Below are 144179 nucleotides of genomic sequence, written 5' to 3' on the forward strand. Positions count from 1 at the left end.
TCCTCCTCTCCTATAGGTTTTCAGATGAACTGGAAACCAGCCCAGCTGAAGCTGCAACACCATCAGCCACCATTTCTAACTGCGTGGCGGTTTCTTCGATTTCAGCCGAAACAGAATCTGAGGCTGAAATTTGCCACTCTGTTTCGACTAAAGCTGAAGCCGAAACCGACACTGGCAGCTGAGCCCACACCCTGCATGAAATGAGCCACCACTTCCTCCTCCTTCCTTTTTATGCACAGAACAAACCCCCCTCCCTTCCTCCCCACGCACAGAGTGAGCCCCCCTCATCCCCCCCCCCCCCCCGGGCCTACTGTCCATCCCTGGTGGCGTTAGGGGGTGGAGTGGGGCAGGAGCAATGCCCAGTTGATCCTGCTCATGCCTCTCCACCATCAAAATGGCTGCCATGGTCTCTAGCGACAGTTTTGTGGCTCCAATCTCAAAATGAATGAGGGGCTAGTTCTATACATGGAGAGGGAGGGAAGGGGCTTGTTCGGGGATGGGTGGGAGGGAGAGCAAGGGAAGCAACCATAAAGTTGTGGTTCCAGCCAAAAATGCACCATTTTCAGACAAGACAAGGCCGAACACAAATTTCAGGCCAGTTTTTGCGCCGAAACCAGAATTCAGTCAGCCTTTAACACACATACATATACACAAACACACACACGCATGCATGCATGCAGGCACAAACATTTCAATCATGGGGGGTGCCAGATACAAAATTACCCCTCCCTGGACACAAATTGTTATATATTCAGACACTCTCAGGACAGCTAAACAGGCTCAAATATTTGCTTTATTATAGTGCATAAACTATGGCTAGAAGCTCTTTCTCAATGTGGGCACAGTTTTGCTCCACCCTTATCAATGCTCAAGATGCATATGCAAGAGGTTCTCCATTTTGCAAAAGGCAGGCTCCTAGACCATGCTGGCTAGCATTGCATTGCACTACAAGATCAGCCCTGGCATCATAGAATCCCAACACTGGAGCCTCACTCAATAAGCATTTCAGCTCATTTAGCACTATGCCATGTCTCTCAGGTCACCAAATAAACTCGATTTACTGCTCAGGCAGTTCTCTAATGGGTGATATATTTCAGAGAATCCAGGTACAAACTATGCTAGATACATCACCATCCCAAGTAATCTCAAGACCCCATGTTTATCTGTGGGTGCAATAGCAAAAAAACAGTACCAGGAGCCTTCAAAATAGGGACACATATCCTTTAATCATACGCTTTTGCAAAACAATCCACAGAAAGACCCGCCGTGTTTCGGCGCACAGTGCCTGCCTCAGGGGTCATGAAGAGTTGCAGGAACAACGTGCGGCAATGTTGTATAACTCAGCAAGAGTGCTGGAGACAATGTACTGCAACGATGTGTGTTCCACACAAATCAAGTGAAAAACGCTCTCCTGTTATGGAGTCCGTGACCCCTGAGGGTCAAGAAGCAGTGGCAGCAGGCAAGAAAGAGTGGATTCTTTTCTGCCCCGAAGAGGCCACTGGACCACCAGGGCACGTTACAGTAGGTTTGTTTTGGGGGGGGGGGGGGAAAGAGAAGGCCAGTCTGCCCGGAAGCCACCCAGCCTGCCCACCTGCCCAGAAACCCAGACAAATGGGCAGGCTGGTAGAAACTGCCTGGATCCCCAACAGTCCCATGAAAAGGAGGGCATATCCAGGGGAATCCAGACATATGATAATCCTACATATTATCAATTGCTTTGACCTTCAAGAGATCCAGCTGCAATCCTTCCGCCAATAGTACATGTCCCACAATTCTACAGACTTGCAGTTGAGGTGCAACTTCTCTTGGTTTAAACAAATACATTTGTCTGCATCTAAGCTAACTTTAAAGTTATGCTCATGCTCTATTTGAGCCTGCTTGATGGTTATCTCCACAGCCATAGACCAGCAGGTCTTCCACAATACAGTCCACCAGACAGAGTATCATGAAGCCACCTCCGAAATTCTTCTGCTGCCATGGATATTCCAAAGGGAAGTCTTCACCACCTATATTTCTCAAACAGATTCTTGAACATAGTCAATTTGCTGCTCTGCTCATCTAGGACCACAAAGCAGAAACAAAAATTAGTAAATCCAAGAGAATATTCTCCAGGGTTGGCATGGTGTAATGGTTTTGACAGAGAGCCCAATTCAGTGGTTTTAGGTCTATACATACTCTGACCTTCCCATTAGGTTTTCTGACCACCTGCAGTGCTGATATCCACTCGGACAGCTCCTGCATCTTTACCAGAATCCTGTGATCCTCTTGTAACTCCGTTTTAACTTTCTCCTTGATAGCAACTGGCAGACATCACAAAGGCGTCTGGACCGGTTGGACAGTGGGGTCTACTTCTAAGTGCAGCTGTCCGTTCAATCTATCGTGCCCAGTGAAGAGATCTGGAAACTGGTCACAAACCCGGGTGTTTGTCCACTTAGTGTTTGTTTCAGCAGCACTGAGCACAAATACGTAGTCGGTGTTTAGCAGTGCTTGTCAATCTTTTTATGGCTGTGACTCTATGATAGCAGCCAAATAAAATATTGTGACCCCCACACCCCCAGAGGTGCAAAATAATGATAGACCTATGGAGAGCCTACCCAGGTCATGACCCCAAATGTAGGTTTTGTGACCCCATTTGGGAAGATCTGGTTTTGAAACAGAAGCTGAAATCACTGACAGGCTTCAATACCCAACACGGACTATCTGTGTCATCTTGTGATGATGTAGAAATGCACTTTGTAACTCTGATATCCCTGGGATTCATCATATTGGTTGTAATCATCCCCATGTTTGTAGCTTTGTGTTGTCAAACATGTAGACAATAGCTTCAGGAAACCAAGGAGCATATCCCAATCTGAGAGCTTCTGTGGCTGTCTCTTCTGGCAAGAGATTTATCCTGGCCCCTATATCCAACTGGAACCTCACTAGTTTGTCTTCAACCTGCAAGCATGCGTATAACTTTCTCAGGGCTTTGTTTTTACCTCTTCTTAAGGCTGAAAAGCTTTCTCTATCATCATCAGCCAGGGAGTGTGCATTAATCTGGCTTCTGCATGATTTGGCAAAGCGATTCTTTTTCTTGATGAGCCTGTAGAGTTCCCCATATACAGGGCATGCTTCCTTCTTCATTTCATGGCTGCCATTACAGTAGTATCATATGCCCTTCTAGCTGGCTTCTAGCTCCTGAAGCCCCAGCATGCTTGCAGTTGCCTGTGGTCGAACTTGGGCTGGGACAGCTGTTGCATGTTTTCTTCACTGATCATGTCTTTCACAAGCTTAGAGGCAACCTCGTTCTCATGCCGTTTTGCGATGGCATCATTCAGGGTTAGCCTATTTGTCTGGAGGAGTTTCTGTCTCATAGCATCATCCCTGATGCCAATAACAATTCTATCATGTATGACTGAGTCCTCTAAATTTCCATACTGGTATGACTATTAGATGCTTAACTTTTGCTAGATAAGCGTCAAAAGATTCATTGGTTTCCTGCAACCTGTTATTGAGGATATACCTTTTGTAAGTCACATTTGTTTCTTCAACACAGTAATTTTCGATAGCATCCAGGATTGCGTTCACATCAGTTTTGTCTCTCTCAAAGGTCAGGGTCTCATACAGCTCATATGCTTCCACACCAATGCATGCCAGGAGAATGGCAGACCCCACTATACTTACGGCAAACCTTTCCTGGGGACTACTCAATCACAATCCATATCAATACATGTCCCTATAGGAATTACACTTTATCACAATATAAAATCTGAAACCCTCAGTGATGTCCTGCTAAGAGAAATCCTTGTTTAAATGGGCTAAGCTGGCGCATTATTCTATTAAGGGGACAGTCCTTGAAACAGCCTTGGTGGGCAAAACATGATCATGTCAGATGTTAAGTCCCCAGTCTGACCAACACTATATATTGCTTTAAGATGAGTACATCTAAATATTTATTTTGTTGAAAATTGAATACATGTAAAAATTGTTTAGAAAAAAAGATTAAAAACATTAAAACATTAAAGGAGAAAGGAAATATTCTACTCACCCCCATACCCAAAGATGCAAAGAAGAGTGCTAGTGAAATAACCAATTACAGACCAGTAGCATCCATTCCCTTAATAACCAAACTAACGGAAGGGATGGTAACCAAACAACTCACAAACTATTTAAACAAATTCTCAATATTACACGACTCCCAGTCAGGATTCCGATCTAATCACAGCACGGAAACAGTACTAGTTACTCTCATGAACAAATTTAAACAAATGATCGCAACGGGCAAGAACATACTACTTCTACAATTTGATATGTCTAGCGCCTTCGACATGGTTGATCATGGAATACTACTACATATCCTCGAGTACTTTGGAATTGGAGGCAATGTTCTCAATTGGTTCAAGGGGTTCCTAACCACACGATCATACCAAGTGACATCTAATTCAACTATATCAGCCACATGGATACCTGAATGCGGAGTTCCACAGGGATCCCCCCTTTCACCGACCTTATTCAACTTAATGATGATACCCTTGGCCAAACTACTATGAAACCAAAACCTCAACCCATACATATACGCAGACGACATAACGATCTATATCCCATTTAAACAAGATTTAAAGGAAATTTCCAATGACATCAACCAAAGCCTACACATCATGCATACATGGGCTTATGCATTCCAGCTGAAACTCAATGCAGAAAAAACCCAGTGCCTAATACTTCGCAACATAACACGAACAAATTCACCACCATTAGCACACCAAAGCTGAATCTTCCAATTTCGGACACCCTAACAATTCTTGGAGTCACCATTGATCGACACCTAACACTTGAGAGCCACACGAAAAACACAACCAAGAAGATGTTCTACTCAATGTGGAAATTAAAAAGAGTAAGACCTTTCTTCCCAAGGACTGTCTTCTGCAACCTGGTACAATCAATGGTACTCAGTCATCTAGACTACTGCAACGCATTCTACGCTGGCTGCAAAGAGCAAATAATCAAGAAACTTCAGACAGCTCAGAACACTGCAGTTAGACGCATATTTGGCAAAACAAAATATGAAAGTGCTAAACCCCTACAAGAAAAGTTACACTGGCTATCACTTCAAGAACGCATCACGTTCAAAATATGCACCCTAGTTCACAAAATCATTCACAGAGATGCCCCAGCCTACATGTCAGACCTGATAGACTTACCACCAGGAATGCTAAAAAATCATCCTGCACATTCCTTAATCTTCATTTCCCCAACTGCAAAGGTCTAAAATACAAACTTATGCATGCGTCAACCTTTTCCTACTTGAGCACACAATTCTGGAACGCGCTGCCGTGCAACTTGAAAACGGTCTATGAACTAACTAACTTCTGCAAACTACTGAAGGCCCATCTCTTTAACAAGGCATACCACAAAGATCAACAAATATGAACTCCTATACATAAATCTAGAATTGTCTTATAATATTTGCTTGTTATACCACTATAATGTATTTCATTATCATATTACCCAAGAACCTTCTGTAATACTAAATGTATACTTTATCATATATTGCCACTATTCATGATGTATTGTAAGCCACATTGAGCCTGCAAAGAGGTGGGAAAATGTGGGATACAAATGCAATAAATAATAAATAAAATAATAAAAGTATGATGTATATTATCTATAAACCAATGAGGAGGTGGGTGTGTAATTCTTGCAGCATTGAATCTGGTTTGCTGGCAAATGACGCCACTGAGGTTTTCAGATTTTATATTGTGATAAAGTGTAATTTCTATAGGGACATATACTGATAAGGAGAATGGCAGATCCATGGCCAGCTCAAAGCATGGACCAAGTGAGGCACTGGCTCAGGGTGCTAAGCTTCAAGGGTGCCAAAAGCCTCTCATGCAGCAGCCAACAGACTGCTCCTCTAGCTTGCAAGCATCTCCCACCCCACCCTCCTCACACACACACACACACACACACACACATGCATATTCAGCATATATCTCTCTTCCTCTTCTCTGCCCCAAGTCTGGCAACCCCCATCTCTCAACATCTCTCCTTCTCCTCTGCATCTACCTGCAAATACGTGTTTCCTCCAGATGTTGCCGGCAGCGGTAGCATTTCACACAACGCTGCCAGCACCAGTCCTGAAGCCTTCCTTCTGCTGCATTCAGCCCCTTTGGCAACAGGAAATGACATCACAGGGGGCTGAATGCAACAGAAAGAAAAGGCTTCGAGATCAATGCTGACAGCATTGTGTGAAACACTACCACTGCCAGTGACCTCTGGAGAGAGGAAACGTGTGTTTGCAGGTAGACATGGAGGAGAGTGGGGAGGTGTCAGTTGCTGGATCACAGAAGGGTGAGAGAGAGGGAGAGATACTCAACCTGGGAATGGAGGGGAGGGGGAGACCTGCTAAACAATGGGGGAAGGATGGACTAGATAGAGAAAGATGTTGGACCTGGACCCAGACACAGAGGGAAGGGAGAGATGCTGGACAATGAGAAGGAGGGAGGGAAAGAAGAGAGAGGGAGAGATGTTGGACCCCAAAGTGAAGTTAAGTGGAGGGGACAGAGATGGAGACATGTTGGACCCCAAAGTGTAGGGGAGGGATGGAGAGAGGGAAGAGAGAGAGACAAACAGACAGTGTAAAGGGAATGTGGAAAACCGTAGGGACCTGGGAGAAACACAGGGAACCAGATCCTACAAACCCCAAAAAGCCACAGAGGAGATTCTCCCTTACCGGCCGCTTTTACCCAAGAGACAACTTAGGGGCAAGAACTACAAAAAACAGCAGCCACCTTGGGAAAAAGAGAGACAAACCAGGGTGCATTCACAAGAGTCACCAGAAGGGGGCTGCAGGAGAAGGAGTAATACTAATTCTCCAACCTGGGGGAAAGAGAGGTGGAACAGGTGGGAAAAAGAAGAGAAAAAACCCGAAAGGGTTAATGAGGAGGATGAGGAGCAGCTGGGAAGAGGGTGGGGCGAGGAGAGTATGGACTGGGCTCCTGAGAAGGAGAAAGAGGAGTTTGGGCCTTGGAGCATGGAGTTGACAGTACCCGAGCAAGCCCTGGAGGAGCCCATGGAGGTATCCGCCCTGGCCCAGAAAAAAACCACAGAAGTAAGACAGTCTCTGGCTAAGCAGGCCAGAGAATGAAAGGGGTCAAGCGGGAGGAGGTCAGAGAGTAAGTAAAAGTCTGACCAAGCGGGTGGGACCCCAGGCTTTGAGCCCGCGCAAAGCCAGAGGAACTGTGAACTGAAAAGCCAAGTTATATTGCTGTTTTTGAGAGCTTGGTTACCTGAACTGTGTATTTAAAGAGCCAAGTTATATTGCTGTTTTTTGAGAGCTTGGTTACCTGAACTGTGGACTTGAAAAGCCAAGTTATATTGCTGTTTTTTTTTGAGAGCTTTTCTTTTGGACCCAGGCTGTATGGTGCCTGGGTTATAACAGCCTGGGTGGGGACTGAATGAGAGCTTCTTTCTTTTGGAGCCGCTCCGCCCCAGGAAACTGAAAAGGGGAACCAGCGGCTGAAGCCTGGGCTGAGTTCTCCCAAGCTGAATGAGAGAACAATAAAAGGGCAAAGTTTGTATTTGATCCTGATGTGTTTTTTTTGTTGTTGGTTTCTTTATTGAACAAGACTTGTATGCTACAGGCTGCTGAGAAGGGAGGACAGCCCTAGGGGCTGAGCCACGCCCAGCAACCTATTACAATTGGTGTCAGGAGTGGGATCTGATTTTTTTTTTTTTTGAACCTGTCGCTCGAGGAGGTCGAGACCAGCCCAGCAGAAAAGCCCGACGGAGGGGCCAACGCTGATAAAGGCGCAGACCCATCTTGGGTTCCGGTAAGCGGGGCCTAGACAGGTGGGGGCCGGAGGGATCTTAGAAAGACCCAAGGAAGTGGGGGAAATCGCACTTGGAGTGGTCCTCTGTTTTTTTTTTCTTCCAGGAGGCGGTTCTGGAGCCCGGGGATGGATCCGAAGGAATCTTCGCGTGGATGACCATGCAGTTCCAAAAACAGCAGGAACTAACAGCTAAGATGGTGGAGGACTCCTTGACGGCGGCGAGAGACCAACAGCAGCCGGTGCTAAAGATGCTCCAGGAGTTCTTTCAGAGGGGGATCCCCGCTCCAAGGGACATGGACCCAGCAGCCTTAGGACCATGGACTGGAGACAGCGGTGCGGTAGGAACACTATCCATGAACACACTGACCTGGGGAAAGTTAACAGAGCAGGACAATGTGGATGATTTCCTAACAGCCTTTGAAAGGGTGGCCGTGGCTGCTAGTTGGCCGCAAGAACAGTGGGCCATGCGTTTAGTCCCTTCCCTGGCAGGGGAGGCCCTGGCCGCCTTTAGAGACCTGTCTCCAGGCGATGCTGCCCACTATGGAAAGCTGAAAGAGGCCATTAAGGACCGTTATGGCCTTAGTACCCAGGCCTATAGGCGGAAGTTTCGCGCCACTAAGTGGGAAAAGGGAGAAACCCCGAAAGCTGTGGCCAATAGGTTGATGGACTTATTAAAAAGATGGTTAGAGCCCGACCACCACACTATCCAGGAAATTCTCCAAGAATTGGTGGTGGAGCAATTCCTCCAAGGCCTACCCGGAGAAATAAGAGCAGAATTGGTAAAAAGAGGCTGTAAGACAGTGGAGGGAGTGACGGCCGGGTTGGAGTGGTATCTGGAAGCCCAACATTGGGGAGGACCCGAGAGGGAGGGGGGAAAGCCCCGACCCCAGGGGGGTGGGGGTACCAAAAGTTGCTCCTCAAGGATGGGGCAAAAGGAAGGGATACCGGACTCCACTTGGCTGGGGAAAAAGAAAGGAGGGCTCCCATGGGAGGAAAAGAAAGTGGCCTCTTATGGGGTACCGCAGTGTTATAAGTGTGGGAGAACGGGGCATTTCAGGAAGGATTGCCCGGGTCGGGAGGGATGGATCTCCCAGGTTAACGAGGGATTTAAACCCAGGTATACGGCCTCTTTAGAGGTGGAAGGTTTACCGGTAGTGGCCATGTTAGACTCTGGGGCAGACCAGTCCATGATCTCCCGGCGATTATGGGACCGAATAGGAGGGAGGAGGAATGGAGGACGGGATACCTATGAGGGAGCGGTAGCCATACAGTGTATCCATGGGGCCAGTACACGATACACCCTCCATAGAGTGAACTTAAAAGGGCCCACAGGCGACATAGAAATGGCTATGGCTGTTCTTCCAAGGTTACCCCAGGAGATGATTTTGGGAAGGGATTGGCCCCCTTTTTCCGATTGTATTAGAGAGAGAAGAGTATGGGTAACTACTCGGGCTCAGGCTCTTCGGGACCTAGAGGGGCAAGAAGAGGGAATAGAAGATATCTTTCCTTTCCAGGGCGAGGTCTTAGGGGAGCCGGGAAAAGAGAGAAAAGGGAAGGCCGTGAAAAAAAAGGAGAAGAGGGGTAGACAGGAGGCATTGGAGCAGGTGAGGGCCGAAAGCTATCTACCGGTAGCCCCAAAAGAACTGAGGGAACAGTTTCCTCAATTTCACAGGGAACAGGCAAATGATCCAACATTAGAATATGCCTGGGGGAGGGCCCGACAGGGGGAAGATCAAGAGGCTCCGGGGTTCCGGATAGAAGGGGACATCTTATATAGGCAAGTGCCAAACTGGGAGAGCCCTGAGGGGGGGCGACAACTGGTAGTTCCCCAGGCTTTCCGTCCCCTGGTCATAAGGCTCGCGCATGATCACCCGTTAGGGGGGCATAAGGGCACCCAAGCCACCTTGACTCAGATTTTGGCTAGATTTTATTGGCCGGGGGTCTATAGGGAGGTGGAAAATTATTGTAAATCCTGCCCCAACTGTCAGAAGGTGTCAGACAGGTTCCCGCCCAAAGCCCCTTTAAATCCTATTCCGAGGGTGGAACAACCGGGGAAAAGGATAGCAATGGATATTATTGGCCCAGTCACGAAATCAAAAAGGGGTTTCTTATATGTGTTGGTGGTAATGGATATGGCCACGAGATATCCATGGGCTGTGCCTCTAAGGGGCATATCCGCTAAAGTTATTGGCCGGGAGCTAATAAAAATATTCTGTGAGGTGGGTTTTCCCCGGGAGGTTCTGACGGATAGGGGATCCAACTTCATGTCCAGGACCCTAAAGCAAGTGTGGGAGGCGTTTGGGATACAACATCTCCGTACCGCGGCCTACCATCCCCAAACCAATGGGATGGTAGAGCGGTTTAATAAAACCTTAAAGGGCATGATAAAAAGAGCTCTAGGGGAAGATAGGACCAGCTGGGACCAACTGCTGCCTTTTGCGTTATACGCTTACCGAGAAAAGGTGCACGACTCTTTAGGAGTGTCCCCTTTTGAACTCCTGTTTGGCAGGAGGCCCCGGGGCATTTTGGACATACTGCAAGAACAGTGGGTAACCCCAGAGGCCACGGATCAGTCAGTAGTCGAGTACTTACAGGATCTGAGGGCAAGATTGGGTAAGATACAAGAATATTCCCAGGAGAGGTTCGAAGAGAACCAAAATCTCCAAAAGAAATATTATGATAGGGGTACTAAAGAAAGGGAGTTTCAACCAGGGGATAGAGTGCTCATATTAATCTCGGAGGACCCGCATAGGTTCGCTTCTAGGTGGAAGGGCCCCTGGGTGGTGAAGAGGCGGCTAGGCCCCCTCACGTATGAGGTAGAAAACGAGAAGGGAAGAGTCCAAACTTTCCATGTAAACCTGATAAAACCCTGGGTAGCCAGGGTAGGCTTACAGGCTAGGGTGGAAGAAAAAGAGGGAGAGGAGTTGGGCCCCCAAATAAGGGATATCTTCCAGCCTGGGGAGCCGGGGGTTAATCCCCATTTGACCCCGGTACAAAAAAAGGAGTTAGGGAGCTTACTAAGAAGGTTTAAGGACGTATTAACAGCTTGCCCTGGAAGTACCCAGCTAGTGCAGCATGACATAGTAACGGAGAGGGGAAAGATAGTACGACAAAAGCCTTATAGGCTTTCTCCCATGAAAAGGCAAGAGGTAATAAAACAAGTGCAGGAAATGTTAAACTTTGGGGTGATTGAGGAATCCAATAGCCCCTGGTCCAGCCCCGTGGTGCTAGTACCCAAGCCCGAGGGGGAGTGGCGGTTCTGTATCGATTTCCGCCAGCTAAACACCATTTCTCGGGCAGACGCCTATCCTATGCCCTATATTGAGGAGCTGGTGGACCGGTTAGGAACCGCCCAATATCTCACCACCCTGGACTTAACAAAAGGGTATTGGCAAATCCCACTTACTCCCGGGGCTCAGGCAAAGACAGCTTTTAGCACACCAATGGGCCTATACCAGTTTAAAAGGTTGCCTTTTGGCCTGAATTCAGCAGCTGCGAGCTGTCAAAGATTGCTAGATCGGGTTCTTAGACCACATCAGGCCTACGCAGCGGCGTACATGGATGATGTGGTCATACACAGTGGGGAATGGGATACCCATGTGGGACAGGTAGGGGCGGTGCTGCAGGCTTTCCGAGAGGCAGGACTCACCCTGAACCCAAAGAAATGTCATTTTGCACAATTTCGGGTGAAGTATTTGGGTTACAATGTGGGCCGAGGGGAAGTGAGGCCTTTAATAAATAAGGTTAAAAGCATACAGGAGTTTCCCCGCCCAAACACCAAAAAGCAATTGAGGCGCTTCCTGGGAATGGTAGGGTACTACCGCCGTTTCATCCCCCGGTTTTCAGCTATGGCCACCCCCTTAACGGACATGCTAAGAGGGAAGAACCCTGATCATTTAAGATGGGGGGAGGGGGAACTGTCGGCTTTTGAACAGATGCAGAAGGCCCTGTGTCAAGAGCCGGTCTTGAAGGCAGTAGATTTTGAGAGGCCCTTTATCTTGCAAACAGATGCCTCAGGGAGGGGGTTGGGGGCGGTACTATCCCAGGAGCATAACAGGGAAGAACATCCCGTGTTATATGTGAGCCGAAAATTATTGCCCCATGAAGAGCATTACTCCACAATAGAGAAAGAATGCTTGGCTATACGGTGGGCCGTACAGGAATGTAATGTTTATTTGGAAGGAAAAAAATTCAAACTGGTAACGGACCATGCTCCATTGAAATGGCTGAACATGATGAAAAACAATAATGGACGATTAATGCGATGGTACCTAGCTTTACAGCCATTTCAATATGAGGTGGAGCATCGTCCTGGGAAGTGTTTGGCTCATGTGGACGCCCTATCCCGGGTAGACGAAGAAAAGGGAGCAAATGAAAGAAAAGGGAGAGAGGCGAGCTTAAGGGGGGGGGTATGTAAAGGGAATGTGGAAAACCGTAGGGACCTGGGAGAAACACAGGGAACCAGATCCTACAAACCCCAAAAAGCCACAGAGGAGATTCTCCCTTACCGGCCGCTTTTACCCAAGAGACAACTTAGGGGCAAGAACTACAAAAAACAGCAGCCACCTTGGGAAAAAGAGAGACAAACCAGGGTGCATTCACAAGAGTCACCAGAAGGGGGCTGCAGGAGAAGGAGTAATACTAATTCTCCAACCTGGGGGAAAGAGAGGTGGAACAGGTGGGAAAAAGAAGAGAAAAAACCCGAAAGGGTTAATGAGGAGGATGAGGAGCAGCTGGGAAGAGGGTGGGGCGAGGAGAGTATGGACTGGGCTCCTGAGAAGGAGAAAGAGGAGTTTGGGCCTTGGAGCATGGAGTTGACAGTACCCGAGCAAGCCCTGGAGGAGCCCATGGAGGTATCCGCCCTGGCCCAGAAAAAAACCACAGAAGTAAGACAGTCTCTGGCTAAGCAGGCCAGAGAATGAAAGGGGTCAAGCGGGAGGAGGTCAGAGAGTAAGTAAAAGTCTGACCAAGCGGGTGGGACCCCAGGCTTTGAGCCCGCGCAAAGCCAGAGGAACTGTGAACTGAAAAGCCAAGTTATATTGCTGTTTTTGAGAGCTTGGTTACCTGAACTGTGTATTTAAAGAGCCAAGTTATATTGCTGTTTTTTGAGAGCTTGGTTACCTGAACTGTGGACTTGAAAAGCCAAGTTATATTGCTGTTTTTTTTTGAGAGCTTTTCTTTTGGACCCAGGCTGTATGGTGCCTGGGTTATAACAGCCTGGGTGGGGACTGAATGAGAGCTTCTTTCTTTTGGAGCCGCTCCGCCCCAGGAAACTGAAAAGGGGAACCAGCGGCTGAAGCCTGGGCTGAGTTCTCCCAAGCTGAATGAGAGAACAATAAAAGGGCAAAGTTTGTATTTGATCCTGATGTGTTTTTTTTGTTGTTGGTTTCTTTATTGAACAAGACTTGTATGCTACAGGCTGCTGAGAAGGGAGGACAGCCCTAGGGGCTGAGCCACGCCCAGCAACCTATTACAACAGACAGAGAGACATGTTGGACCCAAGGAGGGAGGGCAGTAAAATAGATGGAAGCATATAAGACCCCAACATGGAGGAGAGGTGGGTGGAGGAGGAGGAGGAAGGAAAGATGTTTGAGATGGGGGAGCATAGGGAGAACAAAGAGAGATGGTGGACATGGGGTAGGGAGGAGAATCAAAAGGTACATGCTGCATTAAATGGGGGGTGTTGTACAGGGAGATGTTGGACACCAGAAAGGTAAATGAGGAGAAGCAGGATATAGGGGAGAGTGCATATGCTAGGAGAGAACAGGACAGAGAGTAGAGATGATGGAAACATGGAAGGTGGGAGTTGAGAGACATAGAGGAGATTCTGGACATATGAGGACATAGAGAGATGGAAGGAAGACAATGGACATGGTAAGGGGTATATGAAAATGGAGGAGAGATGCAAGACATAGCAGAGGCATAGGGACAAGTTGAACACAGGGGCAATGGGGATAGGGGCACATAGAGAGATGGAGGGGAGGTGGACACTGGGGAGCATATAGAGACAAGGAGATATAGGGGAGATATTGGACATGGAAAGAAATAAAGAGATGGAGGGGAAATTAATATAAGAAGAAAAAAGTGGGAAGTGGACCAATGACTCCAGAGACTGGGACAACTGGGTCGAACAAATCAGACGCGACACAGATCTGTGTTTCGGCCACAGGCCTGCCTCAGGAGTCTTGTAGCATGATATGAGTTTAATTGTCAGAGTTATTGAAATATGTAGCATGATATGAGTTTAATTGTCAGAGTTATTGATTTTGCTGGATCAGATACAAATGTATATATAAAATATATACAGATGCAAAGACTTTACTTTCACCTTCCCCCTGGAAACTACTGATAACAAAAACTAGCTGGATACCTAAGTCCATCAACGCATCTCCAAAGAACAAAACTCTGAAGATGGACAGCAATCACAGAGACTGGAGTTAACAAAAGACAGCAAAACTCTACCTAAAACACCTATCTACTCTCAGACAATGACTCAGACTGAAAAGCCCATCTAGCTATCTAATCTGACAAAAGAAGCCCACCTACTCTCAGACAAAGACTCTTGTAATCCTGTCAGATGCCTTATGGATGTGAATCTAACAGCAGATGTCCAGACAGAAAGTCTTATGATGTCATTAAACATACGACCAGTTACCATGCTCCATCTCAAAACTAGATGAAACCAGTTTTCAGCTATCCCTGAGTTTTCATTGGATCGAGTACACCCCACCTGACTTCAGCCTAGGGTCCAACAAGAAATTATAAAAAGCCTAGAAAAAAATGCCCAGTTCAGGCTCTTCTCTTGTGTTCTCTTGCTTCTTCGTCCTGCCTCCTGCCTCTCTGCTGGACTTCACACACATCTAAAATAAAACTTTCTCCAGGCTCCAGCAACAACTCTGCAACAAAAGACTTCTTTAGCAGCGAGGATCTCCTTCATCACTCCAAACAGCAGCCTCCATCAAAGTGAGTTAACATTATCCAGCTTAATTTATAATTCAGACTTTTTAATCTTGAAAAGCACATTTCCCCTTGTGAAAGATTCCTAAAACCTGCCTCTCTCTTGTAACATTATTACATTACCTGTATTGTAAATAAACATTTTAAAGTTAAATATATGGTTTTTATGTTCTCAGCACATGTCCTTAAACCTTACAGTGCAGGTTAATGTAATTCAACAAATATAGTATTTAATTCCCCCTTTTCTTACATATTCTTATTCTTATCATATTAGCTTATATTTAATTGGTGAAGTATAGACTAGAATAGAGAAGAATAGAATATAACTGAAAAGAATATTATATATATAATATATATTATATACATATTTTTTTCAGTCTGAGCTCTAGGTGTAGAGTCCTGATGTGAAAGGTGGTCTTGAGAAAGACCTTTACACTTGAAGAAAAAAGCAGCGTGTACCATCAGTCAAATACACGGATTGAATATGGCAGCATAGGAAAACGGACACAATATGCTGAACATTGAGAGGGATAGGGAAAAAATACATATGCTGGACATGGGAGGTGGGAATTGAGAGACAAAGGAGATGCTGGACTCAGGGTACAAAAGGAGATGCTGGGTAGATGCTGGGCAAAGCAAGAGAGAATTAGGAGATGCTGGACACAGGGAGGGAACAGAAAAAGAAAAATATTCTAGGAGACAGGGAAGAGAGGAAGAAAAAGATGCTGGACACAGGGAGGTCAGAGAGAGATGGGAATGCTGGGCATGGGAGGTGATAACCAGCGAGGGAAAAACACTGAACAGAGCAAGAGGAGAAGACACTAGATAGAGGAGAGTGAGGGGGAAGATGCTAGACACAGAGAAGGAAATTACTGAAAGGCTGAGAATGGTAGCTAGGATGAGGAAAAGAATTGAAAAGTTGTAGGTAGATGTAGTGAAAAGAGGGAGATTGAGAAGTGTATGGTAAGGAAGGTATGCGATTTTAGAGGATAGTGAGAGAGAAAATTAAATGGAAGCAAGCTGAGAGGTAGAAATCAATGTCCGAGATGGAAGTAGGGGACAAAGTGAGGAATACACAAGGGGAAAGAAGTAGCAGATTAATTTTTGTGCATATACTTCTATTTTAATTTGTGGTCATTTATTCTGTACTCTGAGGATCTATCTATGTTCTAAGTGTAGGACTGAGACCAGGTCTTCTGCTAGCATGAAGATTCTATGTAGGGATGTTTAGTAATCCAACGTAAGTTTTCCCAGTAGGTGTATTGATGTTCTAGAACAGTGGTTCTCACCCCAGTCCTTGGGGCATAGCCAGCTAGTTAGGTTTTCAGGATATCCACAATGAATATGCATGAGATAGATTTGCATGCCAAGAAGACAATGCATGAAAATCAATCTCATGCGTAATCATTGTGGATATCCTGAAAACTTGACTAGCTGAGTGTGCCCCGAGAACTGGTGTGAGAACCATTGTTCTAGAACCTTCTTCAAAGTGGTGCCTTTGACCCCTAGCAGCAGTCGAATTGGTGCCAATTTGAAGAAGGTAGCTGCCAGGGCAGGAGCAAGTGGGAATTGATCTTGTCCCCGTCGCTCTTGGGAACCCTGGGGTGAGTCAGAGTTATAGAAGGTAGCTGATATGTGTGTGGGGGGGAGGGTGCTAATGCGGGAGTGGAGTGCTGAAGTGAAAGTTGGCTCAGGGTGCCACAATTCCTTGAGCGAGCTCTGGGCAAAGTGTTTTTTTCATTGACTGTTCCTCCAGGTCAGTTGCAAGTTCATAATTACGCCACTGGCTTTTGAAAGGCTTAAAATTCATACCACAATCCCCTGCCAAACTCAGTGGTAGCAGAAGCAAAATCAGTATTTGACTTTCCATGGCTAATTTACTTCTAACACTATCCAGCTTATATTTGAAAGAGATCGCCGGCCATCTTCCAACACAAATCGGGAGATGGCCGGCGATCTCCTGAACCCGGCCAAATCGGTATAATCGAAAGCCGATTTTGGCCGGCGCCAACTGCTTTCCATCGCAGAGCCGGCCAAACTTCAAGGGGGCGTGTTGGTAGGGTAGCGAAGGCGGGACAGGAGCGTGGTACGAGATGGCCGGCTTCGCCCGATAATGGAAAAAAGAAAGCCGGCCTTGACGAGCATTTCACCTGTTTCACTTGGTCCCTTTTTTTTCAGGACCAAGCTTCAAAAAGGTGCCCCAAATGACCACCGGAGGGAATCGGGGATGACCTCCCCTGACTCCCCCAGTGGTCACCAACCCCCTCCCACCCAAAAAAAAAAATATTTTTTTTGCCAGCCTCAGTCATACCCAGCTCCCTGACAGCAATTTGCAGTCCCTGGAGCAGTATTTAGTGGGTGCAGTGCACTTCAGGCAGGTGTACCCAGGCCCATCCCCCCTATCTGTAGCACTTGTGGTGGTAAATGTTAAGCCCTCCAAAACCCACTGTACCCACATGTAGATGCTATGGTAGTGGTGTACAGTTGTGGGGAGCGGGTTTTGGGGGGGATTTGGGGGGCTCAGCACCCAAGGTAAGGGAGCTATGCACCTGGGAGCTATTTTTGAAGTCCACTGAATTGCCCCCTAGGGTGCCCAGTTGGTGTCCTGGCATGTGAGGGGGACCAGTGCACTACAAATGCTGGCCCCTCCCATGACCAAATGCTTTGGATTTGGCTGGGTTTCAGAACGCCGGCATTAGTTTCCATTATCGGTGAAAACTGATGCCGGCCATCTCAAACCCAGCCATCTCTGACATTTGGCCGGCCCGAACCGTATTATCGAAACAAAAGATGGCCAGCCATCTTTTTCGATAATACGGTTCGGGACTGCTCTTTGCGGCGCCGGCCAAATAGATGGCCGGCCATCTATTTGGCCGGCGCCGTTCGATTATGCCCCTCCATGTAACATATTCAGACATACTCAGGCCAGCTAAAGAGTCTCATGTACTTGCTTTATCAGGCCAGTCATTCCTAGTCCTCTGGTTCAGAAGTGCAGAAAGAACCTCCAAAACCCAGTATACATGGACTGAGACTGTCAGAAGGTGTCACCATTGTGTGATAGCAAAGACTTCTGTCTCCCATCACCCTGTCTCCGGCTACTAAAATGGTCTGTGATCTCTGTCATAAAGCATATCGGGACTGACTTAAAGAACTCAATATATATATTTACTTTGGAAGAAAGGCGGGAGAGGGGAGATATGATAGAGACGTTTAAATACCTACGTGAGATAAGTGTACAGGAGGTAAGTTTCTTTCAATTGACAGGACATTCTTAAAGAAGGTGACATAGGATGAAGATGAAAGGGGTAGACTCAGAAGTAACCTGAGGAAATATTTCTTCACAGAACGGGCGGTGAATTCATGGAACGGCCTCCCAATGTAAGTGGTGGAGACGAAAACAGTATTTGAATTCAAGACAGCTTGGGGCAAGTACATTGGATCTCTAAGGGAGTGATAGGGAGAGTAGATGGCATAGATGGGCAGACTGGATAGGCTATATGGTCTTTATCTTCATACATTTTTTTATGTCTCTATGTTCACCCCCTCCACACCACTCAAGAGGTTACAAATTATTATTATTATTTGTTACATTTTTACCCTACATTTTCCCACCTATTTGCAAGCTCAATGTGGCTTACAAAGTATCGTAATGGCGAATGCCATTACGGTAGATAACAAATACAAGGTTGTGTTATGGTCGCAGGTAGAGGCGTTTCAGGCGTCATGGGGTCGAGGATGATAAATTGCCTCCACCACTGCCTCCACCACTCTTCTAGCCCCAGTCAGCATAACGAGAGAAACCCAGGCCAGGTATCAGACTATCCGGCCCTGGTTTGAGCTCTTTCAGTCCATGTCCACTTAAGGATGGCATTTTCTGGGCTGCATGGCAGTTCTTTGTTATAACTGCTAAACCTGATTACAGGGACTTCCTTGGAAGTACACAGAGAAGCAAGAAGGTTAACTTTTGACAAAGTTTGGGATACTCTCCATTTCTTTCTTGCATTTAAAAGTTCAGTTTGATATACCTATTTGACCTCTGATGCAGGTGTTTAGTGCTGAAACACGGCCTGTGTCGGGTCATTGAATAAAGGACTAGTGTTATCCCAACCTTGAAGGCCCTTGGTGCTCTTCTTTTTGTGCTTCTGTATTTTGTGCTTTGATTCTTTCCATGTTGCTGATTGTTATATTTGTGCCATGCTCTAAGAAGGATCCACTGTAATAATGTATTTCACTGTGCTTTGCGAATACTGACACTTCTGTCGAAATTTCTCTTCAACCTCAAGGGAGAGGAGTTATTTTGGCAACATGAATTGGCCTGTGTGGGTGGGAGAAACAGCTTCTGACAAAAGTAGACATTAGTTTATCTGATTTACACTATATGGTATTAATTTATTCATAGAGTTATGTGGAATGTGGATTTAAAAAATAATAATTTATCATACTGCAGTCTATAAGAGCTCAATTATAGACCTAGTTTTTCTTTCATACTTTACCTTTTTCCTCTCACCTGCCATAGAAGAAACAGTGATGCATTTGGAGCTTTATTCCTTGATAGTAAATTAAATATAGAATTATACAGGCAGTCTAGTTAGGCAAAGCTGGCTGTTCTGCATGGTGAACTATGTGATCACCCACAATAGAGGCAGCCAAAGTGCTGCACAGGGCCCCACCAGCGGCTCTGAGACCACAGCAATGCTGTCACTCTGTTCCCTCCCAGCCAGGTCCATCATCTAATGCTTCCCAGCATACCTCCCCAAATCACTCTCCACCTCTCCCATCAAGCCCAGCCCTGCATTGTGTTTATTTATTAGGTCTGCCATCTCTGTTGCGCAGCGGAGCCATGGCCCTTTTACTACCCTGGACAGAATTGTCCATCCCCTCTAGGTACTTAATTACCCCCAACCTTGTATCTGCACATGATAGTGTTACACAGTCAAGGCAGTATAAACCTATGTAATTAGAAGGAACCCAGTATTTAGTAGATACAGAAATATAGTTTATTGACATTGATATCTTACCCAAATGTAGTACAAGCAGTTCAGGCAGTCATATGGTGGAACAGCATTACATGACACGTCCTCTCTCTCTGGCCTTCTGGAGTCTTCTGAAGTCTTCTGATATAATACCCCTTAGACTGCTCCTTATATACCATTTTGGCCCTATTCATTTCAATGGACCCTAGCTTTGTCACCAGGGCTCTTGGCCCTTATCAGTTAATCAAAATGACTTCACATATTCTCAAGCTATAAGTATAATAAACAAGATATGTTCAGAGCACATCTTGTGAGATGACTTCACAGGTAATTTTGCTCTCTTCAGCTCCCCCCTCCCTCTACTTGCATCTAACCCTCTACTATTTTTCATTTTAATCAAAACATCTTAGCTCATTACTTCTCGCAGGTGCCAGTCTCAGGATTGTGGACAACAGCAAATGCCCCCTCCCTTGCCAGCTCTGAATTACCTCATTTCAGCACTTGCTACAGTGAAATGTAACTGTGTCAAAGGTGATCTTTGATTTTAAGAGGCTTAGCTCTCTGGGAACTCATTTCAACTTGAGCTGCAGTGAAATATATTTTGTATCAGAGATGATTTTTGATTTTAAGAGGCCTAGCTCTTGAGCCTGAGCCTGAGCCTGAGCCATTGACCTGTATTTTACTGAGAGCAAGGGCTAGCATATTTCTACAATTGGTGAACAGCTGATCCAGATGACTGCGCCTTTCTAGGTCACTGGATCCAGGTGCAGAACTGCTGCCACCTCTATAATGCTCTTTTTGTGCCAAACAACCCCCCCCCCCCCCCCCCCCCGCCACAACAGTCACTGGCAACGTTCCCCATGCCAGACAGGGGAGCAGATGACTGAGAGACTAACCTTCTTCGGAGATTTAAAAAAAATTCTTAGCTCTCCCCAAGCATTTGAACCCCCATGTAGACCCTTTCAAAAGTTTGGTGTTGATGGAGTTGGCAAAACTGGAAACCAGCAAAAGGTTTACTAAGGGGCCTATTAATTGTGATTCTCATAACCGGAGAGCTCTTCGTAAATTTTGAACTAATAGTGACATTGCTATTTATGCAGCAGATAAAGAGGGGAGGTGCAGCATTGTCAAGATAACAGTTTGGAGGAAGCATAATTGTCTGATACTGAATTCTATCATAAATTTGCTAAAGACCGTACTCCTCAGTTGTTAATACCAACTGATGATGTGGTGATTTCAGCTTTGAACTGTACAATTAAGGGAAGTCTAATTCCTGATTAATTGACATCTTTTTTTTATTATTATTATTTTTTACCGAAAGTGCATAGAAACCTTTATAATCTGCCAGAGAGACCAATTGTGTTCATGAAGGGATCAATTTTGGAACCTTTGGCTGGTTTTCAATGTGTTTGTGAAATCATTGGCAAGTCAAGTAAGATCATACATTCAGGACACATCTAATATGTTGTGGGTTTTCTCTGAGGTGGACCACATCACAGCACTATATACTCAGAGACACTCAATCTTGTGCAATACATTGGGCTTCAGAGTGGCTTATGTGATGTGAACGAGTGCCAATTAAGTTTATGGTCTAGTTAGCGGAGCTGATATTATTTCAAAATTATTTCTTGTTTGAAGATAAACTCATGGTATAGCTATGGGGGCAGCTTTAGCACTCATTAGCTATCCTATGGGGCTCATTTTCAAAGCCCTTAGACTTATAAAGTTCCATAGGTTACTATGGGGCTCGTTTTTAAAAGAGACAAACGTCCAGAAGTGGCATAAATCTGCATTTGGATATTTTTCTCACAAAAATGTCCAAATTGGTATTTTCAAAACCAATTTTTAGACTTTTTTATTGCAATTTAAACAAGGAAAATCATGTAACGACTTTATCATAATACTTTGTAAGCCACATTGAGCCTGCAAAAAGGTGGGAAAATGTGGGGTACAAATGCAATAAATAATAATAATAATAAAACTAGGCAGAACCCAATATATGAAAGCAAACATTGACTTAAGTACAGCCCACAACTTATGAGGAATACAATTGAAATATAAGAAGAAAATAAGATAACTTTGTCATAACTGACATAGACATCTTCTATGCAATAAAGCAGAAACAGAATAGTCCTATCCAGTCCTGAACAACTGCCTTACATTGGTCTCTTATTACTAAGAAAAGCTGAGAGCTGCGAGGGCTCAAAGAAAACATATTATACTGATTTCCATTTGATAACACATTTACAAGGATATTTAAAAAAAAAAAGAGAGAGAGAGAGAGAGAAAGCTCCCAACTGGAGCACTGCTGGTTTAAGAAGGAGGAAATGTTTCCTTCTCTTTTGAGTCTCTTTAGTAAAATCAGGAAAAATCCAGGCTGACTTGACAACCTAAGAAGAGAACACCCCTTTTTTTTTTTTTTTTTAAAGAAAAGTTTGTAGCCAAAGAAACAACCCCCGAGTCTGAAGTCTCCAATAATGCAGATACATTTAGTAACTCAGTCTCAGTATAAGGGGCAGAACCAAATTCTGGGCGTTTTGCACAATTTCCTTCTTAGCCAGTGGAAGACAATAGAAGAACTTCTTTCAAATATCGTTGAAACATATCTCGAGCAGACATCAAGGGAAGTTTAGGAAAATTAATTAGTCTCAAATTCAGGAATCTCACTGAGTTCTCCAGGAACTCCAATTTCCTTTTTAATATTAAGCTCTCCTTAACCAAGGTTGTAGACAAAACCTGAGAATTCTTAGTTTGTTCAATATTATCTGCCACCTTCTGTGTTGTCTGGGACAAATCTTTGTGAAGTTGTTCTATATTAGCTGAATTCAATTGAACATTGACGTTCATAATAGCAAACTGCCTTGAAAGGGTCTTACCCAAGTCCGAGACAGTGTTCCATATTGATTCCAAAGTGAAGACTGAAGGTCTCTGAAGTTATATTAATCCCGCTGCAGAATCACCGGTTCCCGTAGCAGGAGGAACCTGGCTAGCCTCCAGCGCAGGTCCATGAGCTCCCGTCATTCCATCTGGGGAATGTTGACCTGGAGATGTACTCGACATCTCCCCAATCACACCTACAAGCTTCCCTCTGACAACAGTTCTTTCCAACAATTAACGTAGGGGATTTGTTGAAAAGCCTTCGGAGCTCATCAAACCTAGTTGCGGCAGAGGAGTTCACAGTTCTGGGGTGAGTGAGATGTCTGAGCCGGTCAGACACTGCCCCACCTGGTAGTGGTGTCTGTACAGTTGGCAATCCTTGAACCCCTAACTCTGGATAGGTCACACTCCCAAGGGTCACAAAATCATCCATCAGGCCTGATACACCAGAGAAGGGCACTGGAAAAATTTGAACATTAAAGGTAGGTGCTCCTTTCTGTGCATTGCATGGAATGCTCATTTCAATACTAATGAGCTTGTTGTAATACATTTGCATAGGATTATCAGTAGCTGCTACCATGAACGGTAAAAGTGATGCAGAACCCCTTTGTGCATTAGACGCTGAATAACGTGCATGCTAGATTGGCTATAACCAGTCTAAATCAAACGTTGCAAGCACAGTAAGCTTTGAGAATTTATCCCCTCTGTGGCCTACTTCAATGCACTGCAGTACACAGAATGCTAACTCTTTTCAGGGGTGACATTTAACCTGTGTAAAACAGCCACCCTGCATACAGAAAGAGACCCTACAGAAGTGAAATAAATTGAAAAAAATATCTAAATAATGAAAGATTAGAGAACCTCTGGATTGGGAAACTGAATTTACGTGAGCTAGAAGCCCAGAACTTATGCGCAGGAGGTCATCCTTTCCGTATACAGAAAACAACAAATGCAATATACAGTTTACAGAATTTGCTTGCACATAGCTCTGGACCTTTAGGGGGAGATGCATCAACCAAACGTAAAAGAATCTAAAACGTAAAAGAACTTACCGAATTTGAAAAAATGAAGAATGCACGAAGGATAGGTAATGCAAATGAGCTGTTCGTTGCAGCTCACTTGCATTCACTAACCCTTTGTTAAAAACGTCGGTAATTGGCCCGTAAAGCATGCTCAGAGCAGCCAAGCATTATGCTGGCTGCTCTGCACATGCCACAAACGTTTTTTAAAACCCCAAAAACAAACATGTCCTTTATGGACGGCCTTGCCCCCCCCCCCCCCCGCCCCGCTCCGCCCCGCCGGAGGTCGCTGCTGCTCCCCGCTTCCCCCTGCATAAAAATCAAAAACTTTAGCAGCCCCGGCCCCCCTCCCTTCCTCTCTTCCTTTCTCTCTTTCTCCCACAGCTCCGCCTCCCGCCATCCTCCGCCCCGTGCCCCACCCCCGTTGCCCCCCTGAGGTCGTCGCCGCCACTCCCCCCTTCCACTGGGCCCCCTCCGTCTTTCCGGGCCCACGCAGCGCCTTTCACCTCTGTGTGAAGGCACTGCAAGGGCAAGAAGAACAGCTGATCGCCTCTTTGCTGTCTTCAGACGTCTCTCCTTTCCCATCAGACGGGGGCGGACCCAGGAGGAAAGGAGAGGCAATCGGAAAAGTTTAGTGCATCTCATTTTAATAGGGTTTCTACACAATTTGCTCATCTGCATTCCGTTTTCGTTTGCTGCTACCGTCGTCGGAAATTGGGCTTTAATGCATGCCAGGGTAGGGAAACTGTTTGTTAAAGGGTCGTTAAAGCCTCGTTTAGTTTAGTGCATCTGGCCCTTAATTAGAGACCTACTGCCTGCTAAGAGCAGCCAGGTGGAAGGATCTCACCTTCCTTTTGCTTCCTTAGAAAAATTAAATGATCCTTCCTGTGCTGCCACAGCGCCATCTGCTGTCAATAGGTGTGCAGCACAGCAAGGAGAGACATGGAAAGAAGGGAGGAGAAGCTGAAAAACAGAAGAGCTCCTTCGGCAGGTTCCTAAAGTTCTCAGCATTGTGTTCAATCAGTTGTCAGGGGAAACAGGATGACAGAGTGAAACTATTCCATCCTAGACAGAAAATAAGCAAAAGCCTCAAGCTTCAGGTCCAGTGTCCCTTACTGAGCTATCCCAAAGAGCTCTAGGATATCTTGAGGCTAAACTGTGCAGGTAGGGTTACCTACCATATGGCTCCAGAAAAAGGAGGACACATTGATCCAGCCCAGGTTTTGCTTCCATTGAAAGTATTCACACTGAGCTGTGCCACTGGGATATTACCTTTTCGGATCTGCCAAATTACTCATTCCAGGAGGGAGACGTTTTGGCCAATCCTGGATTTCTCCCAACCTCAGCTTAGTGCATTATGAGACCTGCAGCACTGATTGCAATGGATAGAATCAAGGGCTACAAATATTACACTGCTTTGGGATGGAAGTGTAACACCAGAATTGACCAAAAAGTCTCCCTTCTGGAATGGGTAAACTTGGCAGCTCTACATTTCTAGATGGCCTATTGCAGAGCAGATTCAATCAGAATCTGTCCCAGCCTCTCTGTCTGCTGTTTAATGATAGGAAGGCCATGTGTGCTTGTTTTATACAGGACAGTAATGTTTTTCAAGAAACTGGTCATACAAGGAAAATAAATCTGACTGAATTTCAAACATTACACACTAGTAGGGTTACCATCAGGCTTATTTTCGAAAGAGAAGGGTGCCCATCTTTCAACACAAATCGGGAGATGGGCGTCCTTCTCCCAGGGTCGCCCAAATCGGCATAATCAAAAGCCGATTTTGGGCGCCCTCAACTGCTTTCCGTTGCGGGGACAACCAAAGTTCCTGGGGTGTGTCAGAAGCATAAGGCAGGACTGGGGCGTGCTTAACACATGGGCGTCCTTAGCCGATAATGGAAGAAAGAAGGGCGTCCCTGACGAACATTTGGATGACTTTACTTGGTCCTTTTTTTTGTACGACCAAGCCTCAAAAAGGTGCCCGAACTGACCAGATGACCACCAGAGGGAATCGAGGATGACCTCCCCCTACTCCCCCAATGGTCACTAACCCCCTCCCACCCTGAAAAAAAAACTTTAAAAATATTTTTTGCCAGCCTCTATGCCAGCCTCAAATGTCATAACCAGCTCCATGACAGCAGTATGCAGGTCCCTGAAGCACTTTTAGTGGGTGCAGTGCACTTCAGCCAGGTGGACCCAGGCCCACCCCCCCTACCTGTTACACTTGTGGTGGTAAATGTGAGCCCTTCAAAACCCACCAGAAACTCACTGTACCCACATGTAGGTGCCCCCCGTCACCCCTTAGGGCTATGGTAGTGTTGTACAGTTGTGGGGAGTGGGTTTTGGGGGGCTCAGCACCCAAGGTAAGGGAGCTATGCACCTGGGAGCAATTTCTGAAGTCCACTGCAGTGCCCCCTAGGATGCCAGGTTGGTGTCCTGGCTTGTCAGGGGGACCAGTGCACTACGAATGCTGGCTCCTCCCATGACCAAAGGGCTTGGATTTGGTCGTTTCTGAGATGGGCGTCCTCGGTTTCCATTATCTCCGAAAACTGGAGATGACCATCTCTAAGATCGACCTAAATGTTGAGATTTGGACGTCCCCGACCGTATTATCGAAACGAAAGATGGCCGCCCATCTTGTTTCGATAATATGGGTTTCCCCGCCCCTTCGCCAGGACTTCCTGCAAGGATGTCCTCAGGAAAACTTGGGCAACCCGTTCGATTATGTCCCATATGGTTCAATGGAAGTAAAACCCGGACTGGATCAATCTGTCCTCCTTTTTCTGGAGCCATATGGTAACCCTACACACTAGTAGACTGAGGTATAAAGGGGGAGATGCAGATGCTGCATCGCCCCCTCCATCTCATATTTCCTTTTCTTCCTCCTCTTGCCCCTTCCAGCTGTCTCTCCATTTTCCCCTCAAATTCCTTTCTGCCCACCCCCTCAGGCTCCTCTGCATCCTCCATCTTTTACCTCTACTACAGAGCTTCCCAAAGTGATTTGTGACCCCAGACCTGTGTTTGAGATCATATGGGCAGGCATGCCATAGAACGTCATAAGGCCATGCCGCCTGGGGTCATGTGTAATTCAGATGGCCACCAAAAGATTGTAAGTGCTTCTGCAGTATCTCTTCGTCTCTTATACTCCTCAAGGTAATCTCCACAGTAACCTTACTCTGCTTGGTATTTCCATCTCTGCCCTTCCATTTCCATAGGGTCTTACCACCAAGTTCCTCTCTGCCTCCCTCTACCTGTCCTGTAGATTTTTCTAGGTTTCTTGGGGTACAGTTCTATGAACAGGGTGGTGATAAAGCAGCAGGGTAGGGACAGGATGAGTGTGTGGTGATCCCAGTCCCCTGACTGCTCGCCCCTCATAGTGCACACTTCCTTTGCAATCAGGAAGGGGAGAAGGAGCAGCCACAGTAGGAGGCAATGAGGAAGAAGATCATGTTCTAAACTGTGGTGACAGCGAGATGTTACCCAGATTACATTCCTTCTGTGTAATATAGTCATTGCAGTGAGTCTTCAGTTCAGGTAACAGACACCAGTGCAACCTGAATACCACCTAGTCAATTGTTGGTTGGAATAATCCCATCTGAGGTGGCTTTGACTACTGCCTCCAATCAGGCAGGTCCAGAAATGTAACCTGCATTTCCCCCATGGCAGAGCCAAACCCTGCTCTCTTTCTCAAAATGTGCTGGGATTCATTTCCTATAAAGACCTGAATCAGTCCGGTTGATCATAGACTTTCCAGTTCCTAATATACCCCCTCATCCAGCTGGAATTATGTAAAACGGCTTTTAGCTGGATCTATTTTTCACTTGGTTTTCAATAACTTCCTCGTCCAAAGACTCTTGTGGCAATAAGGCAGCCTGCTTGGCTGCAATTGACCTGGCTAGGAGTAATCTAAAGTAGCTGGCCCGATGGCTCAGGTGATGTGCTGGTCGGGTCTTCCCAAGTTGGAAAGGCAAGTTGCGGAGACAGTGCTCACGGTTCCTGGGTGTGGGAAGAGAGTCCTGGTCATTGCTTAAGGTGGCCCTGCCAAGTTACCCTGTTCTAGGAGGGAGAATCTTAAGTTGCTAAAGCTTGAGAATTTTCAGAATCTGTGCCCAGGATATACATTGAGAAAGATTTAGGTGTGGTATTGCTTTTGCAAATGAAAGAAGCTATATAAACTGACATTTGCTTTTCCCAGTGCCTCTGAAAGCATATCTATATTCCTTAACGATACTTTGATTTTGTCTCGTATAACTCTTCACAATGTAATCCATAACCGAATTGTAACAAAATGTATTTCCATCATTCATAATGTATTGTAAGCCACACTGAGCCCGCAAAAAGGTGGGAAAATGTGGGATACAAATGCAATAAAATAAATAATAAATAAATACTGTGTACTTTCACCTGCAGAGAAGAGATGGGTCAGGGGGAGGCAGAGTACGCAGTGGGATCTGATTCTGAAATCTCTGCTGTATTTATAGCAAAGTTGGAAAGAGATAGACAGACATAGATCTAAATGGAGAGGAAGAGACTAACAGATGGAGACCAATAGGTGGACAGAAACACAGACATACTTGGAGATGGAGAGATATAGACACATACACCACTGTTCCTTCTCAGCTGGACAGGAGTCCTCCAACTGCATTGCTGCCAATGAGGGGTGGTGCTTCAATATTGTGTTTTCCATCATTAGGGACAGGCAGGTTCCCTAAGTCCTCAAGGAGGTTAGATTGAGAACAGGAGATGTCACAAAGCTGAAGCCATCTCCCCTGTGCAGCCGTCATTTCAAACATTCTGGCTTGTGCAGCATATGGATGTACACAGAGGAAGTATCGGTTTCATTAGAGTAGTAATTTAAGGAGTTAAAAAAACAACAAAGTAAATAGTGGCACATAAAGACCTGCATGGTCCATCCAGTCTGCTCAAAATATACCTACTTAATCTTGAGCTGTTCTTGCCATTTTCATGGCATAGATTATAGAAGTCTGCCTGGCCTTCAAAGCCTGCTCCAGCCCAACCAGATCTATTTAACCATAATTGGGACACAGACCATAGAAGTCTGCCTGTCACTAGCCTTAATTCCCAACTACTGGATTTGCTGCTTAAGCATGGCTAAGTTGTTTTGATTCCATTCTCTTTCCAAATAGGAATCCTTTTGTGCTTATCTCACGCATTCTTGAATTCCATCACTGTTTTTGACTCCACCACCAGGAGGGCATTCCAAGCAACTATCACCCTCTCCGTGAAACAGTACGGGATCAAATAACTTCTTTCCTTCCCAGCCAAACTCCAGTTTACTTTCCTGAAGTCAAGGTGACCATTTTCACAGATTTTACTCATTGAAGTCCCTAGTTTTGGAGCCTGTCTGGCTTTCTTTTGTTCTCAAAGAGCCCTGCTCCCAGATGCCCAGAGAGGACATAGGTATGTTAATTAGGGGTAATCAAGAAAACACAGGGCTAGCAGGCAGCTGGGCAACATTTGGTCCATTTGCCATCCTTACTGATTCCTGAGGGAGGGGGGAGTTCTCAGAAGTCAGAAGCTGGTTTAATATTAATCTAAGTATGTCAAGCTGATTTCATATTAATCTAAGTATGTCCAGCAATCCTGACATCTTCACCACTTTTTTTTTGTGCATGGATGCACAATGGAAGCAAACCTGGATACCTGATCTGTCACTGTAGTGATGACTGTTCATGTTCCCATACCTCTAGTTATATAGCTCCTGCAGCTGGAGATCCTCTTGCGAAACCTGAGATGGAGCCTCCATATGTCAGCATTCATTGTCTAGGGATGGTCCCAGGTCCAGTTCACAGAAGCAGTGGGATCGTAGAGGCAGTGGGTTCCCAAAGAATACACAATCCACACGGGTTTGGATATTTATATAGAAAGTATATTGTATGTACATATATAGGCTCACAGCACTTAGTACAGGTAAGGTGTGTGGATTTAGATGGGAATCAATGAGAGAAAGGTAAGAATGGGGGGGGGGGGTGCAGAGAAAGAGAGAAGCCTTGAGGTAGGGCTGAACGTATATGTGTGCAGAGAAAGAGAAAGAACCTAAGAAAGCAGAGTCATGCGCTCAGAGTAGGGCTGAAGGAGAAAGGGGGGGCAGTGCCTGGGGCTCTGGTGGCTGAAGATGTGTGTGTGTAGAGAAAGAAAGAAAAACAAGAGCTGCCCAGAGCCATGTGCTTCTCCTTTTTATACCTCAGGAACAGAAAGGGATCAAATAACTTCTTTCCTTCCCAGCCAAACTCTAGTTTACTTTCCTGAAGTCAAGGTGACCATTTTCACAGGTTTTACTCCTTGAAGTCCCTAGTTTTGGAGCCTCTCTGTCTGGGCAACATTTGGTCCATTTGTCATCCTTAGTGATTCCTGAGGTGGGGGGGGGGAGTTCTCAGAAGTCAGAAGCTGGTTTAATATTAATCTAAGTATGTCAGGTTGGTTTCATATTAATCTAAGTATGTCCAGCAATCCTGACATGTAGATGAAGCAAAAAGAGAGAAATTAAAGAATAGATAGTAAGAATGAATTAAATCTGGACAGAGAGGCAGAAAAATATACTGAAGAAAACAAAAGAAAAAGGAGAGAAAATGACAAATGGACAGGAAACCATGGAAGAGTAGGAAGACAAAAGAAAACAGAATCAAGAGACTAGGACCAACACAATTAGAAAAAGTAAATGGCCAGACAACAAAAATACAGAAAATAATTTTATTTTTAATTTAGGATAAAGTAATGTGGTAGCTGTACTAATGAAGGTTAATAAATGCAAATAAAACACAAAACAGAAAATATGGTGATACCTTCACTGATTTTTAAAACATTTTTGATTAGCCTTCACAGACCAGCACTTTTTTTTAATTTATTTTTGTTACATTTATACCCTGCGCTTTCCCACTCATGGCAGGTTCAATGTGGCAATGGAGGGTTAAGTGACTTGCCCAGAGTCACAAGGAGCTGCCTGTGCCTGAAGTGGGAATTGAACTCAGTTCCTCAGGACCAAAGTCCACCACCCTAACCACTAGGCCACTCCACCTTCCTCAGGTCAGGAGAGGATACCATAACAGCACTATACTGTCCTGCCCTGAGGCAATATTTTCTGAAATGGCCGTGGGACGGGGGTGGGGCCATATAGAATGGGTGGAGCCAAGGCAGAGTGGGCAGGACTAGGTGTATACTAAAATCTTCCTCTCAAAAATTGGGACCCCTTGGCAGCTCTCTATCAAAATTGATTAAACTAAATAGAGGCTTGGGGACAGTGGGCTCTTTGCTGCTGTGGGCCCTCGGGCACTGCCCTATTGTCCCAATGGTCAGTTCATCCTTGTCACACCTCTTTCCTCCCTATATAACACCTCCAGAACCACACCAACACTTTTCATATTAATCAAAGGAAACATGTTTTGTTTCATATATTTATTTTACAATTGGATTTTGTTAAGAACAATTATAAAAGAGGAGTGGCTATATTAATTAGCAGACGTTTACAAAGTGCACAGTGGTCCACCGACTCTCCAAACAGAATACAAAGGGGAAAACGAGATGATAGAAAAGATCCCCTCTAAAACTTGCCAGTCTTATTTGTTTCCAGTGAGATTAAAAGGCGTTATGGGCCTGGATGTTCATGTTTATTTGGGATTTGATATACCGCTTTTGCTAATAAAAGGCCAACGCAATGTCTTTTTACAGGTATATTCCAGGGAGTCCATACAGGATCCAGTGCTTCCCAGGATAACTGTTTAGGTTAGTTTATTGAGTGCCTGCGACAAGGAAGTTTACAATTCAAAATTAAAAGTGGGGGATTACTTGGGGGTAACATCAGACATACTGACAACTAACAAGCACATGGACAACTGCCTCAATTATTCAGGAATGAGGGAGGTGTAAGGGAAGGAAAACCAACATAGGGGCGAGCATTGCTCAGTCATCACAGACAGCATCTCTGTATGTTCTGCTGAAGCAGAGAATTTTAAACCTTTTTTAAATTTTACACAGGAGGTCTCTGTGTGCAAGTATGCTAGAAGTGTATGTTCCAAAGGTGAGGACAACAAAAAAAGAAAGTTCTTTTGATGGGTTATTTCTAGTTTCACACATGATCCTGGGGGAAGATGCCAAAAGTTCTCATGTTGTGATCACCTTGGACAGGCATGCATCATCCAGCTTTGCAGCAAATCGGGCTTACTTTTCCATGGGGAAATTATTTTTTTTCTCATTTTACACAAATTATTTTTCTAAGAACTTCTGGATAACTGCTGATCCCATCACCATACAGCAGGGGTTCTCAACCCGGGTCACATCAAGCTAGTCAGGTTTTCAGGACAGTCACAATGAATATGCATATGGCAAATTTTGCATGCCTAATCTCCACTGTATGCAAATCTATCTCATACATATTCATTGTGGGTATCCTGAAAACCTGACTTGCTGGATGTGTCCCAAGGACTGAGTTGAGAACCACTGCAATACAAGAATCCAATGATGGAATGCAGCAGACACCATTTGATATGAAATAAAAACGAGCTTAAGGTTAAAGCCATCTTCATCAGGGATTCACCCTTCTTTCTCTTTTAAGGCTGCTTTATACAAACGATCACATTCTGGAGTTTTCTCCAGTTGTATGCTATCTGAAGCATTCAGATTAACAAGAAACTAAAACTAGGGAGGATGCCACCACCACAGCTCCTGAACTTCAGCAGCTATTTTCCCCAGTAACTGAGTAACAAAAATGTACATGCTTAAAGAAAGCAGGTATGACCTTGTTCTCAAGGCACCAAGTAAACCCAAGAGTTTAATTTCTACATGTAACGCAAGCTTAGGTCCGACAAAAACAGTTGACCTCACTCATTCTATACACTCCAATTTCAGCACTCCAGGGTTTGTTTGTTTGTTTGTTTGGTCTTTTTTTTTCTTTTGCTAACCCAAAATTTTGCCAAAGTATTCTACCCCTTAAACTATGAAAAATATCTGTGAGATTCAGAAGGCTGGCTACAAGAATCTTTCTTACTTATGCAGTTGAGTTTGAAATGAAGGGATGCTCTAGCTGTTTTACAACTTTATGGGCACTGAGATTCCAGTAAGAGAGAGAGGACCAGAAAGCTCTGCTTTTTCATGTGACAGCTAGACAGATATCCCCCTTTCCTATTTGATATATTTTATGATATGACTTTTCCTGTACAAATTCTCCATTTTGGCAGCCCTACCCTACCCTTTATTCAGCCACTAGCCTGCACTTCTCCCCATGGTTTATCCAAAAAGTGTTCGTTTAATATCCCTTCAACAAACCAAGGCCTTCCCATCATTGGTACGAACAAACTCATGAAAGCTTGTATTCCCCTTCCAGCTAGACTGCCCAAGACAGTGTTGCCACACCGATTGGATATGGTGGATTTTGTACCAAGTCATTCGCTGAAACAATATTCTAGCATACTTCACGCGAGCCTCAAAAAGAGAGCAGGAAAGAGATTCCTGTGAGGAAAAGTGCAGTACCATTACCCAGTGACCTTTTTATGAGCGGGATGCCACCAACAGAACACATTAGAGTGCTAAAGATTCATCACTTTCCTCTCATATGGAGGTTAGGGCTCTTTAGCCTGGAGAAGAGACAGTTGAGGGGGGGATATGATAGAGGTTAACTATGAACTAGGTGTACAAAATACTGAGTGGAGTGGAACAAGTAAACATAAGTCGAGTGTTTATTTTTTTCCAAAACTGCAAGGACTAGGGAACAAGCCATGAACTTATACTGTAATGCTTTTAAAACAAACAGTAGAAAATATTTTTTACTCAATGCATAATTAAGCTCTAGAACTCATTAATGGATGAGGGGTTGGTTTTGCTGAGAATAGTTTCCTTCAAATTGTTGTCTGACAAGCTTGACTATTTATATATTCTGTGCTTCCCTCAATAAAAATGTTTAAAGTTAAGCTCTGGAACTCATTGCCAGAGGATGTGGTTAAATCAGTTAGCATATCTGGGTTTAAAAAAGGTTTGGACAAGTTCCAGGAGGAAAAGTCCATAGTCTGAGATGGACAAGAGGAAGCCACTGCTTGTTCTGGGATTGGTAGCATGGAATGTTGCTACTATTTGGATTTCAGCCAGTTACTTGTGACCTGGATTGGCCACTGTCAGAAGTAAGATACTGGGCTAGGTAGACCCTTGGTCTGATCCATATGGCTATTCTTATGTTCTTAAATTCCTAAAAACCTTCTGGTCTTAATATGACCTATAATCAGGAAAAGGTCCTTTTGCCCTGAAACAATTTCCATCTTCCATGTGAAGGTGCTCAGGGTGAACCATTTCACAAACCTTAAGCAGCTGTGCTTAATTAATGCTATTCTGCAAAGACTGCAGAACAGGCCCTTGCCTACACTTATATTTCTAGGGAAGCGGACAGTGAAACGTGGACAGGTCAGTTTGGTTTGACCCTCACCTTTTATCCTTACATCTGGTCCTGATCCTCTCTCCACTACTCAGAGTAACTCTGAAGATCCAGTCATGTCTCAATGAATCAAAAACAGAGATATGGCCCAAATCCATCTGCAGCTTTCTAACCTGTCTTCAATTTGTTAACAAATACTTCCTTATGAGTCACTAAAAAAAATGAAGTGGGCAAAGCAGGGCAGTCCAAGGACTGTCAGAGTCAACTGACTGAAAAGAATCCTTCCTCCCCACACAAAATATAAACTGAAAGAGGCAACAAAGATGGGTGAGTGTACAGCTGGAGCTGTGTGCTGCACCTCACTCGCAGTCTGGCCTCATCTGCTCCTGCAGAGGTACAATGGCGCACTGCCTCGTTCTTCTCACCTGCTAGGGCTTACCCTGGTGCACGTTCCCTGCTTCCTTGGGAGTCAGGTGATCCCCAGTCCATGTTTCCTTTGTGTGTAACTGTTTTATTGTTAGGTTTGTAAGGAAAGAAGGACTTAACGCCTCATCACTCAGAATCACACAGGTCACTTTAAATAAAAGCAAAAGAGTGTGAATGACACAGACAGGAAAATGGATCACTCCTCCACCCCACTACATGAAAACACACCAATGCAGCTGCAACCTGTCTGCCTGTACTAAAGTACTGTATCACGTGTGTACAGCACGCTTGCTACTTCATGTAATGTATGTACATACATATTTTAAAAAATCACAAACATACCTACATGCACACGCTTTAACTCATATTCCACACCCACACATGTCTGGTAAGTCTACATATACATTTATATAACTGTGTCTAACCCACCTAAAAAATGTTCTGTCTGTAGCAGGGGGTCTCAACCCAGTCCTCAGGACACACTCAACCAGTCAGGTTTTCAGGATACTCACAATGAATATGCACGAGATAGATTTACATACAGTGGAAGTGACGCATGCAAATTTAGTTCATGCATATTCATTATGGATATCTTGAAAACCTGACTGGCTGGAGAACCCCTGCTCTATAGACCAGAAGGAGCTCCAGGAATTTTTAACCTTTGTCTACTGCAAAGGGACTGAGTCTCTCTGTCTATACTCATAACCCAAACAGAGAAACAAGCAATTCAAGAGCAGATCTCTAGAGGTTTTGTCAGTCAGCCACCCTTGAGGAAGTCTCACATCCTGATATATTTTTAATATCACCAGTGCTGCAGCCTTCCTGTTTCTCAGGCCCTTGACACAAGCTGTCCTGCTCTCTTGCACAACACTCTTGCTACAAGCATGGGTGCTGGTGATGAGGTGAAAGACACCTCATGAACACTACTGTCATACAGTAATGCTTAAAAGTGCAGAACTGAAATGTGATTCAACATCTGATGCCAAATTTTGACAATAGACTTCAGTGCCATCATGCTGAGTATGCTCAACGTAAACCCAAGAAATATTTTGGGAAAAGCACTTCAAAGACCAGTCACTGGGGAGGTGCTGAGAGCTCACTGTTTTACACTACCTGAAAAAATACAGATTATTAGAGCTACCATCAGCCTCCGAGTGTCCTTCTCTGCATGCCCCCTTCCACTTCCATCAGTAACTAGTCTCACAATGCTAAACCCAAGCTACTTTTAAGAGAAAGGTAATGAAGTCGGGGGCATCCAAGGCGCATGAAGAGTAGGTTGGTAGAGGCTTATAAGAGTCCGTATTTGCTCTGATATTTGGACAGGACGTTCTTGCACTTCCCCACTTGTTTGCGCAGCTCTGCCACTTCAAAGCGCAGTGCCATGTTCTCTTTCTCCAGGAAGGCTGCTCGGATGGTGATCTGATTCTCCTTCAGCCGCCGGGCATCACGTGAACGCTTGGCAGCCACATTATTCTTCTTCCGACGTGTCCAGTACTTCTCATCCTGGAAATCACATTAAAAAAAAAGAGCAGAAAGAGAAGGAGAGACGTTGTGAGCGATGGTGACCTTCTTTGGCTCACAGAAGACCCTGTACAGTAGCCAAGGGAGTAGGAGGAGATCTACTATGGGGATCAGATGTAATGTTGTCTACAGCAGTAGGGCAGGACACCAGGATTCTACTCCTCATGTCCCTGGAGGCCAGCAAGGGGCAGGCACATGACAGATGAGATGCACTAAAGTCAATCAAACTAGGAGGGTGGGCCATCTTCATTTTTGACAAACAGGCAGTGTATGGTTAAGGTTCAGTTGTTTCTAGAAACAGAGAAAATGATGGCAGACAGACAATCTGGCTTATATTCAAAGCTATTTAACTGGCCAGAATTGGCTGCTGACTGGTTAAATAGCCTGTTTGCGGCTAACTGTGAATATTTAGCAGGACTTAACCGGTCATCTTCGCAGAATACTTGCAGTTTTCACCTACTGTTAAACTGGCTAACTCAGGGGAATTATGCGGTTAGGCGCTGATGTTCAGTGTCTGACCACATAAGGTAGCCGGTTAAATTGGGCAGCATAAATTGCAATCCTTTCTTTGGCTGGTTTATCTTAAGCAGTCAGACACTTGTTAATATGGGCAATTAAACACACTGAATATTGCCTAACCGGTTAAGTTTTAACGGCCAAAAATAAAACCAGATATTCAATGCCGGTGGCTGGATATGGCCTGGCACTGAATATCCAGGTTTAAAGCTGGTGGGACATTAAAAGTGCTGCCCACCAACAGGTGAATATTAGGAGGAATATGGCCTATCCAGTCTGCCCATTTATGATAAGCTCTACAATCCTTTCCTATCCCTTAGAGATCCTCTCTGCTTGCCCCATGCCTTGTTGAATTCAGATATCTCATCTCACCACGCATCAATCATCCTTTTACATAACCAAATATCTCCTAGATTAATCCTGGTGGTTGGGAGGCGGGGATAGGGCTGGGCAGACTTATACGGTCTGTGCCAGAGCCGGTGGTGGGAAGCGGGACTGGTGGTTGGGAGGCGGGGATAGTGCTAGACAGACTTGTACGGTCTGTGCCAGAGCCGGTGGTTGGGAGGCAGGGCTGGTGGTGGGGAGGTGAGGATAGTGCTGGGCAGACTTATACGGTCTGTGCCTGTGCCAGAGCCGGTAGTTGGGAGGTGGGGCTGGTGGTTGGGAGGCGGGGATAGTGCGGGGCAGACTTATACGGTCTGTGCCCTGAAGAGCATAGGTACAAATCAAAGTAGGGTATACACAAAAAGCAGCAAATATGAGTTATCTTGTTGGGCAGACTGGATGGACCGTGCAGGTCTTTTTCTGCCGTCATCTACTATGTTACTCTGTTACCTAGTGTGATACTCCCTCACTCCAGAGATTCTTTTCAATTGACAGAGGCCCGCCTTCTGTGCACTGGAGGTATTCAAATATCTCTACCATATCTCCACTATCCCAGCTTTCTTACAAAGGTTTCTAACTCTGGACTATGAATTGTGGTGTCTCATAAGGGTTATTTAGGGGGATGTTTACTAATGGTCAGCCTGTGCTATCTGCTACCCGGCCCATTTTATTCCTGTGGGCCCTGCGGCAGACTGTGTATGCTAATGCCATTAGCATGTTCTAACTGCTTGTAAATGAGCCCCTCGAGGGAGTATGCTGCAGCTACTTCATAGAAATTTGCAAATAATTCAGGTCTTTCTTCTAAAAGAACCACCCCTGAATGGGATCCATCAGTCCCCCAATAACTGTTTTATGACAGTCAGAGGCTGGATGAGCTTGTCTCCTCAAAATAAATCCTGGTAAGACCAATCGACCTCCTCTGAGTGGAGGATTAGGAAAGGTAATTCAGAGCAGGGGCCTGAAGATGGGTGAAGTTATAGGACCCATTTATGAGAAGATAAAAAGCCTGAGAGGTCCTATAGACTCAAAGGTGGCTACGGAACAACATCTCATTAGGAGTTCCAAAAGCCTTCGTATTCCGTAAGGGGCCAATTTTACAACATTTACAGGAAGGTTACATGAATAAATATTTAGAATAGTGGCACATACACACATAAGTGCTAATATGCCACCTAAGCGCTATTCTGCGAATACCCACTTAACATACACAGCGCATGGGCAGGACAATTACGCATGTCCCATACCGAATATTAGAAGTTATGTGCCCACCTGCCGCGCTCGTGTGCTCATAAGTGCTCATATCTACATGTTAAGCACGTTGATACCCGGTTACACTAGTACTGTATAAAGGAAAGCAGGTGCCTGATTTAGATTGTAAGCTCTTTTGAGCAGGGACTGTCTTCTTCATGTTCAATTGTAAAGCGCTGCGTACGACTGGTAGCGCTATAGAAGTGATTTATAGTAGTAGTAGTACACTGCTTTACAGAACAGGCTCCTATAATGCACCTTCTGGATGCCTAATTCTAGACACTTTACTATACAAATATTCCATAATTGTTTCAATTCCACTCATTTGTCTCTAGAGCTCATTTAAGACAGGAGGTGCAGGCTGTGGCCATTTCCTCTTGCACCGTTCTTCCTCTGGACCTCCAGCAGGGGGCGTTGGCAAGACTCCAGTCTATAGACATAACTCCGCTAAAGTGCAAATATGTTCACAGGGAGCCACAGATGGGAAAGGGCCAGGCCTTGGCTTATTCTTTGTACTTATTGCGAATTAGGTAAAAGATTTTATTTAAATTATACCATCACCTTTAAGATTTTACAGGGATTAACACTCTCCTATTTGTAACAATATCTGCATTATTCTGCTCCTTCTCGGTCCTCACTGGACTGTTGCCTCTTGTTTCCATCAGGAAAGAAAAACAAAACTATCCTTGATGCATAATCTGACTCTTCAGGATACAACACCCCCCCCCCCCCCCCCCCAACTGTGGAGCTCTACCATAGGATTTAAAACTGGATCCCTTGGGAAAAACGGAAAACGTGACTGTAGCTGGGACTACAATCATTTATATTATATTTATTTATGGGTAAGTTTCAGAACTGTCATTTATCATTCTATTAGAAATGTGATAGTTTTACTGTATGCCTGTGAAAGTTTTATGATTGATTGGGCTTATGTTTTTAACATTCATTTATATTTCAATATTGTTATATTTCACCTCAAACCAGGATATCTGGCAAAAAGTGGAATATAAATGCCAATTTCAACGGAAAACGTAAAAACTGAAAGTGAGAGAAGCAACTCACAATAGACCTTAGTGAGCCAGCAGAGTCTCATGTAGTTGCAGTTTATTTATTTAAAAATTGTATGTACCGCACAATCCAAATGTTCTCAGCAGTTCACAAAATGTACATACATAAAATCAAAATATATTTCATCACACCACCATAACATTAAAACTAACTAAAATATAATCACAAATAATCAACATAAAATCTTGGCTTCAATCTCATTACTCAACCTGATGTCTTCCAGCTTCTCAAATCGTATTATCATCCGGACCCATACAATTCTATAAAGAGATTGGTCTTCACTTCTCTTTTGAACTGTTTAATCTCTTGTATTTTCCTTAATGGTAAACTGTTCCACAAGGTAGAACCGGCTACATAAAAAATAGCTGCTGTATATTCATTCAGCCTTATAATTCGAAATGAAAGGATATCTAAATACAACTGTTGTGTACATCTCAGAGTTCTGGAAGGTTGATACAGATGTAATTTTGCTGCTAACAGTCTAGTGAGTAAGATCTCAAGTCAAGAATCAAATCTACATCTTCTAAGTGGAAGGGTAGAAAATGACCCAGCATGCTTAGCTCACCTTCCTCTACAGTTAGACTTCCAGCCAAGTTAGGAGCTAATCCAACTCCTCTCAGTGCTCTTTATAACAGAAATTAACTTTTACAGATAGAACCCACCCTCCTCTCTTTCTTGTCCAATGGCTGGGACACGAAAGGGTGCACCTCAGGCCTCACCATGGAAGCATGTAGGCCCAAGGCCATATTGCTTTCTAAGACCTCTCTCGGCTTTCATCATATATGCATGCCTGGTGTTTCCCCTCTTTCATACAACTTCTACCTAGCAGGCTCCTAAGATAGAGCAAAATAAAAATGTGATACCATCCTCTAAATTTTCAAAAACGTGCTCAGTGGGCAAACTAGGTGGCTCACAAAAACCAAACTACTTAATTTATTTTAAAATTCAGCAATCACCTTTGTGCACGGAGATATTACCTGCTGTGACGGTGCATCAGCAATGCACTACCACCCTTCTTGGCACTCTTCGCCAACCCCCCTCCACAACAAGAGCATGTCTCCTTAATCCCCCTATCCATGCTGAATCAAACTCCCCCTTGTTCCCCTTGAGTCTTGGGACTCCCAGACCTCCCTGTACAGTTTGCATCATCTCTAAACACTATTGTTCAGTCAATGGATGTTGAACAAGAAGGAGGTAGAACAGATTCCTCCTTCCTCTAAACCTGGGGCCAGACAGAGACCTTAGGATTCAGGAGGTAATAGGAGGATGAGAGTGGGAAACACCCCTCCCCCAAACAACAAAACACAGTGGTGTGGGTGGGTAGCCTTTATGGGCGTACACTTGGCGGCAGAGCCAAGTCAAGGATATGGAGCAGCTAGTTGGGTATCCATGTAGATGGATGCCACCAGATAAGCGAGGACAAATCTACATGTCAAACTACGTTGTAATTAATTGTTATTAATTACTATTGCTCAGTCTACTGTTAATCATCTTCATGCCATGTTGTGAAAAGTGGTTTATAAAATCAATAAATCAACTCAACCTAACCACAATAACTCACAATATTTAACTATGGCAGTCAGTGTTTTTCTTCTTTTTTTTTTTAAACACTGGCTGCTGTTATATATAATCTGGATATTCCGCACTGGTATCCAAATTCAGCGCTGACCAGTGGTGCTATCTAATGGCAATATTTAAGCTGCAAACCAGATAATCCGGACAGGCTTTTTGGCTGTTCTAACTTTCTCCAGACAGTTATCTGGTTTGCGGCTTGAATATCTAAGCTAATCTGACAACTTCCTGCTCTGCCTACTTATAGACCGCCCAGCACCATCCGGATAGCGCCAAGGTAGTCAGGAGAGATATTCAATGGAACTATCTGATTAGTGCAACTGGCTGGCTCCTATGTGGCTAGCAACATTTGCTAATTGGGTAAATGCCTTTGAATATTGACTAAAGACATTTTAGAAACCAGATGCAGTTTTGTCCCTATTCTACTTCCAACCTTCCTTTTGGTTCTATCAGTAGGCACATCCTTTTATGTGCCCTGATGCCATGCAGTGACATCCAGACTCTATTACATTAGAGTCTTAGAATATTAGTATTGGTGCCCATAGTTACACCAGCTACAGATCTGTGGCAAGGGTGTGCATAACCAGGGCTTTTTTTGAGGGGGTACTTGGGGGTACTGAGTACCGGCACCTTTTCCATTGTCTACTAAAATTGACCCATGGTTCCCAAGTTTTAATGAAAGAGCTCAAGCTCTACACACCAATTCTGCCTTGTCATAGATTCTGTGACTGGTTGCAGGGGGCCTGGTTATTGTAGGATGGGTCCCTCAGTGATCACCCCACACCTGAAGGGTGGCCTGGCATTTCAGTACCGGCACCTTTTTCGCTAGAAAATATGCACTGTGCATAACCTACTATACTGTGTAAGTTGCATATGTAAGTGGCAGCTCCTCCCATTCCTCACCCATGTGCACCCCCCCCCCCCCTTACATTTACATGATAGACACTGACACACACCCTTAGAAAATAGCGTTTGAGTTCTGCCGCCAATTACATGCGCTGGTGTACTCTTACATACAAAGTGCCAATATTATTTATGCGCTCAAGTGGCATGTAAATGGGAGTGCGCTGTTCCAGAATTGCTCTTCAAGTGTCTGCTTTGTAAAATAGCATGGGAACTTTGGGCTTATGAAAATCTGCTTATGTGAATAGTGGCAATCTCTGTATCTTATTTTACATAAGTACATGACAGCTACCCCATAGGCACTTTTAGAATGTCTTGTCCAATATTCTTTATAGATGCTACATTTTAATACTGTTTAGTATTTTGTACCTCCAAGATGAGTCAACATTGCTAAGACTTGAACCAGCAAAGCCCACACATGTCAACGAGTTCCCATCTTCCAGCCCTGTAGAGCTGCATCATACGCTGACCTCTAGCAGGTGGAGCTATGAAGGCTCAACCGCCTGCCCAAAGGGTCAACGAGTGCCAATACCTACCCAGAAACGATTCTGAACAGTGGTCACTTCCCAATAAAAGAAAAGCACAATAATGGCTCTAGGCCAGAGGTCCTCACCCAGTCCTCGAGATGCACCAAACCAGTCAGTTTTCAGGATACCCACAAATAACATGCTTGTGAAAGCTCTGAATACAACAGAAGCAGGGCATGCAAATCTGTCACATGTGTATTCACTGGGGGTCCACTGAAAACCAAAGAGGATGGGTGTGTCCCAAGCACTAGGTCAAGAAGCACCGATCTAAGCTGATGCAGCGGCTCAGAAGCTGCACTCGTACCTTGGCTTCATTAGGCACATAGATCTTCTTTGCTTTTTTGATCATCGGCTGTGGTTTTAGCTCTTTATCAGTGAACTTGTGCTTGCGAGGGTCAAAGAGATCTCCACCGGGGACACTGGACAGTACCAGATCTGAAGGATCGGGGTTGAAGTTCACGTGCACCTCGACGCCTTCTGGATTGATAGGGCTGGGGGTGTGTTGCTCATGTGATGAGAAGGAACCTGAAAAAGGAAAAGCCAGGGTGTCTCAGCTGGCTACACAGAACTAAAATCTTACTACCAAGGCCGTTAGGCAAGTATAAAATGCTTCATCAATGGAATAGAAACGTGGGGCAAATCAGAAACCTTCATCACCTTGTGTACGCATCAACAATATCTGTTGTCCAATAGACTGACTGACTTCCATCAATACGCTGTAACATACTCAGCACTTACTTGTTATTAAAACAATAACTGCAGGACTCTCCATATAAAAAAATGAGGCTTTGAAGTTCTTTGACTCACAGTTTTATAAGGGCAGCAGCACGACAGAGGATGAGAAACTTCAGACCGAGAAAAGAAGCAGGCGAGGAACAGGACACTGCTTACCTGTGTTGTCTGAAGCCTTGAAGGCTGCAGAGGGAGACGGCGGGGAGGAGGAGGTACCAGAGGATTCTTTCTCCTCCAGCTCAGCAACAGGCAGGAGGGGGTTCTCCACCGCCAGGTTCAACTGTGAGGGGATGCCATTCTCCAGCAGGAACTCATCAAGGTCCATGTACTCCAAATGGAAGGACTCCCCATCATAGGGGATGGTTTTGTCCCAGATAGGAGGCATAAGGGAGGCAGATACCTGCAGGGCGCTTCCAGCTGCTTCATCATCATCGTCCACTAACTTTGCCTTCTCTTTCTCTACAAAACAGAAAAATGTTCCACAATTGAGTACAAAACATACCACAATTAAGCCAGATCAGAGTGTTGCAGGTGAATACTACATGGAGAAGTCTGTCCACAGTCAGGTGGGGAATAGCACTCACATTATATTTTTTTAAAATTGTTTTTTCTGTAATATTCATCAAAGTCATAATTTTCAGACTGAGAAGTGTGGCCCACTAAAAATTATTAAGACCTAGGAAGCCGATGTGTGCAGCGGCAGCCAAAAAAGCAAACAGGATGCTAGGAATTATTAGTAAAGGGATGGTTAATAAGAACAAGAATATTATAATGCCTCTTTATTGCTCCATGGTGCAACCTCCCCTTGAGTATTGCATACAATTTACAGAATGCCACAGGGACCCGCGGTAATCCACAGTAAACTATGGTAAATCCGCGGTAAAATTTTTTGTTTACCTTGCTCCTGAAGTAAAAAATTAAAACTGCAATTACCATGGGTTCAGAGTCTCTTCCTTCCCTCCCTCCTTCCTTTGTTCTTCCCTCCCTTACCTTCCTCCCCGTCACAACGCAAGGAGATTCCCCATAGGCCTGCTCTGGGGCCTTCCCTCCTCTGCTGACTCCCACCTTCTGATGCAACTTACATGACAGCAGAAGAGCTGGGTTTGAGGAGCTTCATGGTTGGGCTGCTATGCTCTGGGGCTCTGCCGCTCTTCCTGAGTGCCTCTCCATCCTCTGCTGGCTCCAGTTGCAGCTGCAGGAAGTGGCGGCGGAGGGCGCCTGAACTATATCTGGACGGGAACAGTGACCTGCCAGCGCCACTGCACAAGGAGGAGGTAATTGGGAGCAGGAGACGGTGTGAGGGAGGGGTCACCACCACTGCACAAGGAGGTAATTAGGAACAGGAGATGGCATGAGAGAGGGGGGGCTGCTGCTGCCAACACACAAGGAGGTTAAAGTTAAAACAGGAGACGGGCCTGCATTGCTAACAGTAACCAGCCAGCCACCTTTAGGGTAGTGAATTGGGGGGAAAGGAAGAGGCTGTGATAGCAATTAAGGCCAGAGGCAAATGCAGAATGATGAGTTTCAGGAGGGTCTTCCAAAAATATCTCCAAACATAAAACAGCAGCAACATCCATCATCCTTACATGAAACCTTCCTTTGAAAAATCTTCCTTCCCTCTGCACACTGAGAATGCAGTCTTGTGAGGGGAGACAGGGTTTATTTTTATCCTTGTTCTGTATTGGTTATGATTTATAAAATGACAGTTGTACAGAATATTTTTTTCTTTTTATACTGTTCGAGGCTTCTGCAGATGGGATCAGACAGAGCCCGCGGGGACAGGACGGGGACAGAGTCCGCGGGGACAGGACAGGGACAGAGCACAAGAGGACAGGGTGGAGACGGTGACAAACTTGCGACAAACTTTGTCCCAGTGTCATTCTCTAGTTCAATTCTGGTCGCCATATCTCAAAATCGCAAAAAAATATATAGTGGAATTAGAAAAGGTTTAAAAAACAGCAACCAAAATAATAAAGGGGATGGAACTCCTCTCATCTGAGGAAAGGCTAAACAGGTTAGGGCTCGTCAGCTTGGAAAAGAGACAGCTGAGGGGGGATATGACTGAGGTCTACAAAATCCTGAGTGGTGTAGAACAGGTAAAAATGAATCGATTTTTCATTCTTTCAAAAAGTACAAAGACCAGAGGATACTCAATGAAATTACATGGAAATAGTTTTAAAACAAACAGGAGGAAATATTTTTCACTCACATAGTTAAGTTCTGGAACTCATTACCAGAGGATGTGGTAACAACAGTTAGCATATCTGGGTTTAAAAAAAGGTTTGGATAAGTTCCTGGAGGAAAAGTCCATAGTCTGTTATTGAGCTAGACATGAGGGAAGCCACTGCTTGCCCTGGGTTTGGTAGCATGAAATGATGCTACTATTTGGGTTTCTGCCAGGTACTTATGACCTGGATTGGCCACAGTTGGAAGCAGGATACTGGGCTGGATGGACCATTGTTCTGACCCAGTATGGCTATTCTTATGTTCATATTCACCAGTAAATTAAACTCACTGGGTTTGGTTCTATGTTCTCATCGTGCAAGTTAAGGGGGAAAAGCACCATCACTAAAACAACACACACCTCACATATTATATCCTATGAGGAAAACTTCAAAATGTTGCCAAAGGCCACAGAAGAATGCACTGCACAAGCATTCCTAATAAATTAACATGTTGATGTTAATAAACATTGCCCTTAATAGTGCTGCTCAAAGACTGTCTGTTGCTAGGAGAGAGTCTAACTCAGAATGTCTAGATAATGTTTGGATGTCTAGGTCTTTGTAAATCAGGGACAACTTTTAATCTTAAAGCACAGGCACACGTATCTGTGAGTTCGCAAGCACATTTTCAATGTTTCAATGGGAAACCCGGCATGGGGCTGGTGAGGGGACAGCATCCTTAATACTTGTTTTATTCGGGATCTCTGTAGTTCCTGTAGTAAACCATTTTTTTATATTTGAGAATTCTTACAAATCATCAGTTGTCTTTTGTTCTGCAGATTTCTTCAGTTGTAAAAAAAGGGATTTACTATTCTGTGCCAGATACGTTCTCTTCATAGCTATCTAGGGGGCCCTTTTACAAAGGCATGTAAGGGCCTACGCGTGTCCAACGCACACCAAATAAGCATTACTGCCTGGCTATTGTGTGCCCCGGGCGGTAATTCTGAATTTGGCACAAACCAAAAACAAACGGTAGAAAATATTTTCTACCGCGTGGTGCTTACCCGGCGGTAAAAAGCAGTGGACGCGCGCTGCATGCCTACCACCTGGGTAGTGTGTGAGACCCTACCACTAACTCAATGGGTGGCGGTAAGGTCTCAGGCCAAATATGGATGTGTGCTGGTTTTTATTTTGCTGCACGTCCACTTTCCGGCCCCTTAAAAAAAGGCTCTTTTTCTAGGATGCTGTAAAAACTGGCCCGAAGCGAGTCCAAAAGAAGCGCCGCCAGGCCACTTTTTGCCACGGCTTAGTAAAAGGGCTCTTTATACACTGATTCATGCCCTATTGATCTCCTGTATTGCAGGGGCGTAGCCAGGTGGGGCCATGGGGGCATGGCACCCGCAGATTTAGCCCTGGCCCCCCTTCTTTCATCCCCCCTGCCGCCGACCCTCCCCACCCCATTCGACACCCCCTCCCCACACTGCCGTCAGGTACCTTTGCTGGCGGTGGTCCCCAACCCCCGCCAGCCAAAGTCCTCTTCAGCTCCGGTCTCTGGCGCGTTGCTGGCAGGGGTTGAAGACTCCCGCCAGCAAAGGTACCTGGTGGTGGCGGGGGGTCAAAAGGGATGGGGGAGGGGCGGCGGCGCCGGGGGGGGGGGGCTAAAATGTGCCCCCTCACCTCGGGCTCTGGAGCCCCATCCCGCCGAAGTCTGGCTACACCCCTGCTGTATTGATTACTGTAATGAAGTGGTTCCCAAACCTAGTCCTGGAGGCACCCCAGCCAGTCAGGTTTTCAGGATACCCACAATGAATATTCATGAGAGAGATTTGCATGCACTACCTCCGCTACATGCAAATCTCTCTCATGAATATTCATTGTGGGTATCCTGAAAACCTGACTAGCTGGGGTGTCTCCAGGACCAGGTTTGGGAACCGCTGCTGTAATCTGTAATGTCATTTATGCAGGCCTTCCTCAATATAGAGAAGAAAAAGTGGAGCCAGTACAGATTTTATTACTAGCATCAAGGTAAAATTATGTATCATACCTGATAATTTTCTTTCCATTAATCATAGCTGATCAATCCATAGACTGGTGGGTTGTGTCCATCTACCAGCAGGTGGAGATAGAGAGCAATCCTTTTGCCTCCCTATATGTGGTCATGTGCTGCCGGAAACTCCTCAGTATGTCGATATCCAAGCTCCATCCGCAGGACTCAGCACTTAGAGAATTACACCCACAAAGGGACACTCTGCCCAGCTCACCACCGCCGAAACGGGGGAGGGGAATTAACCCAGCTCATCCCCACACAAGTGGGGGAGGGGAATCCGTCCAGCTCATCCCCGCGGAGCGGGGGAGGAACACCACCCCGCCGATGCGGGGGGATCTGGCTTATCCTGCAACCGCAACCACGGGAGGAGCTGACTGACCCTAACACCGCCGAAGCGGGAGGGGTACAAAGCTGCCCTACAGCCGCACGAAGCGGGAGGGAGCGCCGGCAGAATCTATGTCTCAATCCAGCCCCGTAAAACGGAGGGGAGAGGAATGCAGCAGCTCACTGTAACACAAACTCGTCTCAACTCTTGAAGAATCCAATTGAAAAAACTTGAACACGAAGTCCTCCTGAACAGGAACTGAAGACTAAACTTGAACCTGAAATGCAACCAGAATAAAAACAGTACAGATATCTGGGAGGGGCTATGGATTGATCAGCTATGATTAATGGAAAGAAAATTATCAGGTATGATACATAATTTTACGTTCCATATCATCATGCTGATCAATCCATAGACTGGTGGGATGTACCGAAGCAGTACTCACCCAGGGCGGGACATTGAAATCCCTGACCGCAACACTGAAGCTCCAAACCGGGCCTCCGCCCGAGCAGCCACAGTCAAGCGGTAATGCCTGGAGAAGGTATGGGCCGATGCCCAAGTTGCCGCCTTGCATATCTCTTCCAAGGAGACGGACCCGGCCTCTGTCATCGATGCCGCCTGAGCTCTAGTGGAGTGAGCCTTCAGCTGGATAGGCGGCACCTTCCCTGCGGCCACATAAGCCGCTGCAATGGCTTCCTTGACCCATCTTGCCACTGTAGGCTTAGCAAGCCTGCAGACCCTTACGAGGACCTGCAAACAGGACAAACAGATGATCCGACTTCCGGAAATCATTGGTCACTTCCAAGTATCTGATGATGACTCGTCTCACATCCAGATATTTGAGAGCAGAGTATTCCTATGGGTAGTCCTCCCTACGAAAGGAAGGGAGACAGAGCTGCTGATTCACATGGAAGCGAGAAACAATCTTGGGCAGGAAGGAAGGCACTGTGCGAATAGTCACTCCTGCCTCAGTGAACTGCAGAAAAGGCTCTCGACATGAGAGTGCCTGGAGCTCGGAAACTCTTCTGGCTGAAGTGATAGCCACCAAAAAGACTGCTTTCAACGTCAGGTCTTTCAGAGATGCCCTCGACAAGGGTTCAAAAGGCGGCTTCTGCAAGGCTCTTAGCACCAGGTTGAGGTTCCACGCAGGCACCACTGAGTGCAGAGGAGGGCGCAGGTGATTAACTCCCTTGAGAAAACGTACCACATCTGGCTGCGAAGCCAGGGAAGCACCCTTCAGGCGGCCCCTGAAGTAAGCCAGAGCCGCTACCTGGACTTTAAGGGAACTGAGCGACAGGCCTTTCTCCAGACCTTCTTGCAGGAACGCCAACACTGAAGAAATCGGAGCAGTGAAGGGAGAAAGTGAGCCTGCTTCACACCACGCTGCAAAGGTACGCCAAACCCTGGCGTAAGCAGTAGAAGTAGAGCGCTTCCACGCTCTCAGCATAGTGGCGATGACCTTGTCTGAGAAGCCCTTCTTCCTCAGACGCTGCCGCTCAATAGCCAGGCCGTAAGACCAAAGGGGGAGGGGATCCTCCATCACCTGATGCAACAGGCCCTGCTCCACTGGCAGCCGCAGAGGGTCGTCCACTGAGAGCCTGATCAAGTCCGCATACCAGGGACGTCTGGGCCAGTCCGGACCCACCAGGATTATCTGGCCCAACAGCTGCACATAGTCCCAAGCCCGAAGCAGAGAGGCTACTAGGAACTGGTCCACCTGAGCCTGAAGTTTGACAATCCGATTGTCCGGCAGGAACACTCTGCCCACTTGGGTGTCGAATCGAACTCCCAGATACTCCAGGGACTGAGTCGGGCGCAGCTGGCTTTTCTCCCAGTTGATGATCCACCCCAGGGAGCTCAAAAGAGCAATCACCCGGTCCACAGCTTTGCCGCACTCTGCATAAGAGGGGGCTCGGATCAACCAGTCGTCCAGATAAGGATGGACTTGTACTCCTTCCTTTCGCAGGAAGGCCGCGATGACCATCATTACTTTGGAGAAGGTCCGTGGAGCAGTAGCCAACCCGAACGGGAGGGCTCTGAACTGGAAGTGTCGGCCCAGGACTGCAAAACGCAGAAAGCGTTGATGAGGAGGCCAGATGGGAATATGCAAGTACGCTTCCTTGATGTCCAAGGATGCCAGGAACTCCCCTGCCTTCACTGCCGCTATAACAGAGCAGAGAGTCTCCATGCGAAAGTGCCAAACTTTCAAGGCCCGATTGACCCCTTTGAGGTCGAGGATAGGCCGTACAGAACCTCCTTTCTTTGGTACCACAAAGTAAATGGAGTAACATCCCTTGCCAAGCTGATTTTCTGGCACCGGAACGACCGCACCCAGGCGGATCAGATTGTCCAAGGTCTGCTGCACTGCCACAGCTTTGACCGGAGACTTGCAGGGAGAGAGTACAAACCCGTCTCTTAAGGGTCGGCAGAACTCTAGTTTGTAGCCGTCTCTGATGACTTCCAGCACCCAAGCGTCTGAAGTTACCCTGGTCCACTCGCCCAGAAACGAGGACAGGCGTCCTCCAATCTGCACTGGGCCATGGACCAGGACCCCGTCATTGGGTACGAAACCCTGGGGGAGGACCGGAGGGCGCACCTCTGGGACGGCGGTCTCTGCGAAAGGAATGCTGCTTGGGGGAGAAGTTCCTCTTGAAGGAAGAGGGGGCAGAGGAGCCCGACTTGCCCGGGCGGTACCGACGGGTTTCCTGAAACCGTCCTCTGGAGTTACCGGGGCAAGCACTGGCCCGAGCCCTTACCTCTGGTAACCTCTTGCCCTTAGACGTGCCGAGATCAGTCACAATTTTGTCCAGCTCGACCCCAAAGAGCAGCTTGCCTTTAAAAGGCAACTTAGCCAGGCGGGACTTAGAGGCGTGGTCAGCAGACCAATGCTTCAGCCAAAGCCACCGCCGCGCAGAGACTGTCTGAGACATACCTTTAGCCGAGGCTCTCAAGACATCATACAGTAAGTCTGCCAAATAAGCCAAGCCCGATTCCAGGGCCGGCCAATCAGCCCTCAAGGAAGGATCCAAGGGGGAAGCCCGCTGCACAATCATCAGGCACGCCCTGGCCACATAGGAGCCGCAAACTGAGGCCTGCAAACTTAAGGCAGCCGCCTCGAAGGACGACCTTAAGGCCGCCTCCAATCTTCTGTCTTGGGCGTCCTTTAGGGCCGTGCCACCTTCCACCGGCAACGCCGTTTTCTTAGTCACCGCAGTGATTAAAGAATCCACGATAGGCCAAAGAAAGGCCTCCCGTTCACTTTCAGGCAAAGGATAGAGGCGGGACATAGCCCTAGCCACTTTGAGGCTCGCTTCCGGGACATCCCATTGAGCCGAAATTAAGGTGTGCATGACATCATGCACGTGGAAGGTTCTAGGTGGGCGCTTCGTCCCCAGCATAATGGCGGAGCCAACAGGGGCTGAGGGAGAGACGTCCTCTGGAGAGGAAATCTTCAAAATGCTCATGGCCTGCACTAACAGGTTGGGCAAATCCTCTGAGCGAAAGATCCGCGCTGCAGAGGGGTCATCCGCTCCATCCGAGCGGGAATCCGTCTCCTCCAAGGAATCCCCAAAGGACCGTTGGGAGAACTCAGATACGCTGCCCTCATCTACATCAGAGGAGACAGAGTCCTCTAAGGCCTGGGAATCCACCCGAGGGCGTTTACTTCCGGGGGCCTCAACCCCTTTATCGGACAAGGGAGAAGGGGCAGCGTTTTGCATAAGGAAGGCCTGATGCAGCAGCAAAATAAACTCGGGGGAGAAACCCCCCAGACTGTGCACTTCAGCAGCCTGGGCCACAGCCCTAGACGCAACCTCAACCGGTGCTCGCAAGAGCGGGGGAGAAACATGCTGCGCATCCAAGATGGCATCCAGCGCGACACTCCGCGAAGGAGCCGCGCGGGAAGAGCGGCGCTTAACTTTAGCCGCTTTTTTGCCGTCGCCCAAATCAAGGGCGGCCATGGCATTAACGTCTCCCAGCTCAAGGGCGGCCCAAGAAGAAGCCGTCCGAGCAGAGTGGCCGGCCAAGATGGCGGAGGTGAGCAGCGGGGGATGGGCGTTTATGGCGGGAAAAACCGCCGCACCGGAGGAAGACCCGGGACACTGACCGGCCTCCAAACTGACACCCAACAAGGGCGAATCAGACTTTAAGACCCCCGCATCCCCGCTAGAAGCACACACGCGGTCCGGGGAGCGATTCTTCGCGCCCTCGCCCTCCGAAGCCATAGGCCACGTGGAGATCGATCGAGGAACCCCCTGCCCGTTATAAAAAGGTAAAAATTACCTGCTTCTCGCTCCGAGCTGTAACGAACTGGTGTCCCAGTGAGTAGCTGCAATAAACGTTTAAATAAACGTTGAAATAAACGCCCTTAAGGACGTCCAAAATTTTTTTTTTTTTTTTTACGGAGCCAGTGGGAGGGGGGAGAAAAGGAGGGACCTCGCACCACCAGGTTTGCACTTGCTCAAGAAGAGCCCTCAACCCCAGGTACTCAACAAAACCTAAAAATTAGGCTTGGAGACCTAGCCAGAGCTGCTGCTGTGTGTGACCACCACCTGCTGAGATAGAGAACATACTGAGGAGTTTCCGGCAGCACATGACCACATATAGGGAGGCAAAAGGATTGCTCTCTATCTCCACCTGCTGGTAGATGGACACAACCCACCAGTCTATGGATTGATCAGCATGATGATATGGAATGATCTACACAAAAGGAACCGACATAGCTGTGTTTCGGCATAAATAATGCCTGTGTCAGGGGTCAAAAACACTCTATAAAAACAAAGTCAAAACAAATATAAATAAATATATACATACACAAAAAAGCAATATTCCGAATTAAAAAATAGAAACAACCGGAGATACACAATGAATATTAAAAGAACCAAATAAATAGATTAAAAAAAAAAGATTCATTCATGGAGGGCCATGGGGGGCGGGGGGGGGGGTGGTCTGGGTCAACTGGACCACCAGGGAAATTGAAAAAAAAAATTCATGAGGGGGGGTATTGAGATCCAGTGGATCACCAGGGAAATTTAAAAAGAAATTTGGGGAAGGAGCTTGGCTGGGGGGCACCGAGAGGTAGGAAGCATAAGCAGGCAGCCTTCGCAGCTGCCTGCTTGTGCTTCCCTCCTCTCCGAAAGCTCCTGAACAGCCGTAAAATTTGCTCGTTAAATTATGGCTGCTCTGGAGCTGTGTATCCCCCAGAATACACATTAGAATACTAATGAGCTCATTGTAATACATTTGCATGGGGTTCTCAGTGGCTGCTAACGGCACATGTTAGAGACATGGAAAACCCCTTTGTGCATTACTAGCTATATAATCGCTTGCTTTAGATTGGCTAGAACCAGTCTAAATCAAATGTTAATAGTATGTTAAGCGTTGTGCATCTAGCCCTCAGTCTCTATCAAGCTTCCCTATATGCTTTCCTTGTAACAGGTTTTTAAAACCTTGCTCTTAAATTAATCAAACCAATTTTTTAGTTAAAAAATTAAATAAATGCCAAATGTTACTCTTCCTCTCTCAGGATTAGGTACATCTGCAGTCTTGACAAGCAGTCTTTTACGCATCTGACAGCCAAAAATTACTTTTAGGGCCCTGTTTACTAAGCCGTGATGTAGGCGTGCAAACTTTTTAGCACGCGCTAATGCTGGAGACATCGATAGGAATATAATGGGTGTCTCTATCTTATTAGCGCAGACTAAAAGGTTAGCGGCTTAGTAAACAGGGCCCTTAAACTGGTAATTCACCTGACTCACTATGTTAAATTATTTGTCAAACTTTTACCAGTCAAAAATCTGCCAATCTCACACTTAAAATTTTAAATTCTATTTCCCTTACTGGAGCTCACTCTCACACATTCATATACACCTGGTGGCTTCAGCCCTTCTCCCAGCAGCTAGCCAAGCTGTTGCTAAGGGATAGATGGCACTGTTTACACCAGTTGACCCCTGCCAGCCAATCAACTCAAGATTAGAACTTTCAGTTGTTGTTTTTTTAAGATGTGGAATTTAACTGTAATCTGAACAATCTCCATTCTGAAAACCTATTTTTCCGTAGACTGTAATGGCAAATTTATAATTTAATAAAACTGTCACAAAAATGATCAAAATTACCCAAATGACTTAAAACCCCTGATCATCTCAAACCACAAACACCTTATTTTTCTTCCCAGTTTTAAAACACGTTTAATCATGTTTACACATTTTTCTCTTAAATATGACCTAAAAACACTTCAAAATCCCCTGCTGGACACATGAAAAAATTCCAAAAAATTCCCTTTTCATGGCGAAAACAGATGAAAATGTAAAACTCGTGGTTTTGAGGACATCAGCTTTCCCATAACCAAAATACCCAATTCTACCCCAAAAATAAACTTAACCAAGACCTTAATCTATCCAACCCACTTCTAAAGCACTACCCAAACTCCAAAGGAGCAAAAAGAATACATTTAGAATTATTTTTGGATACCGAACTCCACAACATTTATAGCCCATGAAATTTAATACAATAAATTAAAAACCCCATGGGGCATCTTACCTGAGTCCTCAGACTCCAATTAGGCAGGACATATCCCTGGATCTCCTCCAGGTTGACACCCGATAACAATGGGGCCTATTCGCAACCTCTGGAAGCAGCTCCTCGAGCCTGAACAAAAATCAAGGCCCCCGGCTTAATTTTGGGCCTATCGGAGCTATGGATTGTGCAATCACACATGCATCGGAGCTCCGATGACCCGTGCCTAAGACATTCCTCTTATAGGACCTCTGATTCTCTCTCACAGTCCATTCCTTCCACCCTTTCCTGGGCCTGCACCAAATGCTCTGCTTAGTCTTTCCAGAAGAAAGAATGTCAGCATTAGCCTCTATTCATTTAACTTCTTCCAACTTTTCATATCTAGCTGCCAAACGGTCTACACATTCTTTTACAATCTCCCACAACTTTCTTTCTTCTTCCAAATGTATCGTAGGCTTTATACTCTCTGAACCAGAATGGAAACTTTCAGAACAGTCCAACGTCCTTTGTCTTTATTTATAGAATTTTCAAAAATCAAATTACAAGATTACTCTTGTTATGAACATGAAAGAGAATAGAAACTAATATCAAATGAGAAAAACGGAAATAAGTCCATCAAATTAAATTATACACGTCGTCTTCATTAAAAAGTTTAAAGTCCACAAAAGGGAGAGGAGTTTAAAGAGTAGCCAAAAGAAAAAGTGTAAGGAAAGGATACCAATTGTTTCCGTCATTCAGTATTACAGAGCACAGTCACACATATGAAAAACAAAGCCTATTTACACAGCGTAGAAGATTCCAATGACAACTTATCAGAAAGGAAAAAAGTTAACTGAGAGGCCTCATAGAAAATATATTTCACATCCTTAAAGTTTTTCACACACTTGTATCGGTATTTCGATAGAAATGAATTTTCAAACTACAAAAAGGCACATCTCTATGCTGGAAAAACAGTCTCAGAATAATATCTCTATGAAGCTCTGATACTAATATCACAGTCATAGTTGTCGGAATAACCTGTTTCTCAACTGATGTCTCTAAAAAGGTAGTCAGACCAGAACCTCGATGAGGAGAAACTGGTTCCAAACAGTCCACCAAAATCTCAAATTGAATAGGCATTTTAGGTTTAGTAGGTATATAACAGACATTCATAATTGGTGGAATTGATCCATCTGGTAGTTTTAATATTTCCACCGTATGTTTTCTACACATTTCCTTTGCAGAAATATTTGTAATTTTAGGAAAGTTGAGAAAATTAAGATTCTTGCTAAGATTCTTCTTCTTTGCAAGATTTTCCAATTTCTCAGTGTTTGTTATGAAGCAAGGCAGTATCCTTCATTAGTGATACTGTATGTTGAGATGCTGATTCAACAGCATTCTCCAACTTTCACACTCGATCTTTAAGTCTTAGTCACTACAATCTGAGAGTCTATTTTTGTTGTTAATAGTTCAGACTGTTTATGAAATAAGAAAAATTGAGATGTCAGAGTCTTACCCAATTCCTCTATTGCAGCCCAAATGGAATATAATTGGAGGTCGCTGAAGGGAAAAACACAATCCCAAGGAAGCTTCACTCCTGTTCATGGGCCCTGCAATCGCACCAGGAGCATTTGATAGTCCTACCCTCACCAAGATGACCTCTCTTTCCCTCTCTCCTTCCATTGCCACAACACCCAACAAAGCTGCCGAAGTTCCATAATGGGTAAAGATCTATCTATGGCTACATTTGGAGAAACCCGCCCTTTGCCCAACTTAAAGATATCTCCAATGCCAAGGATAGCGTCTCTTTTGCTGGCACTGCAGATGTTCCCAGTGGCGTTACCTCACAGGCGTTTCCAGATGGTAATGGTTGCTGAATGTGACAGTCTATCGGACCAGTTGTCAAAGCAGCAAGTCTGACCAAACCTCTGGTCCTACTACTGCTTTTCCTTTTCTTGCCCATACAGGAACAAAGGTAAAGAGGAATCAACAACGTTCAGCTGTTACTGCCCAAGAACAGTGTTGGACATCTTGCTTCCCCCCCAACTCCCAGCCCAGTCTCTTTTGATGGACTGATTCATGAACAGTCAGAATAATGTCACGATTCCAATCAACATAATCGGGTTGGCCACACCAGTAACTGACTTCCTCTTTTTGCTTAACTTTTTCCTCTTCATTTCCAAGTTACTCCAGCCTTGATACAGGTACTAGAGGTGGGATAACATTCTTCATGGATAACATTTGTGGTTTACAACATTTTAATGTGCTTTGGAGCAGGTGAAAGTGTATCCATGGAAAATCCATCTGGGGATTTCCAAATGAAAAGTCCTGCGGCACTTCCCCTCCCCTGATCTAGTCCCGCCCTCTTTGAGAAGTGGTTAAAAGTACCATGCTTACTTCTAACAGTGGTTTGACAATTTTCAGCATGTAAAACGTTTTTGCTTGAACAGGAAGCATTCCTTATTTTGTGTATTTTTTCCTGAACGTACTATTTGTAGATCAAACTAAGATAACGATATTCAGCCTGTGCAAAGAAATTTCACAGCATGGTCTCTTCCCCTCAAGTCCTCCCTATCAAAGTGTTGATTCTTTGCAGATTATGATACTTTTAGGAACAAAGAACCACAGTCCCATTATAAAAACAGTCATCAAAAATTCCATAGAACAAAAAACAAAAAAGCTGAACAAAAGATTGTTCAGGCTCTTAAAAAAAATACATTTGTCTTTTATACATTTTTTGATTTAGTTGGGAAACGTGCAGACACAAAAGCACCATAATGAAAGCAGGGGTGCTTAGGAGTTTGCTAGTAATTTGATGAAGGCTGATTTCTTGTTCTTTCTGATTGCTTTGAATTCTGATGCAGATCTCTTTTTGAGTTTAAGCTGTCAGTGTGTTTGCTCTGAGTTTTTGAGTCTGTAGTTATAATCAGATCATCTGCAATCATGTGATGCTTGGAATATCTCCAAAATCCTCATGGCTTTTCTCCTATAAAATCTCACTGGCTTTTTATCCTAAATGGTGTATGACAGAGTTGATATCTCCCTCATGGGGTCCTGAGGATGAACAGAGATGAGAACTTGAAATCAAGCTAGACCTGCCAATAGCCATCCTTATCATTGAGAATGGTGAAAGACACTCCTCTCTGCTTCCCCTCTCCCCTTCTACTGGTGTGGTTACCTCTCTGTTCCCCCTCCACCTCCCCTGCTCATGTGGCTACCTTATTACCCCCTCCCCCCTCACTGGTGTGGTTGCCACTGTGTTCCCCTTTCCTCCCTCTGCTGGTATGGCTACCCCTCTGTTCCCAGCTGTGTAAAAATGTAAAAAGAAGAAGAGAGCTGCCCAACTAGTGCTTTGTTCCAGGAGTTAAAAGGAGCAAGAGGAGTGTAGAGTCAGCTGAGGTTCTGCCCATTGAACAGTTCAAGAACCTTTAGTAGATCTACCAGAGTAAGGAGTTCTAAGTTTTTTCTTACCCCCCACAGTTTCTATAATAGGGGCTTTGCCTTCTTTCCTGACTCATACAATAAGGAAAAATCTGGGCTGGTATAAATACCCAACCCAAGGAGGGCTTCCTTCTTTTTTGCTCCAAATCTTGGCCACTGCACCTCTCCGTAAGGGGATCAGAATTTTGGCTCTGAGTCCCTGGCCATCCCTTTCCAATCAATTCAAGGAGACAGAACTATTACCAGTAACCTCCAGGCTGCAGCTTCTTACCTACTGAAAGAAAGGTATCTATTATCTGATATGAAAATGTTAATAAACACAATTTAAAAAAAAAAGAAAAAAAGAAAGAAAGGTATCTGGACTAGCACAGTCTATGACCCTAACATATTGGGAGTGGAAGCTAGCCACAGAGTCCAGAAATCTGCTGGACAACTTCAAGGTAAATATCAGAACGGGGAACCAGTCCACCACCTCCCACTACAGACAAGAATAAGGGATAAAGGAAAAGGAAATGCTAGTGGACTCATTTTCGAAAGAGAAGGACACCCTTCTTTCGACATAAATCGGAAGATAAACATCCTTCTCACAGGGTCATCCAAATTGGTATATTCGAAAGCCAATTTTGGATGTCCCCAATTGCTTTCCATCACAGGGATGGCCAAAGTTCAAGGGGGTGTGTCGGAGGCATAGCGAAGGCGGGATATGGGCGTGCCTAACACTTGGACGTCCACGACCCATAATCAAAAGAAACAAGGATGTCCCTGATGAACACTTGGACGACTTTACCTGGTCGTGTTTTTCTTACGACCAAGGCATAAAAAAGTGCCCGAAATGACCAGATGACCACCGGAGAGCATCAGGGATGACATCCCCTTACTCCCCCAGTGGTCACTAACCCCCTCCCACCCTCAAAAAATAGCTTTCAAAATACTGATTGCCAGCCTCTATGCCAGCCTCAGATGTCATACTCAGGTCCATGACAGCAGTATTTATTTGTTACATTTATACCCCACATTTTCCCACCTGTTTGCAGGCTCAATGTGGCTTACAAGTACCGTAAAGGCATTTGCCATTACGGTTGATAACAAATACAAAATTGTGTTGTGGTCAGATCAGGTAGGTGTCAATCAGGTGTCATTGGGTCAAGGGGAATGGTGGTGGTAAGTTGTCCAGTGCGATCCTTGATTATGTTGTGTTGCTGGGTGTGGGGGGTTATGTTGGATTGGAGGGATAGGCTTTTTTGAAGAGGTGAGTTTTTAATGATTTCCTGAAGTTTAGGTGGTCATGTATTGTTCTCACAGCATTCGAGAGTCCATTCCATAGTATGCAGGTCCCTGGAGCAGTTTTGGTGGGTGCAGTGCACTTCAGGCAAGCGGACCCAGGCCCATACCCCCCCTACCTGTTACATTTGTGGAGGAAACAGCAAACCCTCCAAAACCCACCAGAAACCCACTGTACCCACATCTAGGTGCCCCCATTCACTAGTAAGGGCTATGGTAGTGGTGTACAGTTGTGGTTAGTGGGTTTTTGGGGCTCAGCACACAAGGTAAGGGAGCTATGTACCTGGGTGCAATTTATGAAGTCCACTGCAGTGTCCCCTAGGGTGCCCGGTTGCTGTCCTGGCATGTCAAGGGGACCAGTGCACTACAAATGCTGGCTCCTCCCACATTTGGTCGTTTCTGACATGGACGTCGTTGGTTTCGATTATCGCCGAAAACCAGAAATGACCAAGTCTAGGGACGACCAAATCTAGGGATTTGGACGTCCCTGACAGTATTTTCAAAACGAAAGATGGATGTCCATCTTGTTTCGAAAATATGGGTTTCCCTGTCCCTAGATCGGGATGTTTTGCGAGGATGTCCATATCAAAACATGGACGTCCCTTTCAAAAATGCCCCTCTAGATGCTCCAGCCAGAGAAGGAGAAATCAGGGACTAGACAGTATCTCAGAAGGTCAGTCATGGTAAAGCTTCCAACACCAGATATCCCTCTGAGGACAGCCAGCTTTATAGTGAACCTAGAAACTAACAGAGAGGAGAATACAAAATTGTCTGATGGATACATTTTATGTAAATAGTTGATCTGAAGTATTGCTTCAGTTATTTGATCTTCAAGTTGGAGTAAACCCTTCAAAGCTGGGAATAGATATGCATGTGTGCACAGTTTTATTGGCCTACAGAAATGTGCTGACTGTGTGGATTAAAGTGCTGGCCGACTTCCTAGCTTTTACTACTCCCGGCTACGGACCCCAAACCAGCTCAAGAACTCTTTAAGTAATCTGTCCTGATGTCCACTGGGCAACCTAAGGTTACATAAACTGGTGCCAGAATAAACATGGACTGAGTTGGCATAGTACAAGTGCACCAATTAAAACTGGGCTAGAAAGACTGAAAAATATAAAAAGAAAGATTCAACAGAAAAAGCATGTGTAAAAGGAGTATAGCAGAAGTAACTGAATTGTTTTACCTTGGACTGTAAAAGTTCTGTCAGAGAGCAGGTGAACAGCCAAGAAGTGATTTTGGACTGTAAAATGTTCTGGGTGTAAGTAGGTGAGGTGAACCCTCAACCAAAGGATATGCATTGCCTGACCAAGAATATGCAACACAGAGAGAAATCACTGCACTTCTGCAGTTTGGGATATTTTGGAGATGTATGAAGGTATTTTTTCTATATTTCAAATGTGCAGCTGTTTCTGCTGGTAGACAAAATTGATGCACCTGCATGGGGATGTGCGTCACAGCGAGAGAGGTTTGCGCCAAAAAGACATGATGTCAATACCATGTGTTTCACAACCCCCCCCCCCCCCCAACTGGCAAGCACCAGAGCACACGCAGAGGGGTACACATTTAAACAGTGCCCTGGAGGACCACCCCATTGCAAGGGGGACTTTGATTGTAGTGAGAAGAACACTCTGAACAGCCAAACAGTGATACCAGGCCCTAAACCACCATGTGGCCCAATCATATTGCTGGCAACCCCGAGCCATGCAGACTACTTACCATATGGCTCACCAACTTAAAACCCAAGGTGATCCCTTCCGTAGAGGGAGGTTAGTCTGATGGCCACACCAGGTGCAACAGATATCGCTTAGAACTTGAACCAACCCCCCATAGTGCTGTGTTATTGATGGTCTGTGGAGGACTTTGTTGATTCAGAGGGGTCTGATTCCCATGGAGTGGAAAAGTTGCCAGAGAAAGCAAAAGGAAAACCAGACAACTGCCTAGGATCAACTGAAGCCAGAAGATCAGTCAAGGTAAAGAATCTAACACGACATCCCTCCAGGGGGGAGCCAGGTTTACTGAGAGCCTAGTAACTAAGAATAGAGAATTAGAGAGGAGAATATTTAATTTGCTTATGCCTGTCTGATAGAAACAATTTGTGTAAATTGTAGCTCTGAAGCCTTGTTCCAGTTCTCAAACCTTCAACTTTCATGGTTTTTAGAACAGATAGTCATGTGTGGACTGTTTTAATGATGGATAGGACTATTGGGAAAACGTTCATTGAGGTCTTCACAACACCTACTGGCTGTGCCTACCCCTATGAAGATACATCTGAATTTGGTATACCATTCTTGTTTTCAGGTAGTTGCTCCTGTGTTATGGAACAGTCTAGTCTGACCCTTGATATTTGTTCTGAGATTTCATACAGCAAAATCAAGACAGCACTGAGAACCTATTATTTCACCCAGGCATTGGCATTTTTCTCCTGTTTAATGCTTTGGATGCATCTAGTGATAGTATTGACACCTGGTAGCTTTATGTTTTATCCCATTCACTTGTTTGAGTTTTATGCCTTTTCCATATCTTTCCCCCTTTTTTTCTTAATTAATTGTGTTTCTACAGCGTATTGGACTGAATTGTAATTTATACTTTTTGTTTGGTCCCTTGTTTTTTCTTAGTCCTTCTCTATCCTTTATGAATTATTTTCTGTTGTAAACTGCTTATCTTTGTATTCACTTTGCAGTATATCAAATAAAGGTGATGATGATGGTGAACATTGATTTAATTGATAATAATGAAAAATTACTCCGTCTGGAATGTCCTCCTTTGCAGACCTTCTTAATGGTGTAATGTTGTCACTATTTCTAGGTTATTTATTACTGAGGATAAATGTAGCCTTATGTATCTAAGCCCCAAACGTGATTGCTTGAATAGTACAGAATCTTGAAACAGACTTTCCATACACTGCTCAGGAATTCAAGTTCACCTAATACTGATGATATGAAAGGGGAAGAAGAGATTACTAAAATGAATTGGGCAATTTTAAAAAATGCAGTTCTAGACCCTCAGCCTTACTGGAGTTGGAGGTGTCAGCTATGCACTGTTATGATGTGGAAGGCCAAGGAGGCACACATTACTCTCAAGGAAAAAAACCAAACAACAACATTTTCTTTTGATCTGGGACACATGTATGCAGTCTTTGACCCTGAGAATTCGGAGTTTAGTTTTAAACAAGTTGAACATATGATTCATTGGTCTAGTACTATGCAGCTTCATATTTTAGGTTGTTCCCCTTTTGTTTTTCTTTTTTTTTTGGGGGGGGGGGGGTCGAAAGTTTACATCTTCTCCAATAAGACATGGTCAGAGACTCAGGCTGCTGGGGGAGGGAGTGGGGATACTGGTGGACAGGAGATGGTATAAGAAACAAGGCATCTCGTCTTCAGACTCTTTCTGGGCTTCATGTGTTTTAGGTTAGAGAAGATTGGTTATAAGGTTGTAGGAAGGTATCTGAAATATTTGGAAAATGTTGTATTCACTATGTCAAGTATGAGTTTTATTGTTGACGCCAATAAAAAAGATTTAGCCTAAAAATGCATTTCTGTCCGGGCCAGTGTAAGGGTATTAGGCGCTTGCTCCCTTCACTTAACTTTCAGGCCACTAGTTTCTCTCCTCCCCCCACAATTATTTGATAATTGAACTGAACAGTTATGATCACTCACTTCCGACTAAGCTGTAAAAATGCATAACTGAACATTAACTTATAACCTGTTTCATATTTACAGTATATAAATAACAAGGGCAATATCCAAAAGCCACTGACCCAGGTAAAAGAACAGTCTGAAAATTTCCCAACCTCCCTGAGGTAAACTCTATGTGCTGATGGTTGGTTAAGTTAGTGGGGCTCTCAGGACCTATTATTTTGCTCTGACTGCAGCTGCTCTTTGCCTCCTCCTAGAAGCTGTTGTAGTTGTCTACTTTGCCTAATGCTTAAGCCTGGCCCTGAGTTTTGTGACTTTGTTCTAACTTCAGAGCCTCTACTAACCTGTGTTATAACAGCAATCCACAGGTGATCTAGGCAGGGGCGTATCTGACTTTCCCTGGTAGGGGGGGCCAGAGCCTGAAGTGCGGGGGCCGTTTTTCGCCCCCCTCCCATAGGCTTCCATTGGCAGCACGGGAGGGTTGGCGGTGGTAGCGGGGGCCAGGGCCAAATGTACGGGGGCCAGGAACCCGTTGGCCCCATTACAGATACGCCCCTGGATCTAGGATACCTTTGTCTGATGCCTCTATCCAGACTAATCTCTTCAGATTTACCTTGATTTACTATAACCCTGAATAGGGCTTTGTTAGAAAGTAGTTTGATCCAGGCTAGAAATATACACCCTAATCCCAAAATGTTCCAGATAAATATTCTCAAGATACTACATCTCAAACTGGCTAATTGCTGTGTCAGTAAAAATTGACAGCCAGGTGGCGCTCTTGCTTGCCAGCACTGATGAGTTGTTTTTCCACAAATAATACAAGCAAAACATGCTGAATTTACATTCTTGCCATCTCTGAAAGATATGTGCCAGAATTGTAGTTATTTGTAAAGAGAATCATCCTTCTCCTCCTCTTTGACACATATAGGACTTTTTTTTTCTGGTACAGCAATCTGAATTTAAAAGAACTCTAAAATAGAGTAATCTTCCAGATTAGAAGTTAGACTAGAAATTAGCACACCTTCACCTCTTGCTTCAAAGTATTCCCAGCTCCCCATGTCAATGTCAATATAATCTTCTTAACTGCTATCTTTGGCTGCTATAAACTTAATCGGCTAGTGCTGAATAATAACTTGGTTGGTTACGTTTAAACTGTCCAAAAAAAATGCCGGACACCAGAAACAGCCTGCCTCCCTCAGGCTGAATATCTGCCGGACAGTCTCTGAGAGTGGCCAGTCCTGGTTGCAAGTACCTGGTAGCCCCCAAACCTTAGATCACTTCAAGGGACAAACAATGGCTTTCTCAAGTCTACGTGTCTAAAGCGAATGCTACATACCTGTAGAAGGTATTCTCCGAGGACAGCAGGCTGATTGTTCTCACTGATGGGTGACGTCCACGGCAGCCCCTCCAATCGGAAACTTCACTAGCAAAGGCCTTTGCTAGTCCTCGCGCGCCCATGCGCACCACGCATGCGCGGCAGTCTTCCCGCCCGAACCGGCTCGTGTTCGTCAGTCCCGTATGTAGCAAGACAAAGACAAGGGAAGACACAACTCCAAAGGGGAGGCGGGCGGGTTTGTGAGAACAATCAGCCTGCTGTCCTCGGAGAATACCTTCTACAGGTATGTAGCATTCGCTTTCTCCGAGGACAAGCAGGCTGCTTGTTCTCACTGATGGGGTATCCCTAGCCCCCAGGCTCACTCAAAACAACAACCATGGTCAATTGGGCCTCGCAACGGCGAGGACATAACTGAGATTGACCTAAAAAATTTACCAACTAACTGAGAGTGCAGCCTGGAACAGAACAAACAGGGCCCTCGGGGGGTGGAGTTGGATCCTAAAGCCCAAACAGGTTCTGAAGAACTGACTGCCCGAACCGACTGTCGCGTCGGGTATCCTGCTGCAGGTAGTAATGAGATGTGAATGTGTGGACAGATGACCACGTCGCAGCTTTGCAAATTTCTTCAATAGAGGCTGACTTCAAGTGGGCTACCGACGCTGCCATGGCTCTAACATTATGAGCCGTGACATGACCCTCAAGAGTCAGCCCAGCCTGGGCGTAAGTGAAGGAAATGCAATCTGCTAGCCAATTGGATATGGTGCGTTTCCCCACAGCCACTCCCCTCCTATTGGGATCAAAAGAAACAAACAATTGGGCGGACTGTCTGTTGGGCTGTGTCCGCTCCAGGTAGAAGGCCAATGCTCTCTTGCAGTCCAATGTGTGCAGCTGACGTTCAGCAGGGCAGGAATGAGGACGGGGAAAGAATGTTGGCAAGACAATTGACTGGTTCAGATGGAACTCCAACACGACCTTTGGCAAGAACTTAGGGTGAGTGCGGAGGACTACTCTGTTATGATGAAATTTGGTGTAAGGGGCCTGGGCTATCAGGGCCTGAAGCTCACTGACTCTACGAGCTGAAGTAACTGCCACCAAGAAAATGACCTTCCAGGTCAAGTACTTCAGATGGCAGGAATTCAGTGGCTCAAAAGGAGGTTTCATCAGCTGGGTGAGAACGACATTGAGATCCCATGACACTGTAGGAGGCTTGACAGGGGGCTTTGACAAAAGCAAACCTCTCATGAAGCGAACAACTAAAGGCTGTCCTGAGATCGGCTTACCTTCCACACGGTAATGGTATGCACTGATTGCACTAAGGTGAACCCTTACAGAGTTGGTCTTGAGACCAGACTCAGACAAGTGCAGAAGGTATTCAAGCAGGGTCTGTCTAGGACAAGAGCGAGGATCTAGGGCCTTGCTGTCACACCAGACGGCAAACCTCCTCCGTAGAAAGAAGTAACTCCTCTTTGTGGAATCTTTTCTGGAAGCAAGCAAGATACGGGAGACACCCTCTGACAGACCCAAAGAGGCAAAGTCTACGCTCTCAACATCCAGGCCGTGAGAGCCAGGGACCGGAGGTTGGGATGCAGAAGCGCCCCTTCGTCCTGTGTGATGAGGGTCGGAAAACACTCCAATCTCCACGGTTCTTCGGAGGACAACTCCAGAAGAAGAGGGAACCAGATCTGACGCGGCCAAAAAGGAGCAATCAGAATCATGGTGCCTCGGTCTTGCTTGAGTTTCAACAAAGTCTTCCCCACCAGAGGTATGGGAGGATAAGCATACAGCAGACCCTCCCCCCAGTCCAGGAGGAAGGCATCCGATGCCAGTCTGCCGTGGGCCTGAAGCCTGGAACAGAACTGAGGGACTTTATGGTTGGCTCGAGATGCGAAGAGGTCTACCAAGGGGGTGCCCCACACCTGGAAGATCTGTCGCACTACACGGGAACTGAGCGACCACTCGTGAGGTTGCATAATCCTGCTCAACCTGTCGGCCAGACTGTTGTTTACGCCTGCCAGATATGTGGCTTGGAGCACCATGCCGTGACGGCGAGCCCAGAGCCACATGCTGACGGCTTCCTGACACAGGGGGCGAGATCTGGTGCCCCCCTGCTTGTTGACGTAGTACATGGCAACCTGGTTGTCTGTCTGAATTTGGATAATTTGGTGGGACAGCCGATCTCTGAAAGCCTTCAGAGCGTTCCAGATCGCTCGCAACTCCAGAAGATTGATCTGCAGATCGCGTTCCTGGAGGGACCAACTTCCTTGGGTGTGAAGCCCATCGACATGAGCTCCCCATCCCAGGAGAGACGCATCCGTGGTCAGCACTTTTTGTGGCTGAGGAATTTGGAAAGGACGTCCCAGAGTCAAATTGGACCAAATCGTCCACCAATACAGGGATTTGAGAAAACTCGTGGACAGGTGGATCACGTCTTCTAGATCCCCAGCAGCCTGAAACCACTGGGAAGCTAGGGTCCATTGGGCAGATCTCATGTGAAGGCGGGCCATGGGAGTCACATGAACTGTGGAGGCCATGTGGCCCAGCAATCTCAACATCTGCCGAGCTGTGATCTGCTGTGACGCTCGCACCCGCGAGACGAGGGACAACAAGTTGTTGGCTCTCGCCTCTGGGAGATAGGCGCGAGCCGTCCGGGAATCCAGCAGAGCTCCTATGAATTCGAGTTTCTGCACTGGGAGAAGATGGGACTTTGGATAATTTATCACAAACCCCAGTAGCTCCAGGAGGCGAATAGTCATCTGCATGGACTGCAGGGCTCCTGCCTCGGAAGTGTTCTTCACCAGCCAATCGTCGAGATATGGGAACACGTGCACCCCCAGCCTGCGAAGTGCTGCTGCTACTACAACCAAGCACTTTGTGAACACCCTGGGCGCAGAGGCGAGCCCAAAGGGTAGCACACAGTACTGGAAGTGACGTGTGCCCAGCTGAAATCGCAGATACTGCCTGTGAGCTAGCAGTATCGGGATGTGTGTGTAGGCATCCTTCAAGTCCAGAGAGCATAGCCAATCGTTTTCCTGAATCATGGGAAGAAGGGTGCCCAGGGAAAGCATCCTGAACTTTTCTTTGACCAGATATTTGTTCAGGGCCCTTAGGTCTAGGATGGGACGCATCCCCCCTGTTTTCTTTTCCACAAGGAAGTACCTGGAATAGAATCCCAGCCCTTCCTGCCCGGATGGCACGGGCTCGACCGCATTGGCGCTGAGAAGGGCGGAGAGTTCCTCTGCAAGTACCTGCTTGTGCTGGAAGCTGTAAGACTGAGCTCCCGGTGGACAATTTGGAGGTTTTGAGGCCAAATTGAGGGTGTATCCTTGCCGGACTATTTGAAGAACCCACTGATCGGAGGTTGTGAGAGGCCACCTTTGGTGAAAAGCTTTCAACCTCCCTCCGACTGGCAGGTCGCCCGGCACTGACACTTGGATGTTGGCTATGCTCTGCTGGAGCCAGTCAAAAGCTCGTCCCTTGCTTTTGCTGGGGAGCCGAGGGGCCTGGCTGAGGCGCACGCTGCTGACGAGAGCGAGCGCGCTGGGGCTTAGCCTGGGCCGCAGGCTGTCGAGAAGGAGGATTGTACCTACGCTTACCAGAAGAGTAGGGAAGTCTTTCTTCCCCCAAAAAATCTTCTACCTGTAGAGGTAGAGGCTGAAGGCTGCCGGCGGGAGAACTTGTCGAATGCGGTGTCCCGCTGGTGGAGCTGCTCTACCACCTGTTCGACTTTTTCTCCAAAAATATTATCCGCACGGCAAGGCGAGTCCGCAATCCGCTGCTGGATTCTATTCTCCAGGTCGGAGGCACGCAGCCATGAGAGTCTGCGCATCACCACACCTTGAGCAGCGGCCCTGGATGCAACATCAAAGGTGTCATACACCCCTCTGGCCAGGAATTTTCTGCACGCCTTCAGCTGCCTGACCACCTCCTGAAAAGGCTTGGCTTGCTCAGGGGGGAGCGCATCAACCAAGCCCGCCAACTGCCGCACATTGTTCCGCATGTGTATGCTCGTGTAGAGCTGGTAGGACTGAATCTTGGCCACGAGCATAGAGGAATGGTAGGCCTTCCTCCCAAAGGAGTCTAAGGTTCTAGAGTCCTTGCCCGGGGGCGCCGAAGCATGCTCCCTAGAACTCTTAGCCTTCTTTAGGGCCAGATCCACAACTCCAGAATCATGAGGCAACTGAGTGCGCATCAGTTCTGGGTCCCCATGGATCCGGTACTGGGACTCAATCTTCTTGGGGATGTGGGGATTAGTTAAAGGCTTGGTCCAGTTCGCCAGCAATGTCTTTTTTAGGACATGGTGCATGGGTACAGTGGACGCTTCCTTAGGTGGAGAAGGATAGTCCAGGAGCTCAAACATTTCAGCCCTGGGCTCGTCCTCCACAACCACCGGGAAGGGGATGGCCGTAGACATCTCCCGGACAAAGGAAGCAAAAGACAGACTCTCGGGGGGAGAAAGCTGTCTCTCAGGAGAGGGAGTGGGATCGGAAGGAAGACCTTCAGACTCCTCGTCAGAGAAATATCTGGGGTCTTCCTCCTCTTCCCACGAGGCCTCACCCTCGGTGTCAGACACAAGTTCACGGACCTGTGTCTGCAACCGTGCCCGACTCGACTCTGTGGAGCCACGTCCACGATGGGGGCGTCGAGAGGTAGACTCCCTCACCCGCATGCGAAGCTCCCTCCGCCGACGTAGTCGGGGAGCCCTCCTGGGAGGCGGCGGCAGCCGGTACCGCACGCAGCACCGACGCCGGAGACCTCACCTCGGGCGATGGGCCAGCCGGCGCCACGCTCGACGGTACCGGTGGCGCAAGCACCGCCGGTACCGGAGGGTTAGGGCGCAACAGCTCTCCCAGAATCTCTGGGAGAACGGCCCGGAGGCTCTCGTTCAGAGCGGCTGCAGAGAAAGGCATGGAGGTCGATGCAGGCGTCGACGTCAGAACCTGTTCCGGGCGTGGAGGCTGTTCCGGGCTGTCCAGAGTGGAGCGCATCGACACCTCCTGAACAGAGGGTGAGCGGTCCTCTCGGTGCCGATGCCTGCTGGGTGCCGACTCCCTCGGCGACCCAGAGCTCTCGGTGCCGACATGGGAAGGAGACCGATGACGATGCTTCTTCGACTTCTTGGAACGAAGCACGTCACCGGAGCTTCCCGGCACCGACGAGGAGGACGTAGAATCCAGCCGTCGCTTCCTCGGGGCCGAGGCCGAAGGAGGTCGGTCTCGGGGGGGCTGTACCGCAGGAGCCCTCAGGGTAGGGGGAGACCCACCCGAAGGCTCACCGCCACCAGCAGGGGAATGGACAGCCCTCACCTGCACTCCAGACGAAGCACCACCGTCCGACGACATCAGCCGACGAGGTCCCGGTACCACCGACGTCGATGCAGCTGTCCGATGTCTCAGCGCCGATGCAGAGGGTCGATGCCTCGATGCACTCGATGCACTGGCGGCCGAGGATGAAGTTCTGGACGCTGAAGACGTCGATGCACTCGATACCCCCGGTGCCGATGCCGACGAAGAGCCCGAGAACAAAACGTTCCACTGGGCCAATCTCGCTACCTGAGTCCGCTTTTGCAAAAGGGAACACAGACTACAGGCCTGCGGGCGGTGCCCAGCCCCCAAGCACTGAAGACATGACGCGTGCCTGTCAGTGAGCGAGATGACCCGGGCGCACTGGGTGCACTTCTTGAAGCCGCTGGGAGACTTCGATGTCATGGGCGGAAAAATCACGCCGGCGAGATCAAAAGTCGAAATGGCGGAAAAGGCACCCGAAAAACAAGGGGAAGAAAACTTCGACCCGAGGCCTAAAAGCGGCCTACCCCGACGACGAAAGAAAACTTACCGGGGGCGAAAAAGCTGAAAATAGCGGGGGGAAAAAAGACCAGAGTCTTTTTCCACACAGAATGTTTTTGTTTTTTTTTTGAAACAACACGACGAACGCGCGAGGTCGACTTTGCGGGGCCCGACACGGCGAAAACACGACCGTACTGAGCGCGGACAAAAGAAGACTGACGAACACGAGCCGGTTCGGGCGGGAAGACGGCCGCGCATGCGCGGTGCGCATGGGCGCGCGAGGACTAGCAAAGGCCTTTGCTAGTGAAGTTTCCGATTGGAGGGGCTGCCGTGGACGTCACCCATCAGTGAGAACAAGCAGCCTGCTTGTCCTCGGAGAATATGTCTTTACAAATTTTTCCTCCAGAACTTTATTCAAATCTCCTTTAAAGCCTTATGTTAGTGGAGGAGTAGCCTAGTGGTTAGTGCAGTAGACTTTGATTCTGAGGAACTGGGTTCAATTCCCAGAGAACGTGGTGAAGGCGGTTAGCTTGACAGAGTTTAAAAGGGGTTAGACGGTTTCCTAAAGGACAAGTCCATAAACCACTACTAAATGGACTTGGGAAAAATCCAAAATTCCAGGAATAACATGTATAGAATGTTTGTACGTTTGGGAAGCTTGCCAGGTGCCCTTGGCCTGGATTGGCCGCTGTCGTGGACAGGATGCTGGGTTCGATGGACCCTTGGTCTTTTCCCAGTGTGGAATTACTTATGTACTTATGTACAGCTCCTTATGACTCTGGGCAAGTCACTTAAGCCTCCATTGCCCCAAGTACAAATAAGTACCTGTATATACTATGTAAATTGTTTTGAATGTAATTGCAAAAACCACAGAAAGGCCCATTCCCTTTCCTGGCAACAGATTCCACAGCTTAATTTTGCAAAGCATGAAAAAAAAGACACTTTTAATGATTTGCTTTCAATTTTCTGGTTGTGAGTTTCATGGAGTATCCTCTTGTCTTTGCGTTGTTTGACAGGTTAAACACCCAGTTTCCTATTATGAATATGCATGACATTAATTTGCATGCACTACCTCAATTCTATGCAAAGCTCTCTCAAATATATTCATTGTGGTTTGCCTGAAAATCTGACTGGCTGGAAGTGTCCCGAGGAGTGGGTTGAGAACCCCTGCTCTATCATCTTCACCAGCATCATCTGAAACTTTTCTAGTTCTGCTATACTATTTTTGAGATGGGGCAACCAGAACTGCATACAATACTTAAGGAGTAGTCACACCAGGAACTTATACAGAGGAATAGCATAGGCAACCGTGACCCCTTGTCCTGCCCGATACCTCTGAAATTGAACACATGAATAAGCAAGCAAACACATGTAACTGAAATGGCGACAACTTGGCCACAGCTTTATTCAAACATTCACTTTATGAAATCAGGGGACTTGAGCCAAGCAGAAGAATCTCAGCTTCAATTTGAACATCTCCCAGTCTGCCACCAATTAGCAAAACTAATAATTCAGGTGACAACACTCCAGAACTCCCCTGCCTCCCAGCAAGGGGAGTTCAACTTGAGGAACAGCTATCTCAGCTATCAGCTTTCTCTCAATTCAGGCTTGGGTACACCTGCCCAACCAAAGCTGCGACAATATATGAGGGCTGTATCACAGTAATTGGGGAGGGAGGAATGCGCTCCTCCCGAGCGCCAAGCATAAATATCACCCGGGATGTCCTTTAGACCCTAGACACATGTCCACCTATCTCCGCCACCTCAGCAGGGTGCCAGTGTGTAGTGGGAAAACTTAGCAGCCTTCCGCACCCACCCCGCCGACTCTCCTGTGCAGGTCCACCGGGTAAACTGCACCATGTTAATGGTGGCTCTATGCACCGATGGGCACTCTGCCTTGTTACTTACTCTCAGTTTTGTTCACAATCTCTATTCAAAGAATCCCTAATATTCTATTTGCTTTACTGGCAGCTGTAGCACACTAGGGTGAACATTTCAACATATTGGTGGTTATTTTAGAAGTCTATTTGCAATTTTCCTGTCTAAATACTAGCATTTATATGTACATATCAACAAATGCAGAAACTCAAGACACTACATCCAACGCTCCTTCTTATGATCAATACGAGTCTGACTTCAGGCTCACTCCTGGTACAACGGACAAAAGCAGTAGTAATCCAGTTTTAAAGAAACATTCCTTAGACCCATCTTTAACAGAAAATTATAGACCTGTTTCCAATCTTCTCTTTACTTTCGAATTAACAGAGAAAGCAGTCTTAAAGCAATTAAAGGGTTTTGTTGAGAAAAGAAACGTATTACATCCGTGCCAATCAGGCTTTCATCTTCTACACAATACTTAAACCACTCTTGTATCTATGGCTAGTGGCATACATGAACAGCTGGACAAGGAACTTGTACTTGTATTGTCGTTAGATTTGTATGCAGCTTTCAATCTGATAGACCATGACCTGCTATTCTCCTATTTGAGAGAGATTGGCCTTAGAGGCTCAGTGACTGAATGGCTTAAGTCAATCCTCTCTAATCATTCTTTCTCTCATAATACAAGTGGGGCATACTGTAATAGAGAAGACAATAAAGATTATAGGATAATTTTCAAATCACATATCTCATTATTAGTACAAAAGTGTTTCAGCGCATTACAACTTATAAGGTCAATAAAGCCTTTGATAAATCATCACTGCACAAGCTAGTTAATGCTCTTGTGCTCAGCAGACTTGCTTATGAAAACCCCTTGTTTGTTGATTTGTCCAAATACTCTATTAATTGGCACCAAAACATCAAAATTATGGCCATTTAAATTATTATGGGGGCTAGAAGATTCAATCATGTTCATCCACTTTTGAAGGAAGCCCATTGGTTGCCATGGTTTTATTGACTAAATTTCAAATACTAGTTCTGGTTCATAAAGATTTTTATTTGGGTCTCCTGCAATACTTGAGTAATTTATTGATATCATATTGCCCCCTGCGTACTCTAAGATCTCAGAATCAGAGCCGTGTTATTATTCCACCACTTTCTAGAGCAAAGTCCTAATGTGGAAGTAGGTTTCTTTGCAGATGCTGATGGAATGGACTCCATTGCTTACATTGTTTATAGTCTGCCCCTTCATATGGCTATTGTCGTATTTATGTTGTAATGTCTGTCATTATTTTTGTTTTACTTCTGTTTACTTTTTACATTTGGTTGAACTGTTACTGTAAATCACTCTTTTTGAGCCAACAAAAGGGCAGTATGTCAGGTATAATATAAACACATTTAACACAATGGGATGAAACTCAGTGTGTGGAAAAATAGTACAAAAAAAACACAAGTTTGAAAATAAATCAAATTACACTGGGAGGGTCCAAAGAAATACAACCCCCTCAAAAAAACTGCTCAATGCATTTCTCTGAGAGGAATTTCAGCTTCTGTAGCATAAAACTTTTAGATACAGTTAGAGAAGTCATCTTTTCAAACTGCCTCTCCCTGTTCTCTCCCAACCCACAAATTGCCTCACCCCTACCAAAATGCCTCATACCACAATAACCCCCTGCAACGGACTCATCACCCTGCAAACCATCCCTCATACCTGCACCAAACACAAAAACAACTCCCCATAAGTGCCCCACCATTCCCAATTGCCACATACCTAAAACTAACCCTTTGCAAACTTCCCTATCCCCAAAAACTATCTCCCCACAACTGCTCCACCCTGCAAACTGCCCCTGAAATGAGTCCCTGCTGCTGTCTCACTTCCAAAAACTATCCCCCTGCAACCTCCCTATCACCCCTCAAATGTCTTACAAAAACTACCCCCTGTAACTGTCCAAACACCCTGAAAAATATCCCACTCCTAAAAACTACCCTGCAAATGACTGCCCCCCCCCAAAAAAAAAACTATCCCTACATCCTGTAAACCCTAACCCACCCATCCCCTCCCCAACACACACACCTGCTTTGGTGTGTAAGACAAATAATAGCAGTATATCAAGAATAAATAACCTAATAACAGCCCCACCCAACCTGCAAACTGCCAAAAACACCCAAAATCTACTCTCTGCAACTTCCTTACCAACCCACAGATATCTCCCCCAGCAAATGTTTCACATCCCAAAAAGTACCCCAACCCCAAAAACTATCTCCATGCAACTATCACACAAACTTCAAACTAATGTACATCACAAAAACTAATCTCAACTGCCCCACCACCCTACAACATGCCATCACCCACAGAAACTACCACCTGCAACTGCCCCAAACTGCTCCACCCTCTAAAACTACCCAAGCAACTGCCCTACCATCCTGCAAACTGCCCCACTCCCAAAAGTTATACCCACAACTGCCTCACCATCCCACAAACTGCTCCACTGCCAAAATATTCCACTTGTAACTGCCCCACTGCTTGTAAAATCCCCCACCCCTCAACTATCCCAACACCCTGAAAACTGCCCACCATCAAAATCTACCTCATAACTGCCCCACTCCCAAAACCTACCCTCCTGCAACTGCCCCATCACCCCACTGACTGTCCCCACCCCTAAAAACTAACCACTAATTGCTCCCTCAAAAACTATTGCCCACAACTTCTCTGACACCCTACAAGTTTCCCCACCCCCCAAAACTAACCCAACTGCCCCACTCCCAAAATCTACCCTGCAACTGCCCTGACACTCCACAAACTGCCCTACTCAAATAAACTATTCCCTCTGCAACTTCCTCCAAACACATATATCAGTGCAGAGGGGTTAGAAAGAATTCCATAAGGCGTACCTAGCATGCTATATCTACTTGTTTAGCTATAAAATATTGATTTCTGGAGCTATTTCAGAGGCTTATATTGCAGAAGACTCAATTTAGAGTCTCCTTCCCGCAGATGGCAGCAGTTCAGCATGCTGTGGAGGTAATGGTGTCCTGGGAGGGGAAGGGGGAGAAGCCCTGACATGCCCTTTCCTAATGCAGTAGTCCCACTTGCTTACATCTGACATCACTTCCCAATTCTTGGGAGCATCAGTAGAATGAAGGAGGTTTGATTGAGAACAGGAGACGACATGATGTCAAAAAGTTGAAGCCACTTAGGGCTCTGTTTACTAAGCCGCACTGTAGACATGCATTTTAGTATGTGCTAAAAATTAGCGCTTGCTAATGACAGACACCCATTATATTCCTATGGGTGTCTCTAGCGTTAGCATGTGCTAATTTTTAGCGCATGCTAAAACGTTTGCGCGTCTACAGTGCGGCTTAGTAAACAGGGCTATTAGGTTAGTCTGTGTTTCACCTTCTCTGCACAGCCGTCAGTCTGTGTACACTCAAAACAAAGCAAACAAACCTATGAACTGCTACATCCACACAGTTTTTCTATATTGTTGGTAGCACTTTTATTTAAACTCGCTTATATTTTCAAACATGCCAGCTTGTGCAACATACGAATCTACACAGAGGAAGTATAATAACGGAAAAACTTTTCATAGGTAGAGTAGTAATTTGTTATAAATCGTAATCAGTACCATTTGGAGGGGCTGATTATAGGCACACCCTAGTACGTTATATTTGTACAGAGATTTTTTTTCTCCTCGTAAAGGGCCACTAAAACAGATCATATTATGAGAATCAGGTGCTCAACATTCAATCTATTTATTTATTTACTTATAACATTTATATCCCGCATTAAACAAGAATTAGGTTGAAACCTGGGGGGAGCATTTTAAATCTTTTTTTTTCCTGTGCCTAGATCGAAGAGAAAGATGGTTTGTGGGAGCTTCCTTTTATTTTGTGGAATGCAGTGGTATATTATAAAAATGCACTTAATATTGTTTATTACTACTATTTAAAAGTGAGATATTCAATAATGAGGGCACAGCTACCTTCATGCAGAAGTCTAGAGTCAGTCTAACTGTGCCAACATTTTCCAGTTCTGTGATATATATTTATTTCTTCTTCAAAATAATTTTTCAACAGCATTTTCTCAGTTATTACCCAAATGTGAACACAATTAAAATGTTAATTAATAAGTTTTGAATGTTACTGAATTCTATTATTCTGTCTCACTGTATTTCCAGTTTTGACAAAATATAAGAAAACCAATGGATTACATTAGGTGCTTATAGCCTAGTTATGTTAAAACAAATGAGAGATCTGCATGAGAGAAAATATATATTTTTTTATTATGTTGACTTATGAAAACCACTTGTCCCTGAAACATACTCAAAACAGAATAATCCATTTGTACAAAAGAGATGAAGATGTGATTCCATGTGCGTCAATGAAAGGACAGTTTAATTTTACTTCCATTTAATTTCAGTACATTCCTTCTTCCCAAGGCAGATTATAACAACAGTTAAGATGAACCCATCAGTAAACAGGATATCCTCACTGAAAATTGGCCATGTATTACTGTATTGTACAGAACAGTGTAGAAAAATGAGCACGAAATATAGCCTTTATTAGTGCTATTTCCACCAGCTACAATAATTTTTGAACCTGTTTTAGTGATATTCAGTTTTGATTTAATGATATTTATATCTACATATGGGAAGCTTTCAAATAAATTAAAAAGGTGTCAAATAAGTTTAAAACAAAAAAATCTTTTCTCCTTCACCTTTTAAGGCACTGCTTTTGACTTTTTACAGATGGACCATGCATAGGCAGTCCATTATTTCTAATAATCTTTTACTATTGCTTTCAATAGCATTTGCTATTGTTTTGATTGAATTAGTGACTCTGCCTACTGCCATCAAGCTCCGCCTACTGGCTTCAACCCATAAAATGGCCTAGATAGCCTTGTCTGTTCTCAATCTAACCTCCTTGAGTAGAATACAGCAGCATTAGCATGAACCAGACGACACACTAGGAGATGGTCCAGACAGAACCCCCTTTCAATTTCAATCTCAGCAAGGGGCGTGGGTTGCATCTTTCTCATAATGTTTTGCCCTTGAGGAGGCGGCCTACTCAGGGTGATTCTCCATATGCCCCTCACCCTCCTACAGTCAGCCTTTTTAAAATTCTTTCCAACACAACACTATTATCCAAAAAAAGGGTGAGAATGTCTGTATGTCCATCTTTATTTTGGGGAACAAAATTATTCTCTAAAAATTGAATGGAATGAGATAAAACTTAGCATTTGGGAAAAGCCAGGAAAAAAGACACACTTTCAAAAATGGACCAAATTGGACTGGGGGTTCCAGAGAAATAAGCCTCCCAAAAATATGGCCCAATGCACTTCTATGGAAAAAGGAAATCCAGCTTCTGTGCCGTAAGAACTTACATATAGTGAAACATAGAACAGATAAACAACTCCTCCTTTTAAACTGCCTCTCCCTGTTCTCTATTCTCCCAAAATCCCCAAACTATCCCCCCCCCCCCCCCCCAAAAAAAAAATACTTCCAGCACAATCTGCCTTATCCCCCCCCCATAAAATCCTCACCCTGCTAAATCGCCCCACCACTCCACAAAATGCCCCATGTTCCAAAAACTATGCCCCATAAACTGTTCCCAACCCCATAAATTACACCTGTAACTGCCCCACTGCCCCATAAATGCCCAAACATCCAAACCTACAACCACAACTATCTCACCACTCCACAAACTGCACCATCCCCAGAAACTACCCCTCCACACATACAACCCTGCAATTTGGCCTAACCCCCAAAACTACCCCCCACAACACTCCCACTATTCATCTGCCTGACTTTTTTTCAGGATTCTGCTGATCTACATTCATGGCTGGAAGCTAGAAGGATGGCATCTCCAATCCTAACTCCTGTGTGAGTGAGCCTGCACTGCCTTTTTCTAGGGTAACTAACAGCGAAGATTGTGGGTAGGATCCAGCCAAGGGGAAGGCAGTAGGGGTAGAGCACTGAAAGCTCTAATCACAAGAAGGGAAATTGTCAGTGTGTTTTTTTCTAGCAAAAAAGGTGCTGGTACTCAAATGCCAGGCCACCCTTCAGGGATGGGATGATCACTTAGGGACCCACCCCACAATAGCCAGACCCCCTGCAACCAGTCACAGAATCTATGACAAGGCAGAATTGGTATGTAGAGCCTGAGCTCTTTCATTAAGACTTGGGGACCATGGGTCAATTTTAGCAGACAATGGAAAAGGTGCCGGTACTCAGTACCCCCAAGTACCCCCTCAAAAAAAGCCCTGGAAATTGTGATCCCCAAGTTGTAAGAATGAAGCGGGTCAATGTTCAGAACAGTTTAACCAGGTAGCAGTGACAAAAGGCAGAGATTTCGCAGCTTCAGCAGTTGAGACCTAATGCCAGTGCCAGATAGATTTCTATGGTCTGTGTCCTGAAAATGGCAAACGGCAGCTGAAGATCAAGTCTGCATGCTGTATATCACTTTAAGTGAAGGTGCAGTGCAAGTCAAGAGGAAGACATCTTAATGTTATAATTAGGAAGTGAACCATGAGTATTGCTAACAGTATTTATAACATATGAAGGAGCATTTTTGAAAGGACATCCAAGTCAGAACCTCTGAAATGAACGTCCATCTCACATGTATTTTTGAACAAGAAACAGCCTGTTCAAAAATATATGAGATGGACATTCATGTGCTGAAAATATCCAGCATGAACAGCCATTTTACAAACTGAAACATACAAATTTTGAACTGGGGTGGGGGGAACAAGGGACATGGATGTCTGTATAGCCTTCTTACAAAATGGCCACACAGACATCCAGGCAGAACAGAGGGGAAGCCTAGTGGTTAGAGCAGTGGACTGTAAACCAAGGGACCCAGCTTCAAATCCCTCTTTAAAACTTTAACTGTTTTTGTAATTGTGAACCCTCCAGGAGCAGAAAAATACCTTCTGTACCTGAATGTACACTACTTCAATAGCCTTCAGGCTTGCAGATGTCTTATATATATAGGTACAGCAGGTATTTTCTGTTTCTGGCGGGCTCACAAAAAAAAAAAAAAGAGTTAAAGTGGGATTTCAACCTGGGTTCCTTGATTTACAATCCACTGCACTAACCACTAGACTACTCCTCAGACCTGCTTACTACTCTCTGCTCTGTTAAGAAAGCCCATAATACCTGAAGCTGTCATAAAGCCTGGAATCCCTTTTCAGTTTCAATTTCAGAGGAGAAGAAGGGGGACAACAACCACAGGGGGATTAAGGAGGTGTCACGCCTTAATCCCTCCAGTAGCCAGCTGCTCAATCAGAGCACCTTTCTGTAACCTGGATGTTCCTGAAACAGGTCTAAATAAGGACATCCTTCTTTTTAGACACGGGCATTTCTTCCTCTTCAGTGTTCGCTGTTGGACATCCAGATTTCAGGCCCTCCCTAGTCCCACCCAAAACACGCCCCCATGCTATCTGGATGTACTACAGTGTTGGACATCCCTATTCTGCATTTGCAAAACCGGGATTTGGACATATCAAGCACATGGAGGTTCATTTCAGCCTTGTTTGACATTGATAAGATTCAAAAATAAGCACCATGTAACTGTCCCAAGATTGAATCATATTTAACTGGCTAGATGTGGTTGGCATGATGGCAAATTGCCAACCAATGTTTAATTGTGTACGATCGTAACCTGCACAGAGTAGTACGTGTGGCTCTGGCTGCTTTGTTGGGCAGACTGCAGGCCTTTTTCTTCCCTCATTTACCATGTTACTTTGTTACCCAGTTAAACTATAATGTCCAGATCTGATATTCAGTGGCATGTAACTGGAGAGTGCCGCTAAGTATGAGTTCCGATCATCGAGGCACTCTGCTGTGTTTAGCAATCTATAAATAATCAGAAGTAAAAAAAGAATCTTAAATAATCCCTCAAAGATTAATTGTACCAAATACTGACACTAAGGAATTATAGTGCTTAAATATTCTCCCCTTTGTGCCAGGGCAGTCTGGGGGCAGAGTCAGGACAGACATGGAAGTTATCCAGGACCAAATTTGACTTGAGGGGGAAAAAACAGTGAAGACACATCAAGTTCAAAAATGGGTCAGATCTGACCAGAGGTTCCAGAGCAGTAATGGTGAAAAAGGTAATTTGATATTCAGCACAGACATAGAGAAGCACGCTGAAGAGTGAAAAGGTGAGCACAACGGTAGTCCCTGCTGACACACTGACAGGATGGGAGACATTTGCAGCAAATGGATGAATATTAGCCCAGCAGCGTGTGCTGCTTTTTCTGACAATACACACTTTTTAATGCCGCGGTAATTTGCATATTATTTGCTTATTGCATTTGGGGGCTAAATGTTTGCATTAGGAAGCCACATGCTAAGTGTCAGCACACTGCCCTAATGCAAGCTTACTGCAACAGCCCCCCCCCCCCCAGGTACGTCCACATCATTGACCGATTTGGTTACTGCTGTTATAATCTGCAGTGACCTCGGATCGTGGGTGGGAACAACACATGTCAGCTTCAGACTGAGATAGAGTGGGAAGTCCAGGGCAGACTGGAATTTCCTTCATATTCTGATTCAGTGTGTGGTTTCTCATTTTTGCTGCGTAATGGTGCTTCAGCAACTCCCCAGCCCCTATTCAAACCCATTCCTTCCCCTGCCTGCAAGCTAACCAGGAGTAATTTAGCAGAGTTAGGAGGAACCCTCTCTCCCCAGGTTCTGGCCCCATCTTTGCCAGTTATTCTACTTAGACCAGTGATCATCACTATTTTTCAAGTGGAGACCACTTTCACAAAGAAAAACATTCAATGTGAGAGCCAAGATCGTTACTAGAGAAAGAAGGGAGAGTGGGAAAGGGGGGTAAGGGGGAGCTCCCAATGATACAGCCAGCCTGGAACAATTCCTGTAATGAAAACAGTCCCCCCAACCCCCACTACCTATCTCTCTCTCTCAACCCATCTCTTCCATATACCCCTTTTCTGTCCTCCTCTGGCATTCTCCCCCAGCCCATCCCCCCCTTTCCTAGCTCCTGTCCCTAACACATGCTTTCACCTAAGATCATCCTAGTAAGTCTCAGTTTCTACCTGCCTCTCCCAGCAGCCAGCCTAATCCTGTCTTCACTCCAATCCCCCCAAGCAGGCGGTCCACGCAGTTTGTTAATCCCCCTTGCCAACCTTCTCCGCAGGCTAGCTGTTGGCGCCGTCTCTGGAGCAGCTGTTGCATTTTCTTTCAGCACTGCAGAAATCTCAGTAAGTTTGAGCTGTACAGAGCCTGAAGTCTTCCTGAACTCATGTGTTTATGTTTATTCAGTACTTACTTTACCACCTTTACACAGAACATAAAGCAGTGTACAATACTAACGGGAAATAAAATGAAAGGAACTCCATTTTATAACAGGACAGGGGAAGGACAGAAAATGACAAACAGAGGATAGACAAGAGAGAAAGGTGAGGGAAGGGGAACAGGTACAGGCGGAAGGAAGGGAAAGAAGGAAAGAGACACCTGCTACTGAGCTACTGTTTTCACAATCTTACAAAATTAGTACAAGACTTCAGGCACTGTACAGCGCAAATATACAGAGAGTCGTGCAGTGACAGAAGAAAGCAGAACCACTGTCCCCAGAGAATATGGAAAAGAATTCCAAAGTTACACTTAGGATCTACTGGGGGAACTATGGCATCTGGGTGCTAACAATGGATACACAGGAAACAGCAATGATACACCGAGGATGCTTCAAGAGTTCTAAAAGTTTATTGCCCAACAATCAAGACTCAAAGTGTTGTTGGTTGTACAATAACCTTTTAGAACTCTTGAAGTATTGCCTGTGTATCATTTGAGTCATCTTCGCTATTGTATGTCTTCAAACTTGCAAAGGTTTTGGTTCTTCTGTATTTGCATCTGCTAACAACGAATAACACTACTACGTGATGCTTCAACCTTGCACCTTCCCCACCAATTGATTTCAAGCCTCCAAGATCCCCTCTCAAGATCTGCATAACTAAACTCAACCACAATGACGATCTTAAACCCATCCATCCTGTAAAAATACATAATTGGACACTGCAGCGTACTGAGCTGGAACTGCGATCTATGCAAGACACCCCCTGGAACCTGCCCTGCCAACTGTGCCACAGCCAAGAGGAGACAATGGACAGGAAGCAATTTTGGCACTTCACTTCGCTTGCTCCCTGTGCAGTCGCACTGCTCACACAGACCTTAGCACAACTCTGAATGGACATCACACCCTAAATCTTACACTCTGCATGCGTAAGGTCAATTTTCAAAAGGCATTTACTAGGGTAAATGAGCTAATAGAGAACAGCTCAGCCTCCCTGAAGGTAGATCTGTTGTTCAACTCATCACTGACTCATCTACCCCTCCCCCACTGAAGCTGTCACCCTAGGCAGCCACTTAGGTTGCCTAATGGTTAACGTCAGCCCTGACTCTTGAGAACTGGACAACTTGGTTTGCATCTGTGTACCTCACTCACATTACCTAAATGTGTCAGGCTAATAATAACAGTTAATACTATATCTTCTCTTGTAGAAATGTCCCTGAAGCTCAGAAGTCAGAATTATGCTTCCAAGCCATCCACCCAGATGTGGCGATCACTTCTGTGGTTACGATCACGTTCTGGACAGATGTGGTCTAGTGAGCTGGTGGCAGGACAGGCTCAAGATGTACCTGCAATGCCTGTGCCCCGTCGCAGGGATTGTACATCTACAACTACTCCCTGGGCTTCACTATATACAGCAGGAAGCAGGCAGTAACAGGCCCTGAGGTGGGTTACCATCTCCTTGTATACTGGTATGCACTCTGTGTTTAACAACAAAATGTAAAATGTTATTTTCATAGCTCTAGTGGTAATCTAATGACTATGGGCAAGATGCACTAAACTAAACGAGCCTTTAACAAACAAGTTTTAAACCGTGGCATGCACTAAAGGCCATTTTCCGACGGCGGTAGCAGCTAATGAAAACGGAATGCAGATGACCAAATTGTGCAGAAACCCTATTGTAATGAGATGCACTAACCTTTTCTGATTGCCTTAACGGTGGAAATCGCCGGAAAATGTAACGAGAGGTTGTACCTCTCGTTGGGGCTGCGCTAGATCAAAAAATTGTCAAAAATGTATGTCATATATACGCTGCCCGAAGACGCCGTGCCGCTCACCTCCCCGTTTTTCAATCAGCTGATATTGGAGAGTGCAGTTGAAAGTGTCCATCAGAAAAATAGCCTTCTATTTTGGCCAAAAATAGCCTTCCATTTTGGCCAAATAATAAAAACTTCCATTTTGGCCGTGCTTCACTCAGCTGAGAGACCTGGAAGTCTCTCAGCCAATCATAGCGCGTTTAGCTGAGCTAAACACGCTGTGATTGGCTCAGAGACTTCCAGATCTCTTAGCTGACTGTAAAGCACGGCCAAAAAAGACGTTTTTATTATTTGGGTGTGAATAATGGCCAAAATGGAAGGCTATTTTTGTGATGCACGCTTTCAACTGCACTCTCCGATATCAGCTGATTGAAATGGGGGTGAGCGGCACGGCGTCTTCGGGCAAGGTGATATCATAGGTTTGGTGATTGTGCGCATGCGTTTCCTATACCGCTGGCGGAGATTACACCAGATTAACGATACTTTCATGCATCTGACGCTTGAATACCGCGCTGAACATGTGCGTCTTTTTTTTTTAGTGCATCCTTCGTTTTTTTCTAAAACAGTAATGACTTTTACGTTTTTGGTTGTTTTACGTTTTGTTGATGCATCTTGCCCTAGGAGAGCTCTCAGTCCCTCCCCCCCTCCAACGGCCATACTAAGGAGCTGTGCGGTGCAGCCACACAAGTTGCAAGGGAGACATGGCATCAAAATTGCTCCTCATCCACTGACTCCTCTTACTGGTCGTGGAACTGCGAATAGGACAGAGCACTAGGGGGTGTCGCACAGAGTGCTATTTCATCTTGGTACAGTCCTGCCTTCTCCTTACAGCCCCTTTTTTATTCCACCCCTAGGATATATACTTTAGTTAGGATCAGGATGGGGTAAATGCTGCCATTACATAAGTATTACCATGCTGGGACACACCAAAGGTCCATCAAGCCCAGCATCCTGTTTCCAACAGTTGCCAATCCAGGTCACAAATACCTGGCAAGATCCCAAAAAAGTACAAAACATTTTATACTGCCTATCCCAGAAATAGTGGATTTTTCCCAAGTCCAATTTAATAATGGTCTAGAGACTTTTCCTTTAGGAAGCTCTCCAAACCTTTTTTAAACTCTGCTAAACTAACTGCCTTTACCACATTCTCTGGCAATGAATTCCAGAGTTTAATTACATGTTGAGTGAAGAAACATTTTCTCTGATTCGTTTTAAATTTACTACTTTGTAGCTTCATCGCATGCCCCCTAGTCCTAGTATTTTTGGAAAGCGTAAACAGATGCTTCACATCTACCCATTCAACTCCACTCATTATTTTATAGACCTCTATCATATCTCCCCTCAGCCGCCTCTTCTCCAAGCTGAAGAGCCCTAGCCGCTTTAGCCTTTCCTCATAGGGAAGTCGTCCTATCCCCTTTATCATTTTCGTCACCCTTCTCTGCACCTTTTCTAATTCCACTATATCTTTTTTGAGATGCAGCGACCAGAATTGAACAAAATATTCGAGGTGCGGTCGCACCATGGAGCGATACAAAGGCATTATAACGTCCTCATTTTTGTTTTCCATTTCCTTTCATTAAACCAGATTATTGTGCGAATAACCCTGGATGCTGATGGAAATTTTACAGACCAGCCTGACCAGTTCAGTCTGACCAGTGTATGTCACTGTTGAGCAATGGATGGAACTCCCTCTATCCAACTGGGGAGCGGGAAGGGGTCAAGAGAGGGTGCAAGCACTACTTTGTGTACCTTCCCCAAGAGGGCATGAGCCAGGGCCAGGAACAAAATCAGGGTCTCCTATGGGTCAGCTCACAGAACAACTTCCACATTATGGAGTTCAGTTTGTTACAGATTACTTTTGTGAATAATGTGTAACTAACTATTGGTTAGTGATTAATTCTGAGAAGTAATATAAATAACACTGAAAAACTCTCAGAGCAGGAGACGGGAGGGGCTGACTACTATGTTCACTCTACATCTGAGAGCAAGTTTCGTGCGAAGCCGGAACATTCTTTGCATTCCTGCAGAAGAAATGAAAGCGCCTGCAAACAGGCTGAGATCCAGCCACAGCTGTGTGCACGTCTTTTCCTAGAAAGATTTCCATATGGAAAAAAGCTAGTTAGGTGGGCCCACTGGATTTCCATAACTGCTGACTGCAAAGACAATCGTTTCACAGTCGCAAACCTATACATGTCTTTTCAGCTGTCTCCAATCCATCAGGCATACTATAAGAGAGTCCTGTGTTTGCAACTCCAAGCACTGGGGTGTACAGAAAAGTGGCAGAGAGGGCGATGGCACAGGGCGCATCGTTCAGATGAGTGCAGCCTGAGCTGTCAGTTACCTTGGCACAAGATACTAACATTAGATGACAGACCAATACAGCCCAAAGTGGGCTAGATTTAGTTTCCACAAAAACAGGCCTCACATTTAAAGGAAAACAAGTTATTTTCTTGAATGTTCTTAGGATCTCATTCAACTGAAACATTTAGCTGTGGGCACCAAATGAAGAAATGTCTCCTTTGGAAGAAAGCTCTATAATATTAAATGTAAGGCATGAATAAACATGTCGGCTGATGTAATGTGTCTAGATTTTCAGAAAGCTTTTGACAAAGTTCCTCCTGAGAAACTCCTGAGAAAATTAAAGTGTCATGGTATAGGAGGCAGAGGGTAAGGTTAAATGGCCATTTTTCTCAATGGAGGAGGGTGAATAGTGGAGTGCCACAGGGATCTGTACTGGGACCAGTACTATTTAATATATTTATAAATTATGTGGAAATCAGAATGATGAGTGAGGTGATTAAATTTGCATGAAAAAAACAGTTAGATTATTGAGTACATTTCCTGCAAAGAGGAGTGTCAATGCTGCTCATGTGAAACAATTGGGTCTAGGTAAGATATGCACAATGGAGCACTCTAAACCGACATTCCTGCAAGTCTGTCGCTATTGTTAAATGTGGGATTCCAGCGATCAATTTACCAAGATCCATAGAAGCAGGTGATCTATGCAAATCTGCGCCATTTACCTGTCAGGTGTAATGTGTTCTTCTGAGGGGAAAACTGTAGAATGGCTTTATGTAATACTGAGACTGACAAGCAGTCCTTATCTTCCAATTTTAGGACAGAACTTAACCTAGCACCATGACAAGCAGCCAAAGCTGTTCCATCTAAGGTAGAAGCATAGTGGCGCAATTGTTGAAAAGCAAAAACATCTGCCATTTGGACAAAAGTTCCTCCCCCCTAAAGCCTGCAGTGGTAACAAAGAACCATCTGGCTGTAGCGCATGTTCCAGACGCGATATCTTCAATCTCCCCCACCTATGAAAAGCTCCATTTTCAACCCCAGTAAGAAACCCTGCATTCCTCTGGATAGGCAAAAGATCTGAGGTATGGGGAGAGATGACCCAGTAATTAAGTAAGAGCCTGCCATAAGTCCCACAGGGGGGTTTAACAAAATACTACCCCATGTGTCAACAGGGAACGCCTGGCACCTGTAAAAGGAAGTTAAAACGCCAAGAATAAAATAATTCTGTCTTCACACTGACAAGTATGTAGTCCTCTCTTCCCAGAAACCAATCCCCTAGATGTCTAGCAAGACAGGCCCAATTATACTTAAACAGATCAGGTAGTCCCAAACCCCCAACCCGCCAATTACCCAGCAGCATATGTATAGGGACTTTTGGTTTTTTGCCACCCCAACAAAATCGGAATAGATGTCGATGGAAGAGTACAGATGTCCTTCTGCAATAATTTAAGTGGAACCATCTGGAGAGTATTTAACCATATGGGGAATTCCTCCACCTTAAAAGGTGAATCTTGCCATGAAGCCCTAAGGGTAATTTTGCCAACCCAATAAAGTTTCCACTGTTGAGTCCAACAAACGTGAGAAATTAAGATAATATAACTCTGAGTGTTTCATGGAGAGGCAAATTCCCAAATATCAAAAAGAGTGTTGCACCCAACGCAAAAGGAACAAACTCACTCAGCCCCATTGTAGTTGTTCCGAGGATGCCAGTGCCAAAGATTTCTGTTAATATAAATGAAAACCTGAAAAAATCATATTCCTGAAAGACTTCCAGCAAAGCCACAAGCAACTGCTGTGGATTAGAGAGGTGTACCAATAAATCATTTGCAAAAGCAGACATTTTAAAGGCTGTGGTCTTAAAGGTCACCCCCCCTAATCTCCAGATTCACTAAGATACCCCAGAGCAGAGGATCTAGCACCAAAACGAAAAGTAAAGGAGATAGAGGACATCCCTGGAGCGTGCCCTGTCGGACCAAAAACGGTTGAGAAATAAAATCTAATTTACCCACATAACAGCTTTAGGATCTGAATATAGAGTCTGCATTGCATCCGAAAAAAAACCCTGTAATCCCAAACACCTGAAGAATCTTAAAGAGAAATCTCCAGTAAACATGATCAAAGGCCTTCTCCACGTCAAAACTGATTAGAAGGGAAGGCAGAATGTGCTTCTGCACCACTTCCAAAGAGGCTGAGATCATGCAAATATTCTTCGTAGTCATCCGACCCCGAACAAAACCCACCTGAGAACACTCCACTATATAGGGAAGGATCATAGCTAGCCGATTTACTAGAATCTTGGCGAACAAGTTGACAGCAAAATTTGGCAAAGAGATGGGCCTGTACAAGTTAGGAGAGCACAGGTCCTTATCTGGTTTCAATAGTACTGTCATGTGTGGTGTACGCAAAGACTCCGGCAGAATCTTACTAGTAACCATGTGAGTAAACAAATTCAATAGCGAGGGCCCAATATGTTCGTATAAAATCTTGTAGAATTCAGCCCTGAAGTCATCCACCCCAGCGCCTTGTGAAATTCACTGCTCCAAAGGGCCAGAGCCAGCTTACCATCGGTATAGGAAGCATTCAACATCGCTGCATGGGAAGAAGAAGAAATACGGGGAAGTTGAGTATTATCAAGCTAGAGAGAGCCATCCAAGGTGTCCAAAGCCGGTAAGGCATATAAATTTTTGTAAAAACATTTTAAAATGGCATTAATTTCTAAGTCAGAAGAGGTCTTCCTTTCTGTATCATCATCTAGCTGCAGAACCCTCAGCCAGCCTCTCCTAGTCTTAACCAAATGAGACAATAACTTGCCACATTTACTGCCATGTATATAAAGTTGGTATTTATAATAGGCTAATGACTTAACAGCCCTTCGATGCAATAAAGTATTAAGAGTCGATTGAGAGGCTAAAAGTGCTGTTTTAGCAGCAGCTGACTTCTGAATGCCTAATGCAATTCTATCCTTGATCAATCTGCTTCTCCAGACGCAAAATTTCTTTGTCCCTCATATTTTTCCGACGAGCAGCGCATGGTATAATCTCTCCCCTGAGAACAGCTTTAGCCATGTCCCAGAAGAGAAGTGGCTATGTCACATGGGCAGTATTGTTCACTGTATACTCATTCCACTTTTCTACTGGAAAAGAGCAGAACGATTGGTCCCAATAAAGCTCAACGGGGAATTGCCATCGAAACGCCCTGCGGTCCAAAAAGCAAGTTCCAAGGACTCCGAAAATTGCAGAAATGGGTCTCGACAGGACAGCGCTTGGAGCTCAGATACCCGTCTCACCGATGTGATGGCCACCAAGAAGACTGCCTTTAAAGTCATATCCTTCTCCGAAGCCCACCGCAGCGGCTCAAAGGGCGACCCCTGCAGAGCCTTCAATACCAGCCCCAGGTTCCAAGCCGGACAAGGTGCCCGCACGGGAGGACGGAGCCGAAGCACCCCTCTAAGAAACCGTGCAATGTATGGATGCGCAGCTAAGGAGAGGCCAGCGACCTTCCCTCGAAAGCATGCGAATGCTGCCACTTGCACCCGCAGGGAATTATAGGCCAAGCCTTTTTGTACACCATCCTGCAAAAAGTCAAGAATCGGCGAGACAGAAGCCTGCATGGGTGTGATCGCCTTTGGAACACACCAGGCCTCAAACTGGCGCCAAATCCGGGCATACGCATCGGAAGTGGTCCGCTTGCGGGCCTGCAAGAGAGTGGAAATGACCTTGTTAGAATAGCCCTTGTCTCTCAATTGCGCCCTCTCAATAGCCATGCTGTAAGACCAAAGCGGCAGGGATCCTCCATGGTTACCAGGCCCTGCGTCAACAGGTTCGGTACCAGAGGCAAAGGAAGAGGAGCCTCCACCAGCATCCGCCGGAGGTCCGCATACCAGGGCCGCCTGGGCCAATCCGGGGCAATGAGAATCACCACTCCCTGGTGCAGCCGAATTCGCAGGAGTACTCGCCCTATCAAGGGCCCAGGAGGGAACACATACAGGAGGCCATGAGGCCAGGGTTGAGCCAAGGCATCCAACCCCGCCAAACAAGGATCTCTCCGTCTGCTGTAAAAGCACGGGACTTTGGCATTTGTGCTTGACGCCATCAGATCCGCTACGGGAGTTCCCCATTTGGCACAGAGTTGAAGGAACACTTCATCTGCCAACTCCCACTCCGCTGGGTCGATGTGGTGTCTGCTTAGATAATCGGCTTGCACGTTGCTCTGACCTGCAATATGAGCTGCTGACAGGAACTGTAGATGCAGCTCGGCCCAGTGGCAAATCTGAGCGGCCTGCGCGGCCAGTGCTCTGCACTGCGTTCCGCCTTGACGATTTATGTAGGCCACTGCCGTCATATTGTCTGAAAGCACTCTGACAGCCAATCCCTCCAAGGTCGATTGAAAGGCCAGCAACGCCTGGAAAATTGCTTTTAACTCCAAGCGATTGATGGACCACCTCGATTCTTCGAGTGTCCACAGACCCTGGGCATGCCTCTCCTGGCAATGAGCTCCCCAGCCCTTCAGGCTGGCATCGGTTACCACCAGGCACCAGTCGTGGAGTGCTAACGGCATTCCTCGCCGCAGCTTGCTGTCTGAGAGCCACCACTCCATGCTGAGTCGGGCTACAGGGAGCCAACTGAGTCTGCACTGATAATCCTGGGAAATGGGAGACCAACGTTGTAGCAGGGAACACTGTTGCGGTCTCATGTGCGCTCTCGCCCAAGGCACCACTTCTAGGGTGTCCGTCATCAACCCCAAGAGCTGAACAATGTCCCAAGCTCGCAGGTGAGGCATCCTCAGGAGCAGACGGACCTGGGTCTGAAGCTTGCACCTTCTTTGCTCAGGTAAAAAAACCAACCCCTAGGCCGTGTCGAACCGAACCCCCAAATACTCTAGAGATTGAGAGGGGGTCAGGTGACTTTTGGGTATATTGACGACCCAGCCCAGAGATTGCAGTACTGAGACCACTCTGGCTGTTACATGATGACTCTCTTCTGCAGAGTCCGCTCTGATGAGCCAGTCGTCGAGGTACGGGTGAACCCGGATACCCTCTCGCCTCAGAAAGGCAGCTACTACCACCATTACCTTGGAAAAGGTTCGGGGAACTGTGGCGAGGCCAAAAGGCAAGGCCCGAAACTGAAAGTGTTTTCCCAACACCGCAAACCGGAGAAACCGTTGGTGCGGGAGCCAAATAGGGATGTGCAAGTAAGCTTCTTTCAGGTCCAGAGACGTGAGAAACTCTCCTGGCTGAACCGCCGAAATGACGGAGCGCAGGGTTTCCATGTGGAAATGCCGTACTTTGAGTGACTCGTTGACTTTCTTCAAGTCTACAATGGGCCGAAAAGACCCGCCTTTTCGCGGCACCACAAAATAAATGGAGTAACGACCGCAGCCGCGTTCGGCAGGAGGCACGGGGTTCACCGCTCCCAGGTGCAACAAGCCTTGCAAGGTCTCCTCTACCGCCGCCCGTTTGATGGCAGTGCCGCATCAGGACTCCAAAAACAAGTCTCTCACCGGGGCAGTAAATTCCAATCTGTAGCCTTCTCTGATCAGGTCCAAAACCCACTGATCTGAGGTAATCTTAACCCATTCCTCGAGAAAGAGAGAAAGACGTCCTCCAACTGCAGGAATCGAGGAGTGGGCCGGCGCACCATCATTGAGAGGGTCACCCATGAACTCCAGGCCTTCAACCGGCCGCTGCGGAGCATTTGTCCGAACGAAAGGAGTTCATCTGCTGAAAATGGGCACGCGAAGTAAACCCAGCAGAACGCCCCGGGCAGTACCTTCTAGCTTCACGGAAGCGAGGTCTGGAAGAGGAGGGAACCGCCTGACCCTTGGAAGAAGGCCGCGGCCTATCCTCGGGTAACCACTGGGGTTTAGCATTCCCCAGGCCCTTGACAATTTTCTCCAACTCCTCACCAAATAGGAGAAGGTCCTGGAAGGGCAACTTCATCAACCTTTGCTTAAAGGCCATGTCAGCCGCCCAATGCTGTAGCCATAGAAGGCGGCAAGCGGCCACCGCCACAGACATCTGTTTAGCCGAGGCTCTGACCAGATCATAAAGGACGTCAGCCAAAAATGACAAGGCCGACTCCATCCGCGGTGCCACCTCCACAAGGGGCTCCCGCTCCATCCCCGGGCTGTTCCACTGCCTGTTGCAACCAAGCGAGGCAGGCTCGAGCAGCATAACAACTGCACATAGACGCCCGTAAGGCTAGGCCTGAAATTTCAAAGGACCGTTTCATTGCTGATGCTAGCCGTCGGTCCTGCATGTCCTTCAGGGCGACCCCTCCCTCTACTGGGAGGGTAGTCTTCTTCGTTACAGCCGTGACTAGGGCATCTACTTTAGGCACGGCCAAGCATGCCAAGTGCTCCTCACTAAGAGGGTATAAGTGCCCCATTGCCCTGGCAACTTTCAAAGGCCCCTCGGAGTCAGCCCATTGAGCCGAAATAAGCTCTTGGATGGAGTCATGCAAAGGAAAGGGTCGAGCAGGCTTCTTAGTACTTGCCATCCTCGGATTACCAGAGGAGGCCTCACCAAGCGCATGATCTTCAATAGAGAGGGCCTGCAAGGCGTCAGATATAAGCGCTGGCAGCTCATCACGGTGGAAAATCCTAACTGCGGTGGGATCATCTGGATCCAGTGGCAATCCGGCACCTTTCTCTGGCTCCTCAGACCACGAAGACAGACCCCTCCGCTCTCTGAAGGGGAATTTACCCTTCTACACTTGTCCTGCGGCCAACTGTCTGGGGAAAGAGTGCCTGACGGCAATCCCGGGCCGGCCTCCAACGGAGGGGAACCAGGTAGCAACGCAGAGTCAGACACCTGCGGCAGACCCCTCTTTAACATGAACGCTTTATGTAAAAGCAACACAAACTCAGGGGAGAAAGGCTCACCCTGATCTCCCGGTTCCAATCCGGGGCAAGCAGCTCCTCTGGTAGCCTCCATCCGAGACTCCCCTCCGGCCTCATACCCCTCTGCTCCTGTGGGGGTCGGACCATGCGGCACATCCAAGATGGCGCCCGCTGCCAGCTCCACCGAGCGGGAAGAGATATCGCTCGCCATGCTCGTGCTGGCCCTGACGTCTGAAGAGCACAATTTACAGAGCCCCGCTGCTGATCTGCGCTTGCCACAACGTGAACAGCGCTTAACAACTTCCGCAGCCATCGCCGAAAATGGCGGAAAATTTCAAAATGGCGGATTCGCACCAAAAACGCTCCGATCGCGAGCCCTCCCCAGAGGAGCTACAAGACGCTCTTACCTCAACAGACCGAGTCCCAGAGCTCTGGTCACACTGCACAGACAGAAGACAGCCTCAGAATCGCAGCGCTAACAAGCGCGTCACGTTTTTTTGTTTTTTTTTAACGCTGTGAGGAAAGTTAGAGGCAACAGCTACAGAGGCACTCCGGAGGTCCAGAAGAGTGGGAAAGGCAGGGAAAGGACGAACCAATGTGCCTGCATCCACATAGAAGAGAGTGTGAAAGGCAAAGACAGGGCAAACCTATATGCCTGCATCCACATAGGGAAAGGGCTAACCTATGTGCCTTTAAAGTGGAGCTGCAGTAGCCACAACACCCCTGCTACAACTGGCAAAAGCACAGGAGCCACCCCAGGCAGATTAAGGAGCTGAATAAGCTGCGTCCAACCCTGCTAGGAGATATAGAATACTGAGAGGCAGATGGAGCTAGCCGTCCAGGAGGCACTATGGTTTTCAGTGTCCTCTATCTCCCCCTGCTGGTAGGTGGACACAACCCATTCGTAATGGATTCATCTGCTGCTGATGACAAGGAAGCTGGTACTTGGCAAAGGACATGTATTGCCCTCCAACCACAAGAGGTCCTCTGCAAAATGAAACAAACAAACAAAAAAAAAAAAACAACCAACCAACCAATGTATATATCTAAAACGACTCCTTTTTTCTAATCAGCCAAGCGTATCCGTTCCCTCTTCTATTCTCCTACATGATATTCGTATCCCACAGGTACAGACCACCCGTATTCTAGATGTCATACTGAATTCACAACCAGGGCCGCCGAGAGACTGAACTGGGCCCAGGGAAGGGGGGCCGCTGCTGCCACCGCCCCCCCCCCCCCCCCTAGATCGCTGCCGCAAAATACCTTATTGACTGGCGGGGATCCTGAGGCCCCGCCAGCAGAAGACATCTTCCAGTGCTGCTCTTCTGCCGATTGCCTGCCCCTGCGGCTGCTTTTTCTCTCAGGGCATGCTCGGTTTCAAAACTGAGCATGTGCCCCGAGAGGAAAAGCAGGCGCTCAGCTGGGCAGAAGAGCAGCACTGGAGTTGCTCCTCCAGGTCCTCCCCAGCCTCCAAGGGGGGGCTCGGCCATGGAACTGGAGTTTTCACTCTCCTGCTCCTATCAGGACGCAATCATTTGGGTCCTAGCAGGAGCAGGGAGAGAGAGAGGGACCCCGGTGCCGGGCCTAGGGAATTTTGCCCACCCCCCTCGGTGGCCCTGTTCATGACTTACCTTTCAGTCTCAGCTATTCCAAGTAACACAGCGCTGTTTCTACAAACTCTATCTAATTAGATCTATTTGATCACTAATTTACTCTCCTGCTCGTAGATCAGTCATTTGGATTACTGTAACTCCTTATACATGGACATAAGGGTAAAAGACCGCCAAAGACAACTTATTCAAAATACGGCTATAAAACTCATCAATGGACTCAAAAAGCTTTATCATGTCACATTTCATCTTAAAAAAGCTCACTGGCTGCCTATTACTCATCAGGTTACACATAAATTATTGTTATTAGTATTTAAAATTCATACTTCTGATGACCCCTAGAACAATATTTAGTCCCTTTTACCCCACCTAAAGCCCTCAGATCCGCACAACTTCATCAACTCAACTTGCCATCTTACAGAGAGATCCATCATGAAACATGTTAGGCATGCCATTTTTTCAGTACAGGTCCCAGAACTCTGAAATTCCCTGCCAAGTCACTTCAGACATTCCCAATCCCTTGACACGTCTAAAAACGACCTTAAAACATTTCTTTTCCAAGAGGCCTCGGCGTTACACTAGACTGTAACTTAACACCAGAGAGCCAAGTGAAATCCACAACAAGGAAAATGCTCCATTCAATGTGGAAACTTAAATGCGTGAAACCATTCTTCCTCAGGGAAACATTTTGCAACCTGACACAATCAATGGTACTAAGCCACTTGGACTGCTGTAGTGGAATTTATGCGGGATGCAGGGAACAAATTTTGAAGAGGCTTCGAACAGCCCAGAGCACGGCGGCCAGACTTATATTTGGAAAGGCGCGATTTGAAGGCGCACAACCTCTCCGAGAAGGGCTGCACTGGCTCCCAATCAAAGAACATATTGCCTTCAAAATCTGCACCTTGGTCCACAAAATTATTTACGGTGAAGCCCCGGGATACATGACAGACCTTACTGACCTACCAACCAGAAATACATCTAAATCAACGCGGGCATGCCTGAATCTGCACTACCCAGGCTGCAAAGGCCTTAAATACAAATCTACTTACGAATCCAGCTTTTCCTACTTAAGCACACAATTGTGGAATGCACTACCAACAGCCGTGAAAACAACCTACAACCACCTAAACTTCCGTAAATTACTAAAGACTAACCTGTTTGAGAAGGCATACCCTACCGATCCAACCTAAATGCCTGATCTCGGCAACACAACAAAATTAAAGCACGTAATGGTCATAACACAACTCTTCCACTGACTGTTCCACATGAACTTCTTATTACCACAACATCACCTTGTATTTGTTCACACCGGAGTCTGCAAATGCCCCTCCGGTACTATGTAAGCCACATTGAGCCTGCAAATAGGTGGGAAAATGTGGGATACAAATGTGACAAATAAATAAATCCATATACTCTTATTTCTGTAATCCGGTTAAGATCACTGCAGAGCTAGAAGGCAGTGCAGAATACCTTTCGTTTTTACTTATTCCTACTTTACTACCATAAAATTGCATTCTCTCTCCTTTCCTAATTTGTATAATAGCCTTTTGTCGGGAAATTGTCTACCCCTTTTCATTTTAGATTGTACATCACCTAGATGGAACTCCTATGGGCAGGATAGAAACTTGAAAGAGCTAAAAGGAAACCACAGCCACCCCCGCCCCCCAAATCAATAGAAAGCAAAACCAAAATCAAAAGGGTAAAACAATGGTAAGAACTAAGAAAAATAAGGAAGCAAAAAAAAAAAACCCAATCCGAAACCCCTCCTTCCTCCCCACCCGCCTCTCCCCACCCCTCAAAACACCCACTCCATTCTACCTCCCCAATCCCCTCCCCCTTCCAACTCCTCCCCCCCCCCAAGAAAATAAATAGACCACCCTAAAGGGGTCTCTATCCCAAAGGACTCAACCCTCCCCAATAATGAAAAAAAGAAGCAGTGTACCCCTCTACAGTCACCCATGCAACACTCCACACCAAGTAACAACTAGACATCCAGCAGTATCCCACTCTATCAAAAACAAATGTACAAGTAAGCAGAATATCAAACAAACCAAACAACCAGTCATTAGGTCCAATAGAATCCGGAGTGCAAGAAAAAGAAAAAGAAAGGTCAAGTCATTATATTGCACCGGTCACATACAATCAGCACTGAGCCATATGTCCTGAAGATTAAACCTGTTTCCCCCCAATTTGTAATCCATTGCCATGCTCCAGTAGTCTCAAAGAGTTCCCATCTGTCAAAAATAAGGCCACACAAAAATTCCAACCAGCATACACTTGCCAATCTCAAATGGTACAAGCAACTCAAGTGCCCGTAGAGCTGAAGGCTGCCAAAACCCACATAATATTAGCACAATGACAGAATTAGGAAATCCAGATGACACAAACTGTCTCCTCCACAAAGACTGACTTATTACGGTGGAAAAAAAACAAATTATCAAAATGGGTCGACCTGCTGCACATCGGTGGGGTGATGAGGGTAACAGTTGGTCTACATACTTTGCTGCTTCGGAAGCAGAGTCAAAAACTTTTAAAGTACCACTGTGGGCAATTTGAAGCTTTGCTGGATAGGCCAAGATGAACTGAATCTGCTGCTGGGCCAAGTTTGTGCGGCCTTTCTATTCTTTTTTTAAGTACATATAAGTATTGCCACACTGGGACAGACCAAAGGTCCACTGAGCCCAGCATCCTGTTTCCAACAGTGGACAATCTGGTCACAAATACCTGACAAGATCCCGAAAAAATTCAATACATTTTATGCTGCTTATCCCAGAAATAAGCAGTGGAATTTCCCCAAGTCAATTTAATAATGGTCTATGGACTTTTCCTTTAGGAAGCCATCCAGTTTTTAACCCCCCCCTAAGCAAACCGCCTTTACAACATTCTCTGACAACGAATTCCAGAGTTTAATTACATGTTGAGTGAAGAAATATTTTCTCTGATTTGTCTTAAATTTACTGCTTTGTAGCTTCATTGTGTATCCCCTAGTTCTAGTATTTTTAGGAAAGAGTAAACAAGCAATTCACGTTCCACTCCACTCATTATTTTATAGACATCTATCATATCTCCCCTCAGCCATCTTTTCTCCAAGCTGAAGAGCCCTAGACACTTCAGCCTTTCCTCATAGGGAAGTCGTCCCATCCCCTTTATCAGTTTTGCCGCCCTTCTCTGTCCTTTTCTAATTCCACTATATCTTTTTTGAGATGCAGTGACCAGAATTGAACACAATATTCGAGGTGCGGTCGCACCATGGACCGATACAAAGGCATTATAAAGTCCTCACTTTTGTTTTCCATTCCTTTCAAAGCCATCAAGCTGCTAGATGACCGCCATAGGGATGTTCAGCACGTGGAGGTGGTGTGGGGCCCTGTCCAAGAGTCGAATAAAGTCCAATGCTGCTGATTAAATGCAGATTAGGCTGGGGAGTGCAAGAGCCTTCAGAGCTCCGTCCTCACTCCACCATTCCCAAACCGGAAGTCCCTCATGACCTGATATAAAAGATGCAGGTGCTGCAGAGATAGATCACTTCCATGGGATCCTCCTTTGAGAGCAGCCAAGAGAACTGAGTATTTTCTTACTTAATAGGGCATGCAAGGTAGGTTAGTGAATATTGAAGGAACTGTTTTTAGGATTTATTGATGTTCAATTAGGATGGCAGGCATGTCCTGCCTCCTTGAGAGTGGGATCAGTCTGGATTATACCTCCAGATATGAATGATCACTGTATGTTTATGTATTTGTAATGCTGACATGCCATTGTTTCTGTACATGATGTATTTTTGCATGCATAGACTTGTACTTCTAATTTTCCTATTAATTTCCCAAGGAAAAGCAGCAGTACATGTCTACACATGCAATGGGGCGAAGCTAGGGCCGCAACAGCTTGCTGTGAAATAAAATTGGAGGCAGAAGGCAGCCCCAGTTGGGGACCACAGACCACCACTCCCGGGCCCTTTAAAAGCTGATATGTACCCCTGATATGTACCCTGAATACCACCCACAGGTGTTACAGCAGGGGTGCTGACCAACATGTATGTTCAAAAACATATCTGCTGAACTTATCGTACAACTGTGATCAGCAACACTTTAAAAAATGATATTCACAGGGAGATGGGATTTCACCATCACCTACCACTCAGGATTTCCAAAAGGATTCTATGTCCCAGTCTGTGCCCTGGGACTCACACCTACGATTATGTCTTCTGGCCTGCTTCCAGGACCTCTGAAATAGGTCAACATCATGGAGGCGGATTATGTGCCCTAGGCTCAGCCTTGCCTTGGGATGCCTTTTTCTGCTGGCAGTCTGACACTGTAGTTCACACCCAATATTATCAACAGAATAAATCAAGAGTGATAGGTCTTAACACCTAGGACATGTATGCCGAAATGCAGAATATCTCCCGTGTCCTACATGCCTGCTAAGCAATGCTATTGTTTTTGTTTACAGAAAGAAAAGGTTCATCGACCCAGAATTAAAACAGAGCCATCTGGGGGAAAACTATGCATTTTGCACTTAATTATCCTTTACTCCTAAAGAATATGTTTAAGTTTCCAAAAGATTTAGGGGCAAATTTAAATTGTGAAATCTTGCTGTCGCCAGGCACATCTACTTCATTTGCTGGACATGGCAATTTTGCCAATGAGCATGGCTGATAGAAATCGTTTGAATGACAACACCCTGAGATACTCAAAACAAGGCCCTTTATACCTTTGGGAGTTTCTTCATATTTGGCCTGGCAGTTCATTCCTATTCCACTGGGCTACCCTCCAAATGGAAACTTGTGCCAAATGGGTTAAGGCTGTCATGGACCTTTACTTGGGGGGGGGGGGGGGTCCTCCATCTTCCTTTTACCTCTCCCCACTACACAGCCCAGCTACAGCGATGAGTATCCAGAGCTGGAGCTCTAGACAAACTTTCAGCCTTGCCTTCCCACCTGACAACTTTCAGGTTCTCTAGGGCCCAATCCATGGGGAAAACAAGTACTGATGGCTGAGTTTGTGTGGCTGTCAGGTTCTGTTTTGATCATACTGCAATGGCTCTTTGTTGCCTTTTCCCATCCCCCACCCATCAGAGGCTGCTACTTTAGGGTAAGCCAGCCTTTTGACTATCCTTTGGCTGACAGGCACAGATCATAGTTCTCTCCAGGGTCTAGTACACAGTAATTCTTAGCCAATCAGTAGATGTCACTGCTGAGCAATCACTGGTTTGCCTTGTCCTTAAGAGAGGGAGGGCTGACCCCAGAGGAGAAGAAGGCAGGTCCATCAATCAAGCTGGGTGCTTGTTTCACAGATATTTATCCCATAGCTTAGAACACAGCTTTTTCTTCTTTTTTTTTTTTAAGTAATATCATCATGTCCCCAGAACAGTATGTGACAGGCTGCTAAATCTCACCCCCCCCCCCCCCCCCCCCCCCCCCCATATTGTGCAGAATCTGAATTGCTGCCAGAAGGCTAAGAAAGGACCATCCTCAGATCATGCAGCTGAGCCAAGAGTTTGAAAAGTGAATTAGGTCAATCAGTGCTGTACACCACAATACAACTAGTTAATTACCAGGTCTAGTTTTACTCCACTGCCTGTGATAAACAATTGCCAAAAACAAACAAAAAAAAAAAAACCTAACAAATTGGAACACCACACTAACAAAAAAACAAAAACAAAAAACACGTCAATTAGCCATAAAAATGCACCTACTCAATGTCATGAAGGATGTGTCCAGTGAAGAAAACATATATGCTCTCTTGTCGCATCCAAAATCGTATTCCTTACTCTGATATAGTATTTTTTCACAAAGAGGGTGGTGGATATGTGGAATGCCCTCCCGTGGGAGGTGGTGGAGATGAAAACGGTAATGGACTTCAAGCATGCGTGGGATAAACACAAAGGAATTCTGTTTAGAAGGAATGGTTCCATGGAATCTTAGCGGAGATTGGGTGGCGATGCCGGTAATTGGGAAACATAACGGGAGCTGGACAGACTTCTATGGTCTACGTCCTGACCGTGACTGAATAGATAGGGATGGGCTGGAGTGTAAATTTTAAGGGGCTTCCATGTTAGCTTCAGAACGTAGTACAAGAACAGTACTGGGCAGACTTCTAGGGTCTGTGCCCTAAGAAAGGCAAGGAAAATCAAACTCAGGTATACATATAAAGTATCACATACCATGTAAAATGAAGTTATCTTGTTGGGCAGACTGGATGGACCGTTCAGGTCTTTATCTGCCGTCATTTACTATGTTACTATATGATATGGTCTAAGGAGAGGTATCAGGCAATGGATCCCTTCCAGAAGGATTTCAACCGTACTCTTACAGTCAGGTACTCCTGTTAACATGTTTGCTTTATTTTAAGTATACCCTGTAGAGCAGAACACTCACTGTGTCTGCAAAACAGAAACCACAGGAAGTGCTTGGCTCATGGCAGATTCCAAACTTGTCTCATCTTTGAGTTTGATACTGTAGCCCCGGCTGGTTTAAACAATGAATTAGATCTCTGTGTTTTTATAGCTGTTTTCATAAGGCTGCTTATCATATTCACGTCTTTTCAAGTGATTAAGTGGTGTTATGTAATATTTTACACATCCTGCAACTTTTATTTCTAGTTTTAGCCTTTTTTTTGTTTTTATGTATTCGTATTTTATTGACATTTGTTTTTATATTTTTATAGTCATTTATACCCTTATGTAATGCATATTGTAAAAGCAACATATATGTTATTTATGGATCAGACTAGATATGCATTTTTTATTAGCTACAGTCAAGTGCCATTTTATTCTTACATTCTGCAGTTTTATTAGTTTCTGTTTCATAATTTACAGTTCACACTCTTGGCTAACCTTACCCCCTTTTTTAATGATTCTTTTCAATGCTCGCATTACACATGCACATATATGCTTTTCTAGTATGTCTCTGTAAATATGTTACAATGTTGTTTCTCCTTATTTACATATTATGCTGTATTATATTTATAAGTGTTCTTAATATGATGGTCTCCGTGTATTTCTATCTTTGGAAGTTTAATTTTATGAGTAACATGGATTTTTTTTACATAATTGGAATGTGCATTTTTTGTCCCATTTTTTACGTTACCAGTCAACATCATTTATTTATTTATTTTACAACACAGTTTCCTTCGTGTCCAGCACTTTCCCCATCAGGATTTTAGAGCACACTCGCGCCACTGGCTCAGTTGTTCGTTCTGTTTGGTTTTGTTTCTTCTACCTGCGCTAGGAGCATGTGCAATTCTATCAACCTTGCACGTCAACATTTTTTTCACATTCCCACTCACAGCACGCTTTATTTGAGTCACTGTTCCCACTTTTTGCTACAGTGGTGGTTTGTTTGGATGAAGGCAGTTGAAACTGTGCGGGAACCCTTCACAGTGTTTCTTGGTGGTAAGTTTGATATTCTTTATCACATTCTGAATTTGTTTGGTATTCTCAAACTGCTGGCTGGTGGTTTCAACATAGTGCTTGTACTTTGCAGTCCCACGCCGGTTGCAGGCATCTTCTGTGTTCAAGGTATGCCTCTACCATTTTTCTAGCCCTCCTGGCTATTTATCTCTGTTTTCAGTTTTCCGCTTTTTATTCTGATTGGCCCTCTGTGATCGGCAATCATGTTGTCTTTTTATATTTGCATTTATGGTTGTTTTCATTGCCCTAATGGTAATTAGAACTCTGCCCTTTATACTTCACGATTTTTAATATTAGACGTTTACCCCCATCCACCAATCCACACATTCATTTTGGCTACCACATCATTATTGTTATTAGATTAATTCCTCAGCACTTTGCACTTTTTAAACACACTAAGCACAACCTTAAGGACACATTCCTTTTTTTCCAATGACACATTATATTTTCAACACTGTTTTGGCTCATGGCATTCTTACAGGTCTGTACATATTTTTTTCCATCAGACTCCTTTTGTTCACACGTTTGATTGAATCTCACCTTCCAAATGACAGACACACTTGATGTTTTTCTCTGCACAAGGTCCTCTGGATTCTATATATGGTGCCTGAAAATCCGCACGGAAACTGAAGCACATTCTATAACAATGCGTATAACTTAATTGGTTAACTAATCAGTGCTGTTAATTGGATGTTAACAAGCAATTATCAGCACTAATTGGCATTGAGATTTACGTGCATAACTCACTAAGAGGCCCTTTTACAAAGCAGTGGTAAGCCCAACGTGGGCTTACTGTTTGCTAAAAAGGAAGTACCACCAGGCTACTGCAGCAGCCTGGCAGTAGTTCCCTCACCCAGCGAACGCCATATCCGGCACTGTAAAAATATTTCAATTTTTGTAGCGCCGGTGTGTACCCGGCGGTAATCGGGCAGTGTCATGCGCTGCCCGGTTACCGCTGGGATAGCGTGGGAGCCCTTACCACCATCTCAATGGGTGCCTGCCTTTTACCCGCTGCAGTAAAAGGGGGCCTCAGCGCACGTCAAAAGCATGCGCCGACACCAGTGTAGGCCCCTTTTTGCTGCAGCTTCGTAAAAGGACCCCTAAGTGTATGCTATAACGCAGTGGCGTACCTAGGGTAGTTGACACCCGGGGCCGGTCATTTTTTAACACCCCCCCCCCCCCCCAAATCCAGTACTAGGCATACCGAGAATACAAAACATCAGGACCTATAGAGCGATTCTACCATACCATAAGCAGTAATTTCTACGAGTCACACAAGTAAAAAGGAAAGCATCTTAAACACTACAGTGAGCACTAGAACATCAATTCACCTATTGTAAAACGAAACCAGACAGAATAATACAGATCGTCGATCCTGCACAGTCAATGCCAACTGAAAGCCATGTCTTTTTCACAAACACAGATACACCCTAATCCACTATAGAATAAGTAGTAATATTTAAACTTTCTATTTAGACAAAAATTAAACTGAACCCCCAAGATGCCAGACTCTGCATACAATGCAACACCACAGAAACAGAAAACGTCCCCTAGTACTGTGCAAAATATAAAGACAGCAGATGTAAATTTGAAAAAACTAACAAATACCAATCACCACTTTACAAATTAACAAATAGAAATAAAACAAATAATATCATTTTATTGGACTAATACATTTAGCTTTCAGAGACCAAAATCTCCTTCCTCAGGTCAATACAGTATAGTGCTGTTACATTATCCTATCCTGACCTGAGGAAGGGGGTTTTGTTCTCTGAAAGTTAAGTCAAAATGTATTAAAATTAGTCCAATAAAAAGATGACCTTATTTACATGTTCTACTTTTAAACATTTATTAACACAGCTACAATACTATATCCTAAAGCAAAATAATTAAAATATATTTTTACAGTTTGTTGTCTCTGGTTTCTGCTTTCCTCATCTTCTTTTCACTGTCTTCCTTCCATCCAGCATGTCTTCGCTCACTCTCTGCCATCCAGTGTCTGCCCTCTCTAATGTCCCTTCCATCCAGTGTCTGCCCTCTCTCTCTGCCCCAGTCTGCCATCTCTCTCTCTCTCTTCCATCCACATCTGCCCTCTATCTCTGCCCCTTCCATCCACCATTTACCCCAGTCTGCCCTCTTTCTCTCTCCCCCTTCCACCCACCATCTGCCCTTTCTCTCTGCCCCTTCAATCCGTCTGCCCTCCCTCTCCCATCCATCCAAGGTCTGCCCTCCCTCACGCTCCCCACTTCCATCCAGGGTCTGTCCCCTCTCTCTCTGCCCCCTCTTTTCAGCCCCCTTATTCCACCTGCCCCTAGTTCCAGCCCCAGCCCACATCTCCCACCTGCCCCCCTTTTCAGCCCCACTATCCCACCAGTCCCCAGCCCTTTTCTCCCATCAGTCCCGAGCTTCAGCCCCAGCCAGTTCTCCCTGTCCCCTTTAAAGCCCCCAGTTTCAGCCCCTGCCCCGTTTCAGCCCCCAGTTCCAGTACTAGCCCCCTTATCCCAAATACCCTCCTTTTCAGCCCCCAGTTCCAGCCCCCTTCATCCACCACATGCCTTGCATCCCCCCTTTTCAGCCCCAGACCCATTCTCCCACTTGCCCCAGGCATGGACCCATTTTCCCTCCTGCCCCCTTGTCAGACCCCCAGACCCCTTCTCCCATCTGAGCACTCCCCTCCCCAATCCCCTTCTCCCCTATGAGCACCCCCACCCTCCCCAATTCCCTTCTCCCTTATGAGCACCCTCCCCAATCCCCTTCTCCCCTATGGTATGAGCACCCCCACCCTCTCCAATCCCCTTCTCCCCTCTGAGCACCCTCCCCAATCCCCTTCTTCCCTCTGAGCACCCTCACCCTCCCCAATCCCCTTCTCCCCTATGAGCACCCCCACTCTCTCAAATCCCCTTCTCCCCTATGAGCACCCTCCCCAATCCCCTTCTCCCCTATGAGCACCCTCCCCAATCCCCTTCTCCCCTATGAGCACCCCCACCCTCTCAAATCCCCTTCTCCCCTATGAGCACCCTCCCCAATCCCCTTCTCCCCTATGAGCACCCCCACCCTCTCCAATCCCCTTCTCCCCTCTGAGCCCCCCCTCTCCGTCTAGAGGCCTGAGCCCTCTTCCCCTTAAAGCCACCACCCTGCTTTTTTTTTTTTTTTTAAATCCGTGCAGCGATGCAGGCAGCGCCTCGCGTCTGCCCTGCATGAACTGAAAAGAGGAAATCGCTTTGCTGACGTCGGGCCTTCCCTCGCTTGTTGTCCCGCCCTCGAGGAAATAGGAAGTTACCTCAAAAGAGAGCGGGACAACAAGCGAGGGAAGGCCCGACGTCAGCAAAGCGATTTCCTCTTTTCAGTTCATGCAGGGCAGACGCGAGGCGCTGCCTGCATCGGCGATCGCTGCAAAACTGTCGGCTCTCGCGGAGCACCCCCCACCAGCTGACACCCGGGGCGGACCGCCCCCACCGCCCCCCCCTTAGTACGCCACTGCTATAACATGGTGCACCTAAATTCTACGTCGCATAGCTGAAAAGGGGGCATGGCCATAAGCAGGGCGTGGAAATTTCTAAAATATATGCGCATTATAATAGAATACACCCAACCTGCACCTAATTTTGGCATCAGAATTTACACCAAGTAAAATGTGGCCTAAATGGATGAGACCAAATTTGGTTGTATGGCGAGCTGCTAGACGTATTCTATGTACTTACTGTATGGAAATTTAAGTCTATTCTATAAAATTTAGGCATACTTTAGAGAATAAGCCTAGGTGTAACTTTTTTTCTGTGTGGATTTTTCAGGTGCCATTTATAGAATCTAGCCTGGTACATGCAATATGCAGTTTCCATGTGTTTGTTGTTTCGCTCCGTGATTTGTTTTTTTTCATTAACATTATAATTTATCTGTCTTTTAATCTGAGCTTTGTACACCATTTTGATTTCAATTTACATACATTTGTTCAAATGATCATATATATTCAAGTTTATATAATTTTTTGCCTATTAATCAAACCTTACAGGCTGAAACCTGGTGATGAGTTTTGGTGACAATTTCCGTTTTGGTCGGCCTCTACTTCTCAAGTTGTATGTGTGTTAAAATCCCCTCTTTACTTCTATGCATTGTGGCAGAATGCCTAATGGCCCCCCCTGCATTTTAATATACTGTGTGCTCATGTGTACCACATAAAAAAAAAAAAAAAAGACAACTCTGTGCTAAACCCCCTTTAAAGGCTAACTGAAACTGGTGGCTTTGGTTCCAGCAAAAACTGAATCCACGACTGAAATCCGCAGCTTGGTTTTGGCCTGAACTGAAGCTGCAAAGTTGTGCCTGCCCCCGCATCCTCTCCGATGGAGAACGGATCCCTGTGGGCACCCACTGCAAACCCCTCCCCCAAGCATCTGTAGGTCTTCCCCAGGCCCACCTTAACGAGCCCTAGTGATCCAGTGGCCTCTTCTGAGGCAGGAAAGAACCCAACTCGTTCCTGCCCACTGCTCTGCCCTGTTGCTGCCGCCACTTTAAAACGGCTGTCGAGACTGCCACAAGAGGTCCCAGCAGCCATTTTAAAGCTGTGGCAGCAACAAGCAAGAAAGAGTGGAGTTCTTTCCTTCCCCCGCAGAGGCCACTAGACTACCAGCGCTTGTTAAGGTAGGCTGGGGAGGGGCAAAGACTTTTGGTTGCAGCAGAAACCCAACCCAGATTTTGGGTCAGGTTAGGTTTCAGTGCCGAATCCAAAACCGAAATTCAGTCGGCCTCTAACCCCTTCTACATTTTGTGCCCCCTTAATGTGTGCATACACCTTCTGGATCATGCACTTCTGATCATGGTAGCTTTCTGCATCAGCCCCTGAATGATTGGGCCACAGTAAGGCCAAACAATTGTAAACAGGAAAAAACACTCACAATCTATTTCAGATAAAGAACAGGCAAACTGGTATTTTGAAGACTGATGATAACCTCTGCTTTAAATTAAAATCTTACAGTGGTGGTGTAACAGATTATGGTTTCTGATTCCAAAAATACTAAGAGAGTTCAAGAAAGCCTGGGAGATGCACAAAGGAACCTCAGAGGAAGACAACGAGAAAGTAAAGCTGCAGCAGCAGTAAGGCATGAGTAGGCTAATGTGGGTCCTTACCTGCTGCTCTCACCCTATGTTCCTGTATCAAGTAAAAGAAAAGGGCTGGAAATGTTTGAAAGAGGCAAGACATAATTGTACTGTTAATAGACCGCCTGGACTCCAGGCACACGGATACAGGAGGTGCTGATGCAGAGATAACATGTCATGAGACATAAATATATCATACGACACACACACGCAAACATAGCCAGCGAGGGAGGCAGACACACAAAAGAGACAGTGTGATGCACATACACATAGATCTACCGAGAGTAAAAAAAAACATAGAGCAGACGGCGTGAGAGTGAGAGCGAGGAAAGTAAAGACAGACATGCGGTGGAAGAGACGCCCACAAGGCAGGGCCAGCTTTAGGGGAGTGCAAGCCTGCCCAAAGCTGAAAACACAGCCTGCTGGCTGGCAGGCTTTGAGGTCCCCTTCCAAATTGCTGGCCTAGGTCCCCGCATGTGTATCTCGCTATATGCCAGGAGAGAGCGAAGCAGACCTACGAAGGATTGGGACCAAAGAGACAGCCAAGAACAGAGGAGAAATGAGAGATCGCTGCCCCCTCCACCACCACACACACACGGTACGGCCCCATATTGGTGGCCCCAGCAATGAACACAGTCCTTCACTGTGGCCGGAGAGGGGTAATTTGTGCTAAAACTTGTCCCTTCCGCTCCCTTTAAAATGCATGCATGCAGTCTCTTCCTGGGCTTTTCCTATGCAGGTATGAAGCTGGGGGAGGGGAAGGGGGCGGCACTTCTACCTTTAAGCTGCTCCGTTCTAGGTAGCGAGTACTCTAGCAGCGATTTCAGCACCTCGGGGATGTCCACCACGGGAATGCCAGGAGCCGCCTCGTCTCTGGACATGGTACCTGAAGAGCGCCCAACGCAGCCACTGCAGACCAGGCCAGCTCCTGCGGATGCAGGAAGTTGCAGGACAGAGAGAAGACCGGTCCGGGAGTCAGCCAGCCGAGAGGATTTAAAGAGGCCCTTGTGCTCTGTTTACCAAAGGAGAACCGAAAAGAAGGAAGGGGGGGAGGAAGGGAGTGTGGCCAATCGGCAGCAGGCACTGTTCAGCCCTCCTCCTGCCTGCCCAGCGGCTAATTGTGGCAATCGCAGGGGCTGGCAGAGTGCCAGGGGGCTCTCTGGGGGTGGAGAGGAAAGCTGGGTTCAGCCAATCGGCTTGCAGCTCCGTGTAGGCTGCCGTGACAGCAAAAGCTCCCCACTCTTTTCTGACCTGCACAGAGCCTGCAGGCAGCCCAAAGCCCTCGTCGCGTGGTTAGTGGGGAAAAGGACGCAGTTACTTACTTTCATCTTGCAACGTAGGGGGATTTGTTGCTCCCTGGTGCATGTGGGTTCTTCAAATTGAGTAGCTCGAAGTATTTCAGTGCTGCACGACTCAGACTGCCGCTATACAGGTGTTTCTGAAACCTGGCCTGGGACCCCACCATCCGTCTTCCAGAATATGCACAGCCAATATGTATGAGAGCAATTTTCATGCAAGTGGAGGTAGTGCATGGAAACTGCTGAACACTAGAATAGCTCTGGGGTTTCAAGATAATATGGTAGAGAGGTGTGGTAGCCGTGTTAGTCCACTTTTAAAGGTAATCGATAGAAATAAAACAAAATAAAACATGGAAAAGAAAATAAGATGATACCTTTTTTATTGGACATAACTTAATGCATTGCTTGATTAGCTTTCGAAGGTTGCCCTTCGTCAGATCGGAAATAAGCAAATGTTGGTAGATGACAGTATATATAAGTGAAACATCAAAGCATTTCAGTGGCAGTCTAACAGGATGGGGGTGGATAGGTGAGAGACAGGGAGATATGCATGGAGACAGGAGGGTGACAAACAAGGCAGTACATTTTTATGGTTTATAATGGGCTAGAAAACCCAGATCTTTGTTAAGTCCTGTCTGGTGGGTGTCAAAATATTTAATCATTCTGACTTCAAAGGTCTTTTCCTGTATTGTTTACCTTTCAGGATTCTTACTATGAAATCACTGGTACAGTGTTCTAGTTTTGTAAAGTGCTGCCCCACACGCGTGACATCCAGGCTGGCACTGGCATTTTTCATATGATGTCTATGTAAATTAAATCTTGTCTTTAGCATCTGGCTTGTTTCTCCAATATGGCACCCTTTGTCACATTTTTTACACTGAATGATGTATACCACATTGGAAGATGAGCATGCAAAGGATTCCTTTATGTTGAATATTTTTCCTTTGTGAATGACTGGGGTCCTGTGAAATGTTTTGGCATAGTTTGCAGCTGGATATATTGCAAGCATGTGTGCCATTCTCTTCTTTTTGAGTCTGTGTTGGGAGCTTACTTCTAATTAGCTTGTGTTTTAAGTTGGGTGGCTGTCGGAAAGCCAGCATTGGTGGGGATGGGATTATCTCTTTCAGTAATTCATCCTCCTGAAGTAGAGGCTGCACATCTTTTATGATTTTTCTTAATTTTTCCAGCTCTGGGTTGTATGATACTATAAGGGGTTGTGTGTCACTATATATATATATACAACACAACAGAATTCAACGTGATAAACACACCAAACCTAAAACTTCCAATCTCAGAAACGCTAAAAATCCTTAGAGTGACTATCGACCGCCACCTAACACTCGAAACTCACGCAAACAACATAACCAAGAAGATGTTCTTCAGCATGTGGAAATTGAAAAGGATTAGACCATTCTTCCCAAGATTCGTCTTCCGCAGCCTAGTGCAATCCCTCGTCCTTAGCCACTTGGATTACTGCAACTCATTATACGCTGGCTGCAAAGAGCAAATACTAAGGAAACTTCAAACAGCCCAGAACACAGCAGCCAGGCTCATCTTCGGAAAACCTAAATACGAAAGGGCAAAACCACTACGAGAGAAACTACATTGGCTTCCACTCAAGGACCGCGTTACTTTTAAAACTTGCACACTAGTCCATAAGATCATTTACGGTGAAGCCCCAGCGTACATGTCTGATTTAATAAACCTACCACCTAGAAACGCCAAAAGATCATCCCGAACTCACCTCAACCTTCATTACCCAACCTGCAGGGGCTTGAAGTACAAGACGATACACGCGTCAACCTTTTCCTACAAGAGCACGAAGTCCTGGAATACATTACCACGCAACCTAAGAATGATTAACGAACAAGCCTCCTTCCGTAAACTACTGAAGACACACCTGTTCGAACAAACTTACGGAAAGAGCCAAAACACATAGAGACCACTCACTGTTCACAATGCAATACACATCCACATCTGATCCATCATCCCTTTATCCAGTCAACCATACATTCATCCACGGAACTATGTACACTATATGTCTAGGCGCCTAATAATGCCCTTTTTTCCCATTGTCTCTTTCTAATGTTTCTATGTTGTTGTCCCATTGTTATACTACCAATGACATTCGAATGCCTCGCACAACTCTGTTCAATGTAATCCATAACTTAGTTGTAACAAATGTATTTCTATTATTCAAGTCTTATTGTAAGCCACACTGAGCCCGCAAATAGGTGGGAAAATGTGGGATACAAATGCAACAAATAAATAAATAAATAAATATAAGGGGGATTTCCAATCTGACGAAGAAGGGTAACCTTCAAAAGCTAATCAAGAATTGTATTAAGTTATGTCCAATAAAAAAGGTATCATCTTATTTTATTTTCCATGTTTTATTAAGATAATATGGGGAAGGGAAGCCTTGGCTACAGTCTAACTTGGGTAAGGTTTCTCGGGGGATTCCTGAAGTATCCACCCCCCTTGGTTTTCACTCCCAGTCATCCTGTACCAGCATCAGGTCAGATTTCAGAAGAGGACTGTGAAAGTGAAGACAAAGGCCCTAGCTAGTCTGGGCTTTAGGGTAGCCTCATGAATTTGCATGCAAATCTCTTTGTGACCTTGGCCAAGTCACTTAACCCTCTGTTGCCCCAGGTACAGAAGATTGTGAGCCCTCTAGGGACAAAGTACCTGCACATGTGTACAGTTCTGTGTATATCTAGTAGCGCTATAGAAATGGGTAATAGTAGTAAATCTTTCAAATGCATACTCATCATAGATATCCTGAAAGTCAGACCTAAGGGACAGTGTATGTGCTATATAGGGTCATACTTTGGGCTGTCTACTGCCGGTGTAGACAGGGAGCTTGAGGGTGGTTTGGAAGCTGCTAGAAAAAGGCCACACACACACACCCCAACCACCAGGGGCAAGTTACCCCCCCCCCCCCCCACACCAGGGACAATATAACCAGTGGCGTAGCTAGGGGGGCACCAGGGGAGCGGCCGCTCAACCAGATGGACTTCTAACAGCAACGGCACCTATTTTTTATGTGATCTGTTGCATTTAAAGTGTGCACCGTCAGCAGTCCACTCTCCGCTTCCCCTGCGCCTTCAACCTGGCTACGCTTCTGAATATAACTTAAGATCAGCACCAGCATCCTAAAATTGTCCATTCTGAATCCTATAATTTTCTCTCTCACCACTATTTTGTACATTATTCTTACCTTTTTATCTGAGCACTGTAAGATGGATCTGGCCAATGAAGTTATCTGAATCCTTTGCCCTCCCTTTTTTTGTGTTTGCTCAAGCTGCCTTGTTGGATTTGACTTTCTTGGTATTATCCCTCCCCGTCATTGGGCTGTTTGGTTCCGAGTAGTTCATTGGCTAATGCTGGTCCCCTGTAAAACAGTCCACCCCTTTTCTCTTCTCCCCTACCCCAGATATGATCATAACAGGTGTCTTGTTTTCAGTCAGCTATAAATCGCACTGAAACTTTCAACATCACCTCTTTGACACAATTCCACATAGGCGACTGATAAACTGAGTGCCCTTGGTATGAGGAATACCTGGAGGAGCATAATCAAATGGGGCGCCCAAGTTTTCCTGAGGGCGTCCTCGCAGGACGTCCCCGCGAAAGGTGGGGAAACCCGTATTATCGAAACAAGATGGGCGTCCATCTTTCGTTACGATAATACGGTCGGGGATGCCCAAATCTCAACATTTAGGTCGACCTTAGAGATGTCGTTCCTGGTTTTCGGCCATAATGGAAACCGAGGATGCCCATCTCAAAAATAACCAAATCCAACTCACTTGGTCATGGGACGAGCCAGCATTCGTAGTGCACTGGTCCCCCTGACATGCCAGGACACCAACTGGGCACCCTAGGGGGCACTGCAGTGGACTAACTGATGCACTAACTGAACAGAAAAAGCCCTTCCTTTACCGATCCCTTAGCAATTCGGAAAGGAACGGGCTTGCATGAAGGAAATCGCATACAAATGAGCTGCTCGCTGTTAGCTCATTTGCACACGATTTCCTTCCTAAGGAGGGGAAGGCAGTACAGAGCAGCCAAGCATTATGCGTGGCTGCTCTGCGCATGGCAAAAATGGCTTCATACATGCAGACAAGCTGCATGTATAATAGCGTTCTACAACCTTAAATAAATTGCCATCTACAACCTTAGAAAAATACAAGTTCAGGTGAAAACGTCCAGGGATGTCTTTTTTTTTTTTTAGAATATGGGTGAAGGACGTCCAAAATGTAGATGTTTGTGAGAAGGATGTCTATGCCGGGGGTGTGTCGGAAGGCATAGCGAAGGCAGGACTGGGGCATGCCTAACAGATGGGCGTCCTCCAGCGATAATGGAAAAAAGAAGGGCGTCCCTGACGAGCACTTGGGAGACTTTACTTGGTCCATTTTTTCTTACGACCAAGCCTCAAAAAGATGCACGAACTGACCAGATGACCACCGTAGGGAATTGGGGATGACCTCCCCTGACTCCCCCAGTGGTGACTAACCCCCTCCCACCCTGAAAAAAAACAACTTTACAAACTTTTATTGCCAGCCTGAAATGTCATACTCAGGTCCATCGCAGCAGTATGCAGGTCCCTAGGACGGGAGATATGTGTGTGTCAGCGGAGGCATAGCGAAGGCGTGGACGTCCTTTCAAACATTTTGGACGTCCTGAACTGCCCCCCCACACACACACACACACAGGGACGGCCAAATTTCAAGGGAGTGGAATGGAGTGGAGTAGAGGAGTGGCCTAGTGGTTAGAGCACTGGTCTTGCAATCCAGAGGTGGCCAGTTCAAATCCCACTGCTGCTACTTGTGATCCAAAATCCAAATAATCTCAAGCACCATGTTTGGTTTGGTTTGATGCTGGACAAGACAGACACAGAGGTCTTATTACATGTTTTGGGGTTTAGTAATTTACTCCCCTTTTTTTGTTTTACCCCTGACGCAGCCTGAGAGCGAAACGTGGTCACGTCGGGTATTGTTTTACCTCTGGGTTCTGTTTTAATAAATTGTGTTTTTATATATCTACATTTTATCTGCTTTCATAATTGGAACTATCCTACAAGTCCTGTCATTAAAGGCTTATGAGCAAGTTGGTTTCTGAGGCTTTTTCCCCTTCATGGTAATCACACTAGCTTGCTATATGTATGCTATTTTATAAGTGGTACATGAATTGCTAGTTCAAAGATAAGTGGCTCAATATTAAGACACAGGAGGAGAGGGCTTATTCAAGCCTGAAGGCTCTAGATTTCAAAAGAACTAACTTTGTCAAGACGGGGGAATACCTCAAAGAGGAGCTAGTTGGATGGGAACAGCTGAAGCATTGGCGGCCCTACCATTAGGCCAACAGAGGCAGGGGCCTCAGGCAGCACTCTTCAGGAGCCGTATTCTTCCCTTCAATCCTCAACCCTCTTCCACATATTTACCTTATTTTTTTTCTTTTCCAAAAGGCTGCAGTGGCAGCAATTCCCATAGGCTGTTCTGCTGCTGGCACTGGCCTCTTCTCCCTACTGTGGCCCTTCTCTTGACATAACTTCCTGTTTCCTCAGAGGCAGGACACAGTAGAGCAAAGAGACCAGTGCCAGCAGCACTGCAGCAGGGCAGCCTCTGGGAATTTGCTGCCACCTTTTGGAAAAGAAAAGAAAAAAAAATAAGGTAAATGTGAGGAAGAGGGTTGAGGAGAGAAGGGGGGAGATGGCGCGGGTGGGGGCAGCATCTCATCTCTGCTTCAGGCAGCAGATTGCCCTGGGCCACCCCTGACCTGAAGGAAGTAGAACAACAGTGGTCAAAACTGAAAGGAGCTGTTTTAAAGGTGACAAACCTTTATTCTAGAAAAGTACATAAAAGTAAGAGGGGAAAAAAGGCCGCTTTGGTTCTCTAATGTAGTAGCTAAAAAGGTAAGGGGAAAAGGTTAGCCTTCATAAATTGCAAGAGATCACAGAAAGAAGAAGACAGAAAAATACCTAGAAAAACAAAGAGAAGCTGGAAAAGGTGTCAGGAAATCAGAGATTCAAATGGAAGAAAAGGTAGTCAATACGATAAAATTGGGAGACAAGACATTTTTTAGATAAGTAAGTGATAGATGGCAGTGCTAAAATGGCATTGTGAGGCTCAAGGATGAAGGGGAAGAATATGTAAATACTGATAAGGATAAATCTGAACTGCTTAATAATTAACTCTGTTCTGTTTTCACAGATGAAAGGCAGGAGTAGGACCCACAGAAAACAAATTTTAGTGGGAATGGATGTGTGGTAGACCAGGACTGATTCTCAGAAGACTGTGTGAGGACCTAGCTAAACTAAAAGCAGACAAAGCGATGGGGCCTGGTGGGATTTATTTTTTTATTGTATTTGTATCCCACATTTTCCCACCTTTTGGTAGGTCCAGTGTGGCTTACATAGTACAAGAGAGATGATTACAGAATTTCAGTTTGATGATGTCCATCACGTAATACAAATGATCAGTAGTAGAGTAGACTGCATTTACATAACGGATAGGGAGAATAGGTGGCATTTGTGAGTACTCAAGGAACTCAGAGGAGTTTGTCAGCTGTGTTGTCTGACCTTTTCAGTGATTTATTTAGAGTCTTGAGTGGTCCCGGAGGACTGGAGAAGAGCAGATGTGGTCCCTCTATACAAGAGCAGAAGTAGGGAGTTGGTTGGAAATCACAGACCTGTTAGTCTGACTTCAGTGGAGAGTAAACTAATGGAAACACTTCTAAAGCAGAGAATTGTGAAGTTTCTAGAATCAAATGGACTGCAGGACCTGAGGCAGCATGGTTTCACTAGAGGCAGGTCTTGTCCGACAAACCTGATTGATTTCTTTGACTGGGTTACCAAACAGTTGGATTTGAGAGGGGTGCTAGATGTGGTGTACTTGAATTTTAGCAAAGCCTTTGACACGGATCCACACAGGTGACTGATAAATAAACTGAGTGCCCTCGGTTTGGGCCCTAAAGTGACTGACTGACTAGGTTAAAAACTGGTTAAATGGAAGGAGACAGAAAGTAATGCTAAATGGAGTTCGCTCTGAGGAAAAGGATGTTATCAGTGGTGTGCCGCAGGGATCTGTCCTTAACATCTTTGTGATTGATATTGCAGAAGGACTATCTGGATCTAGCCAGAAGGGAAAGGGAAATGGGACTTGATATACTACCTTTCTGTAGTATTTTGCAACTACATTAAAAGCAGTTTACATATATACAGGTACTTATTTTGTACCTGGGGCAATGGAGGGTTAAGTCAGTGGCGTACCAAGGGGGGGGGGGCGGTGGGGGCGGTCCGCCCCGGGTGCCAGTGGATGGGGGGTGCTCCGCTCCCGCCGCCTCCCGTGGCCGTTCCCGCGGCGCCGCACATTTAAAAAACCGGCGAAGCAGCGCCTTGTGCCCTGCTTGTAAAAAAAAAAAAAAATCAAATCTCCTTCATCCTTCTCCTCCTCGTCTTGACGTCGACTCAGGCCTTCCAATCTGATTGGAAGGCCCGAGTCGACGTCAAGACGAGGAGAAGGAAGGAGATTTGATTTTTTTTTTTTTTACAAGCAGGGCAAGAGGCGCTGCTTCGCCGGTTTTAACAGGACTGAGGTGGGGAAGGAGAGGGGCGAAAGGGACTCGGGTGGGGGTGTTCAGAGGGGCGAAGGGGACTGGGGTGGGGGTCTCAGACAGGGGAGGGGGAGGAGAGAAGGGGACTGGGGTGGGGATCTCAGAGGGGAGAAGGGGACTGGGGTGGGGGTGTTCAGAGGGGAGAAGGGGACTGGGGTGGGGGTCTCAGACAGGGGAGGGGAGAAGGGGACTGGGGTGGGGATCTCAGAGGGGAGAAGGGAAGGAGAGGGGAGAAGGGGACTGGGGTGGGGGTGTTCAGAGGGGAGAAGGGGACTGGGGTGGGGGTCTCAGACAGGGGAGGGGAGAAGGGGACTGGGGTGGGGATCTCAGAGGGGAGAAGGGAAGGAGAGGGGAGAAGGGGACTGGGGTGGGGGTGTTCAGAGGGGAGAAGGGGACTGGGGTGGGGGTCTCAGACAGGGGAGGGGACTGGGGTGGGGATCTCAGAGGGGAGAAGGGAAGGAGAAGGGGACTGGGGTGGGGGTGTTCAGAGGGGAGAAGGGGACTGGGGTGGGGGTCTCAGACAGGTGAGGGGAGAAGGGGACTGGGGTGGGGATCTCAGAGGGGAGAAGGGAAGGAGAGGGGAGAAGGGGACTGGGGTGGGGGTCTCAGACAGGGGAGGGGAGAAGGGGACTGGGGTGGGGGTCTCAGAGGGGAGAAGGGAAGGAGAGGGGAGAAGGGGACTGGGGTGGGGGTGTTCAGAGGGGAGAAGGGGACTGGGGTGGGGATCTCAGACAGGGGAGGGGGAGGGGAGAAGGGGACTGGGGTGGGGGTCTCAGACAGGGGAGGGGAGAAGGGGACTCGGGTGGGGTGTTCAGAGGGGCGAAGGGGACTGGGGTGGGGGTCTCAGACAGGGGAGGGGGAGGAGAGAAGGGGACTGGGGTGGGGATCTCAGAGGGGAGAAGGGGACTGGGGTGGGGGTGTTCAGAGGGGGGAAGGGGACTGGGGTGGGGGTCTCAGACAGGGGAGGGGAGAAGGGGACTGGGGTGGGGATCTCAGAGGGGAGAAGGGAAGGAGAGGGGAGAAGGGGACTGGGGTGGGGGTGTTCAGAGGGGAGAAGGGGACTGGGGTGGGGGTCTCAGACAGGGGAGGGGAGAAGGGGACTGGGGTGGGGATCTCAGAGGGGAGAAGGGAAGGAGAGGGGAGAAGGGGACTGGGGTGGGGGTGTTCAGAGGGGAGAAGGGGACTGGGGTGGGGTCTCAGACAGGGGAGGGGACTGGGGTGGGGATCTCAGAGGGGAGAAGGGAAGGAGAAGGGGACTGGGGTGGGGGTGTTCAGAGGGGAGAAGGGGACTGGGGTGGGGGTCTCAGACAGGTGAGGGGAGAAGGGGACTGGGGTGGGGATCTCAGAGGGGAGAAGGGAAGGAGAGGGGAGAAGGGGACTGGGGTGGGGGTCTCAGACAGGGGAGGGGAGAAGGGGACTGGGGTGGGGATCTCAGAGGGGAGAAGGGAAGGGGAGGGAGAAGGGGACTGGGGTGGGGGTGTTCAGAGGGGAGAAGGGGACTGGGGTGGGGATCTCAGACAGGGGAGGGGGAGGGGAGAAGGGGACTGGGGTGGGGGTCTCAGACAGGGGAGGGGAGAAGGGGACTCGGGTGGGGTGTTCAGAGGGGAGAAGGGGACTGGGGTGGGGGTCTCAGACAGGGGAGGGGAGAAGGGGACTGGGGTGGGGGTGTTCAGAGGGGCGAAGGGGACTGGGGTGGGGGTCTCAGACAGGGGAGGGGAGAAGGGGACTGGGGTGGGGATCTCAGAGGGGAGAAGGGAAGGAGAGGGAGAAGGGGACTGGGGTGGGGGTGTTCAGAGGGGAGAAGGGGACTGGGGTGGGGCTCTCAGACAGGGGAGGGGAGAAGGGGACTGGGGTGGGGATCTCAGAGGGGAGAAGGGGAGGGGAGAAGGGGACTGGGGTGGGGGTGTTCAGAGGGGAAAAGGGGAGGGGAGAAGGGGACTGGGTGGGGAGAAGGGGACTGGAGTGGGGGTCTCAGACGGGGGAAGGGGAGGGGAGAAGGGGACTGGGGTGGGGGTGTTCAGAGGGGAGAAGGGGACTGGGGTGGGGATCTCAGACAGGGGAGAAGGGGACTGGGGTGGGGGTGTTCAGAGGGGAAAAGGGGAGAAGGGGACTGGGGTGGGGATCTCAGAGGGGAGAAGGGAAGAGGAGAAGGGGACTGGGTGGGGGTGTTCAGAGGAGAGAAGGGGACTGGGGTGGGGATCTCAGACAGGGGAAGGGAGAAGGGGACTGTGGTGGGGGGTCTCAGACAGGAGAAGGGGAGGGGAGAAGGGGACTGGGGTGGGGGTGTTCAGAGGGGAGAAGGGGGCTGGAACTAGGGGCTGAAAAAAGGGGCAGAGAGAGAGAGGGGACAGATTCTAGATGGAAGGGGGAGCGAGAGGGAGGGCAGACCCTGGATGGATGGGAGAGGGAGGGCAAATGGTGGATTGAAGGGGCAGAGAGAAAGGGCAGGCAATGGATGGAAGGGACGGCAGAGAGGGCAGACACTGGATGGCAGAGAGAGAGAGAGAGAGTGAAGACAGATGCTGGATGAAAGGAAGACGGTGAAAAGAAGATGAGGAAAGCAGAAACCAGAGACAACAAACTGTAAATAAAATATATTTTTTTATTTTTTTTGCTTTAGGATAAAGTATTGTAGATGTGTTAAATGTTTATAATAGAACATGTAAATAAGGTAATCTTTTTATTGGACTAATTTTAATACATTTTGACTAACTTTCGGAGAACAAAACCCCCTTCCTCAGGTCAGGATAGGATACTGTAACAGCACTATACTGTACTGACCCGAGGACGGAGGTTATGGCCTCTGAAAGCTAAATGTATTAGTCCAATAAAATGGTATTATTTTACTTTCTATATTTGTTTTATTTCTATTTGTTAATTTGTAAAGTGGTGATTGGTACTTGTTAGGGTTTTTTTTTTTCAAATTTACATCTGCTGTCTTTATATTTTGCACAGTACTAGGGGCAAGTTTCTGTTTCTGTGGTGTTGCATTGTATGCAGAGTCTGGCATTGGGGGTTCAGTTTAATTTTTGTCTAATAGAAAGTTTATGATTACTTATTCTATAGTGGATTAGGGTGTATCTGTGTTTGTGAAAAAGACATGGCTTTCAGTTGGCATTGACTGTGCAGGATCTACGATCTGTACTATTCTGTCTGGTTTTGTTTTACAATAGGTGAATTGATGTTCTAGTGCTCACTGTAGTGTTTAAGATGCTTTCCTTTTCCTTGTGTGACTCGTAGAAATGACTGCTTATGGTATGGTAGAATTGCTCTATAGGTCCTGAGTGTTTTGTATTCTCGGCATGCCTAGTACTGGATTTGGGGGGGGGGTGTTAAAAAATGACCGGCCCCGGGTGTCAACTACCCTAGGTACGCCACTGGGTTAAGTGACTTGCCCACAATCACAAGGAGCTACAGTGGGAATTGAACCCAGTTCCCCAGGATCAAAGTCTGCTGCACTAACCACGGGTACATAAGGAGAGGAATGGTCAGCAGAAAAAAAGAAGTGATACATCTGTATAAGTCTCTGATTAAGCCCCATTTAGAATACTGTGTGCAATTCTGGAGGCTGCACCTTCAAAAAGATATAAACAGGATTGAGTCAGTCCAGAGAAAGGAGATATGATAGAGATGTTTAAATATCTCCATGACATTATTGTTCAGGAGATGAGCCTTTTTCAAATGAAGGAAAACTCTGAAATGAGAGGGCATAGGATAAAGTTAAGAGGTTATAAGCTCAGGAGTAATGTAAGGAAATTCTTTTTTAAGGAAAGGGTAGTAGATGCGTGGAATAGCATGGGACAGGCATGTGGTACCTCTTAGGGAGAGGAGGAGATAATGGATGCTGCAGATGGGCAGACTGCTTTTATCTGCCATCATCTTCTATGTTATAATGTGTATTGATATATAAGCATTTTACTGTATCATATTATTATTATTGTGATTTAATTTGCCTGTTTCTATGTTGATGCTTTAATTGTATATTATGCAGATACCTGAGCAATTTATTATGGTCTTATTGGTGTATTGTTTATTTTGAAAAGGCACCTATTTTATGCCTACTTTATAAAGGCAAGATAGCTGCCTATGTGTCCATATCAAATAGGCTCCCAGCCCCAGTACCACCTAAATTTGCACCTGCTGCAAAGAAAGTGTAAATGAGTGTATGTATTATGTGTGCTCAAGTATAATGTACACACATTGCAACTCTGTGCAAACTGTACACCTGGGAATGCCCATACCAGTGTTTTCAAACATTCTCTGACCACAATCCCATTCTGGTAACCACAGAAAGAGCAGTCCCCCCCCCCCCCCCCCCCCCCCCCCCCGAAAAATGCAAGGGCTGATGATGTGTCTATGGAGGGCCTGCTCATTTGAAGTCACAACCTACAGTTTGGGAAACTCTGGCCTAAGCACAGTGGGCCTAATAGTCAAAGGATTTATGATCCTAATTTTGAGAGTTATGCTCATAAATTGACCTCTTTGACAATTTGCTAGGGCTGAATGCATAGAATTTCACTAAACTCTTAAATTTAGGAGCATAAAAACTAAGTGACTGGTAACAGGTGGATTTAGGGCAGGGAAAGAAGTTAGAAGCTTAGCACTGTTTTTCAGCACTAGGCATCTAGGCAAACCAATGGAAGGCCTAAATCTATGAGCATAACATTTAAACTCCTAAATTAAGATTAATTTTAAGCTCCTAAATTTGGCTGAAAAGACGGCACAAATTTCAGAGCCTTATATAGGAGCTTAAATTTAGGAGCTCAGCATTTTCTGAATATTGGGCCCTGTGTGTTTTTATAAGTATACAGATATACCAAGTCACATGCATTTGGCATGTAACACGCATCCTGGCCCCAACTCCAGCTCACATGGGCCCCTTTGTTGTCTGGTAACTTTGCTCCCAGTCACAGAGATGTGTTGGTGGGTCACAGATATTGAGAGTCAGGGCAGAACAGCCTGCTTCATAGGCTTCCTGCTCCTCCACTAGGGGGCAGACTGCTGCTCCAGCTGCCTTCACTGGAACAAGTTCAGGGAATAACTCTACTAATGATTCATGTGGTGGCTGGTTCGGCTGGGGTGGGAACCAGTGACTCAAGGTCCTGCTTCTAAGCAGTCTACAGTCCTCAGATGCTTCACTTCTCCACAGGGAAAATAATTCCACCCAGGTCTTTCAGTAAAGAAAATAAATCTCTTTACTGGAGGATTTTTAAAAATGTAAAAGCCATAATAACATCATGGGATGGGGGGACGGTCTTGCTGTACCTTTCCCTGCAGGAAAGTGTTACCTAGAGTTCACTCACAGTTATCAGTGACACAGAGGGGCTTGCACCCCCTGAGTTGGTGCAAAGTATATACCTTTTCTGTAACAAAAATAGCAAGGAGAATAAAGTGCAATGCTTGAAATCTGATGTTGGAAATCTGCTTCATGTAGTCTTTTAATAGGGACACAACACTTACCTTTGCAACAGGGTCAACGGATATTTTTATAAACTGGGATGGGGGAATTCTTTAGCCCCTGCACTGAGTGTGATGTTGGAAGGGTGAGGGCTGCATGGCATAGTCTAAGGAGATGTACCCTTGACGATATGCTGAAAGTAGAAAAGCCCTTGGGTAAGCTCAGCAGAAAAAGTGAAGAAAGGGTAAACCAGAGAGGTAAGAAGACCAAGAGTAAGGAGGACTTTCATCCAAACCTGATAGGCCTTGGGCAAGGGAGACGTGACAAGGCCAGCTAGGCCTCAAGCTGAGGAAGAGCAGAAGGGTGAGTTCCTGCCACACCAACTTCACTGTGTGGGCAGTCTGGACTGATGGAGGGAATGACAGGACTCAGCAATGAGGAGGTTCCAGTCCTTGTGCAGCTGGGACTAGAGTAGAGGAGATTGCCCAGTTCAGGAGACTCCATGATCCAACTCTACTGGAGGAGGGGATGTCAAGACCCCAGGAGTAAGGCTGGAGCTGGAGTTAGGAGAGATTACTGGTCTGCAAGGAGAAGGGCCAGAGGTAATTGTCCACTATTAAAGAAGGGACAGAAGAGATAGACTGTGTGCTCACACCAATACAGTCTAGAGATTCAGAAGCAGGAGGATACAGCAGTCGTGAAAAGCCAAGAATCAGTCACCAAGGGAGGGGCTAGAAGGAGAGATGAAAAGGATAACAATGAAGAAGAGTTAAAGCAAGAAGGAGACTGCAGGGAAATCTAGAGATGGAGAGAAGCCCATCTGCCTTACACAAGAAAGTATTGTGTTGTGTATGAGCTGAAGTGTGTCAGTTCTGTCTCCTAAGTGCTCAATTCTTTTTGTGTTACATTTTTTTAATGTGACAGTAAAGTGATTTTTAATTTACTGACAGACCTGGATGGGATTATTTTTTCCCCCCTGTGGAGAAGTGAAACCTGTGGGGACTATAGACATCTTAGAAAGCAGGACCTTGACTAATTGGTTCCTCCCTCCTCCCTGCCCACACACACAAAACACAGCTGAACCAGCAACCATATGAATCAGTAGCCCAGTTATTGCCTGAACTTATTCCTGTGAAGGCAGCTGGAGCAGTAGTCTACCCCCTAGTGAAGGAGCAGGAAACCTATGAAGCAGGGTGGCCCTCCCTGACTTTCAATATCTGTGACACACCAACCCATCTCTGACAGAGAGCAGAGTTACCAAGCAGATGGGAATCCATTAAAAAATAATCTACATCTAAAATGTTTTTAACAATTCATAGAAAAAGGTTTCTTGGCTTCATAAATTAAATTATTTTAAGATATATTACCGCCTTTAAGAAGAGATTTATCCAAGGCAGTGTTCAGTAAGTGCAACTGGAACTACGCAATTTGTAATTATAATATTGTGTGGGAGTGGGGGGGATTTCTAAAACATTTTACAAGAAAAGGACTCATAAGATTCTGTAGCCAAACAAATGTGTATTAATATACACAGTGACAAGATGGTTTGTACTTCTCGGCCCACTGCATGCAGACATTCCCAAGGGTGCAGTTTGCGCAAAATTGCAATGTACATGTGTATTTTATACACATGCACATTTACATCTTTGGAGCTGGTGTAAATTTGTGCATGAGAATTTGTGTGATACCAGAGCTGGATCTGGGTCCAGTGGGGGAGGAAGGACAAAGGCCAGGGTTGAGTAGGTCCTGTCCCTGGTACAGCAGGTCTAGCTAAGAGAAGCTTGGCCTATCAGTCTCTTCTGTGCTGAAGATGAGAGTGGAGCAGCACCCAGCTTGTCTCACTATCTCCCAATGATGAGGAAGGGCAATAGACACCCATAACTATTTTCCATGTGATGCACCTGTGCCTGCCCCTAGGAAGGGGCCAGCCCATTGATGAGGCCCTCTCAACACCTCATGTGTGAGAAACTAAATTTACTTCTGTCTCCCTCAGGGCAGGCACAGTGGATCATCCTGTTACAGCATGTATCCTGGCACATGGGAGACCCTTCTTCACCCCCACCCTCTCAGCTCAATATGAGTATTTATATGAACAGAAACCAGAAGGCAGCAAAAGCTGCAGTGTACAGGAAGCCTCTGGGGGCTTTGGGCTTTTGTTTCTAAGAAGCTTTTCTGTTTTAATGTCTCTAGCAGCTCAGCTACATCTAGCTTAAAAGCCACAACACTAGCAAAAGTCTTTAGCTTGTCTTATATCTAATGTGTCTTCTTTGGCTTTATCCACAGTCTCCTGCAGACTAGACTTCTGGAGTGGTTCCCAACTGAGCTGAATCTGAAAGGAAATTTTATATACAGGCTGCATATCGCACAGGAAAGTCAGTAAATACAGTTCTTGAAACTCTTTGGTGTATATACACTATACCAGTCATAAGCACAGTGTGACTGTTTAATCTGAGGGAGGAGGGGGTTGTTAGGGATCAGGCAGGTGAGAGGTGCTTTAAATTGGCTTTAAAAAGACACTATAAAAAATGGTCTCAGGTGCCTTCTATGCAGTGAAGAAACTCCCAGCCAGTTTCAACCACTCAGTAAAACTGCCATTAAAATTATCCAGTGACATCGATATAAAAAGTTCTTCTACATGGGGGGAAATCCAGGGTCTGTTTGGGGTAGGACAGGACCACAATATGCATCCTACCCTTCAGGTTCTGTACACATACCTTGTGGCCACAGAAACTATCCAAACAATGAGTACTCAGCTGGAACTTCCTCCACATTGTGAAATCATATAAAACCTTGCCAACACTCCAAATCTAGATAACAAGCCTGCCATATCATAATAGCACAAACCAGGTCTCACAGCAAAAAAACCTTACTGTAAAAAGGCAACCCAGCAAATAGTACAGTGGGATCTAAAATACCAGTACACTTCCTACTGGGAAAACAGAGAAAAGCACAGTGGTACAGAACCGGTCCCAGAAACTGTTGGGTACTGACCTTGCAGCTCCCAAGTGAGCAGACAATGACGCGGGACTCCACCTCCTTATAAATAATAAATTACTGTTGGGATCAAGGAATCCCTTTACTGAGGTTCCTATCTGCGACTCCATGAAAACTAAGTCACGCACTGGTGGTGACTACACTCTTTGATACAAACGGTTTCTGATACGGTTGGTGACTTTGCCCAGCGCCGCTTGAGGCATCTGACGTAAACTGATTTGCTTTTGCTCACAGACAGATGCTGCTCCCAAATCAAAAGGCAACCCTCAAGACATATCGTAATCCAGATCACCAACCATGGCGACCTGCACAAAGCTATCTTTTGCTTACACTATTTATATTGCATTTAATTAAAAACATAACATGGTCACTCGAGCAAAGATACCACATTCCCATCCTGTCATCCTCAGGATACCAATTGAAGTGAACGACATCAGACCAGACCCTAGCAACCCAGGCTTAATTGGCAGAGCACCCCCTATCACCACACATCCTAACCCTGGATACCAACTACCAAAGGAAGACTCCCAAAGCACCAACACAAACACACATAGAACCCTAAAAGCCAGCTGATAACCATCAAATGCGACACCAACACCACCAACTCCTATTACCAATCCCATTAGCCTACATAAACCCGCTCTGTTGCCAACAAACCGGAACTCATCAGAGCATGGGTGGAAGAAGATCTGGGATTAGCACTAATCACTGAGACCTGGCTGCACACACACAATGACCCTGTAAGCATGATATGAGTTTAATTGTCAGAGTTATTGATTTTGCTGGATCAGATACAAATGTATATATATAAAAAATATACAGCTGCAAAGACTTACTGGAACAGTATCAGATAAATTGCTCTGACCTTCACCCTCCCATGTAACAAAAACTAGCTGGATGGATACCTAAGGCCATCAATGCTTCTCCAAAGAACAAAAATCTGAAGATGGACAGCAATCACAGGGACTGGAGTTAACCAAAGACAGTGAAACTCCACCTATTCTCGGACAATGACTCCGACTAAAAAGCCCACTTACTCTCAGACAAAGGCTCTTTTAATCCTGTCAGATGCCTTCTGGATGTATATCACAGCAGATGTCCAGACAGAAAGTCTTATGATGTCATTAAAACATGTGACCAGTTACCGCTCCATGCTCCATCTCAAAACTAGATGAAACCAGTTTTCAGCTATCCCTGAGTTTTCATTGGATCGAGTACACCCCACCTGACTTCAGCCTATGGTCCAACAAGAGATTATAAAAAGCCTGGAACATTTTCAGTTCGCTCTCTTTCTCTTGCCTTTTCTCTCTTGCTCTTCACTCTGCCTCCTGCCTCTCTGCTGGACTTCACACACATCTAAAATAAGACTTTCTCCAGGCTCCAGGACAACTCTGCAACAAAAAGACTTCTTTTCCATCGAGGATCTCCTTCACACTCCAACCAGCAGCCTCCATCAAAGTGAGTTACCATTATCCAGCCTAATTTATCATTCAGATTTGCTATAATGAAAGTACTTTCCTCTTATGAAAGACTGTATTGTAAATAAACATTTTATATAGTCTTATGTCCTTAAACCTTACAGTGCAGGTTAATGTAATTCAACAAATATAGTATTAATTCCCCCTTTTCTTACATATTCTTATTCTTATTATATTACCTTATATTTAATTGGTGGAGAATAGAATGTAGAAGAATAGAATATATAATATATATTAATTATTATTTTTTTAAAACCCCATACTGAACGATTTATATCCCCCAGGCTACAAGATACTACACAAGGACACAGACCTTAAAAGGAGGAGGTGGTCTAGTGGTTATCTGCAAGGCATTCCTAAACATGATGATGATATCAGATTTTCTAACTCCGTCCCTAGAGATCCTAGCTTTCACTATAAGAGATGCTACCCTCCAGGAGTCAGTCTGCTGCACATTATTCTACAAACCACCTGGCAGCTGGGCACTAGCAAAAGATGATTTCACAGAATTCATTTCCAACATATGTGCCACCCACTCATAGGAGATATAAATATTCACCTAGACAACCTAGATGATCCACTTACTCGGGAAGTCCTTAACTTCTTAACAATCTGAGGATACCCAAACCAATCAAGACCTCAACACACTGCAAGGGCCTCTTACTAGACCTTTTCACACACAGACTATTGATTTACAAGGACTTATTCATAGCAAACATCACCTGGTCATCTGTACCTTGGTCAGATCACAACAAACTCAACTACACCCTAAACTGGAAAGAAGTAGCATAAAACAAAATGAAAACACAGCCCAACAAGGTTCCCACAAGAGGCAAGATAAAAACTACTGAATTCTGGGACAAGACCTCAACCTACCACCCACCACTGAACTCAGAAACCATAGACTTTCCTCACATACTGGGACTTCTGGATCTTGGCTACACTAGATGAATCATCCCTGTAAAACTGAAAAATAAATGCAGCCATCATTTATCCCCCTGGTTTAACAAAGACCTACTGACCACCAAAAGACATTGCAGACAACTAGAAGGAGAGTGGATTAAAGAGAGCACAACAGAAAACAAAGACATATGGAGACAAGCAATAAAGTCTTACAAACACATCATCAAACAAGTGAAATCAAAGTTCTACAACGCATACATAGGATCAGGACGCACCAACATAAAGAAACTATATGGCCTAATAAAACAACCTCCTCAACACTCAAACTGTGGTAGCCACAAACGACCCCCCCGAGTGCCATGGACCTAGCCAAATACTTTCACAGAAAGTGGCCAACATTAGGTTAGGCCTTCCATGACCATTCACAATTAGAGAGCTATCTAGTTCACAGGACACCAAGGAAAGGCTGCACCAGCCGATAAAACCTGGACCTTTACAATACCGTTTACCCTCTGAGGTCCAAACCTCCCTCAGAAGTATACAAAATCAACTGCATACTGGATGCTTGCCCCACCCCGCTCATGAGAAATGCCCCTACCTGGTTTATAGACTTGCTAACTGACCACATCTCCTACTCACTATGAGAAGGCCACTTCCAGAGACCAAGGGAAACAATAATGCTTACCCAAATCCTAAAAAGAACTTGGCCAAGAAGAACAACATAACTAATTACAGATTGGTGGCATCCATCCTACTTCTAGTCAAAGTCATGGAAAGGAGAGTCATCAAACAAACAATGGATTACCTATCTCATCACTCCATCCTCCCCCCTCCCAATCTTGTTTCAGACCACATCACAGCACAGAATCTGTTCTTCTATCACTGGTCGACACATCAAAGCCGAAGCAAGCAAAGGAAAGAAAGTACTGATACACCGGAAGCTAGAAGAATGGTCTAAGGTTTTGGCACTTAAAATTCAATGTGAAGAAATGCAAAGTGATGCACTTAGGGAGTAGAAATCCACGGGAGATGTATGTGTTAGGGCGGTGAGAGTCTGATATGTACGGACGGGGAGAGGGATCTTGGGGTGATAGTATCTGAGGATCTGAAGGCGACGAAACAGTGTGACTGCAGTGGCCGTAGCTAGAAGGTTGCTAGGGCTTGTATAGAGAGAGGTGTGACCAGCAGAATAAAAGAGGTTTTAATGCCCCTATATAAGTCGTTGGTGAGGCCCCACCTGGAGTATTGTATTCAGTTTTGGAGGCCGTATCTTGCTAAGGATTGTAAAAAGAATTGAAGCAGTGCAAAGAAAAGCTACAAGAATGGTATGGGATTTGTGTTACAGACTTATGAGGAGAGACTTGCTGACCTGAACATGTATACCCTGGAAGAAGGAGAAACGGGTGATGTGATACAGATGTTCAAATATTGAAAGGTATTAATCCGCAAATGAACCTTTTCCATAGATGGGAAGGCGGTAGAACTAGAGAACATGAAATGAGATTGAAGGGGGGAAGACTCAAGAAAAATGTCAGGAAGTATTTTTTCACAGAGAGAGTGGTGGATACTTGGAATGCCCTCCCGCGGGAGGTGGTGGAGATGAAAACGGTAACGGAATTCAAACATGCGTGGGATAAACATAAAGGAATCCTGTTCGGAAGGAATGGATCCTCAGAAGCTTAGCGGAGATTGGGTGGCAGAGCCGGTGGTGGGAGGCAGGGCTAGTCTGGGCAGACTTCCATGGTCTGTGCCCTGAAAATAGCAGATACAAATCAAGGTAAGGTATACACAAAAAGTAGCACATATGAGGTTATCTTGTTGGGCAGGACTGGATGGACCGTGCTTTTGACGTAGTTGACCATGATACACTCTTCTACTTACTGGACTACATTGGCCTTGGAGGCCCTGTACTCAGATGGTTCACTCAAATCCAGATCATACCAAGTCAGATCAGCACATAACATCTCACCCCCTGGACCCAGGGGATGTGGTGTGCCACAAGGCTCTCCTCTGTCCCCAACACTATTCAATATTATGATGGCACTAGAAGCGTTAGCACTGAAATGACACATCTTCGCAGACGATGTGACAATATACATGCCCTTCTCGGGTGACCTAACCAACATCACAGACAAGATCTGGATTAGCCTAGACATAATGGAGACCTGGGCCTTCACCTTCAGGCTAATGCTAAAGAGAGAGAAAACCAGATTCTTGGTTTTATCTAGCACCTTCCATCCTATCCCCTACCACACTTTTACAATAGACCAAACAAGCTTCCCACTAGAAATCAATTTTAAAATCCTAGGAGTCACCCTAGACCAAAACCTGACACTGATGACCAAATAACCTCATTACAAGATAAGTACATAAGTATTGCATACTGGAACAGATCAAGGTCCATCATGCATCCTGTTTCCATAATAGCCAATCCAGGTCACAAATACCTGGCAAGATCCCAAAAAGCTCTAAACATTTTATGCTGCTTATCCAGAAATAAGCAGTGGATTTTCCCAAGTTAATTTAATAATGGTCTATAATATCTCCGCGGAGAAACCACTTTAGCAGTCAACCAAAACAAGGAAGGCTGCTCCAAGTGGGCTCCATTGGTTTGGACAAACGAATCGATTTATTGGAGATACTTCTGAAACTCACTGTTTTGATAAAGATAGGCAGGAAAACGCCAGCCAGTAGCTGTTCTATAATATGTAGGCATTTCAGGTCAATCCAGCCATAGCATATCTGACACTTCTTCAGGGCCAATTGTGGCCATAACTACACAAGCAAGAATTAAGCAATGGACTAATATATAATCAAGTCTGGAATAGGTCCCTGTGGGCCCGGGAGAGATTGTGTAAAGTTCCGCTCACCTGGATGTAGCAAACGCCAGGCATCAACTAGATCCAGGGCTCACATCAACGTAGGTCTCCATCCCTTCTCTGGCCCTCCCTGGATGCGTGGTAGAGCGATTAAAGGCAGGGTTAATACCCAATTTATATCACCTAGGACAATAAGTTTTGAGTTGGTAGAGTAGATACAGCGCACTAAGTGATGGTTAAAAGGATCTCTTTTGTATGGGGCGATAAACCTCTAGGTGAATACAAGGCTTGGCCCTGTAACCATAATTTCAGCAAAACATTTCGCCCCTCAAGGTCTTGGAAAAGTAATTCTCGTGATTATTGGAGACCCCCTCCAGAGCAGTATGGCTAAGCCTGCCCCAATCTCACCACCAGAATAGTAAACAACTACCACTCAGCTCCACTTTAATTTCTGATGCTCCAAATCTGGAAGTCACGTTTCCTGCAAACACACCACATCCACCTTATGGTACTTAAGAGTGCCCAAGATCTTGCCGCGTTTCATAGGAGAGGCGATCCCGCACATGTTCCAGGTGACAATGACATTAGCTAACACACTCATAGCACCTCTTAACTCAGGTGTCATGTCTCTAGTAAAACGAGAGCCCTGGGTGGCAGGGTGCTCAGTCCCACACAGCGTACTAATTCCAGAGCCACCTCCCCATACAAACAGGAGTTTTCCAGAGCCCTCCATATTCAACCACAAGTATCCAGTAATGCATACACCAGTTGCACACTATAAAAAATTATTCCTTCAATCTCACACCCCAATCTCCCCCCAAATCCTAAAACACACCCTCTATAACTCACATAATCTTCCCTGAATGGGATAGAAAATAAACCATGTTAATGAGGCAAGGAGCCTCGCTCTATATTCAACTAGCAGCGCTATTGAAGGGGATTAAGAAAGCATGTAAAACAGCCACTATATAAGTAACAAACAGAAGCACACAGCAGTACATCCCAAAGAACATTACAGCAAGCAAGAGTAACATATGAGAGTTCAACCCGAAGCGAATGCTTCTGGCTAATTTAACTGATGCACACATTCCTGGGCTGTTTCTGCTGAGTTCATAGGATTTCCAGTGGCCATTGACTCAGGACTGCTGGGTAGAGCAACATAAAACACACTCCTTTATTGCTAGCATTGTGCAAAATCGGATGAAACTTCCTCTGGCCTGTCCTGAAGCACTGTAGATAACCCTGTGAAGTGCTTAATCGGACAGTCATCAAACTGCAGGGAGTCCCTTTTAGAGCGGTTAGGTTTTCAAAAGCTCCATTTTGTGCCAATAATTCGCACCTTACCACCCGGTTCAAGGCCACTGCGGATCTTCGGAGACCTCCCTACACTATACGACATTGCTGCAAAACAGGGGATGAGATCTCGGACAAAGAGAGTCCTTGGTCAGCCAATCTTTCAATAGACCAGGCAATGATTTCTGTGGTAAATATTCTGACAAACCTATAATTCTCAAATTGTTACATTGTGATCGGTTCTTGATGTCATCAGGCTATGCTATGGGCTATTTTTGCTGATCTGGATTGCTGGAAGGCTTGCACCGGTCATGAGTGGGTATGGTTAATGCCATAAAATGGTTGTCCTACCCAGATCTTTATATTTTTTGGTTGCCTGCCACTCCCATACCTATGGCCTTCGCTGCTTAAACTGCAAAGGAAAGCTTTCTCCTATATTTGCAACATAAACCAACAAGAGTATGCTGGGATGATTGTATTTGGACAGAAGACATGGGGAAGGGGGGCTTCCAAATTTTTTTGACATTAACAAGCTGCCCTCCTTTCCCAACAAAAAATGGGAACAATTGGAGCAAGCACAGATGGGTGAGTTGTCTTTGCAAGCGGTTGCCATGGCTTCCATTGCAGGAAACTTAAACTGGTGATCTAGGAAGCTTCTTGTGGTGCAGCCACGCACCTTAGCGGTTTTGGCAATAAGCTTTAAGATCCAAACCAATATAATTTTTTGCCACTCACAAAAGCTCCGGAGTTTACACTGCGATCACTCACTAATGTTTTCCCGGAGGTGGGCCTCTGGGTGCTTGGGCAGTTGGTGTCAGCCAGAACCCTTATTCAGTATGAGGCCCTGCAGTCAGAATTTGGGCTTGAGGCTACTGATTTATGTCCCATACTGTCAAGTTTGTATATTTTTATGACAAAGGTAGTGTTGCCACAGCTGGGAGGAAAGAAAATTTTGCTTTGCTAAACATTTTTCTTATGGGGACTAGGGTGGGGCTTTATCTCCTGCCTCTTTAGAGTTATTTTATATAGTGCCCAGGCAATACATAAATGTGAATGGAAATGAAGAGCACTAGTTTCACCCTGGATCATAACACTGGAGACTGTACTCTAACTTGTTAAGTTATCCATAAGAACTAACTTGATGGAACATAGTTATAAAATGCTATTTCAGTGGTATTATACCCCTGCCACCTGCATAAAATGTATGGATCAGGCTCTGGAGTCTGCTGGAGAGGATGTGGTCAGTTGGGCACATTTCTGCAGAAGTTACTGGGCGCTGATACTGTTACTTGTACATGATATACATCATACAGTTTTTGTCATTTGAAATGTATATTTGTTTACTGAATGGATCCCCTCCAAGACTGGATGCTGAAAAGCAATGGTTAGTGGCCTTGGTGGTCACAATGGATAGAATATATTTAGCATCCCACTGGAAACATCCTGAACTGCCGACCCAAATTGGCTATATGTATTTGATGACAAAGTTAACGGCTTTAAAGAATGATACTATGGGCTCATTTTTGCGGTTCTGTCACACATACAAAACCTGGAAGGACTCTCAGATACTGGTTTGATGCTTGATATGAGACCTTTGGGCATTTGATTTGTTACTACTACACCCTTATTTGCCCTGTTTGAAACTGTTAGACTTGCACTCCTTTCTCCCTTTTTGGCCTTTCTGTTGAGGGGGAGGTTGGGGTTTAGGATAGTAACATAGTAACATAGTAGATGACGGCAGAAAAAGACCTGCACGGTCCATCCAGTCTGCCCAACAAGATAACTCACATGTGCTACTTTTTGTGTATACCTTACCTTGATTTGTACCTGTCCTTTTCAGGGCACAGACCGTATAAATCTGCCCAGCACTATCCCCGCCTCCCAAACACAGCCCTGCCTCCCACCACCAGTTCTGGCACAGACCGTATAAGTCTGCCCAGCACTATCCCCGCCTCCAAACCACCAGTCCCGCCCTCCCACCACCGGCTCTGGCACAGACCTTATAAGTTCTGCCCAGCACCATCTCCGTCTCCCGCCACCGGCTTTGCCACCCAATCTCGTCTAAGCTCTTTAGGATCCATTCCTTCTGAGCAGGATTCCTTTATGTTTATCCCACGCATGTTTTGTTGTGCTGTGTTGTTGTCTAATCTGCTTATCTTTGTAGCATTGGAGCATTGGCCACCTTTAAATCTAGACTGAAAGCCCATCTCTTTACATTGCTTTTGACTCGTAACCACTTGTAACCACTCGCCTCCACTACCCTCCTCTCTTCCTTCCCGTTCACATTAATTGATTGATTACTTTATTTATTTTTTGTCTATTAGATTGTAAGCTCTTTGAGCAGGGACTGTCTTTCTTCTATGTTTGTGCAGCGCTGCGTATGCCTTGTAGCACTATAGAAATGCTAAATAGTAGTAGTAGTAGTAGTAGTTTGGAACTGGCTGGATTTGTGTGGCTTCTTGCCCTTTCTCTTGCTTTTGTAAGCACTATTTGCTATTAATAAAACCATTTCACAATAAATAAATTTTTACGTCACCTTTCTGAGGTCTGTCCATTAACATTTCTTTGTGTGATTTATTTGTTACATTTGTATCCCCATTTTCCCACCTATTTGTAGGCTCAATGATAAATGTACTTCACTATCACTAATGGTTGTGCTTGAAAGTTAGACTCCTTGTGTAATGCTGTCGATGTACCTCTAGAAAAGAGAACAGTTCCATTTAGAACATTTTCTTTTTTGCCTTACTAAATTTAGTGCCAATTCATAAGAATCATATCTATAAGACTAACAAATTAATGTTTACTCACAATTCTAGGCATGAGGAGTGTTATTTCTGTCCTTTCCTGACATCATTGGACTTTTTGTTCCACAGGAAGTGAAAGCATGTCTTTGCATTCTTCTAAAATGTTAACCACAGATTTGGAGTTCTGCTTTCATACCGTCCACTTGCAATCTTTTTTCTCCAAGCAGCTGCCACACGTGGAATTAAGAATATGGCAGAGCTGATTCTTTTCTTATGCACAAAGGCTTTCACATGTCTGATATAGAGAGCTGCACGGGAACAGAGTTAGTGAGGATCGTCTCCAGGTTTGCGGGGATGGACGCAGGTCCTGTGAGGATCCCACAAAAGTGCAGTGCCAGGCCAGCCTACCTACCCTTTTCCTTGTGCCATGGAAATTAGAATAGCACTAAAAAAAGTTAATGCATTATGGTGGATAGCATTGAATCCCCATAAGCACTGAGAGGGGATCTTATCAACATGACATACTGTTAAGTTGGGTTATTTTACCATAAGTTGGGTTTATGTTAGTACGGCAATGGACGGGGATGGAGGAAATTCCAGTGGAGACAGGCGGGGACGGTTTGACATTTCTGTTCCCCATGCAGCTCTCTAGTCTGACAGTCTAGTATAACGTATTCTTCATACAGCATATCTACAGCAATCTCTTTCGACTGCAGGTCTGGCTAATATCAGAAATTCTCCAAGCAATGCAGCACTTGCGGGGGTTATTTTATAAGGGTTTTTCACTCCAATTGGTCTCTTATAAAATTACCCCTATGCATACAAGTATGTACTATGACAAGTTGGTTCATTCCTGTGTGTGATCCAGGTGGAGGCATGTTGGGGGAAGAGTTGGACAGCAGCACTGATGGAATATTGAAAGGTATTAATCCGCAAATGAACCTTTTCCGGAGATAGGAAGGCGGTTAGAACTAGAGGACATGAAATGAGATTGAAGGGGGGCAGACCAGGGGCGTATCTGGGACTCTGCAGTAGGGGGGGCCAGGGCCAGAGGGAGGGGGCACATTTAGCCCCCCCCCCGGCACCACCGACCCCCCGCCATTGCCAGAGCCCCCCCCTGCCACCAAAGACTCTCTCCACCTCCTCTCCCGCCGCCAACCCTCCCCCGCTGACGCTGTTTACCTTTGCTGGCGGGGACCCCAACCCCTGCCAGCCGAGGTCCGCTTCCGCCTGCTTTTAAAATAATTCTTCAGCTGGCGGGGGACCCCAACCCCCGCCAGCCGCCGAGGTCTTCAAAGTTCTTGTTCGTCGTCCTCCTCAGTGGCATGCTGTACGCTGCTGATTCGGAGTCTGTCTGACGTCGCACCACGTTGTACGCGCGTGCAACGTGGTGCGACGTCAGACAGACTCCGAATCAACAGGGTACAGCATGGCCACGGAGGACGACGAACAAGAACTTTGAAGACCTCGGCGGCTGGCAGGGGTTGGGGTCCCCTGCCAGCAAAGGTAAACAACATTAGTGGGGGGAGGGTTGGCGGGCGGTAGGGGGCCAGGGCGAAATCTGCGGGGGCCCAGGCCCCTGTGGCCCCACGCAGATACGCCCCTGGGGCAGACTCAAGAAAAATATCAGGAAGTATTTTTTCACGGAGAGAGTGGTGGATGCTTGGATTGCCCTCCCGCGGGAGGTGGTGGAAATGAAAACGGTAACGGAATTCAAACATGCGTGGGATTAACATAAAGGAATCCTGCTCAGAAGGAAGGGATCCCCAGAAGCTTAGCCGAGATTGGGAGGCAGAGCCGGTGGTGGGATGGCGGGGCTGGTGGTTGAGAGGCAGGGCTAGTGCTGGGCAGACTTCTACGGTCTGTGCCCCTGACAATGGTAGATACAAATCAAGGTAAGGTATACACAAAAAGTAGCACACGTGAAATTATCTTGTTGGGCAGACTGGATGGACCGTGCAGGTCTTTTTCTGCCATCATCTACTATATTACTATGAATCACGAAGCATGTGAGTATGTTATAGAATAGACACATATGTTTACATCAGACCAGCATTTACACCAGCTCCAGAGCGGACACAGATGTAAGCAGTTGCAGTTTAGCTGTGATTTTGGATGTTCTGTGCTGCTATTTTATAAAGAAACATAGGCACTTGTGTGCCTTTATAAAATAAAAGGTACAGAGAAGGGCGATTAAAATAATAAAGGGGATGGGGTGACTTCCTATGAGGAAAGGCTAAAGTGGCTAGGGCTCTTTAGTGTGGAGAAAAGATGCCTGAGGGGAGATATGACAAGAGGTCTATAAATTAATGAGTGGAATTGATTGTTTACTTTTTCCAAAAATACTAGGACTAGGGAGCATGCAATGAGGCTACAAAGTAGTAAATTTAAAACGAATCAGAGAAAACTTTTCTTCGCTCAACATGTAATTAAACTCTGGAAATCATGGCAGAGACTGTAGTTAAAGCAGTTAGGTTAGCGGGGTTTAAAAAAGGTTTGGATGGCTTCCTGAAGGAAAAGTCCATAGACCATTATTTAAATGGACTTGGGGAAATTCCACTGCTTGTTTCTAGGATAAGCAGCATAAAATGTATTGTACTTTTTTGGGATCTTGCCAGGTACTTGTGACCTGGATTGGCTACTGTTGGAAACAGGATGCTGGGCTTGATGGACCTTCGATCTGTCCCAGTATGGCAATACTTAAGTACTTATGTAAGAGCAGAAAGAGAAATTGCAATTGTATAGCATAGCCAGATAAGGAGTGCGTGCGTAATGAACCCAATGATTAGTCTACAAACCAGCTTCTTCTGGGGAAGACAACACAGAGAATCTACCAAAAAAAAAAACATCCCAAAAACCCCCTAATTTGTTATTGATTGAATGCATCCTGAAATAAGAAGATTTTAGACTTGTTTTGAATTCTGCATTGAACGCTCTAGTGTTAGATGGGAGGGAACAGCATTCCACAATGAGAGATTGGTGACACTGAAAATTCTCATCTAGATAATATCAAGACAAATGCTGTGAAAGGAATAGACAATAAGGCAGTTTTGTTGGGAAAATGTAAGGGGCCCTTTTTTCAAAGGCGAAGTAGATTCTACGTGCATGCAGCATGCGCCAAAACGAGGCTACCTCCATGCTAGCACACCCCCTGGTGATAATTTCCGATGTGGCATGCACCCAATAATGCCGGACAAATTATTTTTTAATTTCCTACCACACGTGGCGCTTCCGGTGTTAATTGGCAGTTGACTTGTGCAACCAGTCACCACGCATGTAGCATGTGAGCCCCTACCACTAGGTCAATGGGTGGCAGTAAGGTCTCAGGCCAAAAATGGGATGCGTGTTAGTTTCAATTTTAGCGCACATCCATTTTTGGCCTATTAAAAAAGCCTTTTTTCCTAGATGCGATAAAAAATGGCCAGTGAGCGCTCAAAAGACATGCTCACACTACTGCAGGCCACTTTTACCACATGCTTGGTAAAGGACCCCTAAGTGTTCTGGAAGGGACACAGGGGATCAGCATAGCACAACAGATATAGAAGACATCCTGGATAATGTACTCTATGTACTGCATAGACATTTGCTTTTTTAATGTTTATTTATGATTTCAAAAATTACAAATCAAGATATACTCTTGTACCACACAGCTTTAAACAATCCAAATCTTGAAGAAAAAGGATAACAGAAAACAAATAAAAAATTAAAGAAAAAGGCTCTAGACCACAAATTTTGAGACAATCCCATTACATCCTGATTTGATTTGATTTATTAAACTTGATTAATCAGTTTTCCTCAAGAGATGACAAAGCAATTACAATATACAATAAAATTCATAAAAAAGGTTAAAAGGAATGCCAATTTCAAAGGAAAGAAAAAAGGAGAAAGTTGAGAGAAAGGAGAAACTGTAAAATAGTCCTGCTAATGATACTAATGACCGTGCTGTCAGTTGGATCCTAGGCAAGCCCTGCAGGTCTAGTGGATTGAGAAAGCCGCCTGAAGATGAGTCTATGGAGTATAAGGGAAAAAAAAAGGACATAAAGATACTAAAATAGTACAATCAATAATAGGAAAAGGGAGGTGCCCACCAGCTAAACTATAGAGAATAACATATTCCTTATATCACTAAACAACTAACCAGTATTTGAGTGTCTTCTCCTATACCCTCTGGAGACAGAAATAAAGTTAGGTGCTTTGGCTCCCAGAAATATACTTTGAGATTGAAATTGAATAATACATTTACACAGATATTTCAGGAAGAAATTAGCCCCTAATTGCAAAATATTGGGCTTAAGTAATACACATTACCTTCGCTTCTTCTGAGCGTCATGCGTAACATCTGGGAAAAACCAGATTTTATTTCATAAACATAGTGAAAATATATATATACATATATGACTAGTAAGAATAGTGACAGCTTACATTCTGTTTCCTTTCTCACACAGAAAAAAGATGACCGCGTCTTTCTTTTAGAAAAGACGTATTTAAGCGCTATCTAGCTGAGGGCATCTTTACTAAGGCATGCTCATGTTTTTAGCGCGCGCTAAGATAGTGGGTGCGCTAAACATTAGAGATGCCCATAGGAATGCCTTGACATTTCTAATGTTTAGCGGGCGATACAATTAGCACACGCCAAAAAACATGAGCGTCGCCTTAGTAAAAGATCCCCAACTGAAAAAAACAGTCCCAATTGGTTAACAGCCACTGACAGCAACCTATCAAGTTAAAGACCACCATTCCAATTCTGAATCTAATTCCTGTGGTTGGAGCATATCAAGGAAGAAATCCAGTGTTCTTCTTTATATTTAACAGTTGTTCAGAATTACCACCCTCCCACCCTAACTGAACACCACGACCATCAAGGAAACAAAATATATGGAATGTAAGCTGCCACTATCTTACTCACTCTCTCTCTCTCTCTCTCTCTCTGTATATATATATACATACACACACATATATACATATATTTTTCAATGTATGTAGGAGGTCACAGATTGTTTGAACATCTTTTGAGCTTGTTTTTCTCAGGTTCACTGAACGTCTTCTGAGGAAGTAACAAAACTTGGCCATGTCAACAGAGGTTCTCACTGTTACGGAAGCTGCTGAAAGTTTAAGTGATACTAGTCACCAAAGTTATAAGTTTACATCGTTTGAAAAAGAAAAAAAAAGTTTAAGGTATTGGATTGATGAAGAATGCACATCACTGCCTAAAATGGCTTGATAGCAATGCTGCTGTGTGAACTCTGAGGATCCTACACTATTATATATATAGACATATAACTTTGTTGTTTTATGAGTGTTACAGAATTTCAAGGTGACATTAATGTTTGAGGCGTGTTTAAGTAGAAGCTGCTGAGAAGTAATTATTTAGTTATATATGTCCCTGCACATATAACATTATGTCCTGTATATTGGATTCATCAAGACTTTATTTTGGGCATAAAAATTCCCCTTTTCTTTCTTTTAACGTTAGAATGTTTTCTGATGTAGCAAAAACAACTTAAATATGCCATAAGCAATTTTGCTGCTGCATCCGTAAATAGTAGATCTTGTGACTTTTCCTTTTCTTCTTCTTCTTTTTGGCTTAAGTTTCAATTTCCATGAATGTATGGTTAAATACCAACAAAAGACATATATTTTTTAACCTTCTCAATTAGTAATGTTCTTGAGTAATAAGACTGTCAAGGCAGGTAGCTCAGTTCAGCCTTGAACCCAGGAATTAGTATGAGACCCCTCACCCTTTTGTTCCCCGGTTATACCCATACAGAAGGAGTTTGTTCCCCTTTAGGTTTATTCTTCACGTTAAGCTTAAGTTTATATATTTCTTAGTCTGTTTTGAGCTCTTGGAATCACCAATGTTTGTTCTATAGGTGCACTAGCGTTTTTAGTGTGCGCTAATGCTAGACACACACATTACCTCTCCACCCTCATCTCTCCCTACATTCCTCCCCGTGAACTCCACTTGCTTGACAAATCTCTCTGTCGTCCCTCCATCTCCTCCACTGCTAACTCCAGGCTTCGCTCCTTTTCTCTTGTGGCACTTATGCCTGGAACAGACTTCCTGGACCTGTACATCTAGCTCCATCTCTACCTGTTTTCAAATCTATGCTGAAAACCCACCTTTTCACCACTGCTTTTAGCTCCTAGCCACAATTGCCCTCCCCCTTTTCCCTTCCTCCCTTCTCACCCATTACTTCCCTCACCCGTAACTGTCTGTTTGTCTGTATTACTTAGATTGTAAGCTCTTTTGAGCAGGGACTGTCTCTTGTGTCAGGTGTTCAGCGCTGCGTGCATCTGGTAGCACTATACAAATGCTAATAATAATGTCTTTAGTGCATGCTAAAACACTAGCGCACCTCAGTAAACAGGGCCCTACGTTTGTTGAGATATTTGTTAGTAATTTATTTCCTTCTTGTATAATTAACCTCATCTTTATTTTTCTGTAAGGCAGGGGTTCTTAAACTCTTTTGGTTTCTGGCATCCCCCCCGGCCACACGGGTCTCTGCGGCACCTCCCCCCCCCCCCCAGCATGGGTCTCCGCACCCCCAAGCCACATAGGTCTCCCTTTTCTTGCAGCCCTCTGTCTTCCTCAAATCCAGCAATCGCTCAGTAACTTCCTTCCTGCAGGTCCAGGATCACTGCTGCTTCCTTCTCTTTCCCCCACTGCGGCAGTGCTTGCAGCTTACTTTTTCAGGCCATCCGCGATTCACACAGGCACTGTAGAGCCTTCCAAGTTTGCCATGTTCAGCCCTCTCTGATGCAACTTGTTTTTGCTAGGGCCGGATGCAGCAGAGGGAAGGCCCCGTAGTGCCTGTGTGAATTGCGGATGGCCCAAAAATGTAAGCTGCAAGCACTGAAGTGATGGTGGGGAAAGAAGCAGGAAACGGCAAATGCCAGACCTGCGAGAGGGGAAAGAAGCAGGAAACGGCAAATGCCAGACCTGCGAGAGGGGAAAGTAGGGAGCCAGGGCACACAGTTTGGGAACTGCTGCTGTAAGGAATTGTTCCTGTATTAAAGTTTAAAATGCACATAAAAATAGAAATAAAAAAAAATCTTGAATGGATTTATCACATGAGATGATAATCAGTTCACAGCTCATCAATTTTGATTCTTCCATTTTTATCTTTTTTTCTTCAAGATTGGATTCTTCTTCCTTCTTCACCTTTCCCTGATTCTGTATTTTGACTAGAAAGCAAGTTCTGCTCCAAAACAAAATAGGACCACAACCAATGCAATTTTTACTCACATTCAAGCAACTAAATAAGCATCAAAATGATCAGAATGTAGCCAAACTTTCTCAGAATGTATACTTAGGGGCCCTTTTACCAAATGGCGGTAAAAGGTGGCCTGAAGTGGCATTGGCGCATGAGATTGCCACAGGCCAAGGCCACCTGGTACCATGGCTGGCATAAAGGTCTTTTTTTAAATGGCCAGTAAATGGCTGTACTGTAATAAAAAATGCTGCACAGCCATTTACTTCCAAAGCCCTTACCACCTCCTATTTAGGAGGCGGTGAGGGTTCGAGTGCCACACCACACTGCCCGATAACCACCGGGCATGCCCCTGGCGCTAGAAAAGAAAAGGTATTTTCTAGAGCTGGAAATGGTGTATTGGAGACCCGGAACTACTGCTGGGCTCCTGGCGAGCCCGGCAGTAGGGTCGATTTGCCATGTGCCAAGCCGGTGGTATCCCTACCACCCTTTAGTAAAAGTGCCCCTTAGGTTCCAGGTGCAAATTCTACCACCGTTTGGCATAAGTTTTCCTCATTTTGAAATCCGCCCCCCCCCCCCCCCCTCCACAACTACAAAATCCTGCTATGCCATTTTTTTACCCCTCTCTACTGAGACAGAGAGCTAGGTTCTAATTTACAAATTTGTAGACTACTCCAACCAAAATACCTCAGACTCAGTCTTTGCTCAGGGTGGGAGTGAACAAAAGAAACTGATAGCATTTGGATGTGTTGATCCAATCCAAAGGAAAATTATAACTAATGTGCAATTAATTTATAATGAAGAATCAGTTAAGATGTTACAAGACTCTCTGAATTCAAATAAGTGTACAGATGGAATAAACACTGAGCTTTAAAGTGCAACTGATGTTTATTGTACAAAACGTTTAATTAAAACCAGTTAAAATCACTATTAAAATGTTTAAAAAAATAGTTTTAAACCCCCATTTAAACTATTCCAAGCCTATTACTGGATCCAGATTCCCTTTAAATAGTTTTTTTAAAAAGCAATAACACCTATAATGAAATCACAGCTCAGCATTCTTTTATATTACAGACCATCTGTCAGATAAGTATACCAATATTTCTCCAGTTAATATCTTTTTAAGTATTTATAGAAAGACTTTATGCATATTTTCAAAGCACTTAGACCTACAAAGTTACATAGAAACATATGAAACTTTGTATGTCTAAGTGCTTTGAAATAATCCCCTTTTTGTGTAATATGTAATATTTTTGTTTTTTTTATATGACCCTGATTAGTTCTTGTTTACATGTATATGTAGTCTGTTTCCTCAAATATCCTTAGGTTCAATGTCCTTTAAATCTTGCTTTTCTTCCCAACTTATCTATTCAAGCTTTCTTCGGGGGGGGGGGGGGGGGGGGGTTCATCTGTCTTTGTATATCTTCTGTTTTGTCTTCTCCTTATACCTGTATCTGACTTTAAATAAAAGAGATTCTACCTTCTTCAATGTGTGCAGCTGTGAAATGTTCCCGCCTACCTTTGTACTGGAGTAATATCATTAAGTAAAATCAAAAGATAATCTTCAGACTCCTGTCTATTGAACCTCTACCACTGAATTTTCCTAATTTAACTTTAGGGAGGTTGGTTTTCCTCAGTTACAGAGCCAGTCAAGATAGTATTCACTCTCAAAATCTGTTGAAATTTCAGATTTCTTTTCTAATTGTTTATATAGCAATATTTATTAGGGAAAATTCCCTCAGCAATGCTTCAAGTTTAAACCAGGTTTCACCTTCTCTGAGAGCCCTCAGGTATAAACCTTATGGGCTCATTTCGAAAGAGAAGGAAGCCCATCTTTCGACATAAATCGGAAGATGGAGCGTCCTTCTCCAGGGTTGTCCAAATCGGTTTAATCGAAGCCAATTTTGGACATCCCCAACTGCTTTCTGTCGCAGGGACAGCCAAAGTTCAAGGGGGCATGTCATAGGCATAGCGAAGATGACCTTGGGCGTGCCTAACACTTGGATATCCTTGACCCAAAATCGAAAGAAACAAGGACGTCCCTGACGAACACTTGGACGACTTTACCTGTCATGTTTTTCTTACGACCAAGGCACAAAAAGGTGCCCAAAATGACCAGATGACCACCGGAGAGAATCAGGGATTACTTCCCGTTACTCCCCCAGTGGTCACTAACCCCCTCCCACCCTCAAAATATATCTTTCAAAATATTGATTGCCAGCCTCAGATGTCATACTCAGGTCCATCACAGCAGTATGCAGGTCCCTGGAGCAGTTTTAGTGGGTGCAGTGCACTTCAGGCAGGCGGACCAAGGCCCATACACCCCCCCCCCCCACCTGTTACGTTTGTGGAGGAAACAGCGAGCCCTCCAAAACCCACCAGAAACCCACTGTACCCACATGTAGGTGCCCCCCTTCATCCGTAAGGGCTATGGTAGTGGTGTACAGTTGGGGGTAGTGGGTTTGGGAGGCTCAGCACACAAGGTAAGGGAGCTATGTACCTGGGAGCAATTTATGAAGTCCACTGTAGTGCCCCCTAGGGTGCCACGTTGGTGTCCTGGCATGTCAGGGGGACCAGTGCACTACAAATGCTGGCTCCTCCCACAACCAAATGGCTTGCATTTGGTAATTTCTGAGATGGACGTCCTTGGTTTCGAAAATCGCTGAAAATCGGAAAAGTCCATGTCTAGGGACGACCAAATTTCAGGATTTGGACATCCCTGACTGTATTATCGAAACGAAGGATGGACGTCCATCTTGTTTCGCAAATACAGGTTTCCCCCACCTGGATCGGGACGTTTTGTGAGGACGTTCAAATCGAAACATGGACGTCCCTTTCAAGTTTGCTTAAACTTTGTTTTAGATTAAGGAATTATACTTTCCATAGCTTCCCACAGATCAATCCAGACCCTTATGTGTTATGCCCATTTTCCATCAGGTGGAGATAGAACGCCAGAGCTCTACCATATAGCTGCTGTGCAGCAGTCTCATTTCCAGTATTCTCTCTATCACAGCAGGTAGATGATCATATTCAGTGCAGCTCTGGTAGGTCTGGCTTCCGGCCTGCCCCGCAGGTCTGGTTGAGCTTTGGGGTTGGAGAGTCTCTGCTTTGGGCTTAGCGGTATATGTGGTGGTGCCATATCCCTCCCTCACCTTCAAGGCTCCTTACTGCTAATTTCCCTGCCTCTAAAGAGGCTAAGCCTCCCCAGCCAGCCGTCCTCCCACGCGAATCTTGCCCCCAGGGCCGGCCCAACAACACGGTAAGCATGGCAGGGGGGCGCCGACCTCTGGACGGGCCGCCACGCCATGCTTACCTCGCCCCCGCTCCCTGCTCCCATTCCCACTGCCCACCGTCTTCTCTCCCCCAAGATCCCTTTCCTTTTTTTTTCTTTTACATTTTACCTCTGAGTCCCGCAGCGCAATGTCAGTGAAAGCGCTTCCCAGTGAAAGCGCTGCCCTTCACTCAGTGTCCCGCCTTCTTCTGACGTCATGACATCAGAAGAAGGCGGGACACTGAGCGAAGAGAAGCGCTTTCACTGACGCTGCGCTGCCGGACTCGGAGGTAAATTTAAAAGAAAACAAAAGCAAAGGGATCTTGGGGGAGAGAAGAGGGTGGGCAGTTGGGGCAGGGGAGAGAGGGAGATGGATGGGATGGCAGGGCTCAGGGAGAGAGGGGAATTGCTGGATATGGGTGAATGGAGGGGGGCAGGGGAGAGAGGAGCATGGATGAACATGGATGGGAGGGCAGGGCAGGGCTCAAGGAGAGAGGGGAATTGCTGGATATGGGTGAATGGAGAGGGGCAGGGGAGAGAGGAGCATGGATGGGAGGGCAGGGCTCAGGGAAAGAGGGGAATTGCTGGATATGGATGAATGGAGGGGGCAGGGGAGAGAGGAGCATGGATGGGAGGGCAGGGCCCAGGGAGAGAGGGGAATTGCTGGATATGGATGAATGGAGGGGGCAGGGGAGAGAGGAGCATGGATGGACATGGATGGGAGGGCTGGGCCCAGGGAGAGAGGAGAAATTGCTGGACATAGAGGGGAGGGGAGGGAAGTGAGAGGAAGGAGATGAGATGAGGGAAAAGGAAGAGAGCAGAAAAACTGCACATGGATGAAGACAATAGGCAGAAGCTGAGGACCAGAAATGAAGAGAAAGGAGGAAGGAAAGAAATAAATGGAAAGGAAGCCCTGGAAACGGAGTTAAGAAGACAGAAAGCAGCAGAATCGGATACTGGACCAGCATGATCAGAAAAACAAAGTCACCAGACAACAAAGGTAGAAAAGATCATTTTATTTTCATTATAGTGTTTGGAATATGTCCACTTTGAGAATCAGGTGCTCAACATTAAAAGTTTATATTATTTATTTATTTACTTATTTATGGCATTTTATGCCACATTAAACATGAATTAGGGTGTTTTGTGCTGTACATGAGAATTGTGATATTATGATCCCTTGTTTCATATTGTTGACGGTCTGCATTTTCCTTATGGGTGGTGTATTGGTGTATTAGGTTCTGCCCAGTGTAATATTTATGGTACAGTAAGGTTCTGAGTGTGTTTTTGCACAAAGTTGTGCATAGTGTTTTGTAGTTGAGCGATTGTGCTTAGAATATGCTTGAGCAACCAATTTATTCTTTGACATATGATACATATCTAATATCTAAATTTAATAAAAGGTATTAATTGTGACTTTTATTTTTATTTATTTTTTCTGTGTGTTATCAGACAATTATGGATTTAAGCTCCACCCCTGGCCCACC

The 144179-nt window shown here is 45.6% G+C and overlaps 1 protein-coding gene and 1 long non-coding RNA gene across 2 annotated transcripts; one reads left to right on the top strand and one right to left on the bottom strand.

The window, feature by feature from the left end:
* Positions 1–30672: 30672 nt before the first annotated feature.
* Positions 30673–57876, top strand: LOC115474790. The gene is made up of 3 exons (XR_003942907.1): positions 30673–32435; positions 57359–57366; positions 57866–57876. It is a non-coding gene; the product is annotated as an uncharacterized LOC115474790 (long non-coding RNA).
* TEF (TEF transcription factor, PAR bZIP family member) lies at positions 33745–106716 on the bottom strand. The gene is made up of 4 exons (XM_030210438.1): positions 106451–106716; positions 43069–43368; positions 42482–42702; positions 33745–35941 (listed from the first exon to the last, which is right to left on the bottom strand). The coding sequence occupies exons 1-4, from the start codon at positions 106551–106553 to the stop codon at positions 35726–35728; spliced, it is 840 nt and encodes a 279-aa protein (XP_030066298.1). The 5' UTR covers positions 106554–106716; the 3' UTR covers positions 33745–35725.
* Positions 106717–144179: the final 37463 nt, after the last annotated feature.

This window comes from Microcaecilia unicolor, chromosome 1, assembly GCF_901765095.1.
Source record: "Microcaecilia unicolor chromosome 1, aMicUni1.1, whole genome shotgun sequence".
Lineage (NCBI taxonomy): Eukaryota > Metazoa > Chordata > Amphibia > Gymnophiona > Siphonopidae > Microcaecilia > Microcaecilia unicolor.

What these genes read in the sequence shown, in the direction of transcription:
- TEF (XM_030210438.1), bottom strand. Translation starts at nt 106,553, where the DNA reads ATGTCCAGAGACGAGGCGGCTCCTGGCATTCCCGTGGTGGACATCCCC. An exon ending in CAAGGCTTCAGACAACACAG is followed by an intron (nt 42,703 to 43,068) that starts GTAAGCAGTGTC and finishes TTCCTTTTTCAG; the next exon opens with GTTCCTTCTCATCACATGAG. An exon ending in ATGTGCCTAATGAAGCCAAG is followed by an intron (nt 35,942 to 42,481) that starts GTACGAGTGCAG and finishes TGTGATTTCCAG; the next exon opens with GATGAGAAGTACTGGACACG.